Source organism: Zingiber officinale, chromosome 4A (genome assembly GCF_018446385.1).
Source record: "Zingiber officinale cultivar Zhangliang chromosome 4A, Zo_v1.1, whole genome shotgun sequence".
Classification (NCBI taxonomy): domain Eukaryota; kingdom Viridiplantae; phylum Streptophyta; class Magnoliopsida; order Zingiberales; family Zingiberaceae; genus Zingiber; species Zingiber officinale.
This window is the reverse complement of record NC_055992.1, coordinates 91,006,901-91,151,079: the sequence shown is the minus strand read 5'-3', so window position 1 is coordinate 91,151,079 and position 144,179 is coordinate 91,006,901.

Genomic DNA, 144,179 nt, shown 5'->3' with positions numbered 1-144,179 from the left:
TAATTTATAAAGAACCGACAACATGATCTTCTGAGTGTGACACCACACACCATGTTATCTACTTATATAAATTAATTGAACAATTACATTTAACAAATAAATATAAATATTGACCAATGTGATTCTTTTATTTCAAAAATAAATGTTTACAAAAGGTAGGCTTTTAGTATACACCCCAACACCACTAACCCATGATTGGTTGTGTGTACAGATCCATGTAACTGGTGATGTGCTCAATAATAATGGAGCTGACAATCGCTCAGCATACAATCATGTAAAATGGTGCATGACACTAAAGCATGTAAACCCTGAAAAATACCAACCTCCTCATAATGTATACCAAAAAGGAAACCAAGTCCAAATCAATGATCTCGGTACACATGTGATGTAGCGCCCGAAAATTCTCAAAGTTATTTTAGAAATATTCTATGATTTTTCTGGAATTTTAGAATATTTTTATGGAATTTTTAGAATAGCGGAAGTAGCAAAAATAAATAGAAAACGAAAATAGCCTACGCGAGAATTGAACCCGATACCTATTGGGCCCTACGACTTATAGCGGACTCTAGTAACCAAGTGAACCCAGCAGGGCCGTGCTGAAAGAAAAGGGAGGCAATGAAATTTATATTAGAGTTGAGCTGAGTACCCACTTAATATAAATAGGAAATTAAAAGAGGAGTTATTAGATTTTATTCGTGACCTTCCTCCTCCTCACCGTAACCTCACGCCGCCCCCTCCCTCTCCTCCTCTTTCTCTCGGCGCACCAAGCAAGGGCTAGGGTTCCGTCCCCTAGGCTACCGGGAGCACCTTCCGGCGACGACTCCGACACGAGGGCGTTCCTCTCCTTGAGAAGAGCATGTAGACGCGAGAGAATCGTCGAGAAGATCGTCTCCACCAGAAAACTAGCGATTAGAATCGTAAGGAAATTTGAACAGAAGGTAAGAAACCCCTCACCTGCAGTATAAGTAGCTAGTCGTATGTTTGGATGCATTGTTTTAACTGTATGCAGATTTTCAGTGATAGGGTGCAAATTAGCACACACCAAGCGTTTGATTAAACGCTTAGCTCAGTTAAATGCCACCATAGGCATTTTAATAGCTTAGATAAATGCAATAGAAGCATTTTTGTAGCTTAATTAGTCTTGCTACAGTTTTATAGACAAAACGTTCAATGGGTGGGCTCCCACAGTTGCCCCTAGGTTCAGATAACCTAGTTCTGGGTTTAGACAACCTAGTAAGAGCAAGACAAGAATTATTAGCTTATGTTCAGTATTTTATTTTTCAGTGGCACTGTACTGGATTAGATATCCATTGGGTTGGGCTCCCATAGTCGTCCCTAGGTTTAGATAACCTAGTAACCCTGCTAAATTCGGGACTTGCAAACCCGGGTCTAGTTAGGGATGCGCTCATAGCAAGTACAGTTGCCGGGCCCAAACAGCAACATGATTATTATTTTAATCTACTTATGAATATAGTTTTCAAAACTTCACAACATAGTTATGTGAATTCAGTACTGCTTTAGCACCAGTTTAGTATTAGCTTAGCTCTGTTTCTATATTAGTTTAGTTTTCCATTGATACAACATGATAGTTTATGACTAGCATTTATTGCCATGATCAGTTTCTTAGTTCTATGTTTTGTTTGTCGTGCCATGCTCTTACATGTTCAGTATTCATATGTTTCAAATAGCATGTTTTAAACACATAAATTGCATCGTATGCATGATTTAGTAAGGTAGATGGTTTCTTACTAAGCTCTCAAGCTTATAGATACTGTTTTCCTTATACGGCAGATAAAGGTAAAGGAAAGATGGACTAGTGGAGGCTGGAGGTCAATGCAATGATGAAGATGCGTGTGGATGGAACTTGGAATAAAGACCTTGGAGAAACTAGAAATAAATCTGAAACTTTAGCGTTTTATTAAGTTGTTACTTTCCTTATTTCAGTCATTTTAACGCTATGAATCATGAAAGACCTGTTTAGATTGTTAGTGTTCCTGCTTAGAATGTCAGTTAGTGTTATTGGGATGTTTATGGTCATGTTAGAACTTGTGTGTGTGAATTTGGCATGAAACAGTGCTGAAATCAGACTTGTGGTACGAAATCAGAAACCCCAATCGATCGGCCGATCGATTGGAGGGTTCTCAATCGATCAATCGATCGATTGAGAAGTTCGTACCGCGAACAGTAAGCTCCTGGATCGATCAGCCGATCGATCCGGATGCCTTCTGTCGCGGACAGAAAGCCTTGGGATCGATCACTGGATCGATTGGCCAGTCTGGATCGATCAGCCGATCGATCCAGAATATTGCCCGAGCACAGTAGCATGCTAAATCGATCACTGGATCGATCCAACCTAAGTTCCGCATACAGTAGTATGCTGGGTCGATCACTGGATCGATTAGACCATTCCAATCGATCCACCGATCGATTGGGAAGCCTGATAGCAGCGGAAAACCCCTTATTCCAGTTCCTTGACCATGGGGAATGTAATATATGACATGAATAGTTTGATTACACCCCTTAGCACATATAGAATAAAGAAATAATAATAGTTTAGCCAAGTTTTAATTAGTACAGCTTCCGCACCTAGATTAGTAATGGTCATGGATATAGCTTAGCACAGCATAATGTGACGCTCGACATCATAGCGTAGTCAGTAGGAGGCGGGGCGTTACATGTGAGACCTAGGTACACATGCCATGTAGTAAACCTAGGTACACATGCTAAGTATAAACTAGGAGCTAGACCTGTATCTGGTAATGCACTGTATGTCACTACATAAATACATAATGTAAGAACAGAAGGACATAATCATAAATGCATAACAGATAAAAGTATGGGCATACTACTATTAGTTAGAGCCCTAGAGCCAATCATATGATGATTGTTGTATGGACTCATTGTATCATATTCTTATGTATATAAAGGCATTTGTTTTTGATTATTATACTTACTTGTATTGGTGTCAAATAACTAAGTATAATAGCGTTATTGAGTAGAAGGTTCTTATCTATATCAATCTATTGGTTGAATCGATAGTGAGATGGTATAGAGAACTCTACTCTTAATCATTCCTAGTCAAGTATTAACATTCAGGGACAATGTTAATGCGACAAGACTTACATGTAGGTCAACTCGATGACTTGATCTCACAAGTCATGGATATGGAGATATAAAGTTGACACATGGGTATGCATTGGAGAATGTATACTGAATGACCCGCCATGAGAAAGTATCATGGATCGTTATATGAGTGTCATATACTTTCTCATGTGGCTATTAGTATGCCTATTAGTCCTTGGACCTGAAGTCACCATGGTTCCCTACATAAGAAGTTACATACTTTGGCTTCGTCAAACGTCACCCGTAATTGGGTGAACTATAAAGGCGATTACTGGGTATGTTACAAATTATGCGGAGGGATGTGAGTGATGTAGATGGGATCTATCCCTCCTATATAACGGGAGTGAAATCGTTATTCTTGATAGAGTGAGACCACTAAGTGCATGGCCATGTCCAAATGAGTTAATATGGGATATTGAGCTCATTTGATTAGAGTGAGTCTACTTGGAGTTCAAGATTTAGATTGATTAGAGGATGACACGGTCTATGTCTCACATTGATCAATTTAGATATCAAGGATAGAAGGACATTGTCATATATTGTGAAGAGTCACAATTAGTAGTCACACGGTGATGTTGGATCTCAACATTCTTGTAACTTGGGAAGTAATGATGTGTTGCTAGATATCGCTCATTACTTATGCTTTTAAATGAGTTTAGGAGCATTGCCAACGTTACAAGAACCTATAGGGTCACACACAAAGGGCAATTAGATGGAGATTCAGTTCATATGATGAACCAAGAGGATTAGGTTCATGTGATGAACCAAATTGGATTAAGAGTAATCCAAATAAGATTAATTGAGTAAGACTCGATTGAGTTAGACTTGAGTTAGACTCAAGTGAGGCTAGACTTGAGTTTGACTCAAGTGAGGCTAGACTTGAGTTTGACTCAAGTGAGGCTTAATGATGATATTCATTAAATTTTGAATTCAATGATAAATGGAATTCAATTTGAATTTTAGATTCAAATTTCGAATGAGTTTCAAAATGACCATTTAATGATGAATGAATATTCATTAAGGCTCATTAATGGTGTTAATGAACATTAAGTATTTTCATTAGATGAAATTACTTAAGCCATTTTTTACTCTTATTTTTTATAATCGATCATTATTCCTCCTTGCTTCTTCTTCTCTCCCTCTCCTCCTCCTTTGCCGAAACCCTCAAAGAGTGCTAGCACACTCTAAGGTTTCCTCTCCACCTAATTATTCGTGTGGATACACATAGAGGGGTGTTCACTTGACACCCTTGAGATCCGATATCTTCTTGGACGAGCGGGATAAGCGAAGGGCTTCGCATCAAAGGTATAAACTCCTAAACATGTAGATCTAAAGTATATCTAGGATTAGAAAACATGTACATGAAAATTTAATATTCGCACGGATCCGGTGGCATGAGATTTCGGGGTTTCCGCAATGAAAAAAGCGGTTTTTGCGGCTCGAAAATCCCAACAATGGTATCAGAGCCACGTGCAAAGCGTGTACATGTTTTAGTTTGTATTTTTATGAAAAATATCAGATCTGTAAATTTCTATAAATTTACATTTTTTTATAGTTTTTATGAGTATTTTTCTTGGAGATGCGAAGCAACAAGTGCTTGGTCACTTGTAGGCTACGTATACCGAGAAAAACCTTCCGAAACGGCAAGGTTTCGCCCAAATAGTTTTGGGACAGAGGCTTAAGGCGTTGTAAGATTGTCGTAGGACACTTGTGAGACTCATTTCACGAGTAGGGGCGCTGCCCCTAACCCCGCAAGGGGCGTTATCCCACGATCGCGCCTGAAAATCGCTAAACGGGACCGTCGGGAAATTGTAACTCATAAAATTGAAAAAATAGTAGTAAAATTGCAGAAATTTATATAAAATACATAATTTAGAATTATGTATGTATTTGTGATAGTCATGGCCCAAAAAATCACAATTGGATTGGATACATGTGTTGTAATTCATAATATGGCATGCGTGCCATTTTTGTGTGATTGTGCATATTGTATATTTGATACGCGACCTGCGCGTCGTGCCTATCTATTTTATTTCCTGTTGTAAAATAATTTAGACTCGAATGAAACTTGAGTTTCATCTTTGTAATGTATAAAATGGAGCTGTGGAAGGTCCACTCGAGGAGGAGTTACGAGGAGGGTGCGAGCAACACGTGACGGTCAAAGGGAGAAGCTGTTGACCTTAGGTTGACCGTCTGATCTTCTCATTAGCTTGAGAAGATCGTAGTAGGGCCATGACTAATCACAATTTAATTAATTACTTGTGTGTGTGTATGTGATGCATGCTAGAGTAGAGTAATTAATTAGTGCCACCACGATTAGATTAGATCTAAATCGCGTATATGATGCACCACGATTAGATTAGATCTAAATCGCGTATATGATACACATAAATGATTAGATTAGATCTTAATCGCGTCAACTCAAAATGCCTACCATGCTGTGATACCCATCACTACCTCGATCACATGTTGTTGTTGAATCTGCCAAAGCATAGCAACACATATTATCTTGGTAGGGTGCGGAGGGACAATCTTGGTCCCGCTTATCAATGCATGGGTGAGTACAAACTCAATTAGATTGAGTAAAACTAGTTAAACTCAATTGGATCGGGTTTAACTATAGGCATTTTCCAATGGTTGGTAGATAGGTCAAAATCACATTTATATTAACTTTTGGGCAATTTAGTCAAAGCTAACTCAAGTTTTAATATACATGCTGATCTTGATCCTATAAACAAGAGTTGCATAGAGATGTAATTGGTAATTAGTTACCTACCGATCATACTAAGTCTTGGGCGATTTAGCCAAAGCTAACTCAAGGCGTAGTATGATGTGGATCTTGTCCCGCACAAATTATAGCTAGAATCTAGTAAGTGTGGGTTGACCACGTCTATGACTTGATTCTACAAAATTCTATAATTCAGTGGGAGCATCGTTTAATTAAAGGCCTAATTAAATGATTAGTGGAATATGATATTTATTTTTCTACATTTTTCTGTTGTAGATTACCATGTCGTCAAACACGAACTCCTTCTCCCTGCATTCTGTCCTTGATAAGGACAAGTTCAATAGAGCTAACTTCCTGGACTGGTACAGGAACCTGAGAATTGTTCTCACTCAGGAAAGGAAACTGTACATCCTGGAGACACTCATTCCCGATGCACCTCCTGCCACTGCCACGCGGGCAGACAAAGATGCTTACAAGAAGCATCAAGATGATGCATTAGATGTGTCATGTCTCATGCTCATAACCATGAACTCTGAGCTTTAGAAGCAACACAAGTTGATGGGTGCTTATGATATGGTTGAACATCTTCGTCAACTATATCGAGGACAAGCTAGGCACGAGAGATTCGAGATCTCTAAGGCACTGTTTCAGTGCAAGATGCAAGATGGGACTCCCGTAGGTCCATATGTACTCAAGATGATTGGGTACATAGAAAGCCTACAGAGGTTGGGATTTCCACTTGACCAAGAGCTGGCCACTAACTTGATCTTGTAATCCTTACCGGATAGTTACAATCAATTTGTTCTAAATTACAACATGAACGAAATTGATAAACCCCTGCCCAAGCTGCTAAGCATGTTAAGAACTGATGAGCTGAACCTTAAGAAGGTAAAGCCCAACACCATTTTGATGGTGTAAAAGGGCAAAGGAAAGGGTAAGCCTAAAGGCAAAGGAAAGTCCCAAGCCAAGGGCAAAGGCAAGGCACTGAAACCTAAAGGAGGGGTTGCCAAGGATGCTACTTGCTTCCACTGCGGTCAGACCGGGCACTGGAAGAGGAACTGCAAAGTCTACCTGGAAGATCTTAAGAAGAAGAGAAGTGAGACTTCCACTTCAGGTATATATGTTATAGAAGTCAATCTATCTATTTCTTCATCATGGGTATTAGATACCGGATGTGCTTCTCACATTTGTACTAATGTGTAGGCGCTGAGAAATAGCAGAGCATTGACGAAGGGCGAGGTAGACCTACGAGTAGGCAATGGAACACGGGTTGCTGCTGTTGCTGTAGTGACTTACTATCTATCTCTATCCTCTGGGCTTGTACTAGAACTAGATGATTGTTGTTATGTGCCTGCTCTTACTAAGAACATAATTTCAGTTTCTTGTTTGGACAAGAAAGGTTTTTTATTTATAATAAAGAACAAATGTTGTTCAGTTTATTTAAATGATATGTTCTATTGTAGTGAACCTCTGATGAACGGACTCTATATTCTAGACTTAGAGAACCCCATCTATAACATAAATATCAAAAGGTTCAAATCAAATGAAATGAACCAAACCTATCTCTGGCATTGTCGCTTAGGTCATATAAATGACAAACGCTTATCCCAGCTCCATAAAGATGGTTTGCTGGACTCATTTGATTTTGAATCATATGAGACACGCGAGTCATGCCTACTAGACAAGATGACCAAGACTCCCTTTAGTGGACACAGCAAGAGAGCGACTGACTTGTTAGAACTCATATATAGTGATGTATGTGGCCCTTTCAATATCGCTGCTAGGGGTGGTTATAGGTACTTCATTACATTTACTGATGACTTCAATAGATATGGTTATGTGTATCTGATGAAACATAAGTCAGAATCCTTTGAAAAGTTCAAAGAATTCAAGAATGAAGTACAAAACCAGCTTGGCAAGAGTATTAAGGTACTTCGATCAGATCGAGGTGGTGAATACCTTAGCCATGAGTTTCGTGACTATCTAGCTGAGTGTGGGATTCTATCCCAACTCACTCCTCCTGGAACACCACAGTAGAATGGTGTATCTGAAAGGAGGAATCGTACCCTATTAGATATAGTACGGTCTATGATGAGTCACACAGATCTTCCTACATCTCTTTGGGGCTATGCTCTGGACACAACAGCCTTCATACTCAACCGTGTTCCATTCAAGGCTGTGATAAAGACACCATATAGGATATGGACTGGGAGAGATGCTCAGGTGTCTTTTATGAGGATTTGGGGTTGTGAGGCTTACGTTCGACGTCAAGTCTCAGACAAATTGGGACCCAAATCCGATAAGTGTTATTTTATAGGATATCCCAAGGAAACGAAGGGATATTACTTCTACATTCCTAGTCAACACAAAGTAGTTGTGGCTAAGACTGGGGTTTTTCTAGAAAGGGACTTTGTTTCTAGAAAAACTAGTGGGAGTACGTTCAATTTTGAAGAAATTCAGGATATGGACCATAGCACTGAAGCCTTGTTGGAAGTTGAACTGGAACCACAAAGTGTTGTGGATGATGAGATTGTTCCATAAGGAGTTGAGAAACAACAACCAGTTCAAGTAGACATACCTCTTCGCAGGTCTGATAGGGTACGTCGTCAGCCTGAGAGATACTCATTTCTCTTGTCTGATAATGATTACGCTATGCTCATTGAGAATGAACCTACCTCCTATCAGGAAGCTGTGATGAGACCAGATTCTGAGAAATGGCTAGAGGTCATGAGATCCGAAATGGAATCCATGTACACTAACCAAGTATGGACTTTGGTTGATCCCTTATGCTTCAACCATAGGATCTATCATGCTTCAACCATAGGATCTATCATGTACGCCATGCTATGTACTCATCCTGATGTCTCGTATGCTTTGAGCATGACGAGCAGATACCAGTCAGATCCAGGTGAAAGTCACTGGATAGCGGTCAAGAATATTCTTAAGTACTTGAGAAGGACTAAAGAATATTTCTTGATATATGGAGACGATGATGAGCTAGCTGTAAAGGGTTACAGTGATGCTAGCTTCCAAACTGACCAGGATGATTATCGATCGCAGTCTGGATTCGTGTTTTGCATAAATGGTGGTGTTGTGAGCTGGAAGAGTTCGAAGCAGGACACAGTCGCTGATTCTACAACAGAGGCCGAGTATATTGCTGCATCAGAAGCAGCAAAGGAGGTAGTTTGGATCCGCAAGTTCATTACTGAGCTTCGGGTGGTTCCTAGCATAGCAGATCCTATTGAGCTCTATTGTGACAACAATGGAGCAATTGCGCAGGCTAAGGAACCTCGCTCACATCAGCGGACCAAACACATACTACGATGCTTCCATCTCATTCGAGAGATCGTCAATAGAGGAGATGTGAAGATTTACAGAGTACCCACTGAGGCTAACATCACAGATCCCTTGACCAAGGCTTTGGCACAGAGAAAGCATGATGGTCACACTAGGTCATTGGCCTTAGAGCCTACACTGATTGACACTAGTGCTAGTGGGAGATTGTTAGTTAGAGCCCTAGAGCCAATCATATGATGATTGTTGTATGGACTCATTGTATCATATTCTTATGTATATAAAGGCATTTGTTTTTGATTATTATACTTACTTGTATTGGTGTCAAATAACTAAGTATAATAGCGTTATTGAGTAGAAGGTTTTTATCTATATCAATCTATTGGTTGAATCGATAGTGAGATGGTATAGAGAACTCTACTCTTAATCATTCCTAGTCAAGTATTAACATTCAGGGACAATGTTAATGCGACAAGACTTACATGTAGGTCAACTCGATGACTTGATCTCACAAGTCATGGATATGGAGATAACAAGTTGACACATGGGTATGCATTGGAGAATGTATACTGAATGACCCGCCATGAGAAAGTATCATGGATCGTTATATGAGTGTCATATACTTTCTCATGTGGCTATTAGTATAACTATTAGTCCTTGGACCTGAAGTCACCATGGTTCCCTACATAAGGAGTTACATACTTTGGCTTCGTCAAACATCACCCGTAACTGGGTGGACTATAAAGGCGACTACTGGGTATGTAACAAATTATGCGGAGGGATGTGAGTGATGTAGATGGGATCTATCCCTCCTATATAACGGGAGTGACATCGTTATTCTTGATAGAGTGAGACCACTAAGTGCATAACCATGCCCAAATGAGTTAATATGATATATTGAGCTCATTTCATTAGAGTGAGTCTACTTAGAGTTCAAGATTTAGATTGATTAGAGGATGACACGGTCTATGCCTCACATTGATCAATCTAGATGTCAAGGATAGAAGGACATTGTCATATATTGTGAAGAGTCACAATTAGTAGTCATATGGTGATGTTGGATGTCAACATTCTTGTAACTTGGGTAGTAATGATGTGTTGCTAGATACCGCTCATTACTTATGCTTCTAAATGAGTTTAGGAGCATTGCCAACGTTACAAGAACCTATAGGGTCACACACAAAGGGCAATTAGATGGAGATTCAGTTTATATGATGAACCAAGAAGATTAGGTTCATGTGATGAACCAAATTGGATTAAGTGTAATCCAAATTAGATTAATTAAGTAAGACTCGATTAAGTTAGACTTGAGTTAGACTCAAGTGAGGCTAGACTTGAATTAGACTCAAGTGAGGCTTAATGATGATATTCATTGAATTTTGAATTCAATGATAAATGGAATTCAATTTGAATTTTAGATTCAAATTTCGAATGCGTTTCAAAATGGTCATTTAATGAAGAATGAATATTCATTAAATATTCATTAAGGCTCATTAATGAGGCTCATTATTGGTGTTAATGAGCATTAAGTATTTTCATTAGATGAAAATACTTAAGCCATTTTTTACTCTTATTTTTTATAATCAATCATTATTCCTCCTTGCTTCTTCTTCTCTCCCTCTCCTCCTCCTTGGCCGAAACCCTCAAAGAGTGCTAGCACACTCTAAGGTTTCCTCTCCACCTAATTGTTCGTGTGGATACACATAGAGGGGTGTTCACTTGACACTCTTGAGATCCGGCATCTTCTTGGACGAGCGAGATAAGCGAAGGGCTTCGCATCAAAGGTATAAACTCCTAAACATGTAGATCTAAAGTAGATCTAGGATTAGTAAACACGTACATGAAAATTTTAATATTCGCACGGATCCGGTGGCATGGGATTTCGGGGTTTTCGCAACGCAAAAAGTGATTTTTATGGCTCGAAAATCCTAACAACTACAGGTATCAAGTAGTGACATACCAAGTAGATATAAACATAATTATTACTACTAGTTATAACCTACTAAGCATATCAGAATGACAATATCAAAAAGATAAGTCAAAGGTCCCCGCCTAAAAAATAGAGATCGTATCTGAAATAGATCTCATGTCGAGATGCCGTCTCGAATCAAAGTTCTATAATACATGATATACATATTTAACTAATTACATATAGATTAATTAGCTAAATCAAATCCCCAACTAAATCTAATCCATCGATCAACTAGGGTTAGCTCCATTAACTCTAACCATTCCACTATTCAATTAGATTTAAGTCTATATATAAATCAACCTAAACTCACCCAAATATGAATCTATCCTCTAACCATATAATCCAATCCATACTTAATTCAATGTATTTACCTCAATATAAAAGTTCTTGTTAACACTGTTAACAATTTCAGCTCCACAGAACACAACTATACTTGCTGGAAACTGGTGATCGAAGCTGGATGACGCTGTTGACCACCCAAACAGATGCCCCAAATCAAATATCTAACAACTCAAACACTTAAAATCAGTTTCTAAAGTTAGTGATTACCTCTAATATGGCAGCAAGGCAGTATAGCACTCCTTGTGACCAATGGAGAGGGTGAGTGTGCGATGGCGTCTCCCATAACAGCCGGTGGTAGCACCTCCGATGATAAGCAGCATTGGATCGAAGATAGAAAAGGGCAATGACCGATGCAGAAGATGTAGTGGCTGCGGCTATTGGCGCTAGGTCAAGATGGTGGCGCCGGCTCAGAGCAGAGGGAGACAGTGACGAGCAGAATTAGACCAAGAAGAAAGGGGCAACAATGAATCGAAGCTAGGGCTCGGGATGATTGTTGTGCTACCAAATCGTAGTAGAGGAGGGTGATATGTGCGCACGACGGTGAGGAAAGATTGATGCTAGGACTCGACCTTTCCTCTCTTGGTCGAGGTTCTGCCAATGTGGCCGGCTAATCAGGGAAGAAGGGAGGCGGTGCTCCGTGCGGCGGCATAAGATCAAGGAAGAGGAGGGGCTCGGGTGGAAGCTAGGGCAGAGAGAAAGAAGGGGAAAACATGATGCAAAGGAGGAGAAGAGCTTAGCCGGCGGTTTTGTATGTGTGGGAGGAGAGGAAGCAAGGTGTTAGGAGGTGGCGTCGGTTGGGGAAGAGGAGAAGGCTTTGGCGGTGAGTTCGTGGGTAGCCGGCGGTCGGGCGACGTCAAGTGATGGCAGGCGAGCGAGTGATGCAGGGAGGTTTCGAGCAATCAGGCGCCAGTGGTTTGGGCGATCGACGATTGGGGCTCATCGACATCGGAGCCTGATGGTCAGCATCGATGAGCGATCGGGAGAGGCGGCGAGTGAGGGAGAAGAGAAGGGGATCAAAAATGGGGAGAATTAAGCTAATCGATTGACTGCTTTTTCACAAGAGCACAGTGAGGATTGGAATCGATTGAGGCAATTAATTGGAGTATTTTTGCGAGAGCACAATGAGGGAAGGAATCGATAGGTCAATCAATTGCGTGAAGAATAAAATACTTTAGAATCGATAAGAAGCTAGTAATTGATTGGTATGACCCATCAATCCATTGGACATGCGAAAAAGAACCATTCTATAGGTTTTGAACGGTCAATATGACATGGTAATCGATTAGGGATAAGACTAATCGATTGGGAGGTGTTTTCCAGCCCAAAAGAAACTTTATAAAAGGGAGTTTTGTGAAGAGAATGGACTACCGGTTCTTTTAAAGTTAGAAGCGAAGTACTATTCCATTTACAATCGATGAAGAGGCATTTACAAGCAATAAGAAAGCGCTCAAAGCAAGATCCATATATAGTTGTTTGTATTTATTATATTTGCTTTCATTTCTTGTTGTATTTCTTATGTTCGAAATTGTACAAGGCTTCTCCCCTCTAGGAAGGAGGTTTTTCATAGTGAAACTGTGAGTGAGGAGTGGACCCTTGGATCAATCACCTCAAGGAGGTGGATACCATGAAAAATCAAAGATGTTTGCAATTGAGAGTTTTTCTTTGATTTTTCTGCTGCCATTTAAGATCAAAGAAGCGAAGCGAGCCATTCAACCCCCTCCTCTAGCTCATTCATATCCTAACAAGTAATATCAGAACAAACCCGCTCTTCATCGGACTAATAATTGGAAGAAGTAAGAGCTAGAGGAAGAAGAATATAGTGAGTTTGAGCCCTAATTATCAACAATTCAAGACTGATCATCAAAGGAGCTCAACTTCAAAATGGATCTTTGAGATGGATTCAGATATGATATTCGCGCACCTCCACCTTTCAGATTGGGAGGGTTCAACCAATGGAAGGCTAGAGTTGAGAGTTTCTTCATGATGAACATAAAGTAATGATTTGCTCTAATAGAGGGATTTGAAGTCATAATGGGTAGTAATGAAAACCTCCTCAAGAAGAAGAAGTGGACCGAGGAGCAACTCAAAAAATATGAAATAAACAACAAGATAACCAAAATTTTAGTTAGTTTGATTCTTAATAATATCTTGTTTAAGATAGGTAACTACAAAGATGAAAGCGAGTTATGGAGTAAGTTGGTTAAGCTTCATGGAGATCCATCCTCAAAATAAAGTGAAGAAAAATTCAAAGAGGGCAAGTCTTTGATTCAAGAACATGAGGATTTGAAGGTTGAGAGGTGTTTAACATCTGAGGAGGAAATTGAAGAAGTATCCACCTCAAGGATTGAGGGGGAGAGATCATTAATACCAAAACAAGAAAAAGTCTCAATGTTTGGAACTAATAAAGAAGGATCATTTGCCACCCCTACAAGCAAAGGTATAACAATTTCAATTGCCAAGAATAAATATCACATCATTTGTTTCGAATGTAGGAAGAAAGAACACTACAAAAATCAAGTGTCTAAAATTGAGTATGAAAAAGTTTCAAGTGACACTCAAGGCTAAAGAAAAATCAAGGGATGGCAGAACCTTGATATGAAAGGGTAAGGAGCATATAATGTGGTTTATGTGTAATCAAAAGGGATATTATCAAATCAATGTCCAAGGGGAAAACATAAAAAAGAAATAATGGAGGAAGCTCAAATCAAGAGGGAGCTTGTAAGAACAAATCTAAAGTACCACTAGTTAATAATACTTCTCTAATTCAAGATAATAAGCATGCTAGACTTAGGACTTGAGGTTTGAAAATCAAGTCTTGAGGTTAAGACTTAAAAAATTGGAAAAGACTTTAGAGAAAATGACAAATAATGTCAAAAGGTCTAAGAAGCAAAACACAGGATTAGGAAGACAAGAGTCATTTATGGACAAGAAATGTTTGAGATATAAATCTAAGTTTAAGGAAAATATTGTTGATGCAATCGATCTAAGTTTGATTGGTACGATCATGATTTTGATGTGTCTGTCAAAGAGTTTAAGTTTAGACTTTCATATGTATTTAATATGTGTTTGAGTCATGCAGGACTTGGTGAAATGAGGCACTTGGTGCGGCCAAGTTTGGGAAGCTCATCCAAGGGCTCAGATCCTTGAGTTGGTGAAGAATGGTGTGGAAGACATCCGAGGGACTGTCGGATGAGGAGCAATGGAGTGAAGCCGAAGGAAGTGGTCTTTAAGGCAACATGAAGGATGGCACAAAGAGGAGCCGTGGGCTCAGGTGCATCTGAGGGATGAAGGACGAGGAAGAGGACTTCAAAGGGCGACTCCGGAAAGGATGAATGTGAGCGTGTAACTGGGACCAATCGACTAATGGAAGTTGTAGTCGACTAGTTCAGTTGACTGCTCAGTCGATTGGGAGTGAACATAAGCATTTTGTTTACTAAGCCAGTAGCTAGCAGTCGACTGGTACTTTTACCAGTCAACTGGTAAGTGGTTGTTGGTGACCGTTGGCAGAAACTCTGATTCTGCCAAGTGGCTGTTGGTTGTGTCCAACAGTTGCACCAATCGACTTATGGAAGTGCCAGTCGACTGGTGCGCAGGAAATGAGTTATCTTGTGATCAACTCTTTCCTCTCTATATATTGGAAGCTTGGGGTATTGAAGGAGGTTACTGATCTTATTGAAACACTCCTAGTCTCGGCCTCCAAGCTTCCCAAGCCTAACACTCTTCTTCCAATTCCTACTCTCAATCTTGTAAAGAAGAAGAGTGCCTTGTGAGAGGTTGTACTCCACCGAGAAGGAGTAAGTTTTAGTCGGAGATTGCCGAGGACTAATCCACTGAAGGATTAATGGTTCGTCCACCTCAAGGACAAGCCATGGAGTAGGAGCAAGCAATCTTCGAACTACATGAAAGGAATTGTGTTAGTGTTAGGTATTCTTTCTCTACATTGCTTTTATTATTTTCATTAGTTAGTTGTATTTCCGCTTGCACGCTAACCCTGTAGAGAAGAAATCAAGTTGGGGGGGGGGGGTGACCTAGCCTATTCAACACCCTTCTAGCTGGTTACGAGATTCCCTACAAATATGTCCTTATAACATAGAGTTTCATATAGCTATAGTGTTGGTGCAATTTGTACTAAGGGTCTAACTCAGGTTTTGATAAATGATAAGTAAGTTAAGTTAGGTGTTATCATGATCTAATGCATTTACCGAGTATGCAAGGTTGACTAATCTAACGGGTCAAGAGGACCTGATACCAGGCAGGAAGTCCAGTCGGGATGTGTGATTCCTGATTGGCAAAGTCCAGATGTGGGATTCTGGCAGGAGGTCAGGATGTTCGATTCTTGACAGGAGGAAGTCCAGATGTGTGATTCTGATAGGAAGACATAGTGGGTCAGATTGGACGTCGAGGAGGTAACTCAACACTTGGTAACTGAAGGTAAGTCACTGAAGGAGAGTGACTAAGTGAGGACACATCCCTGTTGAAGGGACAATAGATGTTGGTCCAATTTAGGTCCATTTTGAAAACCTAAATTAAGACCCTGACTAGATCCTGGTCTGGAGGACAGGGTCTAAGTCATAAATTAATCATATTATTATTGTGTTAACCTTATTTTGCAGGTTAAATATCTTTATATTAGACTAACACTTCTTGTAGGGCAAAGGGAGCATAAAAGACCTAGGGTGAACAGTATCCAAGGTGCCTTCTAGGCAACAGAAGGCGCCTTCAGTACTGTTTATGGATGGCTCCTTCGGAAGCTTGGAAGGCGTCTTCCATCGAATAAAATCTAACTTCGTCGGTGATAAAGAGCAATATTTTTTAGGATAGACTTTTTTCTATGGAAGGCGCCTTCAGGGCCATTGAAGGCGCCTTACACACTCTATATAGGTGCTGCTCGACCAAGCCTTCTTCACCAACTCTTCTACGAGCTTCCACGCATCTGTTTGAGGTTTCGACTGCTCTGGCTTCCTACTATTGCTCTATTATGATGTTACTGCATCCAACTATTGTTGAGGAGCTGTCCGACACTGAACCTAAACCAATCATCTTCAAAAGCGTTGGGTAATGAGTTTTAGTATTATACTTAATTATTGTAAAAAGAAAAGTGTTGCATGTTACATTTTGTCCTATTCATTTTGTACTCAATCCCCTCTTCTGGCGATTCCAAACAATGTTATTATTAGATTACTCATCGATAGATCCGTGGAACTTGGGTCTTGGAGTAGGAGTTACTGAAGGCTCTGAACCAAATAAAACCGCTTGCGTTCTTATACTTTTCTATTTCTGTTTTTATTTCCGCTACACTCATTTACTTACTTTGTTTTTTTTTAAAAAAAAAGTTTTTCAAAACCATGTGATGCACCCCCCTCTCACGTGTGTCTCGATCTGACAAGTGGTATCAAAGCCAGGCTAGCTTTGACTTGGTGTAATCACCAATCAAGCTGAGGAATTTTTTTTTATTTTTTGGATTTTAGTTTTTTCATATTTTATTTGAATTGGTAACATTTACCTTTTCAAATAAATCTTTCTCGATTAGTTTTAACTTGAAATTGGTACAACACTACTTGAGTCTTCGATATTTATTTTTCACTTCAAACTTTGCTAATCCAAGACCTAGTCTTGAAATATTTCTCTTCATTTTTTTGCAAGATATTTCAAATGACCCAACTTTTGGGATACAGCATTGCTAGTTCTCCTCTCTTCAACAGAAATGACTTTCCATATTAGAAGAAGAGAATGGAGGCCTACTTGAAGAGGAACATCTAGCAATGATTCACCATCTGATGATGGTATTGGGCACCTATAGACGAAGCAACTAAAGTGCCACTCTATCCAGCAAGATGGAACCTAGATGATAAAAAGGTCTAGATCGACTCGAAGGCATTGAACACAATCCAGTGTAGACTCACAAAAGAAGAACTCAACCTAGTCAGCTCGCACAAAAATGCAAAGGAGCTATGGGACAAGGTTATTGAATTACACGAAGGAATCAACTATGCCAAGGTAACTAAACGAGACCTCATTCTAAATACTTTATTTAATATTAAAATGCAAGATGGAGAAACAGCAAGCTAACTACGCACGAGGATCAAGGACATCCTCATGACTTGCATATGATCAAACATCAACTCGAGAACTATGACAATGTCAGGTATGCTCTAAACTCGTTCCCTCAAACCTCACTATGGGTATCGATCATAGATTCCTATAAAGTTTCGAGGAACCTTTCAAAATTAAAGTTAGACAAATTGTTTTGTGAATTATAGCTGCACGAATAAATTAATGCCATAAAGGTCGAGAAAGGAATTACATTTCTTGCAGGTACTTCGAAGGGAGCTAAACTTGAATCGAAAACTAAGTCTGAATTGGAATTAGATGAAGAAGAGTAGCTAGTGAACATGGTAAGGAAGATGTTCACTGGACACAAGAGAAACTTCACCAAATGTGACATGAAGATGTCCAAGTCTATATCAAGCAACTCAAAGGCAAATATCACATGCTATGGATGCAACAAGAAGGGGCACTTTAAACATGAATGTCTGAACGAAAACAAGATCAAGAAGACAAGGCAAAAGAAAGCACTCAAGGCAACTTGGGATGAGTCTTCCTCAGACAGATCGGAAGTTGACGAACCAAAGAAAGAAAGCTACCTCACACTGATGGCAATCGGAGGTGAATCAGATTTAGAAGAAGAATCCCAATACAAGTTAAACAACGAATTCACATTCGGTTTAGACGAACCAACTGGGGTAATATTTAATTATACCGCTAAATTTTTTAAAATTATTTCTTTCTTAAATAAGAAATTAACAAAAACTAAGGAACACGCTAAACTCCTCCATAAGGAAAATAATGTCCTTAAGGAATAACTAGGATAACCTCTTAAATTGACCAAGTTCAAAAAGGGATTCAACTCAGGCTGAAAATCTCAAGGAAGAAAATTCTATCTTGAAAAGTCGAATTAAAGAGTTAAAGGAACAATTAAAAAAGTTTACCTTAGGATCCAAGTATCTAAACATGATACTTGGATCCCAAGGAGCTATATACAATAAATCTGAACTTGGATACAAGTCTAACTCAACCTTTAAATCATTCCTAACCCTAACTCAAAATAAAAAACTAACTAAATCTTAGGTTCCGAAAGCTTGCCTAACCACGCAAGTAGGACACAATCAATATTATGTACCAAAAAAAATAAAATACACTACCTGAATCAAAATAAGTCAAATAATTCACTCTTAATTTTAAAAATTAAACCTTCAAAACTAAATTCAAACCTAAAGAATAAAATAAAATCAAATAAATTAAAAACTAAACCTAAATTAAATAAAAACAAAATTAATCTAAACTCAAACTATAACCAAGTCTATTATAACTATAAGCAAATTGACACAAATCTAAAATCTAAACTCAAAGTTTAATAATTCAGGGGAGACTCCAAATTAGCTGGCACCTACAAAAATAATAATTTACCCGACTGGATAATTATGACTAGGATAAATAGAGACAAACTTTACTTGACAAATGATACTAGAGAAGTTTTGGATGATAATAGATTAGGGAAGCTTTATCTATGCATATGTCTATGAAGATATGGCTTCGACTTGGTGTATTTTGCTTAGTGGAACTAATTGAAGTTATCCCTTACTAATCCTAACTAGTTTGACTAAAGTTTTGTATTAAGTTTAGTGGATAGGACTATTTGGAAAACTTCGAATGCGTGGTTACTATAATGATATCTAGGTGACTCACCACAGCTTAGACATTTATCCAAAGAATATATGTTTGTTGAACCTAAAACTAAACTTGAGTTTAACACAAGTTAAACCAAATTATGAAATTCAACTTAACTCATCTCACAAAATTATAGGATTCCCTGATTGAAAATATAAATCAGGTGAGATGAATAAGGATTAAATTATTTTAAATTAAATTAAAAATTAAATTAAATTAAAAAATAAATTAAAAATTAAATTAAAAATTAAATAAATTAAATTAAAATGAAATTAAATTAAAATCAAAATAAATCATGTTAAACTAAGTTCACAATTGAACTAAAATTTCTTTTTCTCCTACTCTTTATAAGAATCTAAATGGATATTGGACAATGTTTTCTCCCGACACATGACCAGGGATCAAATAATGTTCACAAAATTAACCTTCAAAAGATTAGGAACAATTGCCTTTAGAAACAATGACAACCTGAAGGTAATTGGAATAGGTAACATTAAAATAGAATCTAATTTCATTATTCATAAAGTACTACTTATTGAAAATTTCAAATTCAACTTACTCAGTGTTAGTCAATTGTGTGATTCAGAGTATAAGGTTATGTTTACATCTACTAAATATTTAATTAAACATATGAAAGACCTTATAATAAAATTAAAAAGACTTAAGAATAATAATATTCATATAATTAACTTAGCCAACTCCTCACTTAAGTGTCACAAAAAGAGGAAACCTGGCTATGGCATTGGAAAATGCCCCACACTAATTTTAGAAACCTCACCAAACTAAATGTAACGACCCGCCTTCTACTGACTAACCTGTAAGGCTGATCGTCACATTATGCTGTGCTAACTATTCCCTGACCATCACTAAATCTAGATGCGGAAACTGTACTAATTAAAACTTTGCTAAACTATTATCATTTCTTTATTCTATATGTGCTAGAGGGTGAAATCTAAGCTATTCATAATATATTTTACATCCCTCATGGTCAAGGAACTGGACTAAAGGTTTCCCGGCTGATTTCAGGCCTCCCAATCGATCCACTGATCGATTGGAATGGTCGGATCGATCTAGTGATCGATCCAGCACGCTACTGTGCTCGGGGCAATATTCTGGATCGATCGGCTGATCGATCCAATCTGGTCAATCGATCCAGCGAACGATCCCAGAGCTCTCTGTTCGCGACAGAAATTGCTGGATCGATCGGCTGATCGATCCAGAAGCCTACTGTTCGCGGAACAAATTGCCCAATAGATCAGCCGATCGATTGGGAACCCCCAATCGATCCACCGATCGATTGGGGTTTCTGATTTTGCAGCTAAGCTATGATTTCAACACTTGTTCGTGCCAAAGTTACTTATATCAATTCTAAACTAAATGCACAACATTCTAACATCACACAAACAGTGTTCTAAGCATGATAGGGTGCATGATTAACTAATTCATAGCAATTAACATACTAAGGTGCAAAATAATAAAATGCTAAAAGGTTTTAGTGCTTAAAACAAGCTTGCTGAGATTCCCTAAGATCTTTATTCCAAGTTCCATCCACACACATCTTCATCGCATTGCCCTCCAGCCTCCGCTAGTCCATCTTTCCTTTACCTTTATCTGCAGTATAAGGAAAAAGTATCTGTAAGTTTTCGCTTAGTAAGAAACCATCTACCTCACAAAACATGCATTCGATGCAATATGCTTTTAAAACATGCTATTGAAAATATGTACTGATTGGACAAAAACATGGCATGCTATCATACAATACATGGAAATCAAAAGCTAGTCATGGCATACTATCATCTAAAGCATGTGTAACAAAACTGAATATAGAGCTATCATACATAATCATAGGAAAGAGCTGAGCTGAAGCATGAACTGAGCTAAACTAAACTAAGCTAGTACTGAAGTTAAACTGTATACACAACTGATTTGTGAGTTTTGAAAACTAATTATCATAATAGGTGAAAATACATAATCATGCTGCTAATGGGCCCGGCAACTGTACGTACTATGTGCGCATCCCTAACTAAACCCGGGTTTGCAAGTTCCGAATTTAGTAGGGTTACTAGGTTATCTGAACCTAGGGACGACTGTGGGAGCCCAACCCAATGGATATCTAATCCAGTATAGTGCCATTGCTAAAAGTAAAATACTGAACATAAGCTAATAAATTCTTGTCTTGCTTTTACTAGGTTGTCTAAACCTAGAGCTAGGTTGTTTGAACCTAGAGGCGACTGTGGGAGCCCACCCATTGGACATTTAGTCCCATAAAAGTTGATGCAAGACTACTATGCCATTTTAAATGCTTCTATTGCATTTAACTGAGCTGTTAAACTGGCTAAACTATACTAGTTATTATATCGAACACTTGGTGTACATCAACTCTCCTCTCTATTAGGGAGATCACCTCTAGGCACCCGACAACGTCTAAACCTCTAACTGAAGAGGAAAGACGTGTCCGGCCCATCTAGAACTGCTCAACTAATCCCTAAATCTGTGAGGAGGGTTAAATACATCCTGTATGTCGACAAAAATCTGTATATAACTAATTTAAGAGCACACAATCATACGAAAGCTACTTATACTGCAGGTGAGGGGTTTCTTACCTCCTGCTCGAAGTTTTTTACGATTCTAATCGCTAGATTTCCGGAGAAGACGGTCCTTTCGACGATCTTCTCGCGTCTATGCGTTCCTCTCGCGGAGGGGAGCGTCCTCGTATCCAAGATGTCGCTGGAAAGTCCTCCTATGGCCCTAGAGACGGAATCCCTAGGTGTGCTTGTGGTTGGCGCCGAGAGAAGAAGAGGAGAGGGGGAGGGTGGCATGACTAGGGTGAGGGAAAGGTTTTTCCTCGTTTAAGAAAAATAACAATTCCTCACTTAAATCCCTATTTATATTTAGGAATTAATTCACCCAACTCTAACTTAAATAAAATTGTTTCCCTTTCCTTTCAGCACAGCCCTGTTGGGTTCACTTGGTTTACTGAAGCTATTTATAAGTCATAGGGTTCGCTAGGTCTCGGGTTCAATTCCCGCGTAGGCTATTTTCGTTTTCTATTTATTTTTGCTACTTCCGCTGTTCTAAAAATTCCATAAAAATATCCTAAAATTCCAGAAAAATACTAGGATATTTCTAATAATTATTTTGAGAATTTTTGGGTGTTACAATCCCCCATACCTTATAAAAAGTTTATCCTCGAACTTAGAATAACTCTGGGTATTTCTGTCTCATGCTGGCTTCTGTCTCCCATGTTGCCTCTTCTGCTGTGTGATTTTGCCAAATGACTTTTACTAATGGTACCTCCTTGTTCCGTAATTTCTTAACTGCTCGGTCTATTATCTGAATAGGCCGACTATCATAGCTGAGGTCTTCGCGGACTGGTACTGACTGGGGCTCAATCACCTGGGTGGCATCTGGGATATGCTTTTTCAGTATAGAGACATGAAATACATTGTGGATAGCTGACATCTCCTGGGGTAGCTCTAACTCATATGCTACCTTGCCAACTCTTCTGCTGATAAGGTATGGTCCCACATATCTGGGACTTAATTTGCCCTTCTTCCCAAAATGCATTACTCCCTTCATAGGAGCTACTCTGAGGAACACTGAATCCCCAACTGAGAACTCTAAAGGTCTGCGCCATATATCAGCATAGCTTTTCTACCGGCTCTGAGATGTCTCTATCCTCTGGCGGATCTGCTGTATAGCTGTTGTGGTATCTGCTACTAGATCTGTCTGAAGCTCTAGTTCTTTCTGTTCACCACTCTCATACCAGCATATTGGAGATCTACACCTCTGCCCATAGAGAGCCTCGTAAGGTGCCATACCGATAGTGGCCTGATAGCTATTGTTGTATGCAAACTCTGCTAAGCTCAGATATTTGCACCAACTTCCCTTGAAGTCTAGGGCACATGCTCGGAGCATATCTTCGAGTACCTGATTTACCCGCTCCGTCTGTCCATCTGTCTGAGGATGGAAAGCTATGCTGAACTTTAACTTCGTGCCCAAAGCTGACTGTACACACTCCCAGAAGTGTGATGTGAACCTACTGTCTCTGTCTGATATAATGGTTCATGGGACTCCATGTAATCTAACGATCTCCTTGAGATACAACTGAGCTAGCTGTTCCATGGAGTAGGATATCCCGATAGCTAAGAAGTGGGCTGATTTAGTCAACCTGTCGACTATTACCCAGATGTTATCAAAACCATTCGTGGTTCTGGGTAATCCCACTATGAAATCCATAGAAATGTCTTCCCACTTCCATTCTGGGATCTGAATGGGCTACAGAACTCCTCCTGGTCTCTGATGTTCTGCCTTAACCCTCTGACAGATTAAACAGGTGTTGACATATCGAGCAATGTCTCTCTTCATCCCAGGCCACCAAAAACGTTTCTTCAAGTCCTGGTACATTTTGGTGGAGCCCGGATGCATCGCATAGGGAGTCTTGTGAGCCTCATCTAAGATCTTCCTGCGTAGTTCCTCCTGATCTGGAACGCATAATCTGTCGCCAAAATACAACACCCCGCTAGCGGACACTCTGAATTCTCCACTTTCTGATTCTGCTATCCCTTGCTTGATTTTCTGAATTTCAGGATCCTGTTCTTGAACTGTCTGAATGTCATCAAGCAAGGTCAACTCTAAAGTCATAGTAGAGAGCTGTCCAACTATGAGTTCGAGATCGAAATCTGCGATCTCTTTCTGTAGGGGCGGTGACATGGCTGCTAGAGATAATAGGGCAGCACTGGACTTTCTGCTAAGGGCGTCTGCTACCCTATTTGCTTTTCCTGGGTGGTAGAGGATGTCTATATCATAGTCTTTGACCAGCTCTAGCCATCTGCGCTGTCGCATATTCAGATTCTTCTAAGTGAAGAAGTACTTCAGACTCTGATGATCTGTATACACTCTACACTGAGCTCCATACAAGTAATGTCTCTAAATTTTGAGAGCGAACACTACTGCTGCAAGCTCAAGGTCATGAGTAGGGTAATTCTTCTCATATTCCTTGAGTTGTCTGGAGGCATAGGCGATCACCTTGCCATTTTGCATCAGCACTGCTCCTAGTCCCAATTTAGAGGCATCACTATATATATCAAAGCTGTCTATGTTTTCTGGTAGAGTCAGAATAGGTGCACTGGTCAATCTCCTTTTCAGCTCGCTGAAACTGTTCTCACAGTCCTCTGTCCACTGAAATTTTCTGTTCTTCCTGGTGAGAGCTGTCAATGGGGAGGCTATCCTGGAGAAGTCCTCTACGAATTTTCTGTAGTAACCTGCTAATCCCAGAAAGCTTCTGATCTCACTAGCGTTCGTGGGTCTTTTCCAGTTGCTCACAGCTTCTATCTTACTGGGGTCTACCATAATACCATCCTTTGAGATGTGACCCAGGAAGGACACCTGATCTAACCAAAATTCACATTTTGTGAACTTGGCGTACAACTGGTTCTACTGAAGGGTCTGCAGTACTATTTTCAGGTGCTCTGCGTGTTCTTCCCGAGTTCCTGAATAGATAAGAATGCCATCGATGAATACGATAAGGAACTTATCTAAGTATTCTCTGAATACTCTATTCATAAGGTCCATGAAAGTAGCTGGAGCATTTGTCACGCCGAAGGGCATGACTACGAACTCATAATGTCCGTATCTAGTCCTGAATGCTGTCTTGGGTATATCCCCTTCTTTAACTTTCACCTGATGATAACCTGATCTGAGGTCTATCTTAGAGAACACTACTTCTCCCTTTAGCTGATCGAACAGGTCATCTATTCTGGGAAGGGGATACCTGTTCTTGATAGTGACTTGGTTCAGCGCTCGGTAATCTATACACAGGCGCATGCTCCCGTCATTCTTCTTCACGAACAATACAGGTGCTCCCCATGATGAGTGACTAGGATGTATGAAGCCCTTGTCAAGCAGCTCCTGTAGTTGCTCATGAAGTTCTTTCAGTTCTGCTGGGGCCATGCGGTAGGGCGCTTTGGAGATAGGATTTGTACCGGGAATATGTTCTATCTCGAATTCAATCTCCCTGTCTGGTGCTAAACCTGGTAACTCTTCAGGGAAGACTGCTGGGTAGTCACATACGACTCAGACCTCTGCTAGCTGTTGGTCCTTGTCCTATCAGGTATTGACTACGTGCGCTAAAAATCCCATACATCCTGAATCCATTAATCTCTGTGCCTTCAGAGCTGAGAGAAATTCCTTGGCTTTTCTCTTGGGTTCTCCGATGAACTCGAACTGTGCTTCTGCTTCAGGTTGGAATATGACTTTCTGCTTACGGCACTCGATGGAGGCACCGTATCTGATCAAGAAGTCCATTCCAAAGATGACATCGTAGTCAGTCATATTTAGCACTATCAGATCACAAAAGAGTTCTCTGTCTGCTATAATGACTGACACTGCTCTGAGCCAGTGCGTGGATGTCATAATTTCTCCTGAAGGTAATGTTGTCAGAAACTGACTACTGAGTACCTCTGGAGGTATTGCTAATTTCTCAGCAAATGCCCTGGATATATAAGAATGGGTTGCCCCAGTATCGAATAAGACAGTTGTACTTTGCTGTAAAATACTAATTTGACCTAAAACAACTGTCGAGGCATTTGCTACGTCCTCTCTGGTGAGTGAGTAGATCCATGCATTTGTCGTAGCTGGAGGGGCTTCTAGTCTGCCCTGGCTGATGTGGGGACTATCTAAAGCGGCCTGCATCTGATGCAACTATGCTGGCTTGGCTTCGTACTGGATCGGCTGTGGTGGAGGAAAGCTGGCCTTGTTCGGACACTGCTTGGCCATGTGCCCTTCTTGTCCACACTCAAAGCATCCTCGTGTGCCCTTACGGCAAACTCCAAGGTGGAATTTCCCACAAGTAGCACACTTCGGATAACTGGGCTGTTTACTAGCTGGTCCTCCTTTTGGGTAACTCCCTGGTTTGCGCTTGTTGCTAGAGTTCCCTTTCCAGTTAGAGCTGTGCCCCTGTTGTTTCTAAGTACCTGAGCCTCCTTTCCCTTTGGACTCTGAGAGGACTTGTTTCTGCTGCTTGATATTATTCTGGTAGTGCTCGGTGGTCAGAGCACTGCTGACTAGTTCTTCGGTGGTTTGCGGCCTATGAATGCCGCCAGCCACATTCATTGCTATTTCCAGCCTCAGCATCTTGAGCATCAACCGAATTCTTTCTTTTTCTGTGCTGACTAGTTCGAGGCATAGACGAGCCAATCTATTGAATTTCTTCATAGCTTCCTCAATTGATAGGTTGCCCTGACGAAACTCATTGAACTCGTCGAAGTGGCGGTTTGTAACCCGCATGTGAAAGAATTCCTCAAAGAACTCCTTCTCGAAGTCAGCCCATGTCATCTGGTTTACTGGGCGCTTCGCTCTAATTCTCTCCCACCACATGCGTGTATCTCCTGTCAGACAGAAAGAGGCGCACTTCACTTTCTCATGTTCTGGCCAGTCCAGAAGCTCCATCGTACTCTCCAGTGTTTTGAACCAGGCTTGAGCATCCCATGGTTCACTGGTGCCTGAGAAGTTCTCGGGCTTGACTCTCTGCCACTGGATCAGATAGGCTTCTCTCTTTGCCTCTGCTGCTGGGGCTACTGGTGCTGCAGGCTGGACTGGGGGAACCTCTAAGACTACTAGCGTTGCTAGGTTTGGTTCTGGGGTGACTGTGGGAGTATTCTGCTGATTAGCCTTTAAGGTGGCTATCTCCTGTTGCTGTTCAGCTAGCTGCTGCTGTAACTGAGCCACTAATGCTGTAAGGTCTGGGGGAGGTACTGAACTTCCTGCCTTGTGTTGGGGCTCAGTGGCTGGTGCCCTTCTAGCTGGGCGTCCTCGTGTCATTTCTAAAGACATAGAGGACATACATAACTGATAGAATCATAATTGCATATCTATGGTTATCATGTTAGGTACCATTATAAGTAAACATGCTTCATTTATTTCTAACATGAAAACAAGAAACATAAATAAAGTGAGAGGTGTTCTTACTTGGAAGCTGCAGGTTCAATGCTGATGTGTGTGTAGGAAGTATGGAAACTGCTCTGATACCACTCTGTAACGACCCGCCTTCTACTAACTAAGCTGTAAGGCCGATTGTCACATTATGCTGTGCTAACTATTCCCTGACCATCACTAGATCTAGATGCGGAAGCTGTACTAATTAAAACTTTGCTAAACTATTATCATTTCTTTGTTCTATACGTGCTAGGGGGTGTAATCTAAGCTATTCATAATATAATTTACATCCCTCATGGTCAAGGAGCTGAACTAGAGGTTTCCCAGCTAATTTCAGCCCTCCCAATCGATCCACAAATCGATTGAAATGGTCAAATCGATCCGGTGATCGATTCAGCAGGCTACTGTATGCGAGACTCAGGTTGGATCGATCCAGTGATCGATCCAGCACGCTACTGTGCTCGGGGCAATATTTTGGATCGATTGGCTGATCGATCCAGACTGGACAATCGATCCAGTGATCGATCCCAGAGCCTTCTGTTCGCGACAGAATTTGCTGGATCGATCGGCTGATCGATCAAAAGGCCTACTGTTCACGAAACAAGTTGCCCAGTCGATCAACCGATCGATTGGGAAGCCCCCAATCGATCAGCTGATCGACTGGGGTTTCTGATTTCGTGCCTAAGGTCTGATTTCAGCACTATCTCGTGCCAAATCACATACAACAACTCCAATAATGACTGAGAAACATCCTAATGATAAATAACTAACATTCTAACATGACATAGTTCACTAGTTCATAGCATTTAAACATTCTAGAGAGCGTAACAAGAATAAAACTAAAGTTCCAATATTAAAGCAAATTGCTAGGTCCCTGAGATCTTCATTCCAAGCCCCATCCACACACATCTTCATCGCATTGTCCTCCAGCCTCCGCTAGTCCATCTTTCCTTTACCTTTATCTGCAGTATAAGGAAAATAGTATCTGTAAGCTTGAGAGCTTAGTAAGAAACCATCTACCTCACTAAAACATGCATACGATGCAATTCATGATTTGAAAACATGCTGATTGAAATACATATTGAACATGTGAGAGCATGGCATGGTATCATACAACATAGAAACCAAAACTAATCATAGAACTATCACATGTATCAATAATAAAAGCTAACTGAAACACGAACTGAGCTAAAACTCAAACTAAGCTAGAACTGAATTTAAACTGTATACATGACCGATTTGTGAGTTTTGAAAACTAATTATCATAATAGATTAAAATACATAATCATGCTGCTGATGGGCCCGACAACTGTACGTGCTATGCGCGCATCCCTAACTAGACCCGGGTTTGCAAGTCCCAAATTTAGTAGGGTTTACTAGGTTATCTAAACCTAGGGACGACTGTGGGAGCCCAACCCAATGGATATCTAATCCAGTACAGTGCCATTGCTAAAAGTAAAATACTGAACATAAGCTAATAAATTCTTGTCTTGCTTTTACTAGGTTGTCTAAACGTAGAGCTAGGTTGTCTAAACCTAGAGCTAGGTTGTCTGAACCTAGAGGCGACTGTGGGAGCCCACCCATTGGACATTTAGTCCCATAAAAGATGATGCAAGACTACTATACCATCTTAAATGCTTCTGTTGCATTTAACTGAGCTGTTAAACTGGCAAAACTATACTAGTTATTTTATCGAACACTTGGTGTACATCAACTCTCCTCTCTATTAGGGAGATCACCTCCAGACACCCGACAACGTCTAAACCTCCAACTGAAGAGGAAAGACGTGTCCGGCGCATCTAGAGCTGCTCGACTAATCCCTAAATCTGTGAGGAGGGTTAAATACATCTTGTATGTCGACAAAAATCTGTATATAACTAATTTAAGAGCACACAATCATACGAAAGCTACTTATACTGCAGGTGAGGGGTTTCTTACCTCCTGCTCGAAGTTTCTTACGATTCTAATCGCTAGATTTCCGGAGAAGACAGTCCTTTCGACGATCTTCTCGCGTCTATGCGTTCCTCTCGCGGAGGGGAGCGTCCTCGTATCCAAGATGTCGCTGGAAAGTCCTCCTATGGCCCTAGGGACGGAATCCCTAGGTGTGCTTGTGGTTGGCGCCAAGAGAAGAAGAGGAGAGGGAGAGGGCGGCGTGACTAGGGTGAGGGAAAGGTTTTTCCTCGTTTAAGAAAAATAACAATTCCTCACTTAAATCCCTATTTATATTTAGGAATTAATTCACCCAACTCTAACTTAAATAAAATTGTTTCCCTTTCCTTTCAGCACGGCCCTGCTGGGTTCACTTGGTTTACTAAAGCTATCTATAAGTCATAGGGTTCGCTAGGTCTCGGGTTCAATTCCCGCGTAGGCTATTTTCGTTTTCTATTTATTTTTGCTACTTCCGCTATTCTAAAAATTCCATAAAAATATCCTAAAATTCCAGAAAAATACTAGGATATTTCTAATAATTATTTTGAGAATTTTCGGGCGTTACACCTACTCCAAGACTCAAGTCCTGCGGACCTATCGATGGGTAATTCACTAAAATAACTCTTTCAGTACCTCTAGAAGAGGGAATCAAATACAAAAGAATTCTTAACAAGTGCAACACACTACACTTATCCCTTTGCAGTAATTAAGTACACAAATGAAAAAGATTACTAAACACTCTTTCAATAGGGTTGGCTTGAGCTCGGTGTTTGGTCAGCTTCTTACCAGTAGACAAGCATGGCAGTGTCAGAGCAGGCAGGAAGCCGAAGCATTCAAAAGTATAATTGGAAGCGCAAATGATCGTATGAGTGTTATGTCTTAAAGTTTGGTTAAGTTCCCCTTATAAAGGGTATGGAAGGCGCCTTCTATAGCCATTGAAGGTGTCTTCAATGTGACAAATTCTATCCCAACTTCACTATGCCTTATCTGTGTTGAGGTCTAAAATCTATCTTGCAAAAGGCCCCTTCAAAGAATTGAAGACGCCTTCTATGAACAGTGCCAAGGCGTCTTTAGTGATTGAAGGCTCCTTTCATCCCTTGGAAGATGCCTCGGGTACTATTCACCTGAGGCTTTTGTGCTCTTCTTATCCTTCAAAGCGTGTTAGTCTAATAAACTAAATAATAACCTGTAAAACAAGTGTTATCATAATAATACTGAGTAGTAATTAGACTATGTCTCTTCGAGATCAGAATCTAGTCAAGGTCTCAATTTAGGGATCCGAAATGGTTCTAAACTGGGCCGACGCCTACTATCCCTCAACCAGGATGCATCCTCACTGAGTCACTCTTCTTTAATGACTTGTCTTTACTTATCAACTTATAGTCGATTTGACTAGCCTTTTAACCCACCAGGTCTTCATGCTAGTTGTCAGGTCTGTAGACCCAATTAGACTTCTGCTATTTGTCCACCTGACTTCTTGCCAAATATCAAGTCAGCCCGTTGGCCTATCTGAACTTCACATCAACTAGCTGGTCTCGTAGACCTAAATAGATTTTTAGCCTGGTGTCTGATCCCCCAGACTCATCAATTTCTACACACTTGGTAAAGTAGTTAGACAAATAACACATCTAACTTTAACCTATTTGTCATACATCAAAACTAGATTATTAGTACAACCTGCATTAACAATCTCCTGCTTTTTGATGTAATGACAACTTGAGTTAAAGTTAGAAAAACAAATGTAAATAAAATAAATGCAAATAAGCATTAAGCATGAAATGTTTAATATAAGTAAATGTTTAATATAAGTTAGCTTTTCTAACCTAACCCACTATTCTCCCCCTTTGGCATACATAAAAAAATAAATGCGTACAATATAAATAATTAAATAAGGGTTTAGTAAAAAGGGACTTTGCAAACTTAATTTTGGAAACTTCAAATAGAAAGTGCTTATCTTTTGAAATAAAATTTTTACAAGTAATGTTTTCTAATAAAAACTTTACAAGGGTAAAGATTCGGGTTCATTTAAGGGAGGATTAAATATTTTGAGAAAAGTAAATATTTGCAAAGTAACTTCAAAGAAAATTTTTCTAAAATTTTCAAAGTAATTTGAAAGGCAAATTTTCTAAGACAAGAATTTTCAAAGTACTTTAAAATTAAACAATTTAACAAGGATTTTTAAAGTAGTTTTAAAGAGGAAATGAAGTTTCTAAGAATAATGCTTTCAAACAAGATTTAGGTAAACATTCCAAACTAAGTCTTTAGACAGATTACTACGTAAAAATTTCAAAGGATAAGAAGAGAATTCCCAAACTAATTTACAAAGTGATAAAATAATTTTCAAAGTATTTTTCAAAATGCTTGAAGATTAAATTGTTCAAAAACATTTAGAAAAGATAAACTTGTAGAAGATTTTGAAATCTATTTTTCAAGGGAAATTTTGAACTTACTTTTCAAAGGTAAAAAAATAGTTTTCAAGGCTTTATTTTTAGTGCAACTTTTGAAAGTGAATTTTTAAAAATAACTTGTGAAATAAAAAAAAATCAAACCATTTTAGTAAATTCATTTTGAAAATAGAATATATTTTTCAAAAAATATCAAGAAGAGGAAAATATTTGAAAGTATTTTTCATAATATTCTCTCCCTGAACCTGATATTATCTAAGAAAAATATTCATCTAGAAATTTTCTTTAAATGTTTAACCATTAGTTACTAACTAACTATTAGAAGATAACAGTGTTTACTTGATTAGTCAAGTTAAGTAGATATATCGAGTTAGTATTTGACTAAGATGGATTACTTAACCTGATCACTGTAATTTAGTATTTCTGGCCCAGATTTGTGTTGATGCACTGATATAAGCATTATAAGTCTAGACAATTTGCCTATGCATCTCACGTTATTCTAGGTTTTTGAATACACAATCAAGGGAGTCTAGTATGTTTGTGAGATGCTCAAGTCCTAATTCTATAGGAATATGGTTTCTAGTGTTTTGATCTAGTCTAAGGCTAAAATTAATTTTTAAAAATCAAAGAAATTAGAAAGTTTTAGAAAAATAAAAGTAAAAAAAATTTTCCTAGAATTTGTTATTTATTTTGAAAATTTTGAAAATAACAGACCTAATCCAACTTATCTAAATAAGATGACAAAAAGTGGATAACTATATAGATCAAGTCAACTAAAATATAAAAAGTATGATAGTGTCCTAAGATGATCAAGTCTGGACCTCATCAGTTGGAGGAAGTGGAGACTACTCAGATACTCACAAGGCTTGAATGATCTGTTGTAGTCTGGTGGTCATCTCCTCTCGGAGCGAGGAGAGACCAATGGTCATCTCTCCCCGAAGAGTGTTGAATCCATTCGAAACTGACTGTTAGAGCTGTGCGGAAGACTCCTCAAGTCGTGCTAATCGATCCTCGAAGATAGTGAGGTGGAGGGTTGTGTCAAGGTCGAGGGCTAAGTCAGAGTCAGTGGATATCCGAAGATCTCCTCAGCCGTGAATGCTGGCATCTCCTCTCCCTCGCCAGGAATAATGGGTGGAAAATCATCCTCTGCCTCGCTTAGTATATCTGGCTGTGGTCCCTCTCTCCAGGCTAGTCCCCCCTAAGCAGTGATATCTATATGCACTAATGCAAACTGACGCTGGCCAATCTCGTCATATGTGCTAAGGGGAGTAATCGTACCCTGCGTCATATCTACCCCTATGGTTGAGAATATATATGTTAAAATATGACAGTATGGCATGTAACCTGTAGCCTAGTGATGAGACTGGATGCATAAATGATATTGTGGAATATGTGCAATGCAATATTGATATTAAGACACTGGCATAGTGCATATAGGAAAAATGAATGAGATGGCGGCATCATCGCAACATCGCGAGATGTGATTGGTAGAATGTAGGTAGTCAGGACTTGATATAGGATATAGTCCTGGACCCTAAGAGAGAGTGACCTAAAGTCAGTCACTGTAGGTAGTCTCTCCTCCCTAAAAAAATATCTGTAGATAGTATCTAATGTAATATGCGAGTAGGGTTCTCTAGATGGTAAATCTTTACTAGGGTAACACAAAAATGGACAAGTAGATCTCCTAAGTCTTAAGCTATCATACAATAGAGTGGGGGGAGAATTGAAAGTCCTTCCCGCCAACTCTAGTGGAATAGGTTAGGTCATCAACCTTAACCATATTATTATAAAACTGTGCACACAGGTTTAGATTTACTACATGGCTACAGTAAACTAGCCTATCTAACTAGTAGTAATCAATAATCTCTATGATAGGTGCGCAGTACCGGGTAAAGAAAGTCTTACTGAGGAATCTAGATTTTAATGCAACATATGTATGCTTAAGGAAATCTAACCTAATCCGCTCAGAGGGAAACCTAGCATTAGTAGATAGGGCATTACTAGAGCTAAGGTTAACATGTCGTCATTTCCTAAAATAATTTATATATGCATATCATTCATATAACAACAAATAAATAATAAAAAATAGCTACGTAGTTAAGTTAGGGTGTATCAAGGAGGCATAATCGAAGCTTTGGAGGGGAAAAGATGAAGAAGTAGTGAAGATTCGCAGTAGAAGGCACCTTCTCGTGGCTAAAGTTGCGAACAGAGTGCTACTCTATTAGTTGAAAAAATTGGTATTGAAGGCACCTTCAGCCTCATTTAAGGTGCCTTCAAGGTGTTATGGAAGGCGCCTTCAATCGCCTGAATGCACCTTCAGTCGGTTGGGGAGGGAAATATCCCGCTGTTGCGAGGGCGCCTCCGATTGACTCGGAGGCGTAGGATTTTTTTTGTGTGTTTTAATTTAAGTTTTAAATTTATTATAATTTTAGTTTTAATTTGAGTTTTAATCTTAATTTATGTTTTAAATTTAATTTTAGTTTAAATTTAATTTTTAAATTTAAATTTAATTTTAGTTTAATTTTAGCTTTGATTTAAGTTTTAATTTAATTTCAGTTTAAATTTAGTTTTGATTTAAGTTTTAAATTTAGTTTTGATTTAAGTTTCAAATTTAATTTAATTTTAGTTTTGATTTAAGTTTTAACTTTAATTTTTAATTTTAATTTATTTATGAATTTGAATTTTGAGTTTTAATTTTGAATCCTTAATCATCTCACCATTGTACTTTTTCAATCTGGGAATCCTATAATTTTGTGAGATGAGTTAAGTTGAATTTCAGAGTTTGGTTTAACTTTGTATTAGATTCAAGTTTAGCTTTGAGTTCAATAAAAGATATTTTTTGGATAAACTTCTAGTTGTGGTGAGTCACCTAGACATCATTAGAGTAACCACGCCTTCGAGGTTTTCCAAATAGTGCTATCCACTGAACTTAATAACAAAACTTTAGTCTAACTAGTTAGGATTGGCAAGGGATAACATCAATTTGTTCCACTAATCCAAATGCACCAGGTCGAAATCATATCTTCTTAGACATGCATAGATAGAGTTTTCCTAACCTACTATTATCTAAAACTTCTCCAATGTTGTTTTTTAAGTTAAACTTTTGTCCCTTTTAATCTAATCCTAATTATCCAGCCGAGTAAACTGTTATTTTAGAAGCGTCAGCTAATTTGGAGCCTCCCTTGAATTATTGACCTTTTAGGTTTTGGGTTTGTATTGATTTATTTTATAGTTATAATAGACTTGGTTATAGTTTGAGTTTAGGTTAATTTTGTTTTTATTTAATTTAGGTTAATTTGATTTGATTTTATTCTTTTGGTTTAAAATTTTAATTTTTGGGATTGAGAGTGAGTTATTTGATTTATTTTTATTCATGTAGTCAATGCTAATTTTTGGTACATAGTATTGGTTGAGTCTTACTTGCGTGGTTAGACACGCTTTTGGATTTGATTTTTATTTTGAGTGACTAGAGATATAAATGTTTTATTAGTTGAGCTAGACTCGTATTCGAGTCCAGACTTGTTATACACAAATCTTTATGATCCAACTATCATATCTAGTTACTTGGATCGAATTGTGAATTTTTCTAGTAGTTGTTTTAGTTCAACTATTTCTTCTTACAAACTAAAATTCTCCTCTTCAAGTTTTACAACTTAAGTTGGCGTTTTAGCTTGAATCAATTCAGACCTTGAGATTGATTTTAATTGTTCATTAAGTGTTTTATTTTCTAAATTTAGTTCATTTATTTAATCTTCATACAAGGTTAATTTCTTATGTAAACATGAAATTATTTTAAAAAATGTTTTTCTTAGAGTAGATTGTACCTCATCGGAAACTTCAAAAATGAGTGCGGACTCGTGGCTCAATTTGGGTTAAGACCTGTCTTCCGATTAGCTTTCCGATCTTGGTCCATCTACCATTAGCATGAGGTAGTTGGTGTATTTTGGTTCGTCATTGTCTGATTCATCTGCAGATGATTCATCCTACGTTGTTTTTGTAACGACCCAGATTTCCTCATTTTGAGCCCAGAAATAATTCAAAAATATTTAGAAATGCTATAGAAATATTCTAGAGATTTTTAGAAATTTTTAGAGGTCATTTGGTATTTTTACTAGAAGTTTTGACAAAAAAATGTCCAAGCCGAGGTTCGAACCAGCAAACTCTGATCTGGGCAAAACTCGGCTAACCAAGTGGGCCGGCGGTTATTGCTGATCAAGTAATGGGCGAAATCAAATTTAAGGGATAGTAGATATAGAAATATCTTAAGTTTATAAAAGGTTGTGGAAAAATGTTTCGGCCGAGGTTCGAACCCTCAACCTTGGACCCGAAGCAAAGATTTAAGCGGAGCGGCTGACCAAGTGTGCTAGCGATCGTTTGTTATTAAAGAAGGAGAAAAATTCCATTTAAGCTATAGTTGGAAACGAAAATAACCTTGAGTATAAGTTTTAAATCCTTTTCCCTAAACCTAAATTTCTCCCGAAATTCCCTTTCTTCTCTCACGCTCACGACGCCGCGCGACGGCTCTCTCTCGGGTGGAAACGAAGACGACTTAGGGCACGTCTCCGGCGGCCGACGAGCATCGTTTTCCGACCGGTCTTCATCCGCGCGTGACCACCTCGACAAGAGGAGCTCGGAAACGCAAAGAAGCCGTCGGGATTCTCATCTATCCGAAACCCTAGATCTCCCTTTCCGGCTGTGAGTTCAAGGATACAAGGAGTGAGTTGCTTCTCACCTGCAGTAGGAGTAGTTCCCTTCGATTGGTTTTCGATTGGTTTGGTTTCTTGCCACGATTGTGGATTTTCCGTGTAGCCTTGCCATGTTGTTCCCTTTTTGGTTAGGGTTCTGTTTGGTTGAAGTTTTAGAAGCATGCGTTTTTGTTTTCCTTGCTTTTAAATTCTGTAGTAGCAAGAATTAGTGTCCTGTTGTAGCATACTTAAGGAGGAATTCAATTGTTTCTGTGTAGTCCCATTGTAGCAAGCTTAAGGAAGATCTGATTACTCCTTTGTAGTTCTGTTAAAGTGTGTCGCCATGAAATCTATTTCAGAACAGTTTTGTTTTGTAAAGCTTTGATTGTTAGGGATTTTTAGAATAGCCCCAAGATTTGTTGTTTCCTTTGCAACTCTATTGAAGCATGGTTAAAAGATTTCGGTTATCTTATAAAAGTTTAGCTGTGAATAAGTTTTATATGGGTATTGTTTTAGTTTCCAGCAAGCTTTAATTGGTTGTAGCCTTGCAAATCTTGGTTTGAGGTTTAGATAATTTGCTTACGTTAAATCTGAGCATGAGGTTTAGATAATTTGCTTACATTAAATCTGAGCATGAGGTTTAGATAATTTGTTTACATTAAATCTGAGCATGAGGTTTAGATAAATTGCTTATGTTGAATCTGAGCTTGAGGTTTAGCTATGCTACTTCCATTCAAGTATATGGATAACATCTGTGCTTAGCTTATTCTAGAATTTTAAATGGATTACGAGTTATAATATCTTTATTGAGTGAATTCCAGATAAGTTGTGTATTAGTCATATTATGGAAAGGAAGTCTGAGAGACGATGAAAATCTTTACTAGCCAGAATATGTTTCTTTTGTTAAGTTGCTTTGCAGAATTTCTATTAAGTAAGTGCAGATTTTGTTAAGCTAGTATGCAGATTTCTGTTAAGCTATTATGTAGATTTTTATCAAGCTAGTATGCAGATTTTTGTTAAGCATTAGTGCAGATTTTTTATAAGTATTGTATGTGCAGATTTCTTTTGTATTCTATGCATGATTATGTGTTACATAGTTAGTTTCATTCATAGATGCATAAGAAAGATAAAGAAAAGTATAAGAAAGATAAAGAAAAGAAAGAAAAGGCCGAGGCCTTAAGTAAATCCCAAAGTCAAGACTTTAGGGATTTTTGGCACACAAGGTGTCTATTAAAATGCCAAGGCATTTAAAGAAGTAGTAAATAAGATAATAAGTATTTTACTTTTAAAGGGCATGTACCGGACACAAGGTCCAAGGGATGGGCTCCAAGTTGCCCCTAGGCACAAGGCCTAGAAGTATCTTAGTAGTTTCGGGATTAGCTACCTCGATTCTTATTAAGAATGCGCGCAAAGTGGTACAATGCCGGGCTCAAGAGAAGTTGATTATTATTTTCAAGTATTAAAGTATAAATTTTAAACAAGTGAAATAAAAGAATAAATTTAGAGTAAATGAAGTAAGTTTCACTTTGTTTTAAAGATCAGCAAGTTTAGCTTTCTTTTATGCTAGCAGCTTTTACATGTTTAGTTTCTTACATGTTATTTATTTGCTAGTTGATGAGCATGTTTAGCTTTATATGTTAGCATTTCAGTTAGTTTGCTTTCTTTATTAGTTTATGAGCATGAGTAGTTATACATGTTAGCTTTTCTGTTAGTTGATTTCTTTGCTATTTATGAGCATGAGTAGCCTTACATGTTAGCATTCAGTTTTAGCATGCTTTTATTTGTATACATGCATATCGAGTTTTTGTGAGTAGATAGCGCTCACTAAGCTTTATGCTTATAGACTGCATTTCCTCCTACTGCAGATAAAGGGAAAGAAAAGATACAGTGAAGGAAGGCGACAAGGAGATGCAAGAGAAGTGTGTGATGTGTGGACTATGGAGGTCCTTGGGACTTAGCTAAAGAACTCATTTAGTTTAAGAATTTGTTTAGTTTAATTTCTTATTAAGTTGATAAGAAAATTATGTAGTAAGAGGTTATGTTTTCGGTTTTTCATTATCTGCATGATTTGAATTATTAAACTGCGTGGTTGTGGTTAGTTTTCATTTCTTATTAAACTGTGTGGTTGATTGAAATATATTTCCAGCCGCTTGTGGCTGAGTATATTATGCTTGTATTATGGAAAATGGTCACCGGTACAGGGGAGACTCTGCCGAAATTTTTCGGTAGGGTTTTCCATGTGATTTTTAATAAACCGGTTAAGTAGAGTTAGTAGATAAGTAAAGGTCACTCTTAGAGAGTAGTAGTAGTAGTAAGAAGGGTGGTCGTTACAGTTGGTATCAGAGCAGTGTTCCATTCTCCAGCATCACACACACATCAGCATCATCCTTGCCGTCTTCAAGTAAAAAAGTATTTAAGTTCTTTCTTTATTGCTTTCCTTTTTTATTATTTGCAGTATAGAGTGATTGCTTATAAGTGCTTAAGTAAGATAAGAGTTTTTGCTGTTTTCTTTCTTCATATACAAATATGTATGGATAGAAAGGGTAGAGAAAATATCAAATCTTTTTATTTGTATAACTAAATGGCAAGAAGAGAACATCCCCGTACTGTTCATACTGAGGACCAAGTTCAGGAGAACGAAGAGCTCAAAACCCCTGGGTCTATTCTCTCTGAAGTTGTTGCTCAACTTCAGAGACAAGTAGCGAGCAGCAGCAAGTGATTGCCAATCTAATGGCCAATCAGAAGTCAGCTCCTCTCACTCCCCCAACCATTAATGTGGAGACCCCAGTGGTGACTGAAGTCCCATCAGCTGCCCTGAAAGTTGCCACAGCATCTAAAAGACAAGACGCATATCTCATCCAGTGGATGAAGCTGAAACCAGAAAGCTTCTCAGGAACGACTGAGCCCTGGGATGCCCAGGCTTGGTTCAAGACATTTGAGAGCACAATGAAGCTTCTTGACTGACCAGAAGTCGAGAAGGTTGATACCATTAAGTGTGTCTCTTTCTGCCTATCTGGAGATGCTTGTATGTAGTGGGAGCGAGTTAAGAGTAAGAGAGCAGTCAACCAGATGAGCTGGGTTGACTTTGAGATAGAGTTTTACTAAGAGTTCTTCCGCCAACGGATCACCAATAAACATTATGAGGAGTTTATAGAATTTAGACCAAGTGACCTACCAGTAGAAGAAGCGGTTAAAAGATTTAATAGGCTAGCTCACCTTTGCCTAGAGTTAGTAAGTACAGTGAAAGAACGAGTCAAACTGATGCTCCTAATGCTGAGACCAGAAATAACACCTAATGTGAGTAGTGAAACTCACCGACCATAGATTGGTGAAGAGCTAGTCAGCAGGGCATTAGTGAGCACTATTTAAACAGCAACAAGACACAACAAAAGCAACACAAGCCAGTCAAAATAGAAGACAAGACAGTGGGGAAACAGGGATCCCAGTCAAGTAATCAGAACTGGAAGGATAAAGATAACAAGAAAGACCTAAGCAGGAGGAAGTTCGGGTAGTCTGTGAGTATCCAGAGGTATTCCCAGAAGAGCTACCTGGACTACCTCCCAACAGAGAAGTGGAGCCAATTTCAAAAGCTTCGTACCGATTTCTCTAGCAGAGCTAAACGAGTTACAAGAACAACTTCAGGAGCAGCTTGACAAAGGCTTTATCCGCCCTAGTCATTCACCATGGAGAGCTCCTGTGTTGTTTGTCAAGAAGAAAGATGGATCTATGCGAATGTGCATAGATTACAGAGCTCTGAATCAAGTGACCATCAAGAACAAGTACCCCCTTCCCAGGATCGATGACTTATTTGATCAGTTAAGAGGGGCAACAGTGTTCTCAAAGATAGACCTGCGCTCTGGGTACCATCAGCTGAAGGTGAAAGAAAGAGATATACCCAGAACAGCGTTTAGGATCAGATATGGACGCTACGAGTTTTGGTCATGCCTTTTGGAGTGACTAATGCACCTGCGGTCTTCATGGACTTAATGAACAGAGTGTTCAGAGAATATCTTGACAAATTTGTCATCGTATTCATCGACGACATTCTGGTCTATTCAAGGACCCCAGAGGAGCATGACACGCACTTGAGAATAGTACTGCAGACTCTACAGCAGAAATAACTTTATGCTAAATTCTCAAAGTGCAAGTTCTGGTTAAATCAGGTGGCATTTCTAGGTCACATTAATTCTAAAGAAGGCATTCAAGTGGACCCAGCCAAAGTAGAAGCGGTCAACAACTGAAGTAGACCCAACAACGCCAGGGAGATCAGAAGCTTCCTTGGTTTAGCTAGGTACTACAAGAAATTCGTGGAGGACTTTTCCAGGATAGGCTCTCCACTAACAACCCTCATCAGAAAGAACAGGAAGTTTGAATGGTCAGATAAATGTGAGCAGAGTTTCCAAGAGCTCAAGAAGAGACTGACCAGTGCTCCTATCCTGATAGTTCCAGAGTAGACAAAAGAGTTATGCTGACACACGCCGTAGGCCACTTGAATTTCAAGTAGGGGATTCAGTCTTTCTCAAGGTCGCTCCTATGAAGGGAGTGATGAGATTTGGCAAGAAGGGTAAATTAAGTCCTCGTTATGTAGGACCTTACCTAATCATAGAAAGGATTGGGAAAGTAGCTTACAAGCTGGATTTACCACAGGACATGTTAGCAACACACAATGTGTTTCATGTCTCCATGTTAAAGAAGTGCCTCCACGACCCTAGCCAAGTGATTGAGCCTCAGTCAGTGCAGATCCAAGAGGATCTTAGTTATGAGAGTAGACCTACACAGATAGTGGACAGAGCAGTCAAGAGACTAAGAAGCAAAGAAGTACCACTAGTGAAGGTCGTCTGGCAGAACCAGAAGCACGAGGAAATTATTTAGGAGTGTAAGGACAGTATGAGACAGAGAGATCTAGAATTATTCTAAGTTCGAGGACGAACTTTTTATAAGGTGTGGAGAATTGTAACGACCCAGATTTCCTCATTTTAAGCCCAGAAGTAATTAAAAAATATTTAGAAATGCTATAGAAATATTCTAGAGATTTTTAGAAATTTTTAGAGTATTTTTATGTAATTTTTGGAGGTCATTTGGTATTTTTACTAAATGAAGGAAGTTTTGACAAAAAAATGTCCAAGCCGAGGTTTGAACCAGCAAACTCTGATCTGGGCAAAACTCGGCTAACCAAGTGGGCCGGCAGTTATTGCTGATCAAGTAATGGGCGAAATCAAATTTAAGGGATAGTAGATATAGAAATATCTTAAGTTTATAAAAGGTTGTGGAAAAATGTTTCGGCCGAGGTTCGAACCCTCGACCTTGGACCCGAAGCAAAGATTTAAGCGGAGCGGCTGACCAAGTGTGCTAGCGATCGTTTGTTATTAAAGAAGGAGAAAATTTTCATTTAAGCTATAGTTGGAAACGAAAATAACCTTGAGTATAAGTTTTAAATCCTTTTCCCTAAACCTAAATTTCTCCCGAAATTCCCTTTCTTCTCTCACGCTCACGATGCCGTGCGACGGCTCTCTCTCGGGTGGAAACGAAGACGACTTAGGGCACGTCTCCGGCGGCCGACGAGCATCATTTTCCGACCGGTCTTCATCCGCGCGTGGCCACCTCGACAAGAGGAGCTCGAAAACGCAAAGAAGCCATCGGGATTCTCATCTATCCGAAACCCTAGATCTCCCTTTCCGGCTGTGAGTTCAAGGATACAAGGAGTGAGTTGCTTCTCACCTGCAGTAGGAGTAGTTCCCTTCGATTGGTTTTCGATTGGTTTGGTTTCTTGCCACGATTGTGGATTTTCCATGTAGCCTTGCCATGTTGTTCCCTTTTTTGTTAGGGTTCTGTTTGGTTGAAGTTTTAGAAGCATGCGTTTTTGTTTTCCTTGCTTTTAAATTCTGTAGTAGCAAGAATTAGTGTCCTGTTGTAGCATACTTAAGGAGGAATTCGATTGTTTCTGTGTAGTCCCATTGTAGCAAGCTTAAGGAAGATCTGATTACTCCTTTGTAGTTCTGTTAAAGTGTGTCGCCATGAAATCTATTTCAGAACAGTTTTGTTTTGTAAAGCTTTGATTGTTAGGGATTTTTAGAATAGCCCCAAGATTTGTTGTTTCCTTTGCAACTCTATTGAAGCATGGTTAAAAGATTTCGGTTATCTTATAAAAGTTTAGCTGTGAATAAGTTTTATATGGGTATTGTTTTAGTTTCCAGCAATCTTTAATTGGTTGTAGCCTTGCAAATCTTGGTTTGAGGTTTAGATAATTTGCTTACGTTAAATCTGAGCATGAGGTTTAGATAATTTGCTTACATTAAATCTGAGCATGAGGTTTAGATAATTTGTTTACATTAAATCTGAGCATGAGGTTTAGATAAATTGCTTATGTTGAATCTGAGCTTGAGGTTTAGCTATGCTACTTCCATTCAAGTATATGGATAACATCTGTGCTTAGCTGATTCTAGAATTTTAAATGGATTACGAGTTATAATATCTTTATTGAGTGAATTCCAGATAAGCTGTGTATTAGTCATATTTTGGAAAGGAAGTCTGAGAGACGATGAAAATCTTTACTAGCCAGAATATGTTTCTTTTGTTAAGTTGCTTTGCAGAATTTCTATTAAGCAAGTGCAGATTTTGTTAAGCTAGTATGCAGATTTCTGTTAAGCTATTATGTAGATTTTTATCAAGCTAGTATGCAGATTTTTGTTAAGCATTAGTGCAGATTTTTGATAAGTATTGTATGTGCAGATTTCTTTTGTATTCTATGCATGATTATGTGTTACATAGTTAGTTTCATTCATAGATGCATAAGAAAGATAAAGAAAAGTATAAGAAAGATAAAGAAAAGAAAGAAAAGGCCGAGGCCTTAAGTAGATCCCAAAGTCAAGACTTTAGGGATTTTTGGCACACAAGGTGTCTATTAAAATGCCAAGGCATTTAAAGAAGTAGTAAATAAGATAATAAGTATTTTACTTTTAAAGGGCATGTACCGGACACAAGGTCCAAGGGATGGGCTCCAAGTTGCCCCTAGGCACAAGGCCTAGAAGTATCTTAGTAGTTTCGGGATTAGCTACCTCGATTCTTATTAAGAATGCGCGCAAAGTGGTACAATGCCGAGCCCAAGAGAAGTTGATTATTATTTTCAAGTATTAAAGTATAAATTTTAAACAAGTGAAATAAAAGAATAAATTTAGAGTAAATGAAGTAAGTTTCACTTTGTTTTAAAGATCAGCAAGTTTAGCTTTCTTTTATGCTAGCAGCTTTTACATGTTTAGTTTCTTACATGTTATTTATTTGCTAGTTGATGAGCATGTTTAGCTTTATATGTTAGCATTTCAGTTAGTTTGCTTTCTTTATTAGTTTATGAGCATGAGTAGTTATACATGTTAGCTTTTCTGTTAGTTGATTTCTTTGCTATTTATGAGCATGAGTAGCCTTACATGTTAGCATTCAGTTTTAGCATGCTTTTATTTGTATACATGCATATCGAGTTTTTGTGAGTAGATAGCGCTCACTAAGCTTTATGCTTATAGACTGCATTTCCTCCTACTGCAGATAAAGGGAAAGAAAAGATACAGTGAAGGAAGGCGACAAGGAGATGCAAGAGAAGTGTGTGATGTGTGGACTATGGAGGTCCTTGGGACTTAGCTAAAGAACTCATTTAGTTTAAGAATTTGTTTAGTTTAATTTCTTATTAAGTTGATAAGAAAATTATGTAGTAAGAGGTTATGTTTTCGATTTTTCATTATCTGCATGATTTGAATTATTAAACTGCGTGGTTGTGGTTAGTTTTCATTTCTTATTAAACTGTGTGGTTGATTGAAATATATTTCCAGCCGCTTGTGGCTGAGTATATTATGCTTTTATTATGGAAAATGGTCACCGGTACAGGGGAGACTCTGCCGAAATTTTTCGGTAGGGTTTTCCATGTGATTTTTAATAAACCGGTTAAGTAGAGTTAGTAGATAAGTAACGGTCACTCTTAGAGAGTAGTAGTAGTAGTAAGAAGGGTGGTCGTTATAGTTTTGAGGGCTTTCTTTTTCTTGAGATTCGGGCAGTCGCTCTTGTATTGTCCCTTCTTGTTGCATCCAAAACACATGACATTCGTCTTGTTGTTGCTGGAGTTGATCTTCTACAGGTCCCTTTTGGTAAAGTTCTTCTTTCTCCTGGTGAACATCTTTTTTTACTAGGTTTACTAGGTGTTCTTCTTCATCTGAGTTTTGATCAGACTCAACTTCAAGTTCTGGTTTAGTTCTGACATTTTCTTTTGATGTTCCTACAATAAAAGCAACACCTTTCTCAAGTTTGGCATTAGTCTATTCGTGCAGTTCTAATTAATAGAAAAGTTCATCTAAATTCAATTTAGATAAATTTCTTGAGATCTTATAGGCATCCACGATGGATGCCCATAGTGCATTTCGAGGAAATACGTTTAGAGTGTACCTTATAAGATCTCAGTTCTCCATCTGGTGGCCGATTGTGTGAAGTCCATTGAGGATATCTTTTATCCTCCCGTGTAGCTAACTGGTAGTCTCACTTTCCTGTATTTTGATGTTAAATAATTTATTTAAGAATAGGTCTCTTTTTGTTACCTTTGCGTCATTGGTACTTTCGTGTAGTTCTATGAGTTTGTCCCACAGCTCTTTTGCATTTTCATGTGGGTCAACGCAGTTTAGCTCCTCCTTTGTTAATCCACACTGGATTGTGTTGAGGGCCTTGAAGTCGATCTGGGCCTTTTTCTTCATTTCCAGATTCTAATTTTCCGGGTCCATTGGAATTTTGACGTTGTCAATAAACGCCTTGTATCCTTTGGTGACGTTGAACCACTGGTAGAAATTGATCTTCAAGTACACCTCCATCCACCTCTTCCAGTAGGGGAAGTCATCTCCATTGAAAAGACGAGGATAAGCAGTGTTGTATCTTTCATTTTGAGCCATTTAGATCTGAAATAGAAAACTTGAAGAAGGTACCAAGATTTGGTCTTGAATTAGTAAAGTTTGAGGAAAAAATATATCGAGAAACTCGAGTGGTGTCGCACCAACTTTGAGAAAAAAATGAACGAAAAAAGTTATTTGAATAGATAAACTTTTATCAATTCAAATGGAATGCAAAAAAAATTGAAATTCAAAACTAAAATGATTTCCCCCTGGCTTGATTAGTGGTTGTACCAATTCAGAGTAGAACATGCTCTGATACCACTTATTGGATCAAGTCGCATGTGAGAGAGGGGTGAATCACATGATTTTGAAAAACTCATCTTTTTTGTTTTTAAGAACCGAGCACGCAGTAGAAAACTAGTAAGAAAGCGAAAATAGAAAAGCAAGTAATAGAACACGCGTTCAGTTTTACTTGATTCGGAGCTTTCAGTGACTCCTACTCCAAGAATTAGGTCTCGCAGACCTATCAATGGGTAATCCACTAAAATACCTCTTTCAGTACCTCCAGAAGATGGAATCAAATACAAAAGAATTATAAACAAGTGCAACACACTGCACCTATATCCCTTTGTAGTAATTAAGTACACATGAAAAAGATTACCAAACACTCTTTTAATAGGGTCGACTTGAGCTCAGTGTTTGGTCGGCTTCTTAGCAGTAGACGAGCGTGGCAGCGTCGCAGCAGAGTTGTAGTAGGAAGTCGGAGCATTCGAAAGTGCAATTATAAGCACAGATGATCGTATGAGTGTTCTGTCTTGAAGCTTGGTCAAGTCCCCCTTATAGGTGTGAAGGCGCCTTCCATAGTCATTGAAGGCGCCTTTAATGTGACAAACTCTATCCCGACTTCACTGAGCCTTATCTGTGATGAAGTCCAAAATCTATCTCGCGGAAGGTGCTTTCTATGAACAGTGCCAAGGTGCCTTTAGTGATTGAAGGTGTCTTCCATCCCTTGGAAGGTGTCTTGGGTATTGTTCACCCGAGGCTTTTTGTGCTCTTCTTGTCCTGTAAAGTGTGTTAGTCCAATAAATCAAATAATAATATGCAAGACAAATGTTAGCACAATAATACTGAGTAGTAATTAGACTCTGTCTCCCTGATACCAAGATTTAGTCAAGGTCTTAGTTTAGGGATCCGAAATGGTCCTAAACTGGATTGACGCCTACTGTGCCACAACTGGAACTTGTCCTCACCGAGTCACTCTTCTCCAGTGACTTACCTTTACTTACCAACTTGTAGTCGGTTTGACTATCCTCTTGACCCATCAGGTCTTCATGCTAGTTGTCAGGTTCATAGACCCAACTGAACTTTTACCGGTTGTCCACCGGACTTCCTGTCAGATATCAGGTTGACCCATTGACCTATTTGGACTTCGCACTAGCTATCCGGTCTTGTAGACCTAGCTAGATTTTAACCTGGTATCTGGTCCTCCAGACTTGTCAATTTCTGCACACTTGGTAAAGTAGTTAGACAAACAATACATCTAACTTTAACTTATTTGTCATACATCAAAATCAGATTATTAGTGCAACCTTCACCAACATATAGAGTTTATAGTAAAACTACTCTAAGAATTGAGAAAACAATTAATGTAAAATTTGACGAAATTACTAAAGGAACTAACTCAACTTAACCTCATTATCAATCAATTGATTTTGTTAGAGCTAACACTGATCTAGGGGGAGCAAGTGAAAATCCGATAAATGAATACAAAGATGAATAAAATCAACTACAAGAAAATGAACAAACACAAATTGAGCCTAGAACAATAAGAGTCAGTTCAGACCACCCATTGACCAAATAATAGGTGACCCAGAACTAAAGGTTCAAATTAGATCATCATTTAGAAACCTAAGTCAAATATCCTTAATTTCTCAGGTTGAACCCAAAATAGTAGAAGAATCCCTGCTTGATCCAAATTAGGTTATTGCCATGCAGGAAGAACTAGCTCAATTTGAAAGAAATTGAGCCTGGGACTTAGTTCCTCTACCCAAGAATAAAAATTTCATTGAGACTAAATGGGTATTTAGGAATAAGTTAAATGAAAAGGAGGAAATTATCATAAATAAAGTTAGACTAGTAGCTAAAGGTTTTAGTCAAGTAGAGGGACTTGACTGTGATGAAATCTATGTCCCAGTAGCTAGACTTGAGTCTATTAGAATGCTACTGAGTTATGCAACTCATAAAGGGTTTAAACTCTATCAAATGGACGTTAAATGGTGCCTTCTTAAATGGACTAATAAAAGAAAAAGTATATATAGGTCAATCACCTGGATTTGAAAACCTAGAACACCCTGATTATATATTTAAATTAAATAAAAACCTATATGGTCTAAAACAAGAACCTAGTGCTTGGTATGAATGATTATCCACTCATCTGATTTCAAAAGAATTCAAATAAAGTTGAATTGCTCCAACCTTGTTTGTAAAAACCTTTAAATTTGATATTTTTGTCACCCAAGTTTATGTCAATAGCATAATCTTTAGATCTATAAACTCAGACTTTCTACAATAATTTATAAACCTAATGGAACGAAAATTTGAAATGAGTCTCGTAGGTAAGTTAACTTTCTTTTTAAGCTTACAAATTAAACAAACTAATGAAGGTAATTATGTCTATCAAGAAAAATATACAAAGGAATAAATGAAAATATAGATAGTGATCCTAATAGAACACCAGTAGGTCTAAAGTATTATAGAAGTGTCATAGGTAGTTTGTTATACCTAACTGCAAGCTGACCTGACTGTAACGACCCAAATTTCCTCATTTCAAGTCTTAATAGTGCTTAAAAATATTTAGAAATGCTTTAGAAATATTCTAGAGATTTTTAGAAATTTTTAGAGTATATTTATGCAATTTTTGGAGTTCATTTGGTATTTTTACCAAAAGAAACAAGTTGCAAAAAAATAAAAAAATTAAGCCGAGGTTCGAACCGGAGACCTCCGGTTAAGCAAAGCCTTTAGTTGTCTCGGCTGACCAGGAACCCAGCAGGGTCGTGCTGATTAAAGAAAGAGTAAAATTTATTTAAGTAGTAGTTAATAACAGAAAATAATTAGGTATAAAAGAGGTTCGGCCGAGGTTCGAACCCGCGACTTCCGACCGTTCCAAGTCTTAAGTGGTTTCGGCTAGCCAGGCATCCCAACGGATGTTTCGTGATAAGAAGGGAAGCGAAACTATCTTAAGCAATAACCGAACCTAAAAATAACTCTAGGTTATAAAAGGATAAGTTAAGGAGAGGATGGGACGAAAATCACCGTAACCTAATTCTTTCCCCTTCTTCCTCTCGCGTGTGCGGCGCCTCTGCTCGGGCGAAAATGAAGCCGAGCTAAAGCATCATCTCCGGCTGCCGACCAAGGATCAATCCGAGGGTTTCTCTACACCATCATGATCCTCTCATCGAGGAGAAGCTGTGGGCAAGAAGAAGGGGCCGAAAGTTGCAAACCTCCGAAACCCTAGAGGGCTTTTGTTCGGATTGTAAATCCAAGACTCGATGTAAGCGTTTCCTCACCTGCAGTAGGAGTAGCTACGGATTCTTGTTAGCTTTTGTTTTTTTTTCCGAAGCATGTTGAAGGGAGCAGAGTTTTGAAGTTTCTACCGTGGATTGAGGTTTCGGATTTTGTTTCTTCTTCAATTCCGAAGCTTGTTGCAAAATTTTTGTTCTCTTTTGTTGCTGTGGTACATAGCGTGAAGAACAATTAAGATTTTAGGTTTCCAGTAGCAATTCTCTTGATTCTTTTGTTGTCGTGGCACATAGTAAGAAGAATAATTATGTGTTAAGTTTACAGTAGTAATTGTTTACAGTAGCAATTCTTTCTTTTGGTTTTCTGCCGTGACACTGAACAGGAGAAATTATTTGTGGTTTCAGTTTGTATGGAAGCTAGGAATTTTTGGTTTTTCTTTTGTTGCCGTGGCACATAGCATGAAGAAGAAATGATGATTTAGTTCTCAGTAGTAAATCTTTGTAGCATTGAGCATGAAGAATTGATACTTTCTCTTTAGTTCCTAGTAGCTAATTCTTCCTCTAGTTGCATTTTGTATAACTGCTATATACATATGATGATATGCATGTGTACAGATTTAATGTATTTTTTTCAGCGTGAAGAATTGATATGCATGTGTACAGAATTGAGCATGAGGAATTGATTTGCAGTGTATCTCTTTTAGCAGTGCAGAATTTTAGTTCCCTTTTAGCATCTAGTTCTTTTGCAGTTTAGATCATGTTGTAACATGCTTAAAGATCTCTATTTCTCTTTAAAGGTATAAGTTTTTCATAGGTTTTACATAGATTTTATAAAGCTATTATTATTTGAACCTCTAAAAGCAAGTTTTATAGAAGTTAAAGTTTCTACAAGTTCAGTTCTTTTGGTGCTATGAGGTGGCACGTACAGCCCTTAATCTAAGTACATAGTGTTAGTTTTCTTTGCTATTTAATAACATGATCAGGTCTGTTTAATAGCATTGAAAATTTAGTTTCTTTGTTATTTTATAAGCATGAGCAACTTTATATGAATTTCATATTTTTAGTAAGAATAGTTTCTTAGCATGGTTCTAGATTTTTATATGAATTTATAGATGTTTTTGTAAGAAGTATAAGCAAGAAAAGACCAAGGTCTTGATTTGATCCCAAGTTCCAGAAGTTGAGGATCAAAGGCACGTTTAGTGCTTGAAGAAATGCCGAGGCATTATATATTAGAAGCAATAAAAGATAACGAGTATTTTATTTTTGAGAGGCTAGTACCCGACTTCCGAGGTTGTCGTTAAACAAATCCAGGTGACCGATTCCGAGGTCTTGGCCCTGGTAAGACCAAGGTCTTTACCCTCGTAGGACTGGTAGCTCGCTACCTCAGTTCTATTAGGGAGCGCGCAATAGTACTACGCCTGGGCCCAAGAAGAGATTGATTATTATTTTCAAGTACTAAAGTATAAGATTTTAAACAAGTGAAATGAGCTTCACATAGGTTTAAAATTCAACAAATTTAGTTTTCTTATATACTGACATGTTGTTTAGATTTGCTTACATGTTTAGTATTTCAGTATGCTTAGTTTCTTTAGTTTTCTTATATACTGACATGTGGTTTATATTTGCTTAAATGTTTAGTATTTCAGTATGCTTAATTTCTTTTGCTATTAGATAAGCATGTGTAGTATTCCTTTTTGAGCATTCAGTTTTATATTTCTTCCAGTTACATGCATATTCGATTTTTGTGAGTTAGATAGCGCTTACTAAGCAATTTTGCTTATAGATGCATTTTTCCTCCTACTGCAGATAAGGGAAAGGAAAAGCTATAGCAAAGGAAGGCGACAAGGAGGTGCGGATGGATGTGTGATGCCAGGACTATGGGAGAGACTTGGGGCATTATTAAGTTTCCGTGTTTAGTAGATCAGAAACATTTGAGATTGTACCTTATATTCCATGTCATTTGAAATTATTCTTGTTTTAGATTGCATGCTAAGATGAGTTCAGTTTAGTAAGTAGGTACTTTTGTGTTTGCATTGAGATATAGTTTCCTATGTTTTCTGCTATTATGAGTTATATGTGCATGTCAGAATTTGGAGTATTGTATTGTATTTTAGTCCTGCTGAACTGTATATACTCTGCCGAAATTTTAAGTTTTCTGGAAAAAATTTAAGTACAGTTTGTTATACTAGTTAAGTAAGAATCTATAGTAGTTATGTAACGGGCACCTTTAGAGAGTAGTGAGAAGGGTGGTCGTTACACTGACATACCATTTACAGCTAGCATGTGTGATAGATATAAAACTTGTGCTAAAGAATCCCATCTAAACATTGTTAAAAAAAATTTTAGATATCTAAAAGGGACACAAAATATAGGAATATAGTATCCTAGTGTTAGATTTTGAGGTATGTCTTAAAGTATTCGCCTTATGATTTTTACTAAATATAGATTCACTATTTGAGTACATATTATATGCTTGATTGTCTTAAACTCATTTATTAAATGCCCTCAATACAATTCATAGCATGAGAGAAATTATGATTGGATCACAGGTAGTAATTATCTCTACATGTGAAATTATGAAGGTATTAGAATTTTTCTAGTTATCGAATTGATGCATTTGGACATCATCAATTCTGTAAGACTGGCATGAGTTATACTCCTTGGTTCACCAAACAGCTATTTTCTCATTGGCTGGAGACATTGAAATGTCGAGAGTTAAACGTGGATGCTAGTTATGGTAATTAGTTTATTGGAGTGACTCGCTGTAAGACTTCATATGGTTATCTATATATATGGATATGTCTGTAAAGCTCTTATTGCAGCTCGAGTGCAAGTTTCCTTTGATTTGAGGTATGTAAGTCATCTTGATCATGGAGACTTATACTTTGACATCTTAAGCAAGCATCTCATTGAGGTATGGACCCGAGATTATTGGGTATAAGTTGAAATGCCCGAAGATGTTTGGATAACCCACAGAGGATTCATTGCTCCTTACAAGGAGACGTATGCCCTATGACCACTTATTAGGATTATTACTCAAAATCTTTGGCTAAAACATCACATGTTAAGAGTACGAGACTCTTGTACACATGTACGAGTAATTTGAATCTATAGAACGAGAAAGTATTACTTGGGCTAGGTGTGACATAATCAGTCTAGTGGGGATAGAGACATAGATCATGTCCTGAACCAAATGGGTATAAGATGAGTGAAAGAAACAAGACATGACTCACTATAGTTGCTGAAGGGTTTAGAATTAGTTCTAAAATCAACTATGATTTTCTGACTAATTGGGGATCATGATGTACTACTAGGTGCTACTCATGATTGTTCTATAATTAAGTAGTTAATTATAGATCACCAAGATGAACCAGGAACCTGTTGGGTCACATGCAATAATGAGTCTCTAAAAGATGTAAAACAAGTTAAAGACTCGTTTAGATCAAGAGATAAATATTTGGTTCGACCATATATAGACAAATATGAAAATATTTATCACTATAGAAGCGTGGATGGACTACATCTCTTATAGTAGAGTTTAATCATATTTGGTTTAATTATGAATTAGTCATGAACCAACTTGATTTAGTTGTGAATCAAACCAAGGGGTTAATGTGCTAATTTTTGGTTAAGGGATAATGAGTTGGATTTGGGCTTTCTAATTCAACTCATTAAAGATAATAGTATATAGATGTAATTAGGAGAGAATTAGATACAAGTTTCAATATTTGGTTGATTGGATTTTGAAAACCCAATCCTCCTCTCCCTCTCCTCTCCTCTCTCTCCCGCCGCCAACATGAGGGTTCTCCCTCTTGTTGTCGTGACCACCACAAGGGAGAAAAACTCTCCATTGTGTGCTTCTCTTCTTCTTCATCTTGATCCCTCTTCTTCGCTCGTGGTCAGTAACTTCTGAAGGAGAGGCTTGTACTCAAGGAGTTGTCTTGAGGAGCTCAGCGTGGATACGAATAGAGGCGAGGTTCGACAATGCCTGTAACGACCCGACCCTTTGACCTCTTGGGCGGCCCTTGCGGCGGTCCACTGGTGGCCCTTATGTCGTCGATCGACGACCCTTGGTCGTGCTTTTTGCCTTCCCCCAGATTCGAACTCTAAACCTCCATTAAGTATTAGAGTTTATGAATCTCGAACCAAGTGAGATCATCTCATTTGGTTATGATTCATAAACTCTAATACTTAAGCCCGGAGGTTTAGAGTTCAACTCGGGGGAAAATCCACCGCCGTGGTGGAAAGTCCTAGTGAGTAACGACACGCCAAAGAGTCGGTCGACGACATTAGAAGTCGCCAAATGGGCCGACGACACAAGGGCCGCCAGTGGCCGCCCAAGAGGTAAAAGGGTCGGGTCGTTACAATAAAAAGGCGCTTTTTATTGACCGACCCTTTGGCCTCTTGGGTGGCCCAATCGGCGGCCCATTTGGCGACCTCATGTCGTCGACCGTCGACCTTGTCCGCGACTCACTAAGATTTTCCACCTATGGTTTCCTCCCCGACCTCCAGGCTTAAGTATTAGAGTTTATGAATCCTGGTAACCAAGTGATCTCACTTGGTTACCAGGATTCATAAACTCTAATACTTAAGCCTGGAGGTTTAGAGTTCGAATCCTGGGGGAGGCAAAAATCCATTGGCCAGGGGTGGAAAGTCCTAGTGAGTAACGACACGGCCAAAGAGTCGTCGGTCGACGACATTAGAGGTCGCCAAATGGGCCGACGACATAAGGGCCACCAGTGGACCGCCGCAAGGGCCGCCCAAGAGGTCAAAGGGTCGGGTCGTTACATTGACTATATAGTTCCTAGTCTTGGAAGGACAGGGACTAATTACTACAACTTATTATAATTGTGCTAACTTTTTTGTAACACCCTAAATTTCAATATTTGGAGTCCTAAAAGTCCTTATAAAAATTTAGAAATACTATAGAAATATTTTAGAGATTTTTAGAATATTTTTATGTAATTTTTGGAGGTCGTTTGGTATTTTTACTAAACGAAAGAAGTTTCAGCAAAAATGTGGTCCAAGCCGAGATTCGAACTGGAGACCTCCGATTAAGCATAACCTTAAGCAAATTCGGCTAGCCAACTGTTCCGCCAGTGGTTTGTGAACATATATGGAACGAAATATATATAAGCTCTATTTGAAACAGAAATACCTTAGGTTTAAAAAGGTTGCAGAAAATTTCCTGATGCCAAGGCTTGACCCGGCAACCTACGGCCACAACAAATGCTTTAAGCAGAGCGGCTGACCAAGTGTCCCAGCAAGCATTGCTGATTAATAAGAGAATGAAATTTATTTAAGTAATAGTTAATAGGAAACGGAATAGGAAATAAATTGGAATAAAAAGGGGGTTTCGGCGGGATTCGAACCCGCAGCCAACCATGAACCAAACACAGCCAACCAACTGGGCTACGCGTGAGTTGATAACCAAGTATGAAGCGAGATGTATTTAAGTTATAGAAAGGAGCAGAAATAAAACCTAGGTTATAAAGGGTTAATTTCTTATTCCCGAAACCAAAACTTTTCCTCACCCTTCCCTCGCGACGGCGCCGGCTCTCGGGCGGAAACAGAGCCGAATCTAGGGCTCATCTTCGGCGCCCAACGAGGACTTTTTCCGGCGAGATCTCCACACCTTTGTAATCCCCTCGTCGAGAAGAACAAGTAGATACCAAGAGATCTTTGAGGAAACAACTTCTCCGAATCCTAGCAGCCTTTTCTCTCCGGTTGTAAGTCCAAGAACAGCGAGGTGAGTTGCTACTCACCTGCAGTAGGAGTTGTTCCGAGCTTTGATTCGTTTTCATGGCTTTCAGATTCTTGTTTTCTGTGATTTTCTTCCTTATTGCTCTAAAGGTTGAAGTAGCCATAGAACCCTAGTTTTCAGATCTAAAGCTTTGGTATTCAGCTTAAGTCTTGTTGAGGTTTTGGTTAGCATAGTAAGTTTCGGATCTTGTTTCCCTTGAATTTGAAGCATGCCGTACAACAGTGATTTTCGTTTAGTTTGTTGCCTTGGCACATAACAAGAAGAACAATCATGCTTTGGTTCCTTGTAGGTTCTAGTGTATCATCATATCCACGTATCAACTTTAGATAGCAGCAGAATTATTTTTGGTAAATGGCAATTTTTTAGCAAGCCTATATGCAGAAATTCATTGGTAGTATGCAGATTATCTTGTGAGCAAATTTTGGATCGGATTCAAGGTGGTTTATGTTCCTTAGTGATGCTTTCAGATTTTGGAACAAATTGTTTTATTTGTTTATGTTCCTTAGTAGACTTATTCATTTGTAGCTTAATTAGACATGCCAATTTGATTTCCTTTATAGCTTACTGGACCAGCATGTGTTTATTAAGCATTTAAGTTTCAGTTTTGATGTATATACATATATATGCACATTGAGTATTATGAGTTAGTTTAATCTGTTGGTTTCCTTAATGGTAGATTAATGGATTTATTTAGAGCAGTGTACAGGATTGACTGTACTTAATTCCTTGGGTATCTAAAGCAAGCTATTAATTCTGTATCTTTTGGAAATGAATAAGTTGATTAGATGTTAACAGCATTGTGAATTTAGTTTATATAGATATACATGAGTAGATCTTTTAGTACCCATTTGCTATTGATTTCGGGTTCTTTTCTTTTGCTGTTTTCAAGCATGAGCAGTTTTAGTTTTCATTGTTGTTTAGTATTTCCTGATGAAGCATGATATTCTGTTAATTCCATGCAGCAACGATTCCTTTATTTTCTAGATTCTATTGCATGCCTAGTAGTTGAATTGGTTTTACTTTCACAGCATGCTTAAGTTGTTCTAGTTTCCTATTTGCTATTGGAATAACATGAGCAGTTCTATTTTTATAGCATGCAGATTTTTATAAGTAAAGTATGCAGATTTTTTATAGGCTTAATATGCAGATTTTTGTTAAGCTTTGCATGCAGATTTATGTTAAGCTTTGTATACAGATTTTCAGTACGCAGGGTGTGTTCTAGTGCACACCAAGTGCTTGATAAAATGCTTAGCTCAATATAATGCTACAGTAGGTATTTTAATAGCTCAGTTAATGCAGTAGAAGCATTTAAAATAACTTATTTAGTCTTGCTTCAGCTTATATGGGACTACGGTCCAATGGGTGGGCTCCCACAGTCACCTCTAGGTTCAGATAACCTAGTTCTAGGTTCAGATAACATAGTTAAAGCAAGGTAAGAAAATTAATTATGAAATCAGTATTTTATTTTCAGCAGCGGCACTGTACTGGATTAGATATCCATTGGGTTGGGCTCCCACAGTCGTCCCTAGGTTTAGATAACCTAGTAAACACTACTAGACTCGGAACTTGCAATCTCGGGTTTAGTTAGGGATGCGCGCACAGCAAGTACAGTTGTCGGGCCCATCAACAGCATGATTACTATTTTGATCTATTATGTAAATAGTTTTCAAAACTTCACAAATTAGTTATGTGAATACAAGTTAGACTCAGTTTAGCATTAATTAGTTCAGCTAATGTATCAGTTCAGTTTCCTATTGATACACATGATAGTTCTATGATTAGCTGTACATGTTTAGTATTTCAGTTAGCATGATTCCTTTGCTATTTATGAGCATGATTAGCTATACATGTTTAGTATTTCAGTTAGCATGATTCCTTTGCTATTTATGAGCATGATTAGCTATACATGTTTAGTATTTCAGTTAGCATGATTCCTTTGCTATTTATGAGCATGAGTAGCCATACATGTTAGCTTTTCAGTTAGTTGATTTCTTTGCTATTTATGAGTATGAGTAGCTTTACATGTTAGCATTCAGTTTTAGCATGTTTTTATTTATATACATGCATATCGAGTTTTTGTGAGTAGGATAGTGCTCACTAAGCTTTTAGCTTATAGATACTATTTTCCTCCTACTACAGATAAAGGAAAAGCTAAAGTATAAGGAAGAAGGCGACAAGGAGATGCTGTGACGGTGTGTGATGTGTGGACTATGGAGATCCTTGAGACTTAGCTAAAGAACTCACTTAGTTTAAGAATTTGTTTAGCTTAATTTCTTATTAAGTTGATAAGAAAATTTTGTAGTAGGAAGTTATGTTTCCACTTTTCATTACTTACATGATTTGATTTATTAAACTGTGTGGTTGTGAAAATATATGTTCCAGCCGCCTGTGGCTGAGTATACTCTGTATGTATTTACGGATATGGTCACCGGTACATGGGAGACTCTGCCGAAATTTTTCGGTAGAGATTCCTTGTGGTTTCGATCACACCAGTTAAGTAGAGTTAGCAGTTAAGTAGCGTCCACCTCTAGAGAGTGGTAGTAGTAAAGAAGGTGGGTCATTACATTTTTTTTGTAGGGTATATGTTTTAGTTATTAGACTAACACATTTTGCAAGGTAAAAAGGAGCAAAAGTCTTCTGATGAACAGTATCCGAAGGCGTCTTCAAGCAGTGAAGGCGCCTTCCATGGCCATCGAAGGTGCCTTCCAAGGGATAAAACTTGACCGCTTTGACGATAAGCTGCAACAAACTTCAAGATAAAGTTTAACCCATCGGAGGTGCCTTCCACGCCTATGGAAGGCACCTTCCATGCTCTATATAAGGCAATCTCAAGAAGGCTTCAGAACACAACACATATATGAGCTACTACACATCCATTTTGAGGTTCCGACTGCTCTGGGCTCCTACTACGACTTTGCTGCAAAGCTACTGCGCCTAACGACTACTCCAAGGACTTCTGATCGTGGCCGATAGACTAACATTAACACACAAACAAGCCATTTCAATTCTTACGTATCGGTAACAAGTTTTTCTTGTACTTAAATTCTGTAAACAGGAAGTGTAGTCTGTTACCCTTCTCCGATCTTCCTTGTATTTGATTTCCTCTTCTAGAGATATTGAAAGAGGCTTCTAGTGGATTACTTATCGATAAGTCTGCGGGACCTGGGTCTTGGAGTAGGGGTCGCCAAAGGCTCCGAACCAAGTAAAACTGTTGATGTTTTCTTGTGTTCTAATTTGTTTTTAGTTTTTCACTGTGTACTAATTTTTGAGAAGACCGTTTTTTGAAAGACACGTGATTCACCACCCTCCCCCCCTCTCACATGCATCTCGATCTAATATCAAGTGGAAGTCCTGGCAGGCATATATAATGCTAAGTAGTTAAAGACTAAACAGGTTTAGATGATACAATGTTTAATAGGTAAGTTGAGGTAAACTCCTAGAGAGAGTGCAACAAGGTCGTGTCCTGGAAGGGACAACACCTTAGGTGTTGATCCAACTAAAGAAACAAAGGTTTCTAAGTTGAAATCAAGACAGCCCTAATTACTTCATGCATGAATTTATATATCTATTTAACTCTATTTTGTAGGACTATTCGTATATTATTGTTGTGCTAACTTTGTTTTACAAATTAAACAAAGTTTGAGTTAGTTAAGGGTTTGGTCGACCGAATAGAAGCTTCAATCTACTAATCCAGCCAGCATGGCACATATATAATCATGTTATGCAAACTTGGAAACATAGTGTTATCGGTCGACCAAAACCTTAGATCAGTTGATCGATCCATAAAAGGAAATAATAGACGATCAGATCATATCAAATCTCGTAGGAAAGGAAATCCAGAGGTTTAGTTAACGGATAATCTTGATTAGTCGACCGAATAACATGATTTATGGGATCAGACTAATCAGATAAAAGTAAAGAAGGAAAAATGTGAGGTTCAGTCAATCGAACAGTGTTTATAAAAGAAGGCCTTGAGGTTTGAGCCGAAGCATTCGATTCACTCTTTTCTGTATTCTATTCCTGCTCGTGTAAGTGTTGATACTTCTACGCCAAGAGGCTCACCAACAATTGTGCCCAACCTTTTACTATTGTTATTGGTACTTTATTTTTATACTTGCACTTATTAATTGAAGATATATTGTTACTATCCTCTTTCATACTTGTACAAATCTACTTCTTTCGAAGAACTATATAAGATTGTTCATTGAAAGTGATCAAGGATAGCGAGCGGGCCTTGGAGTAATAGTTATTGGACTACAAACCAAGTAAAATTGACTAAGTCTTTGTGTCTCTTTTTATTTCGTCGCTATTCACTTTGATCCTATTTTAAGCAAGAAAAGAAAAGTTTTAAAATGAATAAAATTCACCCCCCCCCCAACCTCTCTCGTCTATTACAATTCAACAAAAACCAAGTCCAAGAATGTGTCCCTAAGTTAAGCTTGAATAATTAAGTTAGACCAAACAAATATTGGATCCCCAAGGGTCAAATTTACTACCTAAATAGACTATATCGAGGTTAAGATCTAGGGGAGCTAATAGAAAAACCATTTTTGTGACTAGATAAATGATGTGATCAAATTGTAAGTGTATGATATATCGTCAAGTAATAAAAGATATCGATCCCATGAGAACTATGAATCAAGTACTAGTCAGAATGACAAAATAGGTTATCTAGAGAATCATGGATGGTTGAAGTCACAAGAAAGGTGGATCAAGTAGACAATGAGAAATCAGAAAGAAGGCAAACAAATCACAGTAAGAAGGCAGAGTGATCAAAGGGATAAGGCACGGAGATCCCAATGAGAAGCCAGAGAGATCTCAAAAAGAAGGCAGAGAGATATCAGAAAGAAGACAGAGAGAGCTCAGTAAAAAAGCAGAGTGATCAAAGTAGAAGGTAGATAGATAACAAAGATAAGGTAAAGTGATTAAAGTAGAAGGCACTGAGATCATAGAGAGAAATCAGTAAGATCTCAGTAGGAAGACAGAGATGATCATAGTAAGTTTAGTAGGTGAAGGAAATTCTAGGATTTTGATTTTACAACAATGATTACAAACATCTAATTTATGTTTGATTTCCTATTCTCAATGGATATTTATGTAGGTAGACTATCCTATGGTATATGATGTAAATTTTTAGAACTATACCGACATATTAATTTCCAATTTGTCATCTACTTTCAGAGCAGCAAAGCTGAGGAGTTGCTTTTCTAAGGAAACCCTACATGAGATCCCACAACCCCCGAGTTGCCCTCTCCTAATGTGGCAATGAATTAAAATTGATCCATTAAGATCTATGGCAATCTATTGCTCATCGTGATATATTGTTCTACTTTCGTAGGCAACTCTCCACGTCTCCAGTTATATGGGTTAGAGGATTGGGTTCTTTTTTCAATTCATCCCTAAATTTTTTATGGATATGAATCTCATACTTTTGACATCAAAATCTTGTGTACATTGTAGGCATGGATCATAAACACATATTTCATCAAATAAGAAACACGCAAACATATAGATTAAATGAAAAAATGTTCACATATCAAAAGGGATACTCCCTACATCCTAAAATCAAGAGAACTACTCCATAACAAAAGAATTATAAATCAAAGATACTAAGAAAAGTATTCATGTAGTCCAAGATAGAGAATAAAGATAAAGAAATGCTTAGGGAGAAGATTTTCGGTGTCTTCGGATGAATTCCTCACTCCGATGGTGGATGGATCATCGCGATGGCTCCTCGAATGCTGGCTCTAGGGTTTTTCCAAGAGGGGAAAACCATCTCTCAAGGAGGGGGATGAAGTCCCCTTGTCCAAGATGAGTCAAGCGAGGGTTTACTTGACCCTTTTATACCTCCCCCCAAGCTGTCCAAATCTGCAGGTTTACTTGTCTCCACCAAAATGAATTTTTTTCACCCCTTACACTTGATTTTCTCGGGTTGTACCATGAATCAAAGTTATAGATCTTGAAATTATCTACATTTCTATAGGTGATATGACCTGTGGCTGAAACTGAGCTGAACATTATGGCATTTGAAGTTGGTCCATAGTATAATCTAGAGGTTGACACCACTCGTGTCTGCCAACACAAGCACACATGTTAAGCTCGGGAAAATGCCATTTTTGACATTGATCATGCAAGTTAAAATGGGTGGTCATGGCAGGATCTGTTGGGGGTGTTTTGGTATTGTTTTATGCTCAATTTCTTCTGTATGAACATGTTTGTGTCATGGGGCATTACCGAAATGTGTTCCTTGATTAAAACATCATTTTGATGGTCTTTCGAATCAATTTTCTTTATAGATGCTTTGTGTATTTGGCTTGATAATAAGGCTCGATGATGAGGCATGGCTAGCCTATGTTGAGTATTTTTTGCCACATTCTTTATTTTTCTTAGTTGTAGGAGCAGGCCCATGTTGTGGGACATGGCCAGAGCATGTTTCTTGCTCCAACTTTATGTTCCATAGGGATTATACTCCATTTTTGCTCCAAAAATATATTTTATTAATGAAAATAAGTAAGGAATAGTTCTCTAAACTAAAAGTAACAAAATAAAGAACACAGAGATGAAGACACGAAATATATGCATATAAAATGAGACAAGATGTGCGTCCAATTATGATAAGAAACTATATAGAATACACTCATCGATAAACTTGATTGATTGCTTGATTTACTTCTTTAATATGCATGTTGTTGGTGAAGAAAGCATCAAATGATCGAACCTATGTTTTGATAATGGCAAAGGGTTCAAAGTTAAGTTATCTTGTTATCTAGCAAGTATCATTGAGCTTGCAGGAAAGTCTTAAGTGTTTTTAAGCAAAAGTCCTAGTAGATACTGGGCAAGTTGAAAACCCTAGGGGGAGATAACCCTAGGTCCTAGGGGGGTGGTAACCCTAGGTTATGGAAAACCTTAGGGGAGGTAACCCTAGATCCTAAGGGGTGATAACCTAGGTGGAAAGTTTTGACGGGTCGTGTACTTTGGGTGAAATCCTAAAGTTGGAGACTCTAGGTGAAAATCATGGTGGTCGTGTACCAGGTGAAAGTCTGGACGGGTCGTGGAGCGGGCGTCCAGCATGAAGACCTGAAGGCTCAGGTGCTAAGTGTTGGTGCGGGTAGCACTAACGGTCTAACTCAGGTTTTGATGAATGACAAATCAGGTTAAGTAAGGTTCGTTATTATCTGACACTTTGATCGAGTGTGCAGGAGAAGTCCAGACAGGTCGACGGGCTAACCGGATGTCTGGCACGAAGTCCAGCTAGGTCGACGGGCTGACCGGATAGCTGGCGAGAAATTCAAGCGGGTCGACAGGCTGACCGGACGCTTGGCGAGAAGTCCAAGCGGGTCGACGGGCTGGCCGGACGCTTGGCAAGAAGTCCAGACGGGTCGACGGGCTGACCGGACGTCTGGCAGGTAAGTGAGGTAAGTCACTGGAGGGGAGTGACTGCGAGGACGCGTTCCCGGGAAGGGAATATTAGGCGTCGATCCGGCTTATATCCATTTCGGATATCTAAGTCGAGATCGTGACTAGATTTCGGTCTCGGAAAGACGGAATCTAAGTCATACTACTTGTGCTAATTCCTACTATGATAAAATGTGCTAACAATCTGTTTTGCAGGATATATATTGTCTCGGACTAACTTTGTTTTGCAGGAAAAAGGAGATTTCTGGAACAAGGTGGTCCGGGCGCCCGGAGGGGGTCCGGGCGCCCGGAGGGGATCCGGGCGCCCGGAAGGGATCCGAGCGCCCGGAAGGTAAATTATATCCAGCCAAGTCGTCGCCACGTGGAGCATCACGGTTTGAGCAGCTACGTCACATTCCAGGCGCCCGGAAGGAATCCAGGCGCCCGGAACAACATATAAAAGAAGCCCCAGCAGGAGCTTCAGAATCAATCATCAATCTGAGAACTCTTCTACTGCTAGTCCTGCTGCTCTGCTGCGACGCCAACAAAGCTCCGACAAAGTGCTCCTTCAGTTTTTAGTTAATTTCCTTGTCGGTATTACTTTGTTTTCACTAGCATTTCCTGTATTCATTCTGTAATCATATTTCGACTTGTTAGTGATTGCCCAACGAAAGTGGTCAAGGACCACGGGCCTTCGAGTAGGAGTCGTCACAGGCTCCGAACGAAGTAAAAACAACTGTGTTCATTTACTTTTCCGCTGCGCTTATACTTTGTATTTTCGAATCGATATTCACCCCCCCCTCTATCGAATCTAACGGTCCTACAAGTGGTATCAGAGCAGGTACCGCTCTGATTTGGTGCAACCACCAATCAGACTGGGGGTGAAATTTTTTGTTTCCTTTTTTTTCTCGGTCTTCAGTTTTACACTTAAACTCAAAACTGGTTTATCATTTTTTTTAATATTTTTTGTTGCAATTAAATCTAAATTGGTGCAACACCAATCTAGATTTTTCTTCTATTCTCTCTTCCCGCACTACTAATCCAAGACCAAGTCTTGGGATTCTTTTTCGGTTATTTATCTGTGTACAGGATGTCCCAACAAGAAGGCTTCAGCACAGTACGACCTCCACTCTTCAACGGGGACGATTTTCCGTACTGGAAGAAGCGCATGGAGGTCTACCTCAAAACAGACTTCGACCAGTGGATGAGCGTTACGAGACCCTACAAAATTCCAGCAGACACTTCCGGGAATATACTAGATCCTGAAGACTGGACAGCTGATTTGAAGAAGGCATCAACAGAAAATAAAGCAATCAACACTCTACAGTGCGGATTAACAAGAGAAGAACTAAACAGAGTCGGTCCACACAAAAACGCTAAATTGATCGAGCTGCACGAGGGAACGAGCGACGCCAAGGTAACCAAACGAGACTTGCTCTTAAATAAAATTTTTAATATAAAAATACAGGAAGGTGAAACGGCGAATCAGCTCCACGCGAGGATCAAGGATATCCTAAACGGGCTTCATGCGATAGGCCACCAGATGGAAAATAGAGACTTAATAAGGTACGCATTAAATGCTTTTCCACGTAATAGTTTGTGGGCATCAATAGTAGATGCCTACAAAATTTCTAAAATCTTTCCAAGTTAAAGTTAGATGAGCTTTTCTGTGAATTAGAATTACATGAACAAACTAATGCTGGAGCCGAGAAAGGTATAGCCTTATTTGCAGGTTCCACCAAAGAAAAGAAAAGCAAGCCTGAATTTGAAGAAGATTCCGATCAAGATTCTGAAGACGAAGAACACCTGGTGAACTTGGTAAGAAAAATGTTCACCAGGAGAAAAAGGAGCTTCAGCAAAAAGGATCTTCAAAAGATCAGTTCTCCCTCAGAACAAAAGAACGTGACTTGCTACGGCTGCAATAAAAAGGGACACTACAAGAACGAATGCCCAAAACTGAAGTTCGACAAACCAAAGCCAACCAGAAAGAAGGCACTCAAAGCAACGTGGGACGACTCCTCGGACGAATCGGAGGAAGAAGAGTAGAAACATCAGAGCCACCTCGCACTGATGGCCTGCGAAGACGAGTCGGAAGATGAAGACGGGTCTGAACCCGAAACAAGCCACGAGTCCGTAGTCGTTTCCGAAGGCCCGAATGAGGTAAATTTTAATTTAAACAAAAAAATTTTTAGAATTATTTCCTGTTTAAATAGTAAATTAACTAAAATAGAAAATGAAAACAAATCACTTCTTGAGGAAAATCAAAACCTCAAGGAACAAATCAAAAATTCAAATCCAACTCAAGATCTAACACTTGAGGAGGAGAATTTATCACTAAAAAATGAGATTAACAATTTAAAAGAAATGTTAGAAAAATTCACAACAAGATCAAAAAATCTTGACTTAATCCTGAATAATCAAAAAGCATGTTATAATAAAACCGGACTAGGATATAAGTCGAATTCAAATAAAACCTTCAAATCATTAATAACCCAATACAAATCAACCAATCTAGCTTGGGTTCCGAAAGCGTGTCTGACCACGCAAGTAGGACTTAATCAATATTATATACCTAAAGAAAAAATACATTATATAAAATCGAATAAACCAAACCAAAATCCAAAATACAAACCTAAATCAAATTCAAAATCTAAACACTTTAAAAGTCAACAAAATTATCACCAAGTTAACCATAACTATAAAAAGAATCGACACAAACCTAAAACCAAAATTTAAAATCACTGGCCAATAATTCAGGGGGAGGCTCCAGAATAGCTGGCACCTCCAAAACTAACTTACCCGACAGGGTAACCCAAAACAAATTAACCCGGCAGGGTAATTAGGATTAGAGACCAAGTTTAACTTGAATCATGGTACCGGTGAAGTTTTTGGATGATAGTACGTTAGGGAAACTTGGGCATCGCATGTCTAGAGAGATATGGCTTCGATCTGGTGCATTTGGCCAAGTGAAACTGACCGAAGCTACCCTTAAACGAATCCTAACCAGTTAGACCAAGATTTAGTACTAAGCTCCGTGGATAGGACTATTCGGAAAACCTCGAAAGGTTGGTTACTTCTAATGACGTCCATGTGACTCACCAAGCTTAGAAGTTTATCCGAAGAATGCCTATTTGTAGAGACCAAAACGAAACCTGAATCTAATACTAGTTAAACCAAACTCTGTAATCAAACCAATTTCATCTCACAAAATCATAGGATTCCCTGATTGATAATATAGATCGGGTGAGATGAATAAGGCTTAAATTTGCTTAATTAACAAAATTTTAATTTTAAACTTAAAAATTAATTTCAAAATTTCAATTTTAAACTTAAAAATTAATTTCAAAATTTTAATTTTAAACTTAAAAATTAATTTCAAAATTTTAATTTTAAACTTAAAAATCAATTTCAAAATTTTAATTTTAAACTTAAAAATTAATTTCAAAATTTTAATTTTAAACTTAAAAATTTAATTTCAAAATTTTAATTTTAAACTTAAAAACTAATTTCAAAATTTTAATTTTAAACTTAAAAATTAATTTCAAATTTTTAATTTTAAACTTAAAAACTAATTTCAAAATTTTAATTTTAAACTTAAAAATTAATTTCAAAATTTTAATTTTAAACTTAAAAACTAATTTCAAAATTTTAATTTTAAACTTAAAAATTAATTTCAAAATTTTAATTTTAAACTTAAAAATTTAATTTCAAAATTTTAATTTTAAACTTAAAAATTAATTTCAAAATTTTAATTTTAAACTTAAAATTTTAATTTCAAAATTTTAATTTTAAACTTAAAAATTAATTTCAAAATTTTAATTTTAAACTTAAAAATTAATTTCAAAATTTTAATTTTAAACTTAAAAATTTAATTTCAAAATTTTAATTTTAAACTTAAAAATTAATTTCAAAATTTTAATTTTAAACTTAAAAATTTAATTTCAAAATTTTAATTTTAAACTTAAAAATTAATTTCAAAATTTTAATTTTAAACTTAAAAATTAATTTTAATTTTAAACTTAAAAATTAATTTCAAAATTTTAATTTTAAACTTAAAAAATTAAATTCAAAATTTTAATTTTAAACTAAAAAATTAAATTCAAAATTTTAATTTTAAACTTAAAAATTAATTTCAAAATTTTAATTTTAAACTTAAAAATTAATTTCAAAATTTTAAACTTAAAATTTTAATCTTAAAAAACTTAACTTCAAACCTAATCTTCAAAAAAAAAAAAAAAAAAAAAAAGTCAAAAACCAGGGGCGGGCGCCCCTGGTATTCTCCTCCGGGGCGCCCGGAAGGGGATCCGGGCGCCCCGCCCTAAATCAACCCCGGGCGCCCAGAAGGGATCCGGGCGCCCGGAGTCCCCTATAAATAAGGGGCAGCAGGCGCCCCCAACCTTTGCCCCACCAATTCTCACTTTTGCCACGGTTCACTCCGAACCTCAGTGTGAAAGTACTTTAAATCAAAATTTTCTTGCGGTGAACGCTGCTGTGATTCAACCGAGGTCGTCAGATCTATATTTTTCGATGGCTCCTCGGTAAAACCTCTTCCCCTCTTTAAAAGTTTTTATAATTTGACTTCTCAAATTTTTCTTAGAATATTTTCTTATATATACAGTAGGAAACGAACGAATACTGGTGTTGGACCCTCTAATGCTAGCTCTGACCCTAGGTTTCCCACAGATGAACTAAGGATTAAGTTTGAGTCAACCATTTATAAAGCCATTAGGACTACCTGCATAGATAGATCATTCTTTCTAGAGTCATGTCCCTCCGTTTTAGAGGTTATAGAACACTATAACTTAAGGAACCTTGTCGAATGTACCAGTCCAATAAACATAAGTCTGTGTGCCGAATTTTGCAATAACCTAGTGAAAGTAGACGATCTCACTTATACCACTAGGGCAGCAGGCACTGATATCACATTTTCCCCTACGACTATCCGAGAGTTTTTAGAGTTGCGTCCATCTACTTGTTCCTTTTTGTGCTATCCTCCCAGGGATCTATCATTCGGAGATCCCTACTCACATATTACTCTCGATACGATTTATTCGTATTTTTTTGGGGGAGAGCGAGATCCCACTGTGACACAGTTTAGGTCGGTAGAACTTCGGGTCCAGGACTACTCTCTTTATAGGGTTTTAGTCCTTTGCATTTTACCACTGACTACTCGGGACATCGCTGTGATGCGCCCATTCCATTCATTCTTACTCTATGCCCTGAGTCATAGGTTAGATATTGATATCAGCCTACATATCTTCTCCACCATTATCTACTCGGCTGGATTCGTGACTGATAGACGAGTCCACATGCCATTTTGTCACATTTTGACAGCCTATATGTCCTCGTTGCACATTGATGTCACTAGAGGAGACATTGCCCATATGACCGAGTTCGATGTTATAGCAGCTCGGAACTTCTCCCTAGCTGGTGTCCAGATAGATAGGGATGACGGGACTATGTCTTGGCGGAGGGGGGCACAGCACCAGCCCGATCCAGATGCACAGGTGGACGAGTTCATGCTCGTACTATTTCCAGAGGAAGCCGCACAGGCTCCACCACCGCCCCCAGCTCGAGCACCACGTCACGCTCCCCGCACTCTAGCCGACCGTATGACCGGACTAGAGAGAGCTATGGCGAGTCTCCAGCAGGAGAACTCAGATTTTCATCGGGACATTCGGCGAGAGGTTGCCGAGTTACGAGGTGCCGGGGATACCCGACACACTGAGCTGATGGCGCTTCTCCGATCCTTGGGATCTGGACCACCCCCTTCATCATCTCAGTAGATCTAGTTATGACTCACTTCTGTAGCTACACTACCTGTAAAATATTTTGGATCTATCTAGTGATAATTCAGACTTACATTGATTATGTTCTATCTTGAAAGACTAGGATTTTTCAAAAATACTTTCAAAAATGGTTTTATCAAATTATAAGTTAAACTTGTTTGTTTTCAAAATTTTCCATTTTTAGATGTTCAAAAACAGTTTTGGCCTTAGACTAGTTTTGAATCCTTAGAAAGCATGTACCCATAGGCCTAGTTTTTGAGCATCTCACCAACACCTTAAGTTTACCTTGCTTGTGCTTGACAAACATAGAAAGGGGTGAGATGCATAGGCCAATTGTCTGGACTTAAGATGTTATTTCAGTGCATCAGCATAAGTCTGGATGTTAAATACAACTCAGATATTAATCAGATTAAGTTGATCAGTCAAGTCAAACACTGACTGCTTATAATCAACTTAATCTGACTAACCAAGTGAAAGCTACTATCTTCTGATAGTTAGTTAGTACCTAATTGGTTAGACAGCTGGTTAAATTTAAGTATCAAGTTCAGGGGGAGAAATTAACTAAAATTTTGTGTGTTTAAAAAATGTTTTTTAAAACTAATTTATGTTTGAACATTAGTTTACAAAAAGTTAAATTTAACTAAGTGTTTGAAAAACTTGGAAGTTTAATTCCACCTAATTTTCAAACTTGATTTAAAAAGTTGACTATTAAACTTTACAAATTTAGCTTTTATCAAATTAGCCTTAAAAATTTATTTTGGCAAAATTTAATCTCACGTAATTTTTCCTTTGTTTTGAAAAATTGAAGTTGAAAATTTACCTTTTGAAAAGTAAACCGAAAAAATTTTTTGAAAAGTTGAAAAACCTGATTTAAAAATTTTTTACGCCTGAAAGGTTAAAACTTGATTAACTTTAAATTTATACTTTTCAAAATTCAACTTGTCTCCCCCAAGTCAACTTGATTTTTTTTACTTGGATTTTTTTTACTTTTTCCTTGAATTTTGAACCAAACTCAGATATTTTTCAAGATCAGCTGTTTTACAGTAACTCTACACTATGTTTACCCTTGTTTTTTTTTATGAATGCCAAAGGGGGAGGGTTAGGACGGTTAAGTTAGATAAACCAAATTGAAAACACTAAAACTAACTTTAAAACCGATGTACCTAGTTTTTGTGGTTTTTCACTAACTTAACCAGGTTGTCATTCCATCAAAAAGGGGGAGATTGTTGGTGCGGGTAGTACTAACGGTCTAACTCAGGTTTTGATGAATGACAAATCAGGTTAAGTTAGGTTCGTTGTTATCTGACACTTTGATCGAGTGTGCAGGAGAAGTCCAGACAGGTCGACGGGCTGACCGGATGTCTAGCACGAAGTCCAGCTAGGTCGACGGGCTGACCGGATAGCTGGCGAGAAGTCCAAGCGGGTCGACGGGCTGACCGGACGCTTGGCGAGAAGTCCAAGCGGGTCGACGGGCTGACCGGATGCTTAGCAAGAAGTCCAGACGGGTCGACAGGCTGACCGGACGTCTGGCAGGTAAGTGAGGTAAGTCACTGGAGGGGAGTGACTGCGAGGACGCGTTCCCGGGAAGGGAATATTAGGCGTCGATCCGGCTTAGATCCATTTCGGATATCTAAGTCGAGATCGTGACTAGATTCCGGTCTCGGAAAGACGGAACCTAAGTCATACTTTGCTAATCTATAAAACTGTGCTAACAATCTGTTTTGCAGGATATATATTGCCTCGGACTAACTTTGTTTTGCAGGAAAAAGGAGATTTCTGGAACAAGGTGGTCCGGGCGCCCGGAAGGCAAATTATATCCAGCCAAGTCGTCGCCACGTGGAGCATCACGGTTTGAGCAGTTACGTCACATTCCAGGCGCCCGGAAGGAATCCAGGCGCCCGGAACAACATATAAAAGAAGCCCCAGGCAGGAGCTTCAGAATCAATCATCAATCTGAGAACTCTTCTACTGCTGGTCCTGCTGCTCTGCTGCGACGCCAACAAAGCTCCGACAAAGTGCTCCTTCGGTTTTTAGTTAATTTCCTTGTCGGTATTACTTTGTTTTCACTAGCATTTCCTGTATTCATTCTATAATCATATATCGACTTGTTAGTGATTGCCCAACGAAAGTGGTCAAGGACCACGGGCCTTCGAGTAGGAGTCGTCACAGGCTCCGAACGAAGTAAAAACAACTGTGTTCATTTACTTTTCCGCTGCGCTTATACTTTGTATTTTCGAATCGATATTCCCCCCCCCCCCCCCCCCCCTCTATCAAATCTAACGATCCTACACTAAGTAAAAGTCCAAATGATCTAGAGGACCGGTTTGGTAAAAAATTAACTCTCCTGACAGAAGTAGGTGAGGATATGTTCCCTGGAGAGGGAACAATAGGTGTCGGTTCAACCTAGGATTTCTGGTGAAATCCGAAAATCAGAACCGGATAGTCCGATGACTGTCAAAATGGATTTTATTTTCACATGTTATCTGCCTATTTTCTAATGTCTATTTTGCAAGAAACTAATATGCTGCAGGTTGAAGAGTCGGCCTTGATCGATCGACTGAACCACTGAGTGAACAGATCAGATTCCAGCTTGCGGTCAAGTGTTGACCATGGGATCGGTCGACCGAACAGGGAGGTTCAATCGATCGAACATGGATTAGCTTCGGACCGGGTTGATCGGATCAGATAAGTCGGAGATCATCAACGGGATCGGTCGACTGAGCGCAGGGATAGGTCGACCGAACACAGGGATTGATTGACCAAACGAAGACTCTTATCCGAGCAGAAGCATGTGGATGAGAAGTTGGGTAGGTTCAGAGGGTTCGGTCGACTGAATACCTGGATCAGTTGACCGAGGTTCAAGTCAAAGATTGATCCCGAGATCAGTGGATCTGGATTAAACTAGCTTGGTTATAAAAGGAGGGTCGACTAGCATCTTCAGACAACACTTACAACACATTCAAAGATCAAGAACGAACAATTGCTGCTCTTTTCTATACTGCTCTAGCAATTGACGAACGACTTTTATTTCTATTGTTGTCGATAACTTTATATATTGCAATTGTACTTAATATCTGTACTTATTTTTTGAATCTATAGTGATTGTCTAACGAAAGTAATCAATAATCACGGGGCTTGGAGTAGGAGTCATCACAGGCTCCAAACCAAGTAAAAGAAATTGTGTTAGCATTGCTTTTGTTTTACTTGTTCTTTATTCCGCTGCATTATTCTGTGTTTTTTGAAAAATGCAAAAGTCACGAGTGTTATTCATCCCCCCCCCCCCAGCACGTCTCAATCCTACACATGCTTAGTTTAATTTTTTTCTTAATTTAGAATAGTTAGATAAGGACTTAGGCTTGTTTGGCGCTTGCTCAACCTAGTACCAGGGTAGGGCGAGATGATAGTATTTAACGAAAGCTTGGTTTAGGAATCAAGTAGGGTAAAGTGTACCCTATTTGGTCTACTTAGCTAACTAGAACTAACCGAAGTTACTGTTGGGATATGTCCGATGCGATGTGTGTTTAACACGTTTCACAAAACATGTCACGGAAACAAAAATACTATAATAAAATTATTTTATTACAACACACACCATATGCATGCATGATACAACTGATGTAGACATAATCATAAAAAAAATTAAAAAATAATAATTATTTTAGGTGTACCTTACGGATGATGCGTAGGGAAAAGAGCATCAACTTTAGCAACATTTACTAACCTTGCCTCTATTTGTATCTACGCTGAGATATTTAAGATAACTCCTATGAGCAAGAAGGTTCGCCTCCGATTGGTGGTAGCTGATAACCATGATTTTATTACATTATTTTGATTCATATATGCATGGTTTGATGTTGATTTTATAGGTCGAAATCATGATTACATCATATTTTGTGCATTGTATCTATTTTGGACCTATTTATAAATTATTGTATTTTTATGTTATTTGATGCTAATATTTGATTCTTATTTTGTAGGCATCAAAGGATCTTGGATTTGGATCTATTTGGACTGAAATTGGGCTCGAATCGGAGTTCAAACGAGAAGATCAAGCTTTGAAGCATTATGGGTCGTTTATCAAGAATAGGAGAGATCTGAACCATCCGTTGAAGATCTGGCCGATCCAACCTAATGGGGAGCAGATCTGAGCCATTGATGAAGATCCAGAAGTTTTGATCCAGATCTGAGTTCATCTAGCCATTGATCCAACCCGAATTAATCTGGAGCGTTCATTGAAGATAGGGCAGATCTGGGCCATCCAGTGATGATCCGGTCGATCTGACTTAAGGGAGAGTAGATCCAGATCCTAGAGCAAGATCAGTACCTTCAGATCGGATTTTGGACAAACTTTCACCGTTGATTTAGCTCCAAATCAATCCCAATCATCCGATCAGATCCAGATCTGATTCAAAAGAGAAGCCACAGTGATACAGTGCCTTCGTCGATTCTCCACAGCGCTGTTCTTCATGTCCCACGGCATTCTCCGAGATTCCGACCCCATCTCGAATTCTAGATCAATTTTCCGGCAACTTCATCGACGACGACATTCTCAGTGCTTGCGACCAGCTTCTGGCCATCTGAGCTCGCTCAAAGGTGGTCCTGCGGCGAGAATTCTGCTCCGCAAACCTCTGCTTCTGCTGCTGCCGATTTTGAGGTGTTCCTCCAATCGATGGTTCCGTTTTCCATTCGAGAGCATTGGCGGCGTTCCTCCACTGCTTCTGGACCATTCCCGATGACAATCCATCCACCATCAGCTCCATTTCAGATCTGAGGTTGCAGTCGCAGATTTGTAGATTTCCTGAGGTTGGCAGCATCGATCTTCATCAGATTCGTTTGGAGTGGTCTCCGATGGTGCTGGTGAAGGCTGAGCTGAGTTTAGTTGCTGAGGTTGTCTTCCCCGATTACAGTTGGAGTGTTCTCTGCTATTTCCTTGTGTGACGGCTAGGAGAAGTTTCCGTAAGAAGTGGTTTGGAGTTGAGATGGTTTAGGGTTTACTTTTTGCATTCTTTTTATTGTTGATTGATTTAGATTTCAGTTTTCGTTGTTGGATTCAGTAATCATAGTTCATTTTATGCTTAATTGTTTTAATTCATGTGTTTTGAGTAATTTAGTTTCAATTGATTTTAAAGTTGTTGTTAATTTTTCTTTAGCTTAAATTTCAGTATTGTTGAGTAGTTTCATTATTGTAGTTAAGGTTTAAATGTGGCTTTAGATCGTATTCATTATTGTCTTGTTGTTCACTCTTAGTTTAAGTGTGTTGATGGTTTGATTATGACGTAGTATGACAATGCATTATGATTTGATCATTAGCATCTAGTTAGGTTTCACTATTGTTTTAGATTAATTTCTTATTCGCTGTGCTTTACTTTTGTTAGATTTAGATTCAAGCTTAAACCCCCATTTTTATATGCTAAAACCCCAAAAATAGGAATAAAATATGATCCTAAGATTACATCCTACCGTTTGTTCCTCGAGAGATCGATCCTGGGCTCGTTACTATAATGTTATTGCAAAATTAAGGGGTTCAGTGAATATACATTTGTACAATTTGATTAGTGGGTGTGACAGATTCGCTTATCAAATTTTGGTGTCGTTGCCAGGGAACATGTTATATGCTGTGTTTAGTAATTTTTAGGATTGTTTTGAATGCTTTCATGTTTATATATCCATGTGTTGATTTTATTTGTTCTTGAGTCTTCTGATTTTATTTGCTAGTTGTTGTGTAAGAACAGTAAATTCTTGTGACCATGGATCCATATTATCAACATTTTGGAGATTGGAGTCAGAGTTATTATTATCAGCCTCAGACTGGGATTTATGCGCCTGAATATCAGTATGAGGAAGTACAAGAACAAATTGAAAAATCAATGTGGAAATTCAATGAAGTTATGCAACAAATGAGTGAGCATCAAGAGCAACAATTTGCGAGGATACAAAACATACAGATTTAGTTAGATAAAATTGCATCATCCATCAACCAGTTGCAAACACAAAGCGCCAGTGAAGAGATGGATTGTGGAGCTTTTGTCAGGCCTGACACTGCATCTATTTCTTCACAAGAATTTTCTAGTTTAATTTGTGATGATGATGTAGTTGAACATAATTCTGATTCTACTAATAGTGTTGCTCTAGATGTTGTGAATGATGCAGGTATTGATTTTGAAGATGATTTAAGTGTAGGGGAGTGCTTACTGGAAGCATTACCTCAAGGATCACCAAGTATTGAGGATGAAAGTGTAGGGACTTGTGCTATGGAGCCAAGCACCCAAGAATCACTACATGAAGATGTACATGCACTAGAGCTAGAGTCTGAGTATTTTCTTGATGAGAAAGAGGTAACAGTCTCCACTCCGGGTACCTTTCAACACGATAAGGTAAGTATTATTTGTGATTTTTCAGAAAATTTCATAGAGGTACCATTTATTGATTTTATTAGATGTGAATCATTTCTTGATATATTTTCTACTCACACTAATTTTCTCCTATTTTTTTTTTACCCCACATGTGTGTGGGAGATGTTTTCTTTGATTGATGTTGTAGGAGAACATAAGCGTCCGGAGTGGATGCTTACACTGAACCGACTTAGACCTCCAGAGAGAATTTTGAAAGGAAAAATGAGTAATAAGAAGAATTTGAGTAGAACCACGATTACTCCATTACCGGGGTGGCTTCTTCTTTTGAATCTTCTTCAACCACCGGGAAATGAAAGGGGAGTGTTTCCAATTTTGCGTGTTCTTGCATTTTAATTCGTGCTTTGTGGCTAATAAATTCTTTATACGTGTCTTTAGTTTCATACTTTTCATTTACATTTTATTTTCATACTTTGCATTTAGTTTAGTATACATAGCATTTTCATTTTAAATAAAAGTCTCCATGGGAATTTTCTAAGTAATATTTTTAAGATGGTAAAAGCTTCTTAAATTTGATCATCAATTTTAGGTCATTTGACATGATTGGATACTCTACTTACATGACATTGGTTAAAATGGTAGTGGATTCCAATTTGATTAATTGAGCTTGATTGCATAAATATTACCTAGAGAGGACCATTTCAAGCCTATATTCTATTATTGTCTTTGTGTGGCATGTACTTACAACAATTGAAACTCTAGAACTTGCTTTGCTTCTTTTCAAGGTCACAATAGCATATATATGCATGGAAATAAAGGATATTTGTCATTTTTCTTCCCTCATTATTTCTCATTTCTTTCTCCACAATTTTCTTGAAACATTCTCATTTAGCATCCTAAATCTTAATTCGCTTTGCTTGTCATATTTCTTTTATTTCATTGAGAATTTGGATGAATTGCTTGATGAGTAAGGATGCCCAAGATTTTAAGTATGGAAGAAGGAATATCACTGAATTTGAAATGGCAGAAATGGATCTAGATTTGGAAAATGTTTGAGCAAGGGCTGATTTTAGGAGGCGTTTATGGTGCAAAATTCTGAAAATTCTTTTGTGAAAGAATGGCTCTAATGTTTTATGCTAAATGTGTCCATTTCTTGAGTCTTATCATGTCAAGAGCAAGCTATAGTTGTTTTAGATTTAGAGAGAGTTGATACTATATTGATACATTCAAAACTCAAGGAGACAATTGTTGGAAGAAGAAGTTAATGTGCTGGATTCTGCAAAGATGTTTCTGAAGTTGACAATTGTTTACACTGGATTCTGAATTGTACCAAACTCTTGAAGCAGCTCTCAAATCATTGAGAAACTCAAGTAAAGCTTTGGTATTTTCAGTGACAAATGGTGACTGAGCAATGGTTTCTAATCTGGATTAGATTGCAGTTAAGCCTTCGTTTGTAGAGAACTAGACAGAATTAAGATAGTATCAACTTGCTGGAAATTGAGCAGTGAAACAAATTCAGAAACTGAAGCTCTGGAATTTGAAGCTTGGTTACATGATCTGGACAGTAATAAACTGCACAGCTTTGAATTTCTGACAGTAATTAAATCTGTTGCTGAAATCAAATTCAAGTTAAATGTTTAATTTCGAATCTGAGAAATTAGAAATAGTAAAGATGAAGAATATGGAAGCCAGCCACTGGAAACATGATCTGTGCAGGTGTCTATGATGGAGTTTCTGATATGATCATTATGGATCCAAATGTATCATTCCAAACATGAAACACTTCAAGATGATATCAAAAGAGTGAAGAAAGATAAAGAAGCTCTTGCAAATGGTGTTTGGTTGCTTGTTATGTCTTTACAAACCTACTGGACAGGATTTAGAAGTGTCCAGTTTCTGAAATTCTGAGTTTGCAGTAAATCATAATTGAAATTCTGAGTTTTCAGAATTGATTTGGAAGTGTACAGCAACTTTCAAATTGATGAGATGATTGTGAGTTTTATTGGAACAATTGTTGAAGCTTGAATAGAATTTGCAGGATCTTCAGTGGTGATATTAATATTGAAAACCTGAAATTCGGAGCTGGAGATACTGCAGAATTGAGTAATGCAGAATTCTGCCTAGAGGGAGTTTCAGCTATGCAGTTTGATCCTTAATTCATTTAATGCTTTGTATGGATTTATGAACTGAAGATTTAGAGTACATTCTTTGTCGTTTAAGCATGCAGTGCCAATGGATGAAATTCTGAAAGTATGAGCTAGATTTCAATGCTAGAAGCAGTGAAAGAGAATTCTGTTACAGAGTTTGGAATTTGAAATCTGCATTTTGCTACACTTACTGGAGACCAAGCTATTTATCCAATTACAACTTGAAATCTAAATGTCATTTTAGCCGTGACAAATGATGACAATGTTTTAGTAGAATTTATTGGACTTTAGATTGAAAGTTGAAGGCATATTAGAGATGCAAACCAGATGCTGTAAAATGTAGAATGAAGAAGAAACAGAATTCTGAAATCTGGAAATTACATAATTTGAGTTGAAGAAGGTTGAAGGTTGAAGACAATCAGAAATGCAAACTAAATGTTAATGCATGCAAATGTTTCCAAGCTGTTTAATCTGGAATGATGCTATGCAGTAGATTTAGAATGTGCAGGAATTCAGAAATCTAAAGTTTGAAACCATGAACTTTCAGTAGTTGTAAACCCTTGAATTGAATTTGATGTATCAGCTCGATATGTTTTGTGTCAAACTTAAATTGTAAATTCCTAATTAGTAAGAATCTTAGGAGAACACTTGAGTAGTCATTGTTGTTTGGTGTTTACTTATCTTCAAGCTTTACAAAACCCGGCATTCCAGATAGGAAATGAACATAAACAAATGTCGAAATTGTTGAATGTGGAAGCTTGGGATGAGTAAGAATTTCTGCAGAACCACAACTCATTCATAGCAAAGATGAGTTGCAGAAATCAAGTCCATACCTCCTTAGATGAAACCTTTGTTCAGCTGAATTCCCCACACTTAAACAAGTTCAAAAATATGAATATGAATCTGAATCTGAATTCAGAAAAACAAGTTCAGAAGTGTAATTCAGTTTAAAAACTTGAGATTCAATAGAATTCTCAAGACTCAAGGATACAGAAACATGGCAAAGCAATCGGATTCAAAGATGTAAGTTAAGTGTTTATATGCTAATGCTGAGAATGTTCCTGAATAGCACTCTTTAAGTTCTTGGATCTTAATTCTGGAATCAAAGATTTAAGTCTGAAATTCTACAGAAATGTTTCTAACCAGCAACTCATTTAGTTGATTCCCCTATCTATTCAATGCTAATTGTTATGCTTCTCTCTGGAAGATACTGGTAATTCAAGCTTGGAAATTTCCTAGAATCATGATTCTATAACTTCATTGAAACTGATCCAGTGAAATGAATCAATGATTTCTTCAGAATTGTTGCACTGCCAAATGATACTCTTTCCTAAGGTAAATCCTTCAAGTCTTAACCTGAAGTTCTCTGAGAATTGTTTTCTGGAACTTAAAATGTGTTCAATTAAGCTTGACTTGGTGGAATTCTGGAGCTAAATCTACACAACAGATTTTGATCTGTTAAATTCAATTGAAATGTTCTTCTGAAATTTTGAAAACTTGAGATAGCTTAATTGGTTAAGCTTTAATGAATCTGATCTCTGGAATTTTGAATTGCATTGAACTTGATGTTTTAATCTAATCCTGGATAATTAAAAAATTCAAGTGTAGCTGAATTCTGCTGGAATTAAATTCTAAGTTGCTGAATTCCAGAATCCAGAATCCAAACTGAAAATTTTCTGCAGAATCAGAGATTTCTGGTCAAGTCTGATTGTTAAATCTAATTTATGAGTTGCAGAATTGGAATTGAAAGTCAAGCAAGTTCTAAAACTAGAGTTGGATAAGTATCAAAATTCAGAGGTGGGGACTCATTGATTCTGAAATTCATAATGTAAATGCTACATCTGAAACTCTGAATCTGAATTTTGAATGTTGTGTTGTACGTTTTTGGAATTGATGAACTGCATCAGGAGCAAGGTGAATTGTGAACTCCTAGTTCTGAAACTGAGCTATAGATTTCAGAATCCAGTAATGCATTCTGAAATTGATTTGTGAAGATGATGGTTTTTGATTGCCATTTGATTCTCTACCTTTTTCAAGTCTCTTGTGTGCAAAACTTTGACGCTGCAAGAAATCAAAGTCTTGATACTAAACTTGAAAAGCATCCTGCTGGAATCATATTTCTGAATCTGAAAACGAAATCTACAGTTTTTGAAATTTTCAGAAACTGAACCTCAAGTCTGGTGGCCCTTGCAGTGAGTTTGGATTGTTGGAAATTGCAGAATCTAAAAGAAATGATTCTGGAATTTTGTTGCTGTCATTAATTTAGCTGGAATTTTAGGTTACTTTTCTAGCATTCAAGAAATCTGGATTTTCCAGAATCAAAATTTTGAAGTGCAGAATTTAGAATCTGAACTTGGCATCTCAACCCTATTTTGTGCCAACTTCTCTTACAAACTTCCTGAACATTGACTAATCCAAGTTAAGTGTCTAATTTGAAATGTTATTTGATGTTATATACTCAGAATCTTGGAAGAATGCCATTACTGATTTTTAGTTAGCTGTTGGATTGTTGTAACATAACTACAGTGCATGGAAATCAGAGTTCTGAAGTAGCAAAAATTCAGATGTCACAGGTGATACAAGTGTGAAGCAAGAGAAATTGTGTTGATAAATGCTGATGAGGAATCAAATGTTGTGGTTAATTTCTTCCTTGTAATGGTTTGTATGCTACTAAAAATAATTTGAGTGCTTAAATTGCTGGATGTTGCTGGAATTTGAATCTGAAAAATCAGAAACAGAGAAAGGAAGAAACAGAAAATTCTGCAGATTGAAGAAAGAAGATTAACAGTGGTTTTTAAAGTGTGTTAAGAATTGGAAAGTATGTGGTTCTTTATTGTCTGAGACGGCCAAATTTTAAGTGTGGGGGAGGGAGCTTTTCTCTATAAGGTGATATTGAGATTATTTGTTCAAAATGTTGGAATTGAAGTGTGAAAGCTGAATTGAAGTGTAAAAAACAATGAAAACAGTAAAAAAATTGGCAAATCAAGAGTGTATCAAAGGTGAAGATAGAGTATCAAGATTCTTTGTTTGTCATCAAATTGAAGGGGAGGTTAGCTTGATATTTTGAATTGGTAATGACAAATGGTATTCATCTCTTTTCACATCAAATTGGTCAACTCATCAAGTATATTCCTCCAATACTCTCATCTTCTCATCTTCTTCATTTATGCCTTTTCTTTTGCTACTACATTCACTTCTATTGTTCTTTTTGCTTCCATTTCAATTCTTCATGATAATATCCTTTTGATTCATGTATGTTATGTTTTATAGTGGTGGAGAATTAGAAAATAAGCAAGCTTATGGTAGTGAAATGTTATGAGTTGCATTGAGTGAGCTCCACTTATACACATGTTTGAGTGTAAGAGATAGATTAGGTAAATTCCTTGTGAGATGCAACTTGCTTAATTTTTTCGATTGGATTGAAACTACCATATCTACTGATTATTGTGTGGATTGTATTCATGATTATTTGTGATCTTTAGATGATCTTAGTTAAATTCCTTTTTACTATCTTTTAGATATTGCTAGGGAATTTTCTATGGAGATGATTTTGAGTTTTCTTTACTTTCACGGGACGTTCAAGACTAAGTGTGGGGGATTTGATAACTATGATTTTATTGCATTATTTTGATTCATATATGTATGATTTGATGTTGATTTTATAGGTTTAAATCATGGTTACATCATATTTTATGCATTGTATCTATTTTGGACCTAATTGTAAATTATTATATTTTTATGTTATTTGATGCTAATATTTGATTCTTATTTTGTAGGCATCAAAGGATCTTGGATTTGGATCTATTTGGACTGAAATTGGGCTCGAATCGGAGTTCAAACGTGAAGATCAAGCTTTGAAGCATTATGGGCCGTTTATCAAGAATAGGAGAGATCTGAACCATCCGTTGAAGATCTGGCCGATCCAACCTAATAGGGAGCAGATCTGAGCCATTGATGAAGATCCAGAAGTTTTGATCCAGATCTGAGTTCATCTAGCCATTGATCCAGCCCGAATTAATCTGGAGCGTTCATTGAAGATAGGGCAGATCTGGGCCATCCAGTGATGATCCGGTCAATCCGACTTAAGGGAGAGTAGATCCAGATCCTAGAGCAAGATCAGTACCTTCAGATCGGATTTTGGACAAACTTTCACCGTTGATTTAGCTCCAAATCAATCTCAATCATCCGATCAGATCCAGATCTGATTCAAAAGAGAAGCCACAGTGATACAGTGCCTTCGTCGATTCTCCACAGCGCTGTTCTTCATGTCCCACGGCGTTCTCCGAGATTCCGACCCCATCTCGAATTCTAGATCAATTTTCCGGCAACTTCATCGACGACAACATTCTCAGTGCTTGCGACCAGCTTCCGGCCATCTGAGCTCGCTCAAAGGTGGTCCTGCGGCGAGAATTCTGCTCCGCAAACCTCTGCTTCTGCCGCTGCCGATTTTGAGGTGTTCCTCCAATCGATGGTTCCGTTTTCCATCCTAGAGTATTGGCGGCGTTCCTCCACTGCTTCTGGACCATTCACGACGACAATCCATCCACCATCAGCTCCATTTCAGATCTGAGGTTGCAGTCACAGATTTGCAGATTTCCTGAGGTTGGCAGCATCGATCTTCATCAGATTTGTTTGGAGTGGTCTCCGATGGTGCTGGTGAAGGCTGAGCTGAGTTCAGTTGCTGAGGTTGTCTTCCCCGATTATAGTTGGAGTGTTCTCTGTTGTTTCCTTGTGTGACGGCAAGGAGAAGTTGCCGTGAGAAGTGGTTTGGAGTTGAGATGGTTTAGGGTTTACTTTTTGCATTCTTTTTATTGTTGATTGATTTAGATTTCAGTTTAATAATCATAGTTCATTTTATGCTTAATTGTTTTAATTCATGTGTTTTGAGTAATTTAGTTTCAATTGATTTTAAAGTTGTTGTTAATTTTGCTTTAGCTTAAATTTCAGTACTGTTGAGTAGATTCATTATTGTAATTAAGGTTTAAATGTCACTTTAGATCGTATTCATTATTGTCTTGTTGTTCACTCTTAGCTTAAGTGTATTGATGGTTTGATTATGACGTAGTGTGACAATGCATTATGATTTGATCATTAGCATCTAGTTAGGTTTCACTATTGCTTTAGATTAATTTCTTATTCGCTGTGCTTTACTTTTGTTAGATTTAGATTCAAGCTTAAACCTCCATTTTTATATGCTAAAACCCCAAAAATAGGAATAAAATACGATCCTAAGATTACATCCTACCGTTTGTTCCTCGAGAGATCGATCCTGGGCTCGTTACTACAACGTTATTGTAAAATTAAGGGGTTCAATGAATATACATTTGTACAATTTGATTAGTGGGTGTGACAGATTCACTTATCAGTAGCCAAGCATGAAGGCGATGCGATCTAAGAGAAGGAAGAAGAAACAAAAGCTTGAGGAAGAAAAATTTCTTCCTCTTGGCTTGAGGTGGGTGGTGGTAGAGAGAGGAGAGAGAGGCTAGGTTTTTCAAAAACCTAAACCAATAAATAATGAATTGGTTTTTTATTCTCTCTCTCTCTTTCTATATATATATATATATATATATATATAGCCAAACTAAGGGTTATTGGGCTAAATTTTTGTTAAAGAATTTTGGGCTAGGTTTGGGCTTTCTAATCTAACTTATGTAAGATATATATATAGATTAGAAAAAACCCTGTCAAAAATTCCTTAATAAAAATTTGGCCCAATAACCTTTTGGTTTGGTTCAAAACCAAACCAATTTTGTTCATGACTAAACCAAATAGGGTCTAACTCTTTTATAAGAGATGTGACTCATCCGCGCTGATCTGGCGGTAAGAATAGGGACCTCCATCTAGGGGAAGTCATCGCCACGTGGAAGTCAAAAGGTCAATTGGCCGATCGGACACGGCTGGACCGACCGGACAATCGGGTTCTAAACGGAAACAAAGGCACCCGGCGAGGAGTCAGGGTTCCGACGTTCAGGTTGAACAGGGTCCTTGGGCCGAGCGGGTGGCCCACTCGGCCGAAGGCATAAGGTAGCAATACTGCGAACAGTCTCCACAGAGCACACTACCGGGAATCTCCTAAGTGGACCAGCACATATGACCGACCGGACGCAAGGGGACTGCCGACCGGTCGGACACTCGGCATGGAGTAAGAAGAGAAAAGGATAAGGAAACATCTTCTGACAGCGGGTATGGCCAACGAGCAAGCCACACGCAGGATCTTCTGACAGAGGGTTCCGCTGTCCCATCAGAGACGTGCTCCGACTGTAGCAGTATGGTGTCAGGTAAGCTTTTCCGACAAACCCATATTGAGGTATGGGCTGAGAACACGTATTCGCCTCGGTATGTGTGCGTGAGCCCCTTCCCAGCTCTATATAAAGGGCCTCACACTTCACCGGAGGTACGCGTTCTTTGATATTCAAAGCCACTTCTTTGTTGTCCACTTGCCTGACTTGAGCGTCGGAGGGTCGTCGCTGGGAACCTCTTCCCGGCCCGACTTCTTTGCAGGTTCGCCGGAGCTCCGTGTGACCGGTCGGGGATCTACGTCAGCAACGAGGAGAGCGCCACGTGCCCAGCGTCCGTTGATTCAGCGTTCGGACAGAATCAATTTGGCATCGTCTGTGGGAACGCTCCTGCATCCGATCAGAAGCAATGGACGAGGCTGGAAGACCGCACTCGGTGATGCTCTCCACAGAGGAGCTTGACGCTTTGATCGAGACAAGAGCAGCTAAGCTTGTGGAACAAAGACAACAGTCACAAGCCGAGCGGATTGAGCAGCAAGCAACATCAGCATCAGGGGGCCGAGCGGAAGCACCTCATGCCACGGTTCCATTTCATCGGGCCTTATTTTGCACGCCTCCTGAAGCCGCAGCAGTGAATCGTGACTGAGGATCTTCGTCAAATGAAGTGCCAATAAGAGACAACAGAAAAGGCAAGGCCCCCCGAGCGGAAGCCTCCCCCGAGCGGGTCAACCGTCAATTCTCGGAGGCCATACTGCGGGACCCTCTGCCAAAGCACTATGTGCCCCCGGCGATCGGTGAATACAATGGAACCACCGACCCGGACGATCATTTGGGTAAGTTCGACAACACAGCTACCCTTCATCAATACACAGATGGAGTGAAGTGTCAGGTTTTCCTTACCACCCTCTCGGGATCGGCTCAACGGTGGTTTCGGAGGTTGCCGGACGGATCCATCACAAGTTTCAAGGACTTCCGCACGGCCTTCCTCCATCACTTTGCAAGCAGTCGGCGTTATCAAAAGACAAGCGTCAGCCTGTTCGCCATCAAGCAAGAGCCCAGAGAGCCGCCCAGAGCTTATATCCAGCGATTCAACCAGGTAGCCATGGACATTCCAACGGCCACCTCAGAGACAATGATGAACGCATTTACGCAAGGCCTTGTGGACGGGGACTTCTTCCGCTCGCTCATTCGGAAGCCAGCCCGAGACTACGATCATATGCTACACCGGGCCAATGAATACATCAATGTGGAGGAAGCCCAGGCGGCCCGACGGAAGGAAGCTCCAACCGAGCGGGCTCCCATCGCCGAGCGGAAGCCATACACTGCCCATCAGCCGCCCAGAGGACCGCGAGCTGAAGCATCCCACCCCCAGCAACATGCAAGATCCCACGCCATTCAAGAAGTGTCTACCGAGCGGCCCAAACCTAAAAGAAGGTATGGACCCCAATGTTTTGCTCATTTCACCGGACAGACACGCATAATACAAGAGACTGTCGAAGCCTTCTCTTGATCGCCCACCCCGTACCCCGAGGGGGCCACCGTCGATCGCCATCATCCGACAGGCGACAGCGCCCCCGCGAAGCCGATCGGATGATATCCGACAGGCGGCAGAGACAGACTCCCGAGCGGCATCATACTCCGAGGCGTGAAGACAATCCCTGGAGGTCTAGGGAGCAGCCTAGGCCATCCGTTCGGGAAGAAGAAAATAGAAGTAACACTTCCCGAGGTGAAATCAACATCATTGCTGGGGGGCTGACCGGCGGTGACTCCAACAGACCAAGGAAGGCGAGCGTCAGACAGCTTCAAATCCACGCGGTCGGCTGCAGCCAAGAGCGGGCGAGCGGCCCCGAAATCAGTTTCGGGCACAGGGACTTGGAGGGAGTTGAAGTGTCCCATGACGACGCTCTCCTCATCAAAGCGGTAATAGTCAACTACACTATTCATCGAGTTTTCATTGATACAGGAAGCTCGGTCAACATCATATTCAAAAAGGTCTTCGACCAACTGCAAATTGATCGAGCCGAGTTGCTGCCCATGACAACCCCCCTCTACGGGTTCACGGGCAATGAAGTTCTGCCGGTCGGACAAGTCTGACTGGCTATTTCGCTTGGAGAGGAGCCGCTCAGAAGGACGCGGACTGCAAACTTCGTCGTGGTTGACTCTCCTTCAGCATACAACATCATTTTGGGGTGATCGGCGCTCAGCGAGTTCCAAGCAGCAGTCTCCACCTTCCACCAGAAACTCAAGTTCCCGGTGGAAGATAAAGTGGGAGAAGTACGTGGAGACCAGCTGGCAGCTCGGCGATGCTACGTCGAGATGGTCCGAGCTAAAGCTAGTTCTGCTCGGAAGGTGCCACGGATCGAGGTGAACGCTATAACCGAAAAACCGTCTACTTTGGTTTATGAAGAAAAAGAGGAAGTGCAGATTCACTTGACCCGATCGGAGGCCACCACGTTCATTGCGGCCGATCTGGAGGCGACCCAAAAAGAGGAAGTGATCAAATGCCTCCAGAGAAACTGTGATGTCTTCGTCTGGTCGACACATGAGCTGCCCGAAATTTCGCCGAGTATAGCGCAGCACGAGCTCCATGTCCGACCGGACACTCGGCCGGTGAAGCAAAGAAAAAGGGATTTCATCGCTGAACAGAATGCCATCATCCGAGCGGAGGTTGAGAAGCTCCTGGAGGCCGGCCATATACGCGAGGTCCAGTTCCCGAGCTGGTTGGCGAACGTTGTACTAGTCTCCAAGCCGGGCAACAAGTGGAGAGTGCGCATCGATTTCCGGGATCTCAACAAAGCATGCCCAAAGGATTTTTATCCGCTACCCCAGATCGATCAACTGGTGGACTCCACGGCCGACTGCGAATTGATATGCATGCTCGACGCTTATCAGGGCTACCATCAAGTGTCGCTCGCCCGAGAAGATCAAAAGAAGGTTAGCTTTGTTACAGCCGACGGCACATACTGCTACAATGTGATGTCGTTCGGACTGAAGAACGCAAGGGCAACCTACCAGCGATTGATGAATAAAGTGTTCAAGGAGCAGATCGGACGAAATTTGGAAGTGTACATGGACGATATTCTCATCAAATCTGTCCGATCGGCAGATCTCTCTAAAGACATGGAAGAGACTTTCCGAACGCTGAGGAGGTATAGAGTTAAGCTGAACCCTCAGAAGTGTCTGTTCGGAGCAAAAGGCGGGCGTTTCTTGGGCTACATAGTGACTGAGCGGGGCATCGAGGCAAATCCCAGCAAGGTGAAAGCATTACAAGATATGCCGCCTCCAAGAAATCTGAGGGAAGTACAGCGCTTGACCGGTCAGATAACAGCATTGTCCAGATTCATCTCAAAGAAGGTCGATCGGAGTCTCTCGTTTTTAAAATCTTGCGCAAGGCTACCAAGTTCCATTGGGATGAAGAATGTGATCGGGCGTTTGAAGAACTGAAGGCATATCTTAATTCTCTGCCTGTGTTAGCCAAGCCAACTGTGGGTGAGCCGCTCTGTATTTACTTATCTTCGACCGAGCAAGTAGTGGGCTCGGCATTAGTGAGGGCGAGCGGAGAAGAACCCGTGTATTTCTTAAGTCATATTTTAAAGGACGCAGAATCTCGCAACACCGGGCTTGAGAAGTTGGCTTTTGCTTTGGTCCTCGCCGCTCGGCGCCTCCATCCCTATTTCTTGGCTCATACTATCATCGTATGGACGAACAACCCTTTGGGAAGAGTGTTGTTGAACCCAAAAGCGTCCGGTCGGCTCATCAAATGGACAACGGAGTTGAGCGAATTTGATATTCAGTATCAACCCCACTTGGCGATAAAGGCACAGTCCTTGGCAGATTTTATCACCGAAGTGCAAAAGCCAGAGCTCGAAGCTATGTGAAAAATATTTGTGGACGGATCGTCCACTCGGCTCGGAAGCGGGATTGGCGTACTATTACTCTCTCCTCAAGAAGAAAAGATGCACTTAGCCGTCCGGCTGGATTATAGAGCTACAAATAACGAAGCAGAGTATGAGGCCCTTATAGCCGGCTTGCAGGCCGCCCAGCATGTGGGGGCCGGTCGGGTGACGCTCCATTCAGATTCTCAGCTTGCCGCCCAGCAGCTCTCAGGCACCTTTGAGATTAACAACGCTCGGCTCAAACTCTACGCGGAAGCCTTCGAAAAGTTCAAGGCTAATTTCAGAGAAGTCATTATCCAGAAGATACCCAAGCGGAAAATCAGGCGGCAGATGAGTTAGCCAAACTCGCAAGTTCAATAACGTCGGTCGTCATCCAACAACCAATTGAACAAGTATCTTTGGTAGGACATGTCGACCGGATGGAGGGCCTCGCGTTTCCAAGCGATTGGAGGACAGCCATCATAGAATTTCTTCGGTCAGGGGCAACACCATCCGATCGGGAAGCAGCCCAGCAATTAAGGAGGAGAGCCGGTCGGTTCATGCTCATTGGAGACCAACTCTACAAGAAGGCTTTCTCCCGTCCGCTTTTGAAATGTGTAAGCTCGGAAGACGTGGCATACATCCTCCAAGAAGTGCATCAAGGATCGTGCGGAGGGCATCCGAGCGGACGATCGTTGGCTAAGAAGATCCTGCTGGCCGGATACTTCTAGCTAACCTTGCAAGCAGACGCCGCTCGGACCGTCGCGATGTGCCTTTCCTGCCAGAAGTATCACAACTTCTCCCACCGACCGGCGGAGGAAATGAAAGCAGCCACCGTATCCTGTCCGTTCGACCAGCGGGGAATGGATATTGTGGGTCCGTTTCCTATGGCGACCGGTCAGCGGAAGTTTCTACTAGTGGCGGTCGACTACTTTTCCAAATGGGTGGAGGCCGAGCCGCTAGCCAAGATCACCGAGCAGATGGTCAAAAAATTTATTTGGCAGCATATAATCTGTCGGTTCGACATCCCTCGCCGGCTCGTATCTGATAATGGACGGTAGTTCGCCGGGAAGCTGCTAGAAGATTGGTGCAACAGTTATGGTATTGAACAACACTTTACTTCCGTGGCGTATCCCCAGAGCAACGGCCAAGCGGAAGTAACCAATCGGGAGATTCTTCGCATTCTTCGGGCTCGGCTTGATCACATGGGAGGGAGTTGGGTGGACGAGCTGCCGGGCGTCCTATGGGTCATCCGCACGACCCCAAAGGAAGGAACGGGCGTCACGCCATTCCATTTGGTGTATGGCGGCGAAGCGGTGATCCCGGTTGAAGTTGGTGTCGAGTCCGTCCGGATCCAGAATTATGATGATGATAACGCCGAGCGGAGGAACATGGAGCTGGATTTGGTCAACGAGGAATGAGCCAAGGCGTCCGTCCGGTTGATGGCGTACCGACAGCGGATGAAGCAAAACTACAACTGGTGTGTAATCCCCAGAGCATTCCAAGTGGGCGACCTTGTCTGGAAAAAAGTAAAGCCGGTCGGCGAAGTTGGCAAGCTGGAGGCTCCTTGGGTGGGCCCCTTCAAAGTCATCGAAAAGCTCCGCTCGGGTGCTTATTATTTGGAGGATGAAGACGGACGGCGGCTAGATCGACCATGGAGCGCAAATCATCTCCAGCCGTATCGAGCTGGGTGAGAGGTGCGCTGATGTAATTTTACATATGTTTTGGTCGCCTATGTCCTTGTAATGCAGGAAGCAAAAATGATAAAAAGGAGGGCAAATAGCTTCGCCGAATGGCAGTGTCAAAATTAGCCTTAAAGGCCGTCGAGTTCCGACATTAAAGATCGAGAGACGAGCCGGCGTCTATAAACCCTCCGAGCGGAAGACCGTCGAGCTCTGACGTTAAAGATCGAGAGACGAGCCGACGTCTATAAACCCTCCGAGCGAAAGACCGTCGAGCTCCGACGTTAAAAATCGAGAGACGAGCCGGCGTTTATAAACCCTCCGAGCGGAAGACCGTCGAGCTCCGACGTTAAAGATCGAGAGACGAGTCAGCGTCTATAAACCCTCCGAGCGAAAGACCGTCGAGCTCCGACGTTAAAAATCGAGAGACGAGCCGACGTCTATAAACCCTCCGAGTGGAAGGCCGTCGAGCTCCGACGTTAAAGATCGAGAGACGAGCCGGCGTCTATAAACCCTCCGAGCGGAAGACCGTCGAGCTCCGACGTTAAAGATCGAGAGACCAGCCGGCATCTATAAACCCTCCGAGCGGAAGACCGTCGAGCTCCGACGTTAAAGATCGAGAGACCAGCCGGCGTCTATAAACCCTCCGAGCGGAAGACCGTCGAGCTCCGACGTTAAAAATCGAGAGACGAGCTGGCATCTATAAACCCTCCGAGCGGAAGACCGTCGAGCTCCGACGTTAAAGATCGAGAGACGAGTCGGCATCTATAAACCCTCCGAGCGGAAGACCGTCGAGCTCCGACGTTAAAAATCGAGAGACGAGCCGGCGTCTATAAACCCTCCGAGCGAAAGACCGCCGCGACGTTAAAAATCAAGAGATGAGCCGGCGTCTATAAACCCTCCGAGCGGAAGACCGTCGAGCTCCGACGTTAAAAATCGAGAGACGAGCCGGCGTCTATAAACCCTCCGAGCAGAAGACCGTCGAGCTCCGACGTTAAAAATCGAGAGACGAGCCGGCGTCTATAAACCCTCCGAGCGGAAGACCGTCGAGCTCCGACGTTAAAGATCGAGAGACGAGCCGGCGTCTATAAACCCTCCGAGCGGAAGACCGTCGAGCTCCGACGTTAAAAATCGAGAGACGAGCCGGCGTCTATAAACCCTCAGAGTGGAAGACCGTCGAGCTCCGACGTTAAAAATCGAGAGACGAGCCGGCGTCTATAAACCCTCCGAGCGGAAGACCGTCGAGCTCCGACGTTAAAAATCGAGAGTCGAGCCGGCGACTATAAATCCTCCGAGCGGAAGACCGTCGAGCTCCGACGTTAAATATCGAGAGTCAAGCCGGCGACTATAAACCCTCCGAGCGGAAGGCCGTCGAGCTCCGACGTTAAATATCGAGTCGAGCCGACGACTATAAACCCTCCGAGCGGAAGAAGGCAATAAAGAGAACTTGTGAGCAAGTACCCAAAGGTATTTGCTGTAAATATCGTTCGACTGCCTCTACGTTCTGCTCGGCCCAGTACCCAAAGGTACTTCATCAACATCCAGCGAACAACCTCTTCTCTCGAAGCAGGACATATTCGGCCGAGCGGAAATGTTCCGTAAAATACTTCGTCAAAATCTCTTTCGAACACAAGAGAGGTGTGATAAGAGGCGAGCGGGCAGCACACATATCGACTAACAAAAGGACAAAGCAAGCAAAAAGATGTCATATTAAGGAAACTAAGGTCGAGCGGCCAAATTACAAAAAGTGACAGTTTAAGCCGAACAGCAGAATTACATATAGACTCCTATTCTATATAATCATAAAGCGTCGTCAGGATGTTGTTGAGAAGTGTCGCCTGGTCCTTAGCCGGGATGACGGCGGACTCGGGAAGTTGCCCCTTGGACTTCAAGTATTCCGTCGTGGCATTCATGGCAAGCTCGAAGGCCATGTACATCCGCTCGCAGACCTTCTCCGAAAATTCAGCCGAACGGATGTATTTCTGTTTCAGGGCAGCGACCCGGCTTGGTTCGGCCTCCTGGTACTCTTTAAAGGCCGCTTGGGAAGCATCGGCGGCTGCCTTGTGTTCTTGTAAAGCAGCCTCGAGCTTTGCCACCTCGTCCGTTCGGGCAACCTTCTCGTTGGCCAGTTGGTCAATCAGCTCTTTAACCTTCTCCTCCAAGCCCCGAGCCTCAACATTCTTCTTCTCCAGGTCGGAGATAGTTGTGTTCTTCCGCTCGGTCGCCAGGCTTATCTTGCGATCTAGAGATTTATTCACGCGCTCGAGCTCGGCCAAAGCGTGGGCCTGATCGGCCGTCTTCTTCTGCTCGGCCGCCAACAAATCTTGAGCCTTTTTGAGCTCTTTTTGCAGCTCAGCGTATGAGGGACCTTGTGAGCCGGAAGGGCTGCTCGGAGCCTTCAGCTTCTTCAATTCTGCGTCCACCATCGCCAGACGATTGCAAACGGCGATCTCCTCCACCCATTTCTGACAAAAGAAAATTTGTTAGAAGCCGATCGAGAGAGAATGTGTGAAGGACTTGAGAAAATACACTCACCCCGGTGGCCTGTTGCATGTGGCTATTGGCCAAGTTGCCGAGCGGAATCATCGCCACACGCGCCCGAGCGTCGGCCCACATTTCAGCTAAGGGCCCCTTCATTGTGATCATGTGCTCGGGCGCGGTGGGTCGATCGGCCTCGGGCAACAATTCTTCGGTCGGGAGGTGAAGTGAGACTCGGACGGTGCGGCGCCGACCGGGGGTCGTCTGGGCGGAAGCCAGAGAAGGATCGGAGGCCGGCGCTGAAAATTGAGATAAAATTGTTGAACACTGGACTCGGTGCGGAGCGGGCGGGAGGAAACTGACGGGAGCGGCGTCAAGAGGGTCTGCCAGCGCGTCCAATTGAGATGGGGTCCGGTCGGACGAAATAGCCTCGACCTCTGCAGCCTTGCCGCGAGCGCTTGCAGTGACCCGGGCGGACGGCTGAACCGCGGACATGGCTGACCGAAGGGGAGTCTCCACTCGGCGCCTCTTTTGTTGGAGAGGCCGCTCTTCCTCCGGAGCGGAGCCTTCGCCCCGAGCGGAAGGCTCTTGGCTAACACTTGCGCCAGCCGCTGGCTCCGGGAGAGAAGCCTGAGCGACCGACTCCCCAACGTTTGTTCCGCTCTCCCCCTCATTGGAGCCGACCGGCTGGATGCCGAGCGCTTCCATCTCTTTGGCCGCCGCGGCTTCAAGTGTCGCCGCCTTCCTCTTCAAGATGCCAGCCATCACCGACTCCATGACAATGTTCGCTGCAATAAAAAAAGAAGAAAATCAGTTAGCAATCAAGACAAAGGTACCAAGTGAAATTCTTACCGAAGCCGGTCGGGAGTGGGGTTCTGATCAAACTCAAGCTGAATATGTACATAACCCCTTCTGGAAGGAATTTGTTGATGTCAACCCGTAGACCGGCCAGCATGTTGGCGGCGTGGAGATAATACGGTCGGGTCTTGAACTTTTTGAGCTCTGGGGAGAGAGGAGTGCCGACCTGCCATTGGGTTCGGAAGGGAGCCCGCTCGGGAAGGCGAATATAAAAATAGAATTCCTTCCTATGCTTATTGGAAGAAGGTAGTTTATTGAAGAAGACCAAGCCGGGCCGAGCCTAGAACATGTAAGTGGCCGGCTCGGATTGTTTGGGGTAATAGAAGTAATAGAAGACCTCCGGTCAGAGGGGAATATTATGGATTTTAAAAAGGATGACAACACCGCATAGAAGGCGAAAGGTGTTGGGAACTAGGCTTCCGAGCGGAATGCCGAAAAAGTTGCAAACTTCTACAAAGAAGGGATGGATCGGAAGTCGCAGACCGGCTATAAACTGGTCGCGTAAAACACAAAAAGCTCCGCGCGGCGGTTTGTGTGGCTGAGCGGAGTCTGTGGGTAGGATGATTTCAAGATCAGAGGGGATGTCAAAACTATTAATCAGAATATCGGCGTCACGCTGATCGAAGCGCGACTCCATGGTAGTGTACCATGGGCCGAGGGTTTGGTCTTGGGACTGAGAGGAATGGGCCATGGTCCGAACGGACGGGATCAAAAAAGGCAAAGAAGGGTAAAAAGAAGATGGCAACGAAACAGTACTTCAAGGGTGAAAACTTGGGAAAGAAATACAAAGAAAACGCTAGAACCAAAGAGAGAAAGAAGAAGAACCTTACAACGAAGAGGAGGATCGAGGGGAGAGCACCGGAGATCGCCGGAAACAGAAGCGCAAGATCGCCGGAAGTCTGGAACGCAAGAGGAATTGAAAGGCACACGACAGCAGACGTGAGGCGAAGGAAAGAAAACGAAGCTTTTATAGGGTGGAGCCCGAGCGACCTCCACCGTTGGATCCAGGTCGCGAGAATCGGAGCACGCATTGTTAGGATGTATACTAAAAGCGTAGCTTTTGGTATAAACATTTATCTAGAAATAAGAATCACATTGGTCAAATGTCTACATTTATGATAAATGTAGTTGTTCAATTAATTTATATTGTAGATAACATGGTGTGTGGTGTCACACACAGAGGATCATGTTATCAGTACCTTATAAATTATAAACAGTAGCTCACGACCAAGATGGAAAGGAACAAACCAAAATGGTATCACTTATAGTGTGTGTTGTTGATTATAGAAGGAAACTGTGTCCTAGAGATACTAGGTTGATAATGTCCTCAAGAGGAGCTCATAAGGATTGTCATGTTAAACCCTGCAGGTGGACTTAGTCCGACATGACGATGAAGTTGAGTGGTACTACTCTTGGAGCTAGATATTAATTAAGTGAGTTGTCAGTAACTTACTTAATTAGTGGACATTTGTTATCTTAAACACAGGGAGACTAACACACTCATAATAAGAAGGAGCCCAAAAATGTAATTTGGGATTGGTGCGGTAGTTCAATAATAGTTCTCTAGTGGAATGAATTATTATTGATAAAATTAAGTTGTGTGTTCGGGGCGAATACGGAATGCTTAATTTTATCGGGAGACCAAAACCAATTCCTCTTCTCGGTCCCTATCGTAGCCTCTTAATTATAGAGTACTATACCCACCTATACCCACCTTCTTACCCATCCCATAGGGGTCGGCCAAGCTAGCTTGGAGACCAAGCTAGGGTCGGCCAAAGTTTGGTTCATGGGTGCTTCAAAGTGGCCGGCCCTAGCTTGGGTTCAAGCTTGGTGTGGCCGTCCCAAATTAAAATAAAAGGATTTTTATTTTTAAAATTTTTCTTATGTGGATAACATGATTTAAAAGAGAGTTTAAAATTTAAATCTTTCCTTTTATAAGATTCTACAAAATATTAAGAGAAGAGATAAATCTCTTTTCTTATTTGTAGATTAAAAGTTGATTTTAATTTTGATAAAAACTTTCCTTTTTAACCATGTTCATGATTTAAAAGAAAGTTTAAAAATTAATAATTCTCTTTTATTAGTTTCTACAAAAGATTAAGAAAAGATTTGATATCTTTCCTTATTTGTAGATTAAAAGAGATTTTAATTTTTTAGAGATAACTTTCTTTTTATCCACATGTTTAAAAGAAAAATTTTAATTTATTAAATTTTCTTTTTATAAACCAATCATGAAGGGATTAAATTATTGGAGAAATTTTTATAAATTTCCGGAAATAAATTAGGAAGTTTTAACTCTTGTTTTAATTAAAATTTTCCTTGATTTGGGGCTTGAGGTGGCCGGCCATTGTTATGGAGAAGAGAAAATTATTTTTAATTAAATAAATTATCTTTTTCATGGCAAAATAATTAAGGAAGTTTTTTATTAAAATTTCCTTATTTGCCAAGACCAAGGATTATAAAAGAGGGGGTAGAGGTGCCCTCATGTAAAGGGACTCTATTCTATTTTTCTCCCTCTTTTCCTTGGTGTGTGGTCGGCCAACCTCTCTTCCCCTCTTCTTCTTTGTGGTGGCCGAACCTTTCTCTTGGCTTGGAGCTCTTGTGGTGGCCGGATACTACTTGGTGAAGAAGAAGAAGAAGGAGAGAAAGTTTGCATCTCTTGGAGCTTGGTTGGTGTTTTTTTCTTCTTCCTTGGTGAAGCTTTCTTGTTTTGGCCGAACCTAGCTAGGAGGAGAAGAAGGTGTTTGGTGGTTTCTCATCTTGGAAGATCGTTGCCCACACAACGTCCGAGGTTAGAAGAGGAATACGGTAGAAGATCAAGAGGTCTTTCTAAAAGGTATAACTAGTCATTTTTCTTTCCGCATCATACTAGTTATTTTTGGAAATAATACTAAATACAAGAGGCATACGATTCTAGTGTTTCGAATTTGTTTTCGATATAGTGTTCTTTTGTTTTTCTTTTCCTTGTGATTTGATTGTTCTTTTTGGTTGACCTAAAGTTATTTTAGGAAAATTAAATATTATCTTTCCTTAAAAGGTTTTGTCTAGTCGGTGGTGGTTGCTCCCATATCCAAGAAGGCCATGTGCCTCGCCACGTCAGTACTGGGAACCAATTTTAGAAATTAATATTTAATGGAATTAATAACTTAGGTGATTTGGATCAAACGTGTTAAGTTACGCAGGAGATCCAAGTCAAAACCTAAAAGAACAAATAGATTAAGTTTTGGATCAAACGTGTTAAGTTCCGCAGGCGATCCAAAATTTAATTTAAAAGAACACATGGTAGCTAAGAAAAGGTTCAGACCTTTGTACAAAATTTTTGTACAGTGGAACCTCTAGGTTTTCCGAGTAGTAACCAACACGCATCGCGCCGTTCATTTCGAACCGCCTCTATCCCATCAGAACACCACGCTGTCGCCGTACGATGACGGCAGCACCGCCACGTGGCATTCAACCACTGGAACACATTTAATGAGCGCATGCTAGACCTTAATGATGGAGATTGGCGGAAAATTCGAAGAGATGCTGAGGAAGGTTGGCGTTGACTAGCGTTTTAGCTGCCCCCTTGTTTTTGAGCGGATGGTAGTTGCAGGAAGCCGCTCGGCTCAACTGATGGTCCAGTCAGTCGGACTAATCGCCTCCTTCGACTAGACTTGAAGGGGAGTCAAGTGATCCGGCGGTAAGAATAGGGACCCCCATCTAGGGGAAGTCATCGCCACGTGGAAGTCAAAAGGTCAATTGGCCGATCAGACACGGCTGGACCGACCGGACGACCGGGTTCTAAACGGAAACAAAGGCACCCGGCGAGGAGTCAGGGTTCCGACGCTCATGTTGAACAGGGTCCTTGGGCCGAGCGGGTGGCCCGCTCGGCCGAAGGCATAAGGTAGCAATACTGCGAACAGTCTCCATGGAGCACACTACCGGGAATCTCCTAAGTGGACCAGCACATATGACCGGCCGGACGCAAGGGGACTGCCGACCGGCCGGACACTCGGCATGGAGTAAGAAGAGAAAAGGACAAGGAAACATCTTCTGACAGCGGGTATGGCCAACGAGCAAGCCACACGCAGGATCTTCTGACAGAGGGTTCCGCTGTCCCATCAGAGACGTGCTCGGACTGTAGCAGTATGGTGTCAGGTAAGCTTTTCCGACAAGCCCATATTGAGGTATGGGCTGAGGACACGTATTCGCCTCGGTATGTGTGCGTGAGCCCCTTCCCAGCTCTATATAAAGGGCCTCACACTTCACCGGAGGTACGCGTTCTTTGATATTCAAAGTCACTTCTTTGTTGTCCACTTGCCTGACTTGAGCGTCGGAGGGTCGTCGCGGGAACCCCTTCCCGGCCCGACTTCTTTGCAGGTTCTCCGGAGCTCCGTGTGACCGGTCGGGGATCTACGTCAGCAACGAGGAGAGCGCCACGTGCCCAACGTCCGTTGATTCAACATTCGGACAGGATCACGCGCTTTTGTTCCGACAAAATATCTTCCATATTTGCCCTTTAATTGATCCAACCAAACATCTTATCTCTTGATTTGAAAATCAAATTCTCAAACTTGTTTTATGTCTTTTAGATACTCATAGTGTGTATGACCCAATAGGTTCACGATTTATCTTGACTTTCCATAATTAATTATTTAATTATGGATCGATCATGAGTAATACCTAGTAGTACATCATAATTCTAAATTAATCGAAAAATCACAGTTGATTATAGAACTATATGAACGCTTCAGTAGCCACAATGAGTCGTGTCTTATTTCTTTCACTCGTCTTATATCCCACTTAATTAGAACATGGTCTATGTGTTTACCCCCACTAGATTGATTACATCACACCTAGCTCAAGTAATACTTCCTTGTTCTACAGATTCAAATTACTCGTACATGTGTTTAAGAGTCTCGCACTCTTGGCATGTGATGCTTTGGCTAAAGACTTTAAGTAATAATCCTAACAAGTGAGTCGTGTCTTATTTCTTTCACACATCTTATACCCACTTGGTTCAGGACATGGTCTATATTTTTATCCCCACTAGACTGATTACGTGACACCTAGCCCAAGTAATACTTCCTTATCCTATGGATTCAAATTATTCCTGCATGTGTCTAAGAGTCTCATACTCTTAACATGTGATGTTTTGCAAAGACTTTGAGTAATAATCCTAACAAATGGTCATAGGATATACATTTCCTCACAAGGAGCAGTGAATCCTCTGTGGGCTATCCAAATATATTTGAGCACTTCAACTTATACTCAATTATCTCAGGCTCATATCTCCAAGGAGATGCTTTGCTTAAGATATCAAAGTATAAGCCTCTATGACCAAGGTGACTTGAATAACTAAAGTTGAAGGAAACTTGCATTAGAGCTATAGTAAATACTTCACAGACATATCCATATATGTAGAGAACTATATGAAGACTTACAGCAGGTCACTCCAATAAACTAGTTACAATAACCAGCATCCGTGTTTAAGTCTCGACATTTCAATATTTTCAGCTAGTGAGTGACAACTGCTTAGTTAGACCAAGGAGTATAACCCGTACTAGTCTCACAGAATCGATGATGTCTAAATACATCGATTCATTGACTATGGAGTGTTTCAATACTTTCATAATTATACATCTAGGGACTCTCACTAGTTGTGATCCAATCATAAGTTCTTTCATGTTATAAGTCGTATTGTGAACATTCAGTAAATGAGTTTAAGACCATTCAAATACATAAGTAAAGTGCACTCAAATAGTAAATTTATATTTATCAAAATAAATAGTATAAACCATAAGATAATTGTCTTAGGACACCTCTCAAATATAACAGCTACCTCATCACATTCTAAACTAATTAGATTAAAGTTTTTTATTAAGAAAGTTAAATATATAATTTCTTAAAAATATTTTGTCTAGAAGTGGTTATTGTTCTGATACCCAAAAAAATTCCTGTGCCTTGTCACAACTTGAAAGCTATTTTTTAAAATATGTATTTAACGGACTAATTGTTAAACATGAATATAATTTAAATATCAATCAATCCTTAGATTTCAAAATAAATTAATAAAAATAAAATTAATAACAATCTCACAATACCTATGAAGTTCTTTATTTGAAAATTTAGAGATGGCTGAGATGTTAAGATCAATAATTTCAGTTTGATTAATCTAACATAATTAATTAATTCACTTAATTAGTATTTAATTAATTCAAACATAATTAATTAATTTAACTTAATTAATTGACTCAATTAAACTTAATTAACTAAATTCATTTAATTAAATAAATTTAACAATTAATCCTCGGCTTCACATCCTTTTTATTTCAGCAAAAAATGTTAAAATTAATTTTATTAATAAAATATTAAAATAGAGCTTTATATTTAAAAAAATACATTTGTTTCAACCTGAGTCTAATAATTTCAAAATTATTAAGTAATTATAGTTAAAATTAGGGATGGTACAATAGGATATATCAGTATTAAAATCTTATACCGTATTAATATATTATTTTTGATATGATATAAATTACATATTATTTATATTAAAATTCTGAAATCAATGTGATATATTTAGTAACGTAATATTAAATTATATATAGATATTGTATCGATATACAGTATAATATCTTATAAAAATAAAAAAAATTGATATATGAATTTTCGATATAATTTGAAATATTTTGATAATGGAAGTGTGATATATTAAAATTATTTAAATATTAATTAAAATTATTTAAAATAGTTTTGATTAAAGTTTTTTATATGGTAGTATTTTTTATTTTTTTAAAAATTAAAAAACAATTTCTAAGGAAAAGCAGGATGATATTTCTTTATTTATTAGAAGAAACATCTTAATTTTAAAATTACTAAAAGAAAATATAGAAAATAGTATTATTTCTTTTCTATCCCTTCCGCTAACATCTTAAATCTCATATTTTTTCAATGCATGAATTTGATATGGGAAAATATCATATGTACATTGGATCTGATATTGGATCATATCAGGCCCAGCGTGAGCCTGATATTTTCCATATCAGGCCCAATATGTATGGGATGGTAAAATATCATGTCCAGGCTGGATTTGATATGAAAAATATTAGACTCACATTGAGCCTGATATGGAAAAATATCAAACCCACGTTGAGCTTGATATTGGATAATATCAGGCCCATGTTGACTTTAATATTGGATCATATCAAACTCAGAGTAGGTCTGATATGTTCTCATATTAAGTTCATCGTTAGGCCTGATATGATATTTATGTAATATATCAAATTCTTTTTAATATTGGAGAGACGGGATATATTGAAAAATGATGAGAGAAAGATTTAGAAGGTTGGTGAGAGAGAGGATATATTGAAAAATGATGAGAGAAAGATTTAGGAAGTTGGAGAGAGAGGTAGAAAAAGAATAATGTTATTTTTGATTGATAGTTTTAAAATTAAGATATTCATCTAGATAAATAAAAAAAATATGACAGCTTCTTTTCATTAAAAAAAAAGGATAAAAGTACCCAAAAAAGGATAAAAGTACCCATAATAAAAATTATTTTAAATAATTGAGTCGAGAGCTAGGACGGTTGAAAGGTCGGGATCGGTCCAAGAGGGTACCATGGACGAAGGATCTTAGGCCGCACGGAAGATGGTACGAGGCGCATGTCGCCTAGAGTGTTCGGTGCAAGGCTATACGGGCGGAGAGTTGGCTGCGGAAGTTTTTAAATACGGGTTCATATGGGAATTTCAAAAATGGAGAAAAAAACAGGTGGAGGTCTAAGGGGAATCACCTGGGAGGAAAAGGCGAAAGGGATCCAGTGCGTTCCTTGGTGGTGATTGGTTAGGGGAGCAGAAGCCGCCTAGCGCTTCGTTGCATCTCGATCTGTTCTCCGCCGTCTCTTCCGGTTATTTTTTCCTTCCAGCATTTAGAATTTCGATTACTGGTAAATTTTTGTTTCTTGGGGAATGGATCCGGAGAGTATATCTTTCGGCGTGGATATCGTTGTATTTATTATTTTGCTTGATTTTGAATTAGAATTTTTTTTTAGGGTACCTTTGGATTGGTCCTTTTATTTGCAAATGTGAACGACAGAGTCGTTATTAGTTAGATTATTTTTTCCCTTATGGATTAGGAGAGTAATGTAGAAGACAGATCCATTGCGCCTTTTGATTTCCGAGGAAGAAGACCTTCGGTCTAATCACATCAGTACTAATCCAAAATAGCAGTTAAAGCATATTTCAATTAATAAGGATTTATCATATAATTCATATTCAGTACTACTTGTAACTGTTGAAAAAATATAAATGAAAATATGACTTGTGGATTATTAGTTCCACGTCGAGTGAATGATTGATCGATAGTGCATAAGGAAATATAAATCCAGGATTCATATTACACTAATCTAAGGGTTCTTGTGTGAACACTATTACACGAAGTGGATTGCAGTCAAGGCGGCTATGTACATTATTCCGTAATTCTTATGCCTCTCTTGAATTCTTAACGTCACGTGTCACTTGTATCGTCATGTGTCACTTGCATACGATGCAGTTGCTTCTCATGCGTGTCACGTTGCATAAAGCAACTGCCATGTGCATTTGATGTGCATGTAAGTCACTTGGCATGCTCAGAATATGCTACCTGCCTTGAAGGTGGTTGCTCATGTGGTTGAGCACTTCTTTATAAGTGATCTCAACGCGAAGGGATCATAAGAGAAGCACAAGCAAGTGAGCAGAGAGCGAAATTAAAGAGAGGCTTCCATCATGAGAAATCCTGCAATTCTTCCTTGTCTTTCTGCTGGGCAATTTTTGGTTGGTAAATATTCATGATAGTATTCAGATATACGCTCAGTTTATCACGTCAATATGTGCTAGGTTGTGTCGTGGGTTCGTCATTTTATCATGGGAAACAGATGTCCAAGCGTGACCTCTTAGCATCGTCGGAGGGGGCGAATATGTTTTAAGGAGACTACCTCGCTGCAGGACTCAGCGTCTTTGATCCTCGTGCGATGCTCCTCATGCACCTCGAACTTAGGCTTCGAGTTTGTTCGGCGTTTGTCTCGAGCCTTCAGCATCAACTTTCTCGATTCAACACTTGGAGCACTTGCCGACTCGACAACTTGGCGACTCGACGTTTCAATAAATTCCCTCTCCGACACAGACTTGGGTAGCTCCAGACGACATTGACAATCAACCTATTTAGCCGGGTCGATAGCTTGAGATTATTAGTTCAAGCCATCTTGATAGATAAGTAAGTACCGCCCCTCCGATACATTGTGGATAGAGATCCAACAATCTTAAAATAGATTCGTTTTGTTGAGATGGTGGCAGAAGATATTGAAATGCAATAGGCTCAACATGTGCCGACCTCCTCTGTCCCGATTGGAAATGTTCCAATCACATATGGGGAAAGACCAGAGAAGCTCATCGGGTTGAACTTCAAGCGATGACAATAGAAGATGTTCTTCTACCTAACCATGTTGAACCTGACAAATTGACACGGATGTTGACTGAGGAACCTCCCAAATTTGCTGAGGGTGTAAATGATGTGAAAACTATCACTGCAGTCGACAAATGGAATGAGTCTGAGTTCTTATGTCAAAATTACATCCTTAACAGTCTTGCTGACTCACTGTATGTTATGTACCGTGAGAAGAAAATAGCAAAAGAGTTGTGGGAGTCATTGGATAAGAAATTTAAATCGGAGGATGTTGGGGCCAAAAGGTTCACTGTTGGCTGCTTCCTGGACTACAAGATGGTTGACTCCAAGTCAGTGATTAGTCAAGTCTAGGAACTTCAGGTAATCTTGTAAGAGATTTACTTAAAAGGTATGATGTTAAGTGAAATCTTTCAGGTGGCAACAATAATTGAGAAACTGCCTTCTGGCTAGAAGGACTTCAAAAATTACTTAAACCATAAGCGGAAGGAGATGAATATAGAAGAACTCATTGTCAGAATTCGAATTGAGGAAGACAACAAGTGTTTAAGAGGAAATTGTTCTGTTAGGCTATTGTAAAAGTCAATGTGGTCGAGCACGGACAAAGCTTAAAATAGAAGAACCCCAAATCTTCCCAGAGGAAACGGCTTCAAGAAAAAATTCTCTAAAAAATGCTATAACTATAATAGAGTTGGTCACAAAGTTTCAGAGTATAAAAGGCTGAAGAAGAAGCATGAGGCTAACCTGAATAAGGAACCAGACATGGACCACTGTGCCATGGACTCTGAAGTGAACCTGATAGGGTTCAACCTACGACAATGATGGATCGATGTCGGTACCACTAGACATGTTTGCTGCAACAAGGAGCTACTCCACAACTTTGAAGAAGTCAAAGATGGGGACAAACTGTTCATGGGCAATTCAACAACCTTGAACATTCAAGGCCATGGGAAAATGGTGTTGAAGATGACCTCTGGCAAGGAGCTAACTTCCATAGATTCGAAAGAATCTAGTCTCTTGATCTCTTCTCTGCAAGCATGGGTTCTGAATTGTGTTTGAGTCAGACAGGGTTGTGTTGTCCAAACATGGAATGTTTATAGGAAGAGGCTATGTAAATGATAAGATCTTTAAGCTCAATGTAATGGTCATTCGGCTTAAGATAAATAAAGTCGAAAGCTCTCCTGTATATATACTTGAGTCTTTCAGTTTATAGCATGGTAAAATAAGACATGTGAACTATGATGTATTATGTAGATTAAGCAACATACAAAACATACCTACTTTCCACTTTGACTCGGAACATAAATGTGAGACTTGTGTTAAAGCAAAAATAATAAGGTCATCCTTTCAACACATTGAAAAAAGTACTAAACCACTTAGCCTAATTCACACCGACGTGTGCGACCTTAAAGGGACATCGACACTTGGTGGGAATAAGTACTTCATCATTTTTGTAGATGATCATACAAAATACGGTTATGTGTATTTATTCTAAAGCAAGGATGAAGCCGGTCCCAAGCCCGGATAAAGGAGGAGGGTTGCGTTAGGTTGCCAGCCAGCGTCAAATTATAGTAAATATTCAATGAATGAATCCATTAAACTATTGTGCTAATGCTAGGTTGTTCCCCGGAAGGAACACGTTGCATGGTCCGACTGTAACGTCTCGGCAAGGACCGCTATATCTCCATAACTCGGGTGTAGTGATAAATATGCAAGAGTTCGCGTTACAGGGTCCGACTGTAACGTCTCAGCAAGGACCGTTACATCTCCATGAGAACTTGAGTGTAGTGTTAAATAGGCAAAAATTCTCACACCATAGGTTAGATAAGAACAAATATGATAGAAAAACTAATAATCTAAGATTTGGAACATGGAATATAGGAACTCTCACTGGTAAATTAATGGAGGTAGTAGATATGATGATTAGGAGAAAAATTAGTATTTTGTGTGTACAAGAGATAAAATGGATAGGCGAAGATGATAGAGAACTCGGGTTTAAGTTATGGTATACTGGAAAGAGTAAAGCAAGAAATGGAGTGGGTATCATTGTAAATAATTTGTTAAAGGATGAAGTTGTAGGAGTAATTAGAAAAGGGGATAGAATTATAACCCTTAAGATAATAGTGGCGAAAGAAATTATGAACATAATTAGCGTATATGCACCACAAGTAGGATTAGATGAAGCTACCAAATCAAGGTTTTGGGAGGACTTAGATGAAATATTACAAAATATTCCACCAAATGAAATGATTTTAATAGGAGGTGATCTAAATGAGCATATCGGAGTGAAAAATGAGAAATATGAGAGAGTACATGTGAGTTATGGGTTTGGAACGAGGAATGAGGAAGGGAAAACTATATTAGATTTTGCGATAGCATATGACCTTATATTAACTAATACGTTTTTTAAGAAAAGAGAAGAATACTTAGTCACATTCAAAAGTGAGAATAATAAATCGCAAATTGACTTTCTTATGGTTAGGAAGAAGGATAGAAAGATTTGTAAAGATTGCAAAGTTATCCCAAGAGAAAGCTTAACTACCCAACATAGGGTAGTAGTATTGGATATACGCCTCAAACATAGTATCAATAGAAAGAAAATATATACAATTCCTAGAATTAAGTGGTGGAAGTTAAAGGATGGGAAACAAAATATATTTAAGGAGAAGGTAGAAGTACAAGCATTAGGTGAAATATACGATGACTCTAATACAACATGGGATAAGATGGTATCAAAGTTGAAAATAGTAGCTAAGAGTGTACTCGATGAGTCAAAGGGGCATGCACCACTAAGTAAAGAATCTTGGTGATGGAATGAGAAAGTACAAGAGAAAGTGAAGGAAAAATGAATAGTTTATAAGGAATTATATATTTGTAAGAACGAGGAAAACTTAAAAAAAATATACAATAGCCAAGAAAGAAGCTAAGAAAGTAGTGAGTGAAGCAAAAAATGAAACTTTTGAACGGTTATATCAAAAATTGGATACAAAAGAAGGGAAAAGAGATATTTATAGAATAGCTAAAGTGAGAGAAAGGAAAACAAGAGATCTTAGCCAAATAAAATGTATTAAAGATGAATGTAATAGGGTATTAGTAAATGATGAAGAAATAAAAGAGCGGTGGAAGAGGTATTTTCATCAACTTTTTAATGAAGGTTTAGGTGACCAACTTAACTTAGGTAATTTAATTAGGTCAAATGAGTATAGAAATTTTAATTTTTATCGTAGAATTCAAACTTCAGAAGTAAAACAAACTTTAAATGAGATGCACAATGGAAAAGTCGTTGGATCAGATGATATTCCGATAGAGGTATGGAAGTGCTTAGGGAAACAAGGTATTGAATGACTTACAAAATTATTTAACATGATATTGAAAACGAAAAGAATGTCTGATCAATGGAGGATAAGTACTCTAGTTCCCTTATATAAGAACAAGGGAGACATACAAAATTGTGCAAACTATAGGGGTATTAAACTAATGAGTCATACTATGAAACTTTGGGAAAAAGTAATAGAAAAAAGATTAAGGAAGGATACCACAGTGACAGAAATTCAATTTGGGTTCATGCCTGGAAGGTCGACAATAGAAGCTATACATCTCCTTAGACAATTAATTGAAAAATATCGAGAGCAAAAACAAGATCTACACATGGTATTCATTGACTTAGAAAAAGCTTATTGATCCTGTCCGAATCAAGAGTCAGCGGACGCTAGGCACGTGGCGCTCTCTGCTGGATCCTCGAGTGCTCCGGCGAACCTGCAACAAAACCGAGCCGGGAGGGGTGTCCCGGCGGCGGTCCTCCGACGCTCAAGTCAGGCGAGGAATGACAAAAAGGTGGCCTCAAGATGAAGACGTGCATACCTCCGGTGAAGAAATGGAGGCCTTATATAGACCCCTCGAAGAAGCCTGGGCGCGCCAATCAAAGCAACCACCTGCATTTGACCATGCCCAGGCATGGGTCTGTCAGAAGGGTCATGCCCAGATATGGATCCGTCAGAAAAGGCGTCCATGAGGCCATACTGCTACTGTATCAACCTTTCCATGATGTGACGGCAAGATCCTCCATCGTGCGATCTTGTGTACGGCCTAATCATCAGACATGCTTCTACCGATATCCCATATCCCGAGCCGAGCGCATAGGCCGCTCGGCCACCTTTTTGTCCCCTCGCCCTTATTTTGTCCGGGCGGGTTGCCCGCTCGGCTCTTTGGCCCCTGCCGTTCGGGCTCCCGGTCGGCCCTTCGATCCTCCTGCCTTGGCGTCGGAAACCCAAACCCATGGATGGGTTATCTCTAACTCCGCTCGGACCTACCCGGCTGATCGGCTCGGCCATTAACCGCTTAGTCAGCCCTTCATCGGTTCTTAAGCTGAGACCCTTCAGGAAGTGGGTCCCCCATTCTTACTGCCGGATCACTTGCCTTCCCTTCAAGTCTAGTCGAAGGAGGCAGTGAGTCCGACTGACTGGACTATATGTGTCCGAGCGGGCGGTCGCCGCTTCCATAATCTTCCTTTTAGCCGTTCGGCCCTTATGCCGGATTCAGCCGCTCGGCTCTTCGTTTCGGATGCCTTGTTGTTCAACGTGGACGTTTGCTTGCCTAAATCTTCTCGAAAATCGCGCAAATCCTTCCCATTAAGTCGCAGCATGCGCGGTATGACGCGCATTAATTGCGCCTAGTGGCAAGGCGCCACGTGGCTCTTCTCACGTGGCGGCGATGCTTAGTACGATGGGACGCGATTGCTTTGAAATAGACGGTCGGATGATGGCCTCGTCTTTCGTGACCTGCATCCGACGGCGGAGGCCGACCAATCTCGGCAGTATAAAGCCTCCGTCTTCTCCCTTCACCGCATGCTTGCTCGTGCTTCCTCCGTCTGCCTCCTCTGCCGCTGTAGCCTTCGACGATCCAGTCCCAGTTTCCGGCTGCTACCTTTTCCCCGGTGATCTTTTCCGCCCGTTTCCTTCTCAGTGAGTCTTCTTCCTTCACTTACTAGGTTTTCCCTGCCCATTTCGCCTCTTTCGCTCCCCTTCTTTCATTTCTTGCTATCCTCTTGCCCCTCCGAGATGGCAAGTTCCTCTGAACCCGCCACCAACGTTCACGGTCCCTGGTATATGACCATGGAGAGTCGGTTTGATGAGGAGGGTGCTCGGCGCCTTGTTCGGACGTATGGGATTCCCAACAACTATGAAATAATTATAGCCGACCCGACTGACCGACCACATGATCCGCCGATCGGCACAATCTGTTTCTTTTTAGACCAATTCCAAGGTGGCCTTAGATTTCCTACCCATCCCTTTATTGTAGAGGTTTGTAACTATTTTCGCATCCCGCTCGGCCAACTTGTGCCGAATTCCTTTAGGCTGCTGAGCGGGGTGGTCGTCCTCTTCAAGCTGCACAGTATCCCTCTTGACCCCAAAATATTCCACTTCTTCTTCTATCCCAAACAATCCGAGCCGGGCACTTTCATTTTCCAAAGTAGAATAGGCTTTAAATTTTTTGATAACATGCCGACCTCCAACAAACACTGGAAGGAGTTTTTCTTTTATATCCGACTTCCCGAGCGGCCAGCATTCCGAACTAGGTGGCAGACCGCTGTGCCGACTCAGCCGGAGCTCGGCAAGTTCAGAAGCAATCCAGCCTATCTTCATGCGGCGAACTGGTTGTCTGGTCAGCGATACAAGATCGACCAGTTGCTGCTCAAGGGGGTGTTATATATTTTCGGATTGTCTCCCGTTCGGGCAAATCTCCCCTTCCGCATGAGTAAGGATTCTTTACTCTCTTAGTCTTTTTTGTCTAATTGATTTTAATTTCGTTTATTGCAGCTGAAGTCATGTGGCGATCCAAGGCTACCGCCCACCTGAAGTTGAAAGCCGTGGAAATCGAAGCGGCTACGAAAAAAGAGCTCGCCGAGCGGGGCCTCATCCCCAGCCGACCGGCCGACGCAGGAGAAGGGGGGGGGCGCAGTCCGCCCCTGAAACAGAAGCTGCCCCATCCGCTTCAACGGAGGTTGAGGCGGATCCTGTTTCCTCGGCTCCCGCCGAGCTGGGAATTCCCCCGTCCGGGGATCCACCGCTAGAACTTCGGCGAAAACGTCGAAGAGACTCCGGTCCTCCGCCACCCCAAGAGGGGGAACCACATGAGCCGATCGGCGTAACTTCGCCCGATCGCACGCCGTCGCAGATCGGGACTCCTGTGACATCGCCTCCTGCGCAGCCCACCGACTCTCCTCCCCGGACTCGTCGCCGCTTACGTCGGTTGGGCGAAACTTCCACCATAGGGGAGTCCTCTGGCCAGGCGACTGCAGCTGAAGAAGCGCCAGCCGGCCACCCTACCATCAGGACCACCCTCCGATTCCCATCGGAGGAATATTTACTGTCCGCCGATCGGCCCTCAAGCCCCGTTCACGAAATAACCTTGACGGGCCCGCTTGCCAAGCTTTTTGAGGACGCGCAGATTCAAGCGGCCCTCATGACGCCCAAGCAGCTTGGCGACAACAACATGCAGCAGGCCACTCAGGTATTCATTTTTCTTCCTATTCCATGCTACTATTTGATTCCTGATTTCATTATTTCCTTTACAGCGCTGGGCTGAGCAAATCGCCACTAGCCGTCGGCTAGCCGAGCTGGAGGGTCTCCTGGAAAAACTTCAATTGTCGGGGGGTCCGTCGGCCGAGCGGGAGAAACAAACCCTCGAGGCCGAACAGAAGAAGGCTGCCGATCTGGCTGCGGAGGTGGCCCGACTTGAAGACTTGGTGAAGAAGCGGGACGGGGACGTGAAGCGCGCCAGTGGCCGGAAGAGGCGAGCGATTGCTGATCTGGATAAAATGAAAGTCGAAGTCCGGGCCCGAGATCAGCAGCCTAAGAAGCTAGAGGCCGAGCTGAATGCCGAGCGAGAGATCCGTTCGGCAGAGCGCACAAAGGCCGAGGTGGACTTGAAGGCTGTTCAAGACACCTTAACCGCTTCCCGAGCGACACTCAAATATAAAGAGGGAGAGCCGAGTCGCCTAGCAGCAGCGCGAATACCTCCACTCGGAGAGGTTCGGCTAAAATTCGGTGGCAACGTCTCTTCCACTTCGCCAAGCGGTCAAGGTCACCGTGACATACTTGAACAAAGGGGGCCACCTTCCCGAGGGAATGCATATTCCCGCCTCCGACCTGGCGGCCATGATTGATGATATTCCGATGCCTTCTTCAACTTTGAAGACCCCGAGTGAGGCGGGTTATTTCGAGTACCTTCTGTATTTCATCCGCTCGGCGGATGTAAAATTTTTGTGCGTGCCGTTCGGCATAATTCTTCTTCTAAAGAAACGCTGCTCCTTTGCTTGTTTTCCTACTCATTGTCCATAATATTCTTCTGTTTGCTTAACGTTGATACTTAGAGTCAGTCCTGCTCTTAAGGGTTCTCTTTCACGCGTCCGATCGGCTTGGCACATTGCATAGAGTCCGAGCGAGGTAGCCTACTCACTTTGCACATATCCTGCCTGCGTGAAGTCCACAAAGCCGAGTATCGAAGGACCAACTCCCAATCGGGCCTGAATTTTTTAATATTTGTAGTTTCCACGGTTTCTTACTTTGATATTCGTTCTTCCGCTCGGGATGTTTATAGCCGATCGGCGCGGCTCTCGATTTTTAACGACGGTGCTCGTCGGCGCGGATGTTTATAGCCGATCGGCGCGGCTCTCGATTTTTAACGACGGTGCTCGTCGGCGCGGATGTTTATAGCCGATCGGCGCGGCTCTCGATTTTTAACGACGGTGCTCGTCGGCGCGGATGTTTATAGCCGCTTGAAGAGGGTCTCGCTTTTTGACGGCGGTGCTCGTCGGCGCGGATGGTTATAGCCGATCGGCGGCTCTCGATTTTTAACGGCGGTGCTCGTCGGTGCGGATGTTTATAGCCGATCGGTGCGGCTCTCGATTTTTAACGACGGTGCTCGTCGGCGCGGATGTGAATAGCCGACCGCTGCGGCTCTCGAATTTTAACGACGGTGCTCGTCGGCGCGGATGTTTATAGCCGATCGGCGCGGCTCTCGATTTTTAACGACGGTGCTCGTCGGCGCGGATGTTTATAGCCGATCGGCGCGGCTCTCGATTTTTAACGACGGTGCTCGTCGGCGCGGATGTTTATAGCCGATCGGCGTGGCTCTCGATTTTTAACGACGGTGCTCGTCGGCGCGGATGTTTATAGCCGATCGGCGCGGCTCTCGATTTTTACCGACGGTGCTCGTCGGCGCGGATGTTTATAGCCGATCGACGAGGCTCTCGATTTTTAACGACGGTGCTCGTCGGCCGTTAAGGCTAATTTTGACGCTTCCGTCCGGCGTAGCTCTTTGCCTTTCACCCAGCTTGGATAATGCCCTCCTGGCCGAACGGCTCAGGGTCTACTTCGTCGAGCATTTTGGCTCGGATAATATACCTCCGTCCGAATGGTACGGGGCCTTCGATCCTCGAGCGCTTGGCTCGACCAATTTACCTCCGGCCGAACGGCGCGGGGCCTTCGTTCCTTGAGCGCTTGGCTCGACCAATTTACCTCCGGCCGAACGGCGCGGGTTATTTGCTTACAAGTCTAACCATATAAACCTCCCGGCCGGTCGGCTCAGGGGCCTTCGCGGTACGATGATAATGCCTTATATTCACTCCTTTGACTTTTCATCTCTGCATTTCAAGTATTTAGTCGAAAAATGAAATACACAAGGTGATTTACAGTGATACACCTTTCACCCCGCCCGGTAAGGCTGGAGCTCCACGGCCTATCTAGCTGCCGTCCGTCCTCGTCCTCCAGATAATACGCGCCCGAGCGGAGCTTTTCGATGATTTTGAAAGGGCCTGCCCATGGAGCTTCAAGCTTGCCGACGTCGCCGACCGGCTTGACTCTCTTCCAGACAAGATCGCCGACTTGGAACGATCTGGGAATTACGCGCCGGTTGTAGTTTTGCTTCATCCGCTGACGGTATGCCATCAGCCGAACGGACGCCTTTGCCCTCTCCTCTTCTACCAAGTCCAGCTCCATGTTTCTTCGTTCGGCATTGTCATCATCATAGCTCTGGATCCGGGCTGACTCAACGCCGACTTCGACCGGTATGACAGCCTCACCGCCATATACCAAATGGAACGGTGTGACTCCCGTCCCTTCTTTTGGCGTCGTTCGGATGGCCCACAAGACGCTCGGCACTTCATCCGGCCAACTTCCTCCCAAATGGTCGAGCCGAGCGCGCAGAATGCGAAGAATTTCCCGATTGGCGACTTCAGCTTGACCGTTGCTCTGAGGATAGGCCACGGACGTGAAATGTTGCTCAATGCCATAGCTTTTGCACCAATCCTCTAACATCTTCCCTGTGAACTGCCGCCCGTTGTCGGACACTAGTCGGCGAGGGATGCCGAACCGACAAATGATGTGTTGCCAGATGAATTTTTTAACCATTTGTTCAGTGATCCTCGCCAGCGGCTCGGCCTCTACCCACTTGGAAAAATAGTCTACCGCCACTAGTAAAAATTTCCTCTGCCCGGTCGCCATCGGAAATGGACCCACAATATCCATTCCCCATTGATCGAACGGACATGAGATGGTTGATGCCTTCATCTCCTCTGCCGGTCGGTGGAAGAAGTTGTGATACTTCTGGCATGAAAGGCATGTAGATACTGTCCGAGCGGCATCTGTTTGTAAAGTTGGCCAAAAGTATCCGGCCAAGAGGATCTTCTTGGCCAATGAGCGTCCGCCCGGATGACCCCCGCATGATCCTTGATGCACTTCCTGGAGGATGTAGGCCGAGTCCTCCGAGCTTACACATTTCAGCAAAGGGCGCGAGAAAGCTTTCTTGTAAAGCTAATCTCCGATGAGTGTAAACCGACCGGCTCTTCTTCTGAGGAGCCGGGCTGCATATTCATCGGATGGTGTGGTGCCCGAACGGAGGAATTCTATAATAGGTGTCCTCCAGTCACTTGGAAATGCGAGGCCTTGCATCCGGTCGACATGCGCCACCAGCAGCGTTTTTTCAATTGGTTGCTGAATGGCGACCGGCGTTATTGAGCTCGCGAGTTTGGCTAACTTATCGGCAGCCTGGTTCTCCGTTCGGGGGATCTTCTGAATAAGCACCTCTCGGAAAGTAGCTTTGAGTTTTTCAAAGGCCTCAGCGTAGAGTTTGAGCCGAACACAGTTGATTTCAAAGGTGCCAGAAAGTTGCTGAGCGGCCAATTGTGAATCAGAATAGAGTGTCACCCGACCTGCTCCCACATGTCGTGCTGCCTGCAATCCGTCTATGAGGGCCTCATACTCTGCTTCATTGTTAGTAGCTTTGTAATCTAGCCGGACGGATAGGTGCATCTTTTCTTCCTGAGGTGAGAGTAGTAATATTCCGATCCCACTTCCGAGCCGAGTGGAGGATCCATCCACATATATTCTCCACATAGCTTCCGGCTCTGGCCTTTGCACTTCGGTCACAAAATCAGCCAAGGATTGAGCTTTAATCGCCGAGCGGGCTGATATTGGATGTCAAATTCACTTAATTCTGTCGTCCACTTGATAAGTCGTCCGGACGCTTCTGGATTCAACAGCACTCTTCCGAGTGGACTGTTCGTCCGGACAATAATGGTGTGAGCCAAGAAATACGGTCGCAGGCGCCGAGCGGCTAGAACCAAAGCAAAGGCCAACTTCTCGAACCCAGTGTAACGAGATTCAGCATCTTTTAAAATGTGGCTTAGAAAATACACCGGCTGTTCTTCGCCGTTCGCCCTCACAAGTGCTGAGCCTACAGCATGCTCAGTTGACGATAGATACATATAAAGTGACTCACCCCCGACCGGCTTGGCTAACACTGGCAGAGAATTAAGATATGTCTTCAACTCTTCAAATGCTCGGTCACATTCTTCATCCCACTGGAACTTAGTGGCCTTGCGCAGGATCTTGAAGAATGGCAGGCTCCGGTCGGCGGTTCTGGAGATGAATCTCGATAGAGCAGTTATCCGACCGGTCAACCTTTGCACTTCTCTTGTATTTCTTGGGGGCGGCATGTCTTGCAGTGCTTTAATCTTGCTGGGATTTGCTTCAATTCCCCGCTCGGTCACTATATACCCCAAGAAACGCCCTCCTTTGGCTCCGAACAGGCACTTTTGGGGATTTAGTTTGACTCCATATTTGCGCAGCGTTCGGAAGGTTTCTTCCATATCCTTGAAAAGATCGGCCGCTCGGACGGATTTGATAAGAATGTCGTCCACATAAACTTCCAGATTCCTCCCGATCTGCTCCTTGAACACCTTGTTCATCAAGCGTTGATAGGTGGCCCCGGCATTCTTCAATCCGAACGGCATCACATTGTAGCAATATGTGCCGTCGGCCGTTACGAAGCTTACTTTTTCTTGATCTTCCCGGGCGAGCGGCACTTGATGATATCCTTGGTAGGCGTCAAGCATGCAAATTAATTCGCAGCCGGCCGTAGAGTCTATTCGGGGCAGAGGATAAAAATCCTTGGGGCATGCCTTGTTTAAATCTCGAAAGTCGATGCAGACCCTCCACTTGCCGCCCGGCTTGGAGACCAAGACTACGTTGGCCAGCCAGCTCGGGAACTGCACCTCGCGTATGTGGCCGGCCTTCAGAAGTTTTTCCACCTCCGCCCGGATAATGGCATTCTGCTCGGCGCTGAAGTCCCTTTTTCTCTGCTTCACTGGCCGAGCGTCCGGTCGGACATGCAATTCATGCTGCGCTAGGCTCGGCGAAATTCCAGGTAACTCATGTGTCGACCAGACGAAGACATCATGATTTCGTTGGAGGCATTGAATCAGCTTCTCCTTCTGTTCTTTCCCCAGATCAGAGGCGATAAAAGTCGTGGCCTCCGATCGGGTCGGATGGATCTGGACTTCCTCCTTTTCATCATAAATTAAAGCAGGAGGTTTCTCGGTTATGGCGTGTGCCTTCCGAGCGGAACAAGCTTCTGCTCGGATCATCTCTATATAGCACCGCCGAGCAGCTAGCTGATCTCCCCGCACTTCTCCTACTTTGTCCTCCACGGGGAACTTTATCTTCTGGTGGAAGGTTGAGACAACCGCTCGGAATTCGCCGAGCGCCGGTCGTCCCAAAATGACGTTGTAGGATGAGGGAGAGTCGACCACCACGAAGTTTATTGTCCTGGTCCTCCTGAGCGGCTCTTCTCCCAGCGAGGTGGCCAGCCGGATTTGTCCGACCGGCTGAACTTCGTTGCCCGTAAACCCGTAGAGCGGGGTCGTCATGGGCAGCAGCTCGGCTCGATCAATTTGCAGCTGATCGAACGCTTTCTTGAATATGATGTTGACCGAGCTCCCTGTGTCAACAAATATGCGGTGAATGGTGTAATTTGCTATTACCGCTTTAATGAGCAGCGCGTCGTCGTGGGGCACTTCTACTCCTTCTAAGTCCCCGGGTCCGAAAGTGATTTCCGGTCCACTTGCCCGCTCTTGGCTGCAGCCGACCGCGTGGATCTGCAGCTGCCGGACGCCCGCTTTTCTGGCTCGGTTGGAGTCGCCTCCGGTCGGCCCACCAGCAATAACGTTGATCTCGCCCCGGGAAGTATTGCTCCTATTTTCCTCCTCCCGAGCGGACGGTCGTGACCGTTCTCTGGACGCCCGGCGATTCTCCTGCCTCGGAGATCGGTGCCGATCGGGTGTCTGCTGATGTCGCCCCTCGGTGCAGGTCCGGTCAGCTTCATGAGTCCTACGTCTCCTGTCGATGGGAGGCGACCGTCGTTCGGCTTTCACAGGGAGCAGTTGGACACAAAGGGAAGACTTGGCAATCCCTCGTGTTGTGCGTATCCGTCCGGTGGAAGGCGGAACATAGGGGTCCACCTCTTCTTTGGCTTGGGCGAGCCACTTCTTGTCGTGCGATCGGCGTGAGGGGATCGAATGCTTGACCCTCGGTCCTCCGGGTGGTTCTTGAGCGCGGTCGCTCGGCATGATCGGTTGGAGTTTCCTTTTTCCGGCGGCTTGCGCTTCTTCCACATTTATATATTCGTTGGCCCGATGTAGCATGTGATCATAATCTCGGGACGGCTTTCGGATGAGCGACCGGAAGAAGTCCCCATCCACAAGGCCTTACGTGAAGGCATTCATCATCGTCTCCGATGTGGCCGTGGGGATATCCATCGCCACTTGGTTGAATCGCTGAATATAACCTCGAAGCGATTCTCTCGGCTCTTGCTTGATGGCGAATAAGCTGACACTTGTCTTTTGATAACGCCGACTACTGGCGAAGTGGTGGAGGAAGGCCGTTCGGAATTCCTTGAAGCTCGTGATGGATCCGTCCGGCAACCTCCGAAACCATCGTTGAGCCGATCCCGGGGGGGGGGTAAGGAAGACTCTACAGTTTACTCCATCGTGTACTGATGGAGCGTGGCTGTATTATCGAACTTACCCAGATGATCGTCCGGGTCTGTTGTTCCATTGTATTCGCCGATCGTCGGAGGCACGTAGTGCTTGGGCAGAGGGTCTCGTAGGATAGCCTCCGAAAATTGGCGATTGATCCGCTCGGGGGAGGAGTCCGCTCGGGGAGCTTTCCCCTTCCTGTCATCCCGCCTTGGCATTTCATCTGAGGAAGATCCTCTATCTCTTCGGGCTGGTATGACTTCAGGGGTGCGAAATAAGGCCCGATGGAATGCGACGGTGGCTGGAGGTGCTTCGGCCACCAGACGCAGATGTTGCTTGTTGCTCCCTCCGCTCGGCGGATGCTTTTTGTTTTTGCTCCATGAGTTTGGCGGCCCTTATCTCGACCAGAGCATCGAGTTCTTCTGTTGAAAGCGTCACCGTGTGTTGTCGTCCAGCCTCGTCCATTGTCTCCGATCGGATGCAGGAGCGTTCCCACAGACGGCGCCAATTTGATCCTGTCCGAATCAAGAGTCAGTGGACGCTGGGCACGTGGCGCTCTCTGCTGGATCCTCGAGTGCTCCGGCGAACCTGCAACAAAACCGAGCCGGGAGGGGTGTCCCGGCGACGGTCCTCCGACGCTCAAGTCAGGCGAGGAATGACAAAAAGGTGGCCTCAAGATGAAGACGTGCATACCTCCGGTGAAGAAATGGAGGCCTTATATAGACCCCTCGAAGAAGCCTGGGCGCGCCAATCAAAGCAACCACCTGCATTTGACCATGCCCAGGCATGGGTCTGTCAGAAGGGCCATGCCCAGATATGGATCCGTCAGAAAAGGCGTCCATGAGGCCATACTGCTACTGTATCAACCTTTCCATGATGTGACGGCAAGATCCTCCATCGTGCGATCTTGTGTACGGCCTAATCATCAGACATGCTTCTACCGATATCCCATATCCCGAGCCGAGCGCATAGGCCGCTCGGCCACCTTTTTGTCCCCTCGCCCTTATTTTGTCCGGGCGGGTTGCCCGCTCGGCTCTTTGGTCCCTGCCGTTCGGGCTCCCGGTCGGCCCTTCGATCCTCCTGCCTTGGCGTCGGAAACCCAAACCCATGGATGGGTTATCTCTAACTCCGCTCGGACCTACCCGGCTGATCGGCTCGGCCATTAACCGCTTAGTCAGCCCTTCATCGGTTCTCAAGCTGAGACCCTTCAGGAAGTGGGTCCCCCATTCTTACTGCCGGATCACTTATAATAGAGTCCCAAGAGAAATTATATGGAGAATTTTAGAAAAGAGAGGTGTTAGTGTAACATATATTGAACTAATTAAAGATATATATGAGGATGTAACGACCAAAGTAAAGACTTCAGGCGGAGTAACTGAAGCATTTCCAATAAAGATAGGGTTACATCAGGGATCAGCCCTAAGTCCCTATCTTTTTACACTAATTATGGATGAACTCACTACGCACATTCAAGATACAGTACCGTGGTGCATGGTGTTTGCAGATAATATTATTTTGGTAGATGAGATACGTGAAGGAGTAAATGCTAAGCTAGAATCTTGGAGGGAAACACTAGAAGGGAAAGGTTTTAAGCTTAGTAGATTAAAGACAGAATATATGGAATTTAAATTTAATAATATTAGAAGTAATGAAACAATTGTTAAGATAGGAGAGGACGAGTTGCCCGGAACCGAGAGATTTAAATATTTGGGATCATTTTTACAAAATGATGGAGGGATTGAGAGAGACGTCTTACATAGAATACAAGCAGGATGGGTGAAATGGAGGGGAGCGTCGGATGTTTTATGTGACCATAAAGTACCTCTTAAACTTAAAAGTAAGTTCTGTAAAATCGCTGTTAGACCTGCTATGTTATATGGAGTTGAATGTTGGGCTATGACTCGACCACATGAGCATAAGATGAGAGTTGCAGAGATGAGGATGTTAAGGTGGATGTGTGGGCATACGAAGATGGACAAAATAAGGAATGAGAGCATTAGAGAGAGAGTCGGAGTTGCATCTATTGAGGACAAACTCGAGAGACACGTTTAAGATGGTACGGACATGTACTTAGACGACCAATAAATGCTCCAGTTAGGCGATGTGAAACTATGATAAACATGCATATCAAACGAGGAAGAGGAAGACCAAAAAAGACTTGGTTAGCAACAATAAAACAAGATAAAATTTATTTAAATATAGATGATGATATAATAGGAGATAGAGCTCAATGACGTAAAAGGATTTATACAGTCGACCCCACCTAGTGGGAAAAGGCTTGGTTGTTGTTGTTGTTGTATAAGAGTGAGGTTGAAAACCAATTTAATCAAAAAATTAAGGCGGTTCAAAGTAATCGAGGCAGTGAATATGTATCACCATTCGTTGAGTTGTGTGCTGAACATGAGATCAGACATGAAACAATAGCTCCATATTCTCCTTAATAATGGTGTTGTTGAGCGAAATAATCATACTCTGAAAGAGATGATGAATGTTCTTCTATTGAGTTCTAGACTGCCAGAGTAAATGTGGGGGGAAGTTGTGCTCATGGCTAATTACCTTTTAAATAAGGTGCCCCGAAAGAAAATAGAAAAAAGCCTTTATGAGTTGTGGACTGGAAGCCAACCATCGTATAAACACTTGCGAATATAGGGGTGTCGTACCAAAGTGTTGGTTCCTAATTCGAAGATGATTAAGATAGAGTCAAAGATTGTTGATTGTATATTTCTTGGATATGCACATAACAATAGTCTTATAGGTTCCTTGTGTTTGCATCACAAATATCGGAGATACACAAGAACTTGATTATTGAATCGAGAAATGCCTCGTTCTTTGAGCATGTGTTTCCATATAAAATCCAAGAGGAAGCTAGCTTCTCAAAATAGATATATGAAACACAAAGAAAAGAAGAAGCTAATAAACCTATTGAGATTGAGCTCAGATGAAGCAAAAGAGTTGGGGTGGAAAAATAGTTCGGAATGGATTTTATCACTTTTATGTTGGAAAGTGATCCCCAAAATTATTTAGAAGTAGTATGTTGTTCTGAGGGAACTCAATGGAAAAGAGGTAATTGCATATGAAATTGAATCTATCTTGCAAAATCATACTTGGGAACCTGTAGCTCTTCCTCTGGGAAATAAACCCCTCGGTTGCAAGTGCATTTTCAAGAAGAAAAGGAAATCAGATGGCACGATTGATAAGTACAAGGCTAGATTGGTAATTAAAGGTTATCGATAACAAGAAGACTTTAATCACTTTGATATGTATTCTCAGGTATCAAGAATAACCTCCATCAAAGTAAGATTAGTCAAGTTATTATATGACTTGAAATAAGCTCCGAAGCAATAACATGAAAAGTTTGATAATGCCATGAAGGAAAGTGGATTTCAAATCAATGAATATGATAAATGCATCTACATAAAAATTGCAGGAAATGACTATGTCATGTTATGCCTATATGTAGATGACAACTTTATCATTGAGAGTAATGATAAGATAATCAAATCCACTGAAGCTATGTTAAACTTAAGATTTGACATGAAAGACATGAGCCTAGCTGATGTAATTCTAAGAATTAAAATTCTTAGAATAGCAGAAAGACTTATTCTCAGTCAGCCCCATTATATTAATAAGATTTTTGAGAAATTCAATAAGAGTGATACTGCGTTGGTATGAACTCTGATAGATATAAGTCAACATTTATCGAAAAATCAAAATAAGAGTATCTCGCAGATAGAGTACTCTAGGTGATTAGAAGTTTGATGTATTTAATGAATTGTACATGACCAGACTTAACCTACACAATAAGCAAGCTGAGTAGTACACGAGTAATCTTGATGTTGAACACTGGAAAGAGATAACAAGAGTACTGAGGTACTTACGGTATAATCTTGAGTATGGACTGCATTACACAAGATATTCTGTTGTGATCGAAGGATACAATGATGCAAATTGGATATCGGATATGAAAGACTCTAAGTCCACAAGTGGATATGTCTTCACTTTGGCAAGTACAGTCATTTTATGAAAAATCTTCTAAGCAAACCATAATAACTAGATCAATAATGGAGTCTAAGTTTGTAGCTCTTGACAAATGTGATAAAGAGACTAAATGGTTATGACAATTCTTAGAAGATATTTCTAGATGGTTGAAACATGCGCTGGCAATTTGTATCCATTGTAATAGTCAATCTGTAATTGGTCGGGCACAAAGCCATATGTATAATGGTAAATCTAAACATATATATTGTAGATACAATATCGTTAGGTAACTACTCTCAACTAGAGTTATCACTATTAACTATATACAGTCAAAGGATAATCTAGCAGACCAGCTAACAAAAGGGTTAAACAGAGAGTTAATTGCTACCTCATCGTGAGGAATAAGCTTGATGTAAGTACTGATGCCGACTGTAGGTGCAAAGGAAACCTAACCTATGCTGACTGGAGATCCCAAGAGCTAAGTTCAAAGGGACAACTTAACTGCACTGAAAGGCAATCACTATGGGGGAATGACCTGATGAATCAGTATTCAGATGAAGGGTAAGTAGTCTTGCTTTTAATGATCACAATGGAGTAATGGAAATACTCTCGAGAGATTACCTATGTGAGAAAGAAGTGGGGTCACTTTAAAAAGAATTGGAGGCATAATTCTTAGCACTTAGCACTTCCTCGATTTAACACTCAGAGCACTCGCCGACTCAACGACTTGTTGACTTGGCGTTTCAATAAATTTCCTCTCTAACACAGACTTGGGTAGCTCCATACGGCATTGGCGATCGAATTATTCAGCCAGGTCGACAACTTGAGATTATCAGCTCAAGACATCTTGACAGATAAATAAGTACTGTTCCTCCGATAGATTGTGGATAGTGATCCAATAGTTACTATAAGATTATATGATAGAATTAGAGTTTTCTCCTAACCATGTGAATTCTAGGAACAAAGGAACTCGAACAGAGAAAAACTATGATATGCATGATCTAGTTTCATTAATAAACATGACATAACAATTGAAGGAACTGAAAAAAAACAACGATGAAATCTGAATGCAGTGGAAGAGCCATCGTTGTAGAGTGTCGTCTTCAAGATTTTGAGATCTTGCAGAAGAAGAAGACTAAGATGAAGAGGTCTTCTGGAGGAACTAGGGTGACGACGTCGAAAACTCTCGTCAATGGGAAACAAGAAGTTTTGTCTATTTCCCTAATCCAATAGGGATCAAACCCTGATATATAAAGGATCCACATCCATTATCAGCCCATCATTAATAATGGATGCAGGTAATGAGTTCTACACGTATAACCACATCCAATAGCCAAAACCCGAATTAACTTAAGTTAGACCACTTAATGGGTTTGAATTCTTAATGCCATAAATCCGCATGTCTCAAAACGCATGTGAGTCCACTAAAAGAAGATTAAATCCAACAATCTCCTACTTGGGCTACATGTTTGTATACAACATACGAGTAAACCTTAGTTGACGTCAACAACAATGTCAGACTTTATGGGTACAGAATACCCCTGTAATCAATCTGGTCCATTAACTTTATTGGTATAGACTAAAGATGTCATAGTTACTATATATGACAAACCTTAATAATAATCACAATAGTAATATCATTAATGATATATATCAAGATGGGGATGTGTAGTATGGAAACTACATGAAATGTGATCTATACATGTTAATTTTCAACTGATCCTAATGTATTATATTTGTTAATACTTTATATTAAATTATAGTAGCAATTAAACTTCATAATTATAGAAGGAATTTATATTACATTTACAAATACTATATGTATGCTAAACAATAATAGTAAATTATGATATTTTATTTTAGAGTGTTAAACAAACAAAATATCTATGAATGTTTTATGCTTTAAGTATGTACAATAATCAAAACAAAATGTTTGTCATTATTAACAAATATAGGTCAATAAAATAAATACATACTCACTAGATGAGTACTTTTTCCATATGGACTTCCATATCCACAACATGCACATGAAATACCTTAAGCACATGGATATGCCAATATAGAATCTGTGCTGACATGCTCTATCATCATATGACGACTCTGAACTCTTTCTTTAACCGCTAAAAACTTGATGTCAATGTGCTTGGACTTAAACAAAGTGTGGTTGTTCTTGATATAAAGCTTTGCGACTTTATTATCACAGTTGATCCTCAATGACACATCAATACTATCAACGATCTACAATACTATAATGAAGTTTCGCAGCTAAATCATGTGATTGGATGCTTCGTAACATATTAGCAATAGTGCCTCCATAGTAGAAGTGGCTACTAGCCTCTTCCTGATGCTTTTTCACGATATAGCCCCTCCAGTAAGTATGAAAATATAGTCCGAAGTGGACCTCTTTCTATCTAAGCATTCAATAAATTAGAGTCTGAATATCCAATTACTCCAGCTGAACCGACCTCCGATACGTGAGCATGTGTCCTTTAGTCTCTGTAAATAACGTATCACTCTCTTCACCACTTTCTAGTGCGATGATCTTGAATTACTTACATATCTGCTTAACATCTCCACTATAAATGATGTATTTGAAAGTGTACAAACTTGTGCATACATGAGACTTTCCACAGTTAATGTATAAGAGAATTATTTTAGCTCCTTTATTTCAAGTTCAAGTCTTAGACGCTACTGTAAACTGAATCTGTCACCTCTAAACACAAGTGCCATTAGGTGTACAATTTTACATTTCATATAGTACAAACACCTTTTCAGTATAGGCCTTTTGTGAAAGTCCAAAAATGTCTCTTAAATGATCACGATATATCTGTATGCCTAAAACAAAAGATGCTTCATCAAAATCTTTCATTTCAAAATTATTGGATAGAAATGACTTGATTTTATGTAGCAGACCTTTAACATTGATTATGAGCAATATATCATCCATATACAAGACAAGTATAACAAATTTGCTCCCACGAATTTGACGTATATGCACTTATCAACATGGTTTTCTTTAAATCCAAATGAAATAACCACTTGATCAAATTTCCAGTATCATTGATAGGGCATCCGTTTCAAACCATATGGACTTCTTTAATTTAGATACTAGGTACTTTGAATCCTCAAACTTAAAGTTCTCCGGTTGCACTTTATGTATAGACTCCTCAATGTCACCATTGAGGAATGTTGTCTTTACGTCGATCTGGTGTAGCTTTAAATAAAAATAAGCTACAAGCATCATGATTACTCTTAAAGAGTTTTTTGTCGATACATGCTAGAAAGTCTCCTTGTAATTAATATACTCCTTCTGAGTGAATTCCTTGGAAACAAGTCAAGCCTTATATTTCTGGACATTGCCCTTTGAATCCCGTTTGGTTTTAAATATCCATTTACAACCAACGAGTTTTGTTCCTTCAATTCGATAAGTTCCCAAACGTCATTGTCTACAATAAACTTTAACTCTTTTTGTATGACATTAATCCACCTTTCAAGGTTAGAGTATTGTTTGACCTCTTGAAAAGATGTAAGATCACTTTCCAACCCAATGTCAAACTCATGCTCTTGGAGATTAAATAATCACAAGAAATTATGGATCTCCTATCCATAATTGATTGCCTCAAAGGCACTTGTTCTTGAGGTATTTGAGATACTTGCTCATCAATATAAGGCAACAACTTTACTTGAGTGGAAGGTTCCTTCAATTGCATTAGAGATGATACGGGAATATCTTGGTTCAATACTCTCACTGGATGTGCAATATATATAATGTAAGGTATGGTAACCATAACGTTACTTATTGCATTAGTAGTGATCACAGGAGGATCACTAATGCTTTTCTCAAAAGATACTTCCCTAATCTTAGCACTCCCACCATTTTCTATGTATTTGACATTTCCTGTTTCAAAAAAGAATCTATTAGAGGAATAATAAAATTTATACCCCTTTGACTTACAGAGTAACACACAAAATTGAGTTCAATTTTTTTTCATTAGTCCTATAAAGCCTAGTCTCAACAGGACAACCCCTAACATGTAACTGCCTAATGCTAGGTTTCCTACTCGTTTACATCTTATATGGGGTTTTTTGTACTCTGTTAAGTAGAATAACTGCAGTTTTGAGTGGCTTACCAGACAAGGACTCCAATAAAGAAGTAACAACTATCATCCTTCTTACCATGTCTTTTAGAGTACGATTGCGTTGCTCAGCTATACCATTCTGAATTGGAGTACCAAACATGGTATACTGAGGAATAATCTCAACACTCAGTAAGGTAATTTGCAAAAGGTCTTGGACGTTATCGGATCTTACAGCCTTGATTTTTTTACATAGTTGATTTTTAACTTCGGCTTTGAAAATTTTAATACGTCAAAGTTTGTGCCTTCTAGTCGTTTATGAAGCTAATAAAATATATGTGTCCATTACATGATGCCTTAAGGAATAATCCACAAATGTTCATATGAATTAACTTCAAAATTTCACTACAACAGCTAGCTCTCTTGTTCCTTTTGTTAGTGGTCTTCCCCTTAACACACTCTATGTAGACATCAAACTTTGACATGTCAAGGAAATCGAGAATTCTATGTGACATTAATCTTTCTAGATGCTATTTGAATATATGCCCTAAACTTGCCACAATATGGAAGAATTCTCATCAATCAATTTATGTTTTGTACCTATTCTATACTTAATTATGTTAACCATAGGAGTTAAGATGTTTAGTTTATTTAGCTTATCAACTAAGGAATTATTGCCAACCAACATTGAATTAAAGAAAATATTGAAATTTTCATTTTTAAATGAATAAGAATATAGTTGTGAAAAGTGTGCACCTTGCTGCGCTTGGGCACAAGGTGTAGCTAGGCGCACCATTTGCGCTTGGCCAGTGACCCAAGCGTAGTACTTGAATGAAGCGTGCTTATGCGCACACCTTTTGAGAGGTTAAGGCATGTTTTTCCTCGCTTTATTGAAGTTTTAATTTTTTTTTAAACCCCTTTAAATTAATTAGGTTGTATTAATTTGCATGCATGCGACACATTCTTCTTACTTAACTCTTCCTCTCCACTAGAAAATGAACATTAACCTCCCTTAGTCCCTTGCTAACTTATTTCACTGATTTTCTCATGCATGACTCTTCCTCTCTCCTAAAAAATTAGCATAAACCTCCCCTCCCCTCCCCTCCCTTCTCAAATGTGAACTCTTCTCTTGCCTACAACATCAACATCGATCTTCTAGATTTGACTACACTTTCTTGTTTTTCTCCTTTTGTTTTGTTATGTTTTTTCCTCATATATTTAAGTTCATAAGTTTTCTTATTAGTTTTTTCTCTCTCATAGAATCAAATTGTAATTAGTTCAAAATTTACATTATAATGATTTTGTTTCTTCCTCACAAATTCAAATTGTAAATTAGTTTAGAATTTTTATTTCACTGATTTTGATTTTAGACAGTAAATCATACGAAGGAAGCTTCCGCTATCACATCAGGGATATGCTTGGGTTATCAGGGTATGGCGTCAGACACGCTTTTCTGACACGACCAATAAAGATATGCTTGGAGAAGTGTGCACACCTCGGTAGGCATGCACTTTGCCCTTCGAGGGTCCTATATAAGGACCCCCAGACTTCGACGAAGGTATGAGAAATCTTCACTATAGCTACAGTTTACACCTCATTACTCTGCTCCATTTTCTTACTGGGATCTAACTTGAGCGTCGGAGGGCCATCGTCGGGAACCCCTTTCCGGCTCGGTTTGTGTTTACAGGTCCACGGTAGCGAGAGGTCTACGCCTACAAGGTCTTCTACTGGTCAACAGGAGCGCCACATCCCCAGTGTCCATCGACTCGGCTCTCGGACAGTATCAAATTGGCGTCGTCTGTGGGAACGCACCTGAATCCGAGTCAAGGAGATGGAAGAAGCTGGACGCCAACACACTGTGACTCTCTCTCAAGAGGAACTTGACGCGCTTGTACAGGCGCGAGCAGCCAAAATAATAGAGCAACAATAGAAGGCGCTAGCCGAGCGGCTGGCGCAATAAGCAACTTCAGCATCTGGAGGTCGAGCGACGCACGAGGACCGGCCGGAACAGCTCTCCATATGGGGTCAAAACAAAGGCCCTACGGGTACACAAGCAGAGGCGCCGCCCACCCCGATCCCATTCCATCGGGCCTTGTTCCAAACGCCCTCTGAGATCGCGCAGGCGAATCGAGACCGGTCTTCCTCAGACGAAGCTCCTGCTCGGGATGCAAGAAAGGGAAAAGCGCCCCGAGCTGACTCGTCTCCCGAGCGGATCAATCGCCAATTCTCCGAGGCAATTCTGTAAGATCCTCTACCAAGGCACTATGCACCCTTGGTGGTGAATACAATGGGTCGACTGATCCGGATGGCCACCTCAGCAAGTTCAACAAAGCTGCAACCCTTCATCAATATACGGAGGGAGTTAAGTGTCAAGTTTTTCTTACAACGCTCTCCGGCTCAGGCAGTACTGGTTCCGGAGGTTGCCAGACGGATCGATCAGAAGCTTCAAGGACTTCCGAACGATTTTCCTCCACCACTTTGCAAGCAGCCGACGTTATCAGAAGACCAGTGTCAGTTTGTTTGCCATGAAGCAGGGGCCGAGAGAAACCCTCCGAGCTTACATACAGCGCTTCAACCAAGTGGCGATGGGCATTCCTTCAGTCTCATCCAAGACCATGATGAACGCCTTCACGCAGGGGCTTGTGGACGGGGACTTCTTCCGGTCGCTCGTTAGAAAGTCGCCCCGCGACTATGATCACATGTTAAAGAAAGCTAAAGAGTACATCAATGTGGAGGAAGCTCAAGCAGCCAGAAAAAAGGAGATGTCATCCGAGCCGTCGGCGCCATCCAAGTGGAGATAGCCAAGCAACCACCAACCACCGAGAGGGCCTAGGGTCGAAGGAGCACGATCGCACCCCGAGACCAGGCCACACGCGGTCCATCATGTGGCAGCCGAGCGGTCGAACTCAAAAGGAAAGGTATGGACCCCCCATGTTTTGTTCCTTTCACCAATCAGTGAGCCACAACACACGCGACTGCCGAGGGTTCGCCTCGGTCGCCAATCCAGTTCCCAGGAGCTATCGCCACCGGTCGACATCGCCCGACTGATAGCACAGGCGTCCGAGCACCGGACGATGGGAAGAAGCGGGGCAATCCCCCGAGCGGCAGCATCGTCACCAGGCGAGAAACGGTGACTATCCCCGAGCCTCATGAGAGTGAGGCAGGCCGTTCGCTCGGTAGGAGGAGAAGCAGTCGTCCTGGTCGAAGTGGGGGTGGAGTTCGATCGGGTGCAGCAGTACGACGAGGATAATACTGAGCGGAGACAGCTAGAGCTGGACTTGGTGGACGAGGCACGCACCAGGGTCGTCGTGCGGTTGACATCCTATAGACAAAGGATGCGTCAAAACTACAATCGACGAGTAATACCCAGATAGACTTTCAAGTAGGTGATCTCGTATGGAAGAAGGTGAAGCCGGTCGGCGGTGTCACCAAGTTGGAGGCTCCATGGGCCGGACCTTTCAAAGTCGTGGAGAAGCTCCGCTCGGGCGCTTATTACCTGGAGGATGAGGACAGACGGCGGCTCAAACGCCCTTGGAGCGCGAACCATCTCCAGTCGTACCGAGCCGGCTGAAAGGTGCGCTGATGTAATTAATGTCGTGTCTCCTATGTTCCTACACCTTTCGATTGCAGGATTGAATCAAAAGCAAAGATTATCAAAGTTATTACCAAACGACAAGCTTGAAGTCGAAGATCATCGAGCGATGACGTTAAATCCCAAGGTCAGAGCGGCGACCATAAATACCCCGCGTTGAAGACCATCGAGTAGCGGCGTTAAACCCCAGGGTCAGAGCAGTGACCATAAATACCCCGTGTTGAAGATCGACGAGCGGCGATGTTAAACCCTAGAGTCGGCTCTGAAGCCCATTGAGCGGCGACGTTAAATCCCAGGGTCGGAGCGGCGACCATAAATACCCCGCACTGAAGACCGTCGAGCGGCGACGTTAAACCCCAGGGTCGGAGCGACGACCATAAATACCCCGCGCTGAAGACTGTTGAGCGGCAACATTAAACCCCAGGGTCTGAGCGGCGACCATAAATACCCCGCGCTGAAGACCATCAAGCGGCGACGTTAAACCCCAAGGTCAAAGCGGCAACCATAAATACCCCGCTGAAGACTGTCGAGCGACGACGTTAAACCCTAGGGTTGGAGCGGTGACCATAAATATCCCGCGCTGAAGACCATCGAGCGGTGACGTTAAATCCCAGGGTCGAAGCGGCGACCATAAATACCCCGCATTGAAGATCGCCGAGCGGCTACTATAAGCCCAAGGATCAATTCGATCTCAAACATACACCTTCGAGCAAGGGTGGACAGCTAGTGAACCCGCCGAAGGCGGAAGGGCGACCCGAACCCTCACGTACGGTGTTCGTCCGGCCTCTCTAGTAATGAACGTCGACCAAGAAAATTAGGCGTAACTAAAGAAAAAGTTGGCGCCAAGATAAAAAGACATCCCATTAAAGAAAAAAAGCCCCGCCGAGCGACATGCATACATATATAATCTCAAAAAAGATTCATACACATAGTCGAAGCCCTCCCACAAGAACACTCCTCACTCCAAGTATTCGAAGATATCATCAGGGATGGTGGTAAGGAGCTCCGCACGATCCATAACAAGAATGGCATAGGCTTTGGGAAGGTGACCCTTGTCCTTGAGATAAGTGACTGTCCCAGTAATAGACAAATCGAAGGCACGGACAAGTCGCTTATAGGCCTTCTTAACAAACTCATCCAAGCGGATGTGGTTTTGCTTCAGTACGACAAAGCGGCTTGGTTCGGCCTCTTGATATTCCTTCAAGGCAACACGTGAAGCCTCAAGCGCGTCATGGAAGGCCTTCAATTCCGCCCGAAGAGCAGTAGCATCCGCTAAGAGGTCAGCCTTCTTGGCGATTAGCAGGTCTGCCAACTCCTTGACCCTTTGCTCCAAGGCTCGGGCCTCCACGTTCTTCGCCTCCAGATCGGCGATGACCCTATTCTTTCTAGTGGTGGCCAGATCGATCTTCTGGTCATACGACCTGACCTAGGCCTCAAGCCAACCCACCATAGTCTGCAGAGCGGAGGAGTTTCTCTGCTCATCCTCTAGTAACTTCTGGGTCTTAGCCAGGTTTGCCTTCAGTTCGGCATATGTGGGACCCTGAAAAGGAGCTCCATCAGAAATCTTGAGTTTTTTAAGTTCCTCCTCCAACATCGCTAGGTGGTTGCTTCCTGCCATGCTTTCCACCCAATACTGTAGCCAAGCGGGAAAGAGTTAAAGCCGAATGGAGATAAAGTTAAAACAAGTTGCATACGGGAAAAAAAACTTAAAAAACTTACGCCGATTGCGTGGGGTAGATGGCTATTGCCGAGCAGCCCAGGCGACATTGTCGCAACCTGAGCCCGGGCTTCCTCCCAAATCCTGGCCAAGGGCCCCCGGATAACTATCTGATGTTTAGGAGAAGTTGGTTGATCGACGGCTGCCAGGAGCTCCTCTATTGAGAGGTACAAAGTCGCCTTTATTGATCGCCGACCGCTTTGGATTGATGGAGCAGATATCGTCGGACCGAAGGAGGGGCCGGTCGGAGTAGAGAGGATCGCTGAACGAAGAATCTTCTTGTGGGCAGGGGGCAGGACGCTGATCGGCTGAGCATCAACCAGATCGAATGGAAGGTCACACTGCGAGGGCGTCCGATCGGAGGATATGTCCCCCACAGTTTCAGGAGCAACTGGAGGAACACCCGTCTCCTCGGACACTCGCACCGTCGATGTGGCCAAACAGGTTGGGGTGTTCGTTCGGCGTCATTTGCGCCTGTTCAGGGGAACTCCGTTACCAGAGGACTCGGTTCCCTCAGACCGAATGACGGGCTGCACGCCAATTGGAGTAGTCTCTCCCGCAACCTCAGTAGTGGCGGTCTGAGCGGCGGATTCTCCAGCAGCAGTTTGAGCCTGTTCACCCTCACCCTCGTGAGAGCCGACCGGCATGAGCCCGAGCCTCTCCATCTCCTTAGCAGCATCTGCCTCAGCCTCGGCAGCCTTAAGTTTCAGCAGGTTGAGCACCACCGACTTCATCATTATGTTAGCTGCGAGAAAAAGGAGGGAAAATCAGTTAGACCCAAAGGAAAAAGCCTAAGGAAATTATCACCTATGCCACTCGGGAGATATGTTCGGGTCGGACTCAACCCGAACATGTACAGCACGCCCTCCGATAACAACTTGTTGATGTTGAGCTTCAGGTCGGCTATCATATTGGCCACATGGAGGTACTCTGGCTGGGTCTTGTATCTCTTTAGCTCGGGATGAGTTGGAAGTCCGACCTGCCACTTGGTTCAGAAAGGCGGCATCTCGGGGAGTCTTATGTAAAAGAAGTAGTTTTTCCAATGTTTATTGGAGGTGGGCATTGTTAGTTAGAGCTCTAGAGCCAATCATGTGATGATTGTTTTATGGACTTGATGTATCATATTCTTATATACTTATAAAGACATTTTTTTATGGTTATTATACTTACTTGTATTGGTGCCAAATAACTAAGTATAATAGTGTCCTTGAGTAGAAGGTTCATATCTATATTAATCGATTGGTTGAATCAATAGTGAAATGATATAGAGAACACTACTCTTAATCATTCCTTGTCAAATATTAACATTCAGGGACAATGCTAATGCGACGAGACTAGCATGTAGGTCAACTCGATGACTTGATCTCACAAGTCATGGATATAGAGATATTAAGTTGACACATGTGTATGCATTGGAGAATGTATACTGAATGACCCACCATGAGAAAGTATCATGGATCGTTATATGAGTGTCATATACTTTCTCATGTGACTATTAGTATGACTATTAGTCCTTGGACCTGAAGTCATCATGGTTCCCTACATAAGGAGTTGCATACTTTGGCTTCATCAAACGTCATCCGTAACTGGGTGGACTATAAAGGTGATTACTGGGTATGTAACAAATTATGGGGAGGGATGTGAGTGATGTAGATGGGGTCTATCCCTCCTATATGACGGGAGCGACATCATGATTCTTGATAGAGTGAGACCAGTAAGTGTATGGTCATGCCCAAATGAGTCAATATGAGATATTGAGCTCATTTGATTAGAGTGAGTCTACTTGGAGTTCAAGATATAGATTGATTAGAGGATGACACGGTCTATGCCTTATTTAATCAATTTAGATGTCAATGATAGAAGAACATTATCATATATTGTGAGGGTCACAATTAGTAGTCACAAGGTGATGTTGGATCTCAACATTCTTGTAACTTGGGTAGTAATGATGTGTTGCTAGATACCGCTTATTACTTATGCTTCTAAATGTGTTTAGGAGCATTGCCAACGTTACAAGAACCTATAGGGTCACACACAAAGGGCAATTAGATGGAGACTAGGTTCATATGATGAACCAAGAGGAGTAGGTTCATGTGATGAACCAAGTTAGATTAAGAGTAATCCAAAATAAACTAATTGAGTTGGACTCAATTTGATTCATATGTCAAATGAGTCTAATTTAGACTTGGATTAATTGAGTCGATTTAATTCAATGAATATAGATTCATTAAATTAAATTGGTTTGAATCAAATGGTTAGATTTGATCAATCATGGGGAATTTAAGTCAAGTTTGACTTGACATGAGAGAGAAGATAAAGAGTCAAGTTTGACTTGACCTTGACTTGACCAAATGTCATGTCATTGTGACTTGGCATAGCTCCGGCCAATGATGATGTGCCACATCATCAAGGCAACTTCATCGTATGCCACCTCATGAGAAAAACCAAGAGCCTTGACTCTTGATATTCCATGGAGGTTACAAACTCACATTGAAGTGGTCGGCCACTTAAGAGGAGGGAATAAGTGCTAATTGATTCCTTCTTCTTCCTCCTCTCTTCCTCTCTTCTCTCCCTCTCATCCTTGCCGAGACTCCTTGGGGTGCTAGCACACTCTAATGTTTCCTCTCCATCTCTTATTCGTGTGGATACTTCTAGAGGTGTGTACACTTGAACACACTTGAGATCCGAAGAACCTTGGACGAGCGGGATTTGCGAAGGGTTTCGCTTCAAAGGTATACTCCTTAAGATCTAAAGTAGGTCTAGAGTATAAAACTAAGTACACAAAAATTTTTATCTTCGCACGGATCCAGTGGCTAAGAACTTCGGGGTTTCCGCAACGTAAAAAGCGGTTTTTACGGCTCGAAAGTTCTAACAGTGGTATCAGAGCCACGTGCAAAGCGTGTACTTGTTTTATTTTTTGTTTTATGAAAAAAATTCAGATCTGTAAGTTTCTGTAACTTTACTATTTTTATAGATTTTATGGGCATTTTTCTCGTAGAGGCGAAACAACAAGTGCTAGGACACTTGTAGGCTTCGACTACCGAGAAAAACTTTCCGAAACAGCAAGGTCCCGCCCTAATTGTTTTGGGAAAGCTGCTTAAGGCACTGTAAGTTCATAGTAGGACACTCGTGAGACTTATTTCACGAGAAGGGGCACTGCCCCTAACCCCACAAGGGCCCTTGTCCCGCGATCGCGATCGAAAATCGCTAAACGAGATCGCCGGGAAATTTTAACTCATAAAATTATAAAAACAGTAGTAAAATTACAAAAATTTATGTAAAATACATAATTTAGAATTATGTATTATTTTGTGATGGTCATGGCCCAAAAACCCAATTTGATTGGACTAAATGTGTTGTAATTCATAATATGGCATGCGCGTCATTTTGTGTGTGCGTGTTGTATATATTATGCGACCTGCATGTCGTACCTCCCTCATTTTTATTTTCTGTTGTAAGTAGATTTTTAGACTCAAATGTAACTCGAGTTTCATATCTGTAATGTATAAAAAATGGAGCGGTGGAAGTTCCACTCGAGAAGGAACGACGAGGAGGGTGCGAGCAACACATGGTGGTCAAAGTGAGGAGCTTGGAGAAGTTGTTGACCCTAGGTTGACCGTCTGATCTTCTCATTGGCTTGAGAAGATCATAGTAGGGTCATGACCTAATCAAAATTTAATTATTCATTGCTTGTGTGTATGTGATGCATGCTAGAGTAGGATAATTAGTTCCTTGATGTGTATAAGATATGAATCCACGATTAGATTAGATCTTAATCAAGTCAATTCGATATGCCTACCAAGTCTTAATACCCATCACTATCTCGATCATTTGTTGTTGTTGAATCTGCCAAAGCAGAGCAACGCATATTATCTTGGTAGGGTGTGGAGGGACAATCTTGGTTCCGCCTATCAAGGCTTGGGTGAGTACAAACTCAATTAGATTGAGTATAACTAGTTAACTCAATTGGATCGGGTATAACTATACGCATTTTCCAATGGTTGGACAATAGGATAAAAATCACATTTATACTAAATCTTGGGTGATTTATCCAAAGCTAACTCAAGTTTTAATGTAAATGAGATTTTTGATCCTATAAACAAGAGTTGCATAGAGATGTAATTGATAATTAGTTATCTACCGATCATACTAAGTCTTGGGCAATTTAGCTAAAGCTAACTCAAGGCGTAGTATGATGTGGATCTTGTCTCGCAAGAATTATAGCTAATCGGTTAGAATCTAGTAAGTGTAGTTTGACCACATCCATAACTTGATTCTACAAAATTCTATAATTTAGTAGGAGCATCATTTAATTAAAAGCCTAATTAAATGATTAGTGGAATATGATATTTATTTTCTGTATTTTTCTGTTGTAGATTATCATGTCGACAAACACGAACACCTTCTATCTGTGTTTTGCCCTTGATAAGGACAAGCTTAATGGAGCTAATTTCCTGGACTGGTACAGGAATCTGAGAATCGTTCTCACACAAGAACGAAAACTGTACGTCCTGGAGCAGCCCATTCCCGAGGCACCTCCCACTACCACGCGAGTTGATCGAGATGCTTATAAGAAGCATCAAGATGATGCATTAGATGTGTCATGCCTCATGCTCGCAATCATGAACTCTGAGCTTCAGAAGCAACACGGGTTGATGGGTGCTTATGATATGGTTGAACATCTTCGTCAACTATATCAAGGACAAGCGAGACACGGGAGATTTGAGATCTCCAAGGCACTGTTTCAGTGCAAGATGCAAGATGGGACTCCCGTAGGTCCATATGTGCTCAAGATGATTGGGTACATAGAAAATCTACAGAGGTTGGGATTCCCACTTGGCCAAGAGCTGGCCACTAACTTGATCTTGCAATCCTTGCCAGAGAGCTACAATCAATTTGTCATGAACTACAACATGAACGAAATTGATAAGCCACTACCTGAGCTGCTTAGCATGTTGAGAACTGTTGAGCTAAAACTTAAGAAGGTAAAGCCCAACTCCATTTTGATGGTACAAAAGCATAAGGGCAAGGGTAAGCCTAAAGGCAAAGGAAAGTCCCAAGCCAAGGGCAAAGGCAAGGTACTGAAATCCAAAGGAGGGGTTGCCAAGGATGCTACCTGCTGTTGGATCGAAAAGAATTTAGATATCTCCACAATAGCATGATATTGTCCACTTTGGGCCTAAGCCCTCATGGTTTTGCTCTTGGGCTCTCCCCAAAAGGCCTCATGCCAATGGAGATATCTTTTCTCTTATAAATCCATGATCTTTCCCATGTGTTTCCAATATGGGACTATGTTTGCAACCTTGCAACCCCAACAATCCCCCCCTCAAACAAAGGACCATAGGCTTCCCACGTCCGATCCTCGACCCGCCAGGTCTTCCTGCCCCTCGGTCCACCCGACCTACTAGGACTTCCTTGCCTAGTTGCGACTAGGACTTCCTGCCTGGTGTCTGGTCCTCTTGATCCGAACATAGGAGCCCCCACTTTCTTTGTTCGAGGTCAATATTATACCCACATGGCTCAATCAGACCATAGCTCTTGTGCACAGTTGGCGGTTAAACCTTCTGGCAGTCCGGGCTCTGATACCAATTGTTGGATCGAAAAGAATTTAGATATCTCCACAATAGCATAATATTGTCCACTTTGGGCCTAAGCCCTCATGATTTTGCTCTTGGGCTCTCTCCAAAAGGCCTTATGCCAATGGAGATATCTTTTCTCTTATAAACCCGTGATCTTTCCCATGTGTTTCCAATATGGGACTATGTTTGCAACCTTGCAACCCCAACACTTGCTTCCACTGCGGTCAGACCGGGCACTGGAAGAGGAACTGCAAAGTTTACCTGAAGATCTTAAGAAGAAGAGAAGTAAGATTTCTACTTCAGGTATATATGTTATAGAAGTTAATCTCTCTATTTCTTCATCATGGGTATCAGATATCGGATGTGCTTCTCACATTTGTACTAATGTACAGGCGTTGAGAAATAGCAAAGCATTGACGAAGGGCGAGGTGGACCTACGAGTAGGCAATAGAGCACGGGTTGCTGCTGTTGTTGTAGGGACTTACTTTCTATCTCTGCCCTCTGGGCTTATACTAGAATTAGATAAATGTTGTTATATGCCTGCTCTTACTAAGAACATAATTTCAGTTTCTTGTTTGGACAAGAAAGGCTTTTCGTTTATCATAAAGAATAAATGATGTTCCATCTATTTAAATGATATGTTCTATTGTAGTGCACCTCTGATGAACGGACTCTATATTCTGGACTTAGAGAACCACATCTATAACATAAATACCAAAAGGTTTAAATCAAATGAAATGAACCAAACCTATCTCTGGCATTGTCGCTTAGGTTATATAAATGACAAACGCCTATCCCAATTCCATAAAGATGGTTTGCTGGACTCATTTGATTTTGAATCATATGAGACATGCAAGTCATGCCTACTGGGCAAGATGACCAAGACTCCGTTTAGTGGACACAGCGAGAGAGCGACTGACTTGCTAGGACTAATACATAGTGATGTATGTGGTCCTTTCAATGTCGCTGCCAGAGGTGGTTATAGGTACTTCATTATATTTACTGATGACTTCAGTAGATATGGTTATGTGTATTTGATGACACATAAGTCTGAATCCTTTGAAAAGTTCAAAGCATTCAAGAATGAAGTACAAAACCAGCTTGGCAAAAGTATTAAGATACTTCAATCAGATCGAGGTGGTAAATACCTTAGCCATGAGTTTCGTGACTATCTAGCTGAGTGTGAGATTCTATCCCAACTCACTCCTCCTGGAACATCACAGTGGAATGGTGTATCTGAAAGGAGAAATCGTACGCTATTAGATATGGTGCAATCTATGATGAGTCACACAGATCTTCCTATATCTCTTTGGGGCTATGCTGTAGACACAGCAGCCTTCATACTCAACCGTGTTCCATCCAAGGCTGTGATAAAGACACCATATAAGATATAGACTGGGAGAGATGCCCAAGTGTCTTTTATGAGGATTTGGGGTTGTGAGACTTACGTTCGACGACAAGTCTCGGACAAACTGGGACCCAAATCCGATAAGTGCTATTTTATTGGATATCCCAAGGAAATAAAGGGATATTACTTCTACATTCCCAATCAACACAAGGTAGTTGTGGCTAAGACTAGGGTATTTCTAGAAAGGGACTTTGTTTCTAGAAAAACTAGTGGGAGTACGTTCAATTTTGAAGGAGTTCAGGATATGGACCATAGCACTGAAGCCTTGATGGGCGTTGAACTGGAACCACAAAGTGTTGTGGATGATGTTGTTCCAAAAGGAGTAGAGGAACAACAACCAGTTCAAGTAGACCTACCTCTTCACGGGTCTGATAGGGTACGTCGTCAGCCTGAGAGATACTCATTTCTCTTATCTAACCATGATGACATTTTGCTCATTGAGAATGAGCTTACCTCCTATCAGGAAGCTGTGATGAGCTCAGATTCTGAGAAATGGCTAGAGGCTATGAGATCCGAGATGGAATCCATGTACACCAACTAAGTATGGACTTTGGTTGATCCACCTGAAGGCATCAAACCTATTGGGTGTAAGTGGGTCTGTAAGAAAAAGACTGACATGGATGGACTTATATATAAGGGTCGTCTGGTAGCTAAAGATTTCAAGCAAATTCATGGTATTGACTATGATGAAACCTTTTCTCCAGTAGCGATGTTTAAGTCCATTCGGATCATACTTGCTATAGCAGCATACCATGATTATGAGATCTAGCAGATGGATGTCAAAACCGTGTTTCTGAATGGAAACTTGCTCGAGGATGTGTAGATGACACAACCTAAGGGTTTTGTAGATCCACATCATACTGGCAGAGTATGCAAGCTGCATAAGTCCATTTATAGACTAAAGCAAGCTTCTTGGAGCTGGAATCTTCGATTCGATAATGCGATCAAACAGTTTGGTTTCATCAAGAATGAAGATGAATCATGTGTCTACAAGAAGGTTGTTGGGAACACAGTTGTCTTCCTTATATTGTATGTGGATGACATACTACTCATTGGGAATGACATCCCTTTGCTGCAGTCTGTAAAGACTTGGCTAGGGAATTGTTTCTCAATGAAGGACTTAGGTGAAGCAGCCTGTATTCTAGGCATAAAGATCTATAGAGATAGATATAAGAGATTGCTTGGCCTAAGTCAGAGTACATATATTGACAAGGTATTACTACGGTTTGCCATGCATAATTTCAAGAAAGGATTTCTGCCAATGTCACATGGTGTGAGTCTTTCGAAGACTCAAGGTCCCTCTTCTAGAGAGGAGAGAGACCGCATGGATAAGATCCCTTATGTTTCAGTCATAGGATCTATCATGTACGTCATGCTATGTACTCGTCCTGATGTTTCGTATGCTTTGAGCATGACGAGCAGGTACCAGTCAGATCCAGGTGAAGGTCACTGGATAGCGGTCAAGAATATTCTTAAGTACTTGAGAAGGACTAAAGAATATTTCTTGATATATGGAGGTGATGTCGAGCTAGTTGTAAAGGGTTATAGTGATGTCAGCTTCCAAACTGACCAGGATAACTATAGATCGCAGTCTGGGTTCATGTTTTGCTTGAATGGTGGTGATGTGAGCTGAAAGAGTTCGAAGCAGGACACAGTTGCTGATTCTACAACAGAGGCCGAGTATATTGCTGCATCAGAAGTAGCAAAGGAGGCAGTTTGGATCCGCAAGTTCATTACTGAGCTTGAGATGGTTCCTAGCATAGCTGATCCTATAGAGCCCTATTGTGACAACAATGGAGCAATTGCACATGCTAAGGAACCTCGCTCACACCAGCGGACCAAACACATACTACGGCGCTTCCATCTCATTCGAGAGATTATCGATAGAGGAGATGTGAAGATTTGCAGAGTACCCACAAAGGCTAACATCGCTGATCCCTTAACCAAGGCTTTGGCACAGAGAAAGCCTGATGGTCACACTAGGTCATTGGGCCTTAGAGCCTACACTGATTGGCACTAGTGCTAGTGGGAGATTGTTAGTTAGAGCCCTAGAGCTAATCATGTGATGATTGTTGTATGGACTTGATGTATCATATTCTTATATACTTATAAAGTCATTTCTTTATGGTTATTATACTTACTTGTATTGGTGCCAAATAACTAAGTATAATAGCGTCCTTGAGTAGAAGGTTCATATCTATATCAATCGATTGGTTGAATCGATAGTGAAATGATATAGAGAACACTACTCTTAATCATTCCTAGTCAAGTATTAACATTCAGGGACAATGCTAATGCGATGAGACTAGCATGTAGGTCAACTCGATGACTTGATCTCACAAGTCATGGATATAGAGATATCAAGTTGACACATGTGTATGCATTGGAGAATGTATACTGAATGACCCGCCATGAGAAAGTATCATGGATCGTTATATGAGTGTCATATACTTTCTCATGTGACTATTAGTATGACTATTAGTCCTTGGACCTGAAATCACCATGGTTCCCTACATAAGGAGTTGCATACTTTGGCTTCGTCAAACGTCACCCATAATTGGGTGAATTATAAAGGCGATTACTGGGTATGTAACAAATTATGGGGAGGGATGTGAGTGATGTAGATGGGATCTATCGCTCCTATATGACGAAAGCGACATCATGATTCTTGATAGAGTGAGACCACTAAGTGCATGGCCATGCCCAAATGAGTCAATATGAGATATTGAGCTCATTTGATTAGAGTGAGTCTACTTGGAGTTCAAGATATAGATTGATTAGAAGTTGACATGGTCTATGCCTCATTTGATCAATATAGATGTCAAGGATAGAAGGACATTATCATATATTGTGAGGGTCACAATTAGTAGTCACAAAGTGATATTGGATCTCAACATTATTGTAACTTGGGTAGTAATGATGTGTTGCTAGATACCGCTCATTACTTATGCTTCTAAATGAGTTTAGGAGCATTGCCAACGTTACAAGAACCTATAGGGTCACACACAAAGGGCAATTAGATGAAGACTAGGTTCATATGATGAACCAAGAGGAGTAGGTTCATGTGATGAACCAAGTTGGATTAAGAGTAATCCAAAATAAACTAATTGAGTTGGACTCAATTTGATTCATGTGTCAAATGAGTCTAATTTAGACTTGGATTCATTGAGTCAATTTAATTCAATGAATATAGATTCATTAAATTAAATTGATTTGAATCAAATGGTTAGATTTGATTAACTATGAGGAATTTAAGTCAAGTTTGACTTGACATGAGAGAGAAGATGAAGAGTCAAGTTTGACTTGACCTTGACTTGACCAAATGCTATGTCATTGTGACTTGGCATAGGGCCGACCAATGATGATGTGCCACATCATTAAGGCAACTTCATGGTATGCCACCTCATGAGTGAAACCAAGAGCCTTGACTCTTGATATTCCATGGAGGTTACAAACTCACATTGAAGTGGTCGACCACTTAAGAGGAGGGAATAAGTGCAATTGAGTGCTAATTGATTCCTTCTTCTTCTCCTCTCTTCCTCTCTTCTCTCCCTCTCATCCTTGCCGAGACTCCTTGGGGTGCTAGCACACTCTAAGGTTTCCTCTCCATCTCTTATTCGTGTGGATACTTCTAGAGCTGTGTACACTTAAACACACTTGAGATCCGAAGAACCTTGGACAAGCATGATTTATGAAGGGCTCCGCTTTAAAGGTATACTCCTTAACATGTAGATCTAAAGTAGATCTAGAGTAGAAAACTAAGTACACGAAAAATTTTATCTTCCCACGGATCCAGTGGCTAAGAACTTCAGGATTTTCACAACACAAAAAGCAGTTTTTGCGGCTCGAAAGTTCTAACAGACATCTTATCAAAGAAGACTAAGCCAATCCGAGACTGGAAGAGATAGGTACCCAGCTCGGATTGCTTGGGGTAATAGAAATAATGGAATATCTGGGGCCTAAGAGGAATGTTGTGGACTGTGAACAGTACCACAACGCCGCACAAAAGGCGAAAAGAGTTAGGGACAAGCTGGGCAAGCGGAAGGCGAAAAAAGTTGCAGACTTCGATAATAAACGGATGGATTGGGAATCGCAGACCGGCCACGAATTGGTCACGAAAAAAAGCAGATTATGTCGTGCGGCGGGTTATGTGGTCGGTCGAAAGGCAAGGCCAAAACTATTTCATGATCAGAAGGGATGTCAAAGGCACCAACCAGGCTCGCCGCATCAGTTGCGTCGAACTGAGTCTCCAAGGTAGTGTACCATGGGCCGGGAGCAAGGTCGGCTGGCTGTGAGGGACTGGCCATCGTCGGAAAACAAAGGCGGAAGGTTCGACCAAGGCAATCATCGTTAAAAGCAGAAAGAAGGATCGACAAAAAAACTGGTTCGCCAAGCAAAACGATGCAGCGGGAGAAGGAGGAGCTTATAGAACAAAGATCACCGGAGCACGAAGATGCAAAGCTGCCGGAGCACCACAAGCACATGAAGTCGCCAAAGCTCGCGGAGGATGGAAGTGATGTCGCAGGAGCCGCCTCTCGTATTTATAAGGAGGGGTTCGCCCAATGAGAGTCGTCCGATCTAGGTCACATAGGTCGAGGCACGCATCCAACCGTCGAATTTGAACCGTCGCATGTCCCATCGGACTTGACGCCTCGGACGTACGATGACGGCAGTCTTGCCACGTGGCACTCGGTTACTGAAATGCATTTAATGCAAGCCATTACTCGGCGTGGCCGCGTGCTCAGCTTTGATGACGATGATTTACACGACGACCGAAGAGATTCGAATCGCATCAGCTTTGACCACCCGAAGACCAGGACGTGGAGCGACAAGTCCCCATGAGCGCTGGCACATGCTTCGCCGAGCGGCTTGTTGTAGCCGACCAGAGCTCCTTGTGCATCACCGTCAACCGACCAGAGCGCTAAACTAATTTGTCTAGTCAGTCAGACTTACATCCTCCTTCGAGTAGACTTGAGGGGGAGGCATGTGTGATCCGGATAGTAAGGGCGAACCCCGGTCAGCAGAGAAGTCAATGGCACGTGGAGAGTCAAAGTCAGGCAGAGGCAAGGCGGTCAACAAACGGGGTCGGCCGAGCCATCTTCTCGAATGATGCAACAGTCACTCAAGACGGCATTACGACAGCTCGGCGCGACGTCGAGCTTCTGACGCCCAAACAGGGATATGGGCCTGCCAGCCTCCCCGCTCGGCGGTACTGCAAATGAACACCTTAAGCAGGGAATACACTGTGGTATAGACGAAGCAACCGACTAATGGAAAAGCAAGCATCCCGCTCGGCTCGATCACCTCATCACTCGAGCGGTCCTCCCGCTCGGCATAGTAGCCGACAAGAGAAGTAGCTGGGAATATCTTCCTAGGGACCAATGTCATCGACAGACGGCATGACCGACAGTCAGGTCAGACAGTAAATCGTACGGAGGAAGCTTCCGCTATCACATCAGGGATATGCTTGGGTTATCAGGATATGGCGTCAAGCACGCTTTTCTGACACGATCAATACATATATGCTTGGGGAAGCATGCACGCCTTGGTAGGTGGGCACTCCGCCCTCCAGGGATCCTATATAAGGACTCTCAAACTTCGACGAAGGTATGAGAAATCTTCATTGTAGCTACAGTTTACACCTCATTACTTTGCTCCATTTTCTTGCCGAGATCTAACTTCAGCGTCGGAGGGTCGTCGCTGGGAACCCCTTCCCGGCTCGGTTTGTGTTTACAGGTCCACGGCAATGAGAGGTCTATGCCTGCGAGGTATTCTACTGGTCAACAGGAGCGTCGCATCCCCAGTGTCCATCAACTCAGCTCTCGGACAGGATCAATATATATATAATAGTTCGATGCACGAAGCTTCCGCCAATGGATCCTGGTTAAACCACTTAGGGTTATTGTAAGCAGTCTTGCTCTACATTGCAAAAGGTTATTCACCAGCGTTCCCATTTGAAGGATATGTATGCCCAAGTAAAAAAAATGACAAATTCCCAAAGGATGCACTTCAAATTTGATTTTTCCTAAAAGACGCATTTTATTATAATTTTACCCTTCTGACAATTACTGACTTTTCCTTTCTCATTTGCATGCAACATTTAATCTCTTCTCTTTCTTATCTCCTAATTTTCCTCTCTTCTCTTTCCTTTAAAAATAATATAAACTTTAATCGACACTCTAAATTGATTTATTTTTTATTTTTAAAAATTTAATAAAAAATATAAAATAAAATTAATAAAACATCAAAAATATATTTTTTTAATATCTTCTATTTTTAATATCTAATTATAAAAGAATAATAAAATAAAACTAATAAAACTGATTTTATTAATAAAAATAGCAAATAAAATAAAAATACTTTGGTGATGGTCTTTAGAAACCAACATCATAACTTAAATACCAACATCGTTGTGGTGTTGGTTTCCAAAGACAACACCATAGTGTCATGAAAATTTCAAATCATTTTAAGCACTGTTGGGAGACCCTTAAAACAGTAAACGATGGCTTATTTCGACTTAGGTTCACCTAATAAACATATAAGAGTTGGAATGAGTCTGATCATAGCTCTTTAGGTCCATCAATGGGTTTTGACAAAAATTCATTGATTGACCTAGGGGACTCGGATTTCTAAAAACTTGAAAAGAGATGGAAAAGGTGAGTGTGTATAGAAGGGAGATATAGTGAGAAATTCTAATTTTGAGTCTCCTACACAAAGTTATAGACTCATATCAATTGACACAAAGTCTGAAACTTTCTAAATCTTCTAAGCAATGCTAGGAATCTTTTACAATGATAACGAAGGGTACCCTTGGACTCTAGGGCAAATGTAGGAACCTACAGGAGTTAGAATGAGTCTGATCAGAGCTCTTTAGGTCCATCAATGGATTTTTACCAAAACTCATTGATAGACCTAGATGACTTAGATTTTTGAATTTTTGTAATGAGATGGAAGTGTGGAGTATGTAAAAGGTCAATATGGTTAGAAATCTTGGTTCTGAATCTCCTACATGAAGTTATAGGCCCGTGTCAATTGAAAACAAAGCCTGAAATATTCTAAACCTTCTGAGTAATACTTAGAATCTTTTACGATGATAACAATGGACACCCTTGGATTGCAGGGAATTGTAATAAACTACCGAAATTTAATTGAGCCCAATCAGAGTTCTCTAAGTCCATCAATGAGTTTTGCTCGAAACTCATTGATGATCTAGACGACTTGGATTTCTGAAATTTTACAATGAGATGGAAGTGTGGTGTAGAAGATATATATGGTGTCCAATCCTGGACCTAATATACGTAGGGGAAGTTATGTCGCATGCCAACTAGCACAAACTGTGGTGCTGGTTTCGAAGACCTACATCACAACGGTGTTGGTTTCGAAAACCTGCACCACAGTGATGTTGGTCTTCAAAAATACTAGTCTTGAGTCTCCTACATAAAGTTATAGACCCATGTCAATTGACACAAAGTTTGAAATTTTCTAAACCTTCGAAGCAATGCTGGGAATCTCTTATGATGATAATGGAGGGGGCACCTTTGGACTCTAGGGCACTGTAGAAACCTATCGGAGTTGGAATGAGTCCGATCAGATCTCTCTAGGTCCATCAATATATTTTGATCAAAACTCATTGATAGACCTAGATGATTTGAATTTTTGAATTTTTAAATTTTTGTAATGAGATGGAAGTGTGGAGTGTGTACAAGGTAGATATGGTGAGAAATCTTAATTCTCAGTCTCCTATATGAAGTTATAGGCCCGTGCAATTGACAACAAAGTCTGAAACTTTCTAAACCTTTTGAGTAATACTGAAAATCATTTAGGATGATAACGATGGACACCCTTAGACTCCAAGGAACTGTAGTAACTTACAGGAGTTGGAATAAGCCCCCGGTGAGAGCTCTCTGAGTCCATTAATGGGTTTTGATTGAAATCCATTGATGAACCTAGACGACTTGGATTTCTAAAATTTTATAGTGAGACAGAAGTATGGAGTGTGTAGAAGGTATATATGATGTCCAATTCTGGTCCTAATACACATAGGCGAAGTTATGATCGCGTGCCAACTAGTATAGACTGTAGTGCTGGTTTCAAAGACCTGCACCATAGTGGTGTTGGTCTTCTGAAACAGCATCACAATGTTGGTTGTGGGTGAAGCATGTCAGAAGCGGTGACCCACTCGATGACATTCTCAGTTGTGGAGAGAAGTTCTACATGTGAAAAGCATGTGGCATTCCTTAAACAACCTATTTGTTCATTAAGATCAAATCATATCAAATATTTATATCTATTCATGCTTTTTATTTAACATAAATTATGATCTTCATCTCTTTCAAGTTTAGAGTTGGAAGAAAAAAAAATGGAGGTGAGGGGATCATTGAGTGGTATGCTTACGTTTCAATTTCTTAGATCTGGCGGGCAGTGTGGTAGTGGTAGCACTTTTTGTTCTTCTTGTCAGCTTGTTGCGATGATAGCAGAGGTAGTAGTGAGTGTTGTTGTAGAAGTTCATCATCGTGCTCCTCTCCGTAGTTGAGAATGTCGTCGAGCGAGCCGTCACTTCTCACATACTTCACCCACAACCAACACTGTGGTGATGGTTTCTAAAGACCAACACTACTATGGTGCTGGTCTTCAAAAATCAGCACCACAGTCTATGCTAGTTGAAACGGAGGGGGTACCTTTGGACTTTAGGGCACTGTAGAAACCTATCGGAGTTGGAATGAATCCGATCGGATCTCTCTAGGTCCATCAATAGATTTTGATCAAAACTCATTGATAGACCTAGATGACTTGAATTTTTGAATTTTTGAATTTTTAAATTTTTAAATTTTTGTAATGAGATGGAAGTGTGGAGTGTGTACAAGATAGATATGATGAGAAATCTTCATTCTGAGTCTCCTATATGAAATTATAGACCCGTGTCAATTGACAACAAAGTCTAAACCTTTTAAGCAATACTAAAAATCTTTTACGATGATAACAATGGGCACCCTTGGACTCTAGGGAACTGTAATAACTTACAGGAGTTGGAATGAGTCCAATCAAAACTCTCTAAGTTCATCAATGGATTTTGACTGAAACCCATTGATAAACCTAGATGACTTGAATTTTTGAAATTTAACAGTGAGATGGAAGTGTGAAGTGTGTAGAAGGTATATATGATGTTCAATCCTAGTCCAAATTAATACATATAGGCAAAGTTATGATCACGTGCCAACTAGCATAGACTATGGTGCTGGTTTCAAAGACCTACACCACAATAGTGTTGGTATTCAGAAGCCAGCACCACAATGTTGGTTGTGGGTGAAGCATGTCAAAAGCGGTGACCCGATCGATGAGGAGAGGAGCACGACGCCGAGCTTCTGCATGTGAAAATCATGTGGCATTCCTTAAACAACCAATTTGTTCATTAAGATCGAATCATATCAAATATTTATATCTATTCATGCTTTTTATCTGGAATAAATTATGATCTTCATTTCTTTCAAGTTTAGAGCTGGAAGAAAAAAAATAAAGGTGAGGGGATCATTGAGTGGTACGCTTACTTTTCCATTTATTGGATTTGGCGGGTGGTATGGTAGTGGTAGCGATACCGCTTTGTGTTCTTCCCATCATGCTCCTCTCCGCAGCTGAGAACGTCGTCGAGCGGGTCACCGCTTCTCACATACTTCACCCACAACCAACACTGTGGTGCTGGTTTATGAAGACCACCACCACTATGATGTTGGTCTTCAAAAATCAACACCACAGACTATGCTAATTGGCACACGATCATAACTTTGTCAACGAATATGAGGACCAGGATTGGACACCATTTATACCTTCTACACACTTCATATTTTCATCTTATTGCAAAATTTTTGAAATCCAAGTTATGTAGTCCATCAATGAGTTTCGATCAAAACTTATTGATGGACTTAAAGAACTCTGATCAGACTCATTTCAACTCTGGTATGTTTCTACCGTTCCTTGGAGTCCAATTAAAAAAATAAAAAATAAACAAATTTAG